At 44.2% G+C, this 144,179-nt stretch overlaps 3 protein-coding genes across 8 annotated transcripts in view; 2 read left to right on the forward strand and 1 right to left on the reverse strand.

The window, feature by feature from the left end:
• The first annotated feature begins 19,169 nt into the window (after positions 1-19,169).
• On the forward strand, positions 19,170-92,806 carry DMXL2 (Dmx like 2). Of its 6 annotated transcripts, none has more exons than XM_034432683.3 (44): positions 19,170-19,667; positions 29,754-29,876; positions 30,117-30,188; positions 32,566-32,644; positions 34,019-34,184; positions 35,211-35,277; positions 38,493-38,671; positions 39,832-40,021; positions 41,083-41,257; positions 43,713-43,940; positions 45,573-45,844; positions 46,507-47,206; positions 48,152-48,273; positions 49,182-49,271; positions 50,574-50,691; positions 51,625-51,744; positions 53,483-53,710; positions 54,438-56,114; positions 56,543-56,653; positions 56,785-56,954; positions 58,178-58,275; positions 59,030-59,195; positions 60,108-60,372; positions 61,706-62,745; positions 63,998-64,189; positions 65,342-65,418; positions 67,059-67,189; positions 68,694-68,942; positions 72,070-72,251; positions 73,441-73,571; positions 74,358-74,443; positions 76,052-76,253; positions 77,620-77,737; positions 78,598-78,663; positions 79,121-79,207; positions 79,317-79,438; positions 80,105-80,258; positions 82,009-82,069; positions 83,723-83,850; positions 84,812-84,889; positions 86,765-86,856; positions 86,963-87,015; positions 90,021-90,238; positions 91,036-92,806. In XM_034432683.3, the coding sequence occupies exons 1-44, from the start codon at positions 19,581-19,583 to the stop codon at positions 91,243-91,245; spliced, it is 9,180 nt and encodes a 3,059-aa protein (XP_034288574.2). In that variant the 5' UTR covers positions 19,170-19,580; the 3' UTR covers positions 91,246-92,806. The 6 variants fall into 6 exon arrangements, with proteins under 6 accessions (XP_034288574.2, XP_034288576.2, XP_034288575.2 ...); XM_034432685.3 differs by having other exon boundaries at positions 72,079-72,251; XM_034432684.3 differs by having other exon boundaries at positions 67,062-67,189.
• A 970-nt stretch (positions 92,807-93,776) lies between these two features.
• GLDN (gliomedin) lies at positions 93,777-116,661 on the reverse strand. The gene is made up of 10 exons (XM_060689424.2): positions 116,247-116,661; positions 109,384-109,435; positions 108,482-108,499; positions 107,411-107,509; positions 106,609-106,755; positions 105,173-105,316; positions 100,664-100,747; positions 100,434-100,559; positions 97,853-98,003; positions 93,777-95,337 (listed from the first exon to the last, which is right to left on the reverse strand). The coding sequence occupies exons 1-10, from the start codon at positions 116,613-116,615 to the stop codon at positions 94,824-94,826; spliced, it is 1,704 nt and encodes a 567-aa protein (XP_060545407.2). The 5' UTR covers positions 116,616-116,661; the 3' UTR covers positions 93,777-94,823.
• A 24,929-nt stretch (positions 116,662-141,590) lies between these two features.
• Positions 141,591-144,179, forward strand: part of CYP19A1 (cytochrome P450 family 19 subfamily A member 1) — a 21,519-nt gene continuing 18,930 nt past the window's right edge. The window contains exon 1 of the mRNA XM_087878237.1: positions 141,591-141,680. The gene's annotated coding sequence lies outside the window, so the exon portion shown is untranslated. The remainder of the gene's footprint in view (positions 141,681-144,179) is intronic.

Consider the following 144,179-nt stretch of genomic DNA (forward strand, 5'->3'; position numbering starts at 1 on the left):
AGAGATCTGGCTGGTGCTTTGCTTCCTTTGGAGAAAGAGGTCACATTTTGTAATGGTATTTTTGACATGCATCAGTACTCATCTGTAGCATTCGGTGAAAAGTTTGACAGGCTGACAGTTGCATGGAAGACGGCGCTCTGGAGTCAAAAGCCTGGTAGCCTTTCGCTCATCGGGGGAAGTTGCTGCATCCAAGAAAATGCCTTCTCCTTTGTCAAGAGAACGAGGCATAAATCTGGACCTGGTGCTTTTACCAGCCAGCAGAATTTTGTCACAAATCTTGGCTGGGGAGGGCCGGTGCTGATTAAAGGACAGGTGGGGACAATTTGCTGCCTTGTTCCTGCCATCACCCAAGGACAGGCCATGATTAAAGGGACGTTGATATCAATTTGAGGCTGAACTTTTAAAACTGGGCAATTGCATTTGTCAAAGCAGGTTGGAGTTGCTTTATTGCTTTTTTTAAAAAAAGAGAAGATTAATTGATGGAAAAAGAAGACCAAAGAGAGGATGGGCAGGTATTAAAAATGTCTGTCAAACTAGCTAGCTGCGGCTTTGTAGCATTTCTCGAGAAATTGCTGTGCTAATCCACTGCAGCAAGTCCTGTGGGGACTGATAAAGACAGTTTTGTTAGGCTCCAAGATTTTACAACTGTCCTTCCATTGTAGCCCTTACATATGACAAAGTAAAGGATTGTCCATGACAGCTGAATCTATAATATTATCGTCAGAGTTTAAGATGCCACCAAAAGAGGAAGGAAGAGGAAGTAAAGGTGGGACTCTGAGATCTAATTCTGAATTTAGGTAGAGGTTCCAGAGCAGCTTAAGTCTAACAGAGGCCTCCAGAGGTGCTGTAGGTCAAAACTCATATTTCCAAATTTCATTATGTTGGCCACTAGGTTGGAAAATATGATATTAAGTCCCAAAGGAAGTCATCAGGAAGAACCATCTCCCAGACCAGGGGTGCTATTCAGCAGGTTCTGACAGGTTCTGGAGAACCGGTAGTGGAAATTTTGAGCAGTTCAGAGAACTGGATAGTTCTGCAGACTAAAGCACTGTAATTTAACACCAGCTGTCTGCAATTAAAGTAAGTTCGAATCTCACCAGGCTCAAGGTTGACTCAGCCTTCCATCCTTTCTAAGGTAGGTAAATTGAGGACCCAGTTTGTGGAGGCAATAAGCTGACTTTGTATAAAATATACAAAAGTATGAAGGCTATTGCTTAATGCACTGTAAGCCGCCCTGAGTCTCCGGAGAAGGGCGGCATATAAATCAAATAAAAAAAAAAAACTGGTAGCAGAAATTTTGAATAGTTTGGAGAACTAGCAAATGCCACCTCTGGCCGGCCCCAGAGTGGGGTGAGAATGGAGATTTTGCAATATCCTTCCCCCAGGAAAGGGGAGGGAATGGGGATTTTGCAGTATCCTTCCCTTGACATGCCCACCAAGCCATGCCCACCAAGCCATACTATGCCAACCAAACTACGCCCACAGAACTGGTAGTAAAAAAAAAAATTGAATTCCACCACTGTCTCAGACGTCTTCAAATTGTGGAATGTGATGGCACAGAGCAGCAATGGCACCTCCAACCAAGCATTGAAACTCAGAAATTGCATGATAACAAATTATAAAGCATCAGGGAATGGAATGGATGAAAATAAGCTTTATTGTTTGATGAAAAGACCATTTGGGCAGGACGCGGTTTCGCCCAGTGATGGAGAGCAGGGGAATTTCACTTCAGAACCCTGAGTGTGGCATCAAGAATAACAGAATAACAAAATTGGAAAGGACTTCAGAGGTCTTCTAATCCAACCCCCTGCTCAAGCCGGAGACCCTACACCAGGGGTCAGCAACCCGCAGCTCTGGAGCTGTATGTGGCTCTTTCATCCCTCAGCTGCGGCTCCCTGTCGCTCAAAATATGTGTCCCAACTACCAATGTGTGACACCCACCAATGTGCAATTTATTAAGCTTTTCAACCTCCGGTAGGCCAACCATGGATAAATCCAAGAAAAGAAAAGTTTCAGAAGAAAACAAAATCAGGAAATCGTCAGACACAGGAAGAGTTTCGTGGCTCCCGGTGTTTTCTTTTCTGTGGGAAATGGGTCCAAATGGCTCTCTGAGTGTTTAAGGCTGCTGACCCCCGCCCTACACCATTTCAGACAAATGGCTATCCAATTTCTTCTTGAAAACCTTTGTTGTGGCTCCGTTACCGGAGCCTGTGTCATCGGCAGGAGAGGACTCTGAGAGTGAAGGAGAGGAGTTGGCAAGGCCTCCCTCTCCAGGACCCTCCTCTTTGGCAATGCCTTCTGTGTCCGCCGAAGGGCAAGAGATAGGGCCGGGGCCAAGCACGTCCACGCAGCCACAGATGGACAGTGATGAGAGTAATGAGTCTTGGCTGGATCCACGCCAGCGTCGCAGAGATAAGCGCGCACAACAGAAGAAAAGGTGTGCCCGAGATTAGGCTGAGTCACTGGACCACACCCCACAAGGTATAAAAGGGAGTGTGGTGGCCAGTCAAACCTTGTGATGAACAAAGCTGAAAGCTTCCTCGCCATTCTGCATTGCCGGACTTTTGCTATAGACTTTGCTGGATTATCTCTGGACTTGATTGACTCTGTAATTATTGAGCTGTTTCTTTTGATGTACCAGAAGCGGGGAGAAGTTATCTCTCCTCTTCATAAGTAATAAACTCTTGGCAGGCAGCCACTAGGTTGTTGCCAAGTTCCGTTATCATAAGGAAAAGGATTTTGCTGGCTGGTTTGGTCTTTAACTCTTGAACATCTGTTGGTGTGTGTGCGTGTGGGACGGGGACAGAACAATCTTCAATGATGGAGCACCCAGAATTTCTGGAGGTGAACTGTCCCTTGAGAGGTCCCTTAAGATCGACCCTCTAATCATCCAAACTACTACTTGGGTTGAAGCCTTTCTGTCCTACAGTACATATTCCTGGCACTGAGATTTCTGGCAGTTACCAAGATAGGTTGTTAATTTATCGCCTGATTTTTTTTTAAAAAAAGGGGGGGTCTTTCTTATTGAGAAGGGACACTCAGAACTCTTCCTTCCATATTGAATTAGATAGTTATGCATTCAGGAATAAGTGGCCTAGTGATGAACAAGATTGGAGGAGAAGAAGGAAGGTCAGAAACAGTCCTAAGAATGGAAAGAGAAAATGCTTTGTTACAGGTTCCCGTCTTCCTGATAGCAATTCTGCTTTCTCCCTAAAGGTTTCTGCACTTGATTATTTCCTCCATCGGCCAGCCTCCCCTCCTTCTCAGGCCTTAATATCCTGTCCTTGATGGACCTCCTAGAGTCAAAAAGCATCTTTTCAGAGAAATGCAATATTAACCAGCTCTTAATATCAATTCAAGCCCTCGTGAGCACGCCTTTGACTTAGCTATTAAAATTCAGGCCGGCTGGCTGAGTGCTATTCTGCCGTGCAGTCCTTCCCTCTGAACGCTTTGTCCCTTTGGAAATATACAACATGAAAGTTGTGTGTTTGTTCTCTGCGCTGACACCAAGTGTAACACTGAGCCTGAGGGATAATAAGACTTGAGTACCTTAAGTCTGGCAATCAGCTGAGCGCCAAAGAATTGAGGCCTTTGAATTCTGGTGCTGGAGAAGACTCCTGCGAGTCCCTTGGTATGCAAAGCGATCAGAGGTGGGTTTCAGCAGGTTCTGACCAGTTCTGGAGAACCGGTAGAGGAAATTTTGAGTAGTTCGGAGAAGCGGTAGAGGAAATTTTGAGTAGTTCGGAGAAGCGGTAGAGGAAATTTTGAGTAGTTCGGAGAAGCGGTAGAGGAAATTTTGAGTAGTTCGGAGAAGCGGTAGTAAAAATTCTGACTGGCCCCGCCCCCATCTATTCTCTGCCTCCCAAGTCCCAGCTGATTGGGAGGAAATGGGGATTTTTCAGTAACCTTTAGTCATTAGGAGACTAAAGTATTTGAGTTTCCTCTTCAGGATCTGGCCTTCTAATTATTTATTTATTTATTTATTGGTTCGATTTATATGCCGCCCTTCTGCTTAGTGCTTCCATGAAGTCAGTCCCACATCTGTGACAGTTGCTGAATCCCAGGGGTGGGCTTCAGATCCTTTAGCAATGGGTTCACTGCCCCGCTGTTGGGTGGGCGTGGCCATGGTGGGTGTGGCCCAGTCGGCCACCTGCACAATGGCAGGAGGCGCTTTTTTCACCCTCCCCAGGCTCTGGAGGCTTTTCCCGAGCCTCCAGGAAGGCAAAAACTGCTTCCTCTGGGGTCTGGAGGCCCTCCAGAGGCTGGAAACAGACCCGTTTCCAGACTTCCGGAACCTCCTGTAGGCCCATTTTTTGCCCTCCCAGATCCTCCGAGCAGCCACTGCACTTACCTGGCACGGTGAACAGGCTGTGTGGAGACTCCTGGGAGGGGAGGAGTGGATGTGGCCAGCCTGGAGTGGCATTTGGGGGTTCACTGAACCCCGGTGATCCTTGGCAAGAGGATCGCCCAAACCCTGCCAAACCCTCAGGCGCCCACCCCTGCTGAAACCCCGTTCACCGCTGTTTTGTTTTGTTTTTCCAAATCTGGGTTCACTTCTGAATAAACTGCTTTTGCATCAGACTGTACGTTCCCAGAAAGAAAATTTGAAAAAGAAAACTCAAGCTAGGATGGGCCGGAGGCCAAATCAAAGACTGAAATTAAAGAACGCTAGTTCAAAACTAATTACGACCATTGAAGTGTTTAAAAAATAATTATCAAGGTCTATCAAGAATAATCCCAATTTGGCTCCAGGAAATAACGAGAAAAATCTTTCTTTGTCTTGGAAGAGAGCCCAGAAAATAATCACTAATTTGTTTATTTTTTTAAAGTCTATTTATAGGCTTTAAATTATTATTGTCTGACAATCTAGGATTGAAAAGAAAGCATACATTCGAAATGCTCGCGCAGAAACTTTGGCAAAAACCATTTTTAAAACAACAACCTTCTCCCATCACTCCACACACACACACACACACCCAAAAAAAACTGCAAACAACAACCGAAAAATATTCCTAGGAGTTGCTTCTCTGGCTGCCAATAAATTCAGCATTTGCCCTCTGAGCTTGATATTTTTGTTCCAAACGTTTCATTACTAAACTAGCTAACAACATCAATGGGTGTGGGGTTTGCAGAGAGGAGGAGGAGCAGGAGGAGGAGGAGCAGGAGAAGGAGAAGGAGAAGGAGAAGGAGAAGGAGAAGGAGCAGGAGCAGGAGAAGGAGAAGGAGCAGGAGAAGGAGAAGGAGAAGGAGAAGGAGAAGGAGAAGGAGCAGGAGCAGGAGAAGGAGAAGGAGCAGGAGAAGGAGAAGGAGAAGGAGAAGGAGCAGGAGAAGGAGAAGGAGAAGGAGAAAGAGAAAGAGAAAGAGAAAGAGAAGGAGAAGGAGAAGGAGAAGGAGGAGGAGAAGGAGAAGGAGAAAGAGAAAGAGAAAGAGAAAGAGAAGGAGAAGGAGAAGGAGAAGGAGAAGGAGAAGGAGAAGGAGAAGGAGAAGGAGAAGGAGAAGGAGGAGAGGAAGACTGTGGGGTCTCTGAGCTTGATGTTTTTCTTAGACGTTTCATTATCCAACTAGCTAACATCATCAGTGCTAGTGATGCTGCTGATTCCTGTATTACTACAGCTCTGATGATGCTGTTGCAATTACGAGCTAAGCAAGTCAAGGACTACCTTTATATGAGATCATATTTCGTTTTCTGAGTTCCTCTTCTTCTCTGAAAGCTCAAGCAGGTCATTCAGAATCCTTAGTAGTTGGGTCAGCTAATTCTACTCTTTTTTTTTTTTTCATGCTTCCTCATTCAGTCCCGCAAAGGGAAAAACAGTTTTTCAAAATTGATTCCCCAGGACCACAAAACATCAACTACCTTTTTCTTGAGACGGAATGCAGTGTTCATTTTGCGATGAAATGAACAAACGTTTTAGCAAAGATTGCCTACGTTCCTAGTACAATCCAGTGGGCTTCAATTTGCAACTTCTTCATAATAGCAAAATGGGACATTCCAGACCCACTAAACTGGCATTTTTGCCTTCCATCACCTCCAGGGAGGAAGTCAACTCACACTTTCCATTGAGAAAATTCAAGCATTTCCATGCGCCTTGAGAAAAAAGCAGAAAAACAAAAGCCTCAAAGAAAAAACATTGTTTTGAGAAATTGCAAACCCATTATCTGATAGGCATTCAATCCTCCACTTTAATGGCAAGATTATTGATTGCGGGACTTGATGTAGGATTCGTTTCATTGTTCGGTGGGGCTCCCCTGTGCCCACTGAAAGCAACCTTCACATGGCATAACAATTTCGCACGACTACGTCAATTGATCCCCGGGGACCAATTAACCCCGTAAGGCCCCCCTGTCCTGCAATTAGTCTCAATTGCTTTGTATCAACACCCGGTAACAAGATCAAAAGCTCCTAGGTTTTGGCAGCTGTGTTTTCCACAAAGAATTTTGAATTTTTCTGGTAGGAGCAAAATGGTCCAGACAAGACTTTTAAGTCTAACTCATATCAAAGGACTCTTATTTTTGGAATCAATGGATTAATGATGTGCCATCAAGTTGTCGTTGACTCTTACCAACTGTTGGAAGAAATGTCCATCTGGGTTCAGTTCCAAGTGGGGGAAAAGACACTGGATTCATGGAGGCTATTTGGAAAGATGGTTTACTGATGAACAGGATCACATGGCTTGAGATCCTGGGCAGAAAAGGGCAGAGATGCTGAGAGTACGTGGGTTTTATGTCCTCTGTTGGGCTTTGAATTTGAGCTTGTGTTCTGATTGGTTGTCAGACTCCCATGGGGGCCATGCAGGGGTAACTTTGTAGGTTGTCTTTTTGAGTCCCAGGCTTGGTTGACTCTTGCTGGGTGATGATGTAATGAAAGGGCAATTCCTACTATGGCTCTGTCTGAAAGAGGTAGATCTTTGTTATGTAGAATAGACTGTGTTAGGATATGGTTTGAGCCTAACTATGTTGTACAGGCAATATAAGTGTACTGTTACTTTATCTGAAACTGTATTATGTGGCTTTAATGCTGAGTCATGCTGTAATCACATAATTACTGGTTGTGAGAATATTTAAGCAAGGTACTGCAACGTGTTCAGTTGCTGCTATGATCTGCTGTTGATGAGGAAGCTGCAATGCTATGCTGCCATTGTGTATGAAGCTGTGATGATAAGCTACCATTGAGAGGAGGTGCTATCTGTAATCATTGTTTGATGGATCTGCAACCATCGTGGTTTGTGAACCAGAGTGAGTTTGTTATTCTAACCAACTACTGTTTGTTGAGTAAGAAGATTCTGTAACTACTGGACTGATTTACTGGCAAAGACTTGGAATTTGTTTAAAGACTATGAGACTGTTTTTCTACTATAAAGTAAGCTTTTAATAAACCAGTTTGCATATCTCTTATTCATTGCTCTCAGCAACGTTTCCTTGTGCATTTACTCTGCTGGTTGGTAACACAACAACAATAACCTTAACAGACTGGCCCAGGCCTTAATGGTCCATTGACAAAGGTGTGGGAAAGACATTGTTACATTTGAAATCTTTTCATTTGATCCACACAGGGAAGCTATCCATGATATTTCTGTGTCTTCAAGAGCTGTGCAGATTTTTGAGAGGGGACGGAAGACCACCAGGAGAGTTTTGGGCTGAAAAGCTAAAAAAAATTTTTTTAAAAAGCTGTTGATGACAAAATCACTTCGACGTTGTTTCCAAGAAACTGGCAGACATGCAATCAGCAGGAGCTAAATTGGACCTGGTGGTTTTGCTCCATCGTCAAAAAAAAAAAAAAAAAACCCATCACACCTTCTGTGCGATTCAAGAAACACTCCCCTATTATTTGGTTTCACTCTGCTTCCTTCTCTAATGAGCTTTCTTTTCACCAAAGCCAGAAGCATCTTCAAGCCCAGCGTTGAATCAAATCACAGTGGCGCCACTTCATCGCAATTGTAGCATTTTCAGAGCGTGACGTCCCCAATCAGAGAAAAACGGAGTGGCTTGCACAGCCAGTACGCATTTCTCATCCTGGGGAGGGGGGGGGACAAAAAAAACCCCACAGTGATCTCATAGTGTGGTGTTCAGTTGGCTTGGTGTTATGGATTAAGTGCGTGGTAACACTTCACAGCTTATGCTTAGACTTTAAGGTCATGACTTCTTCACCCAAGACATAGATGGATGCTTTGCTAATGGACAATGCCCTGTCAGCTTAATTGAATTTCCTTCTGGCTCAAGGAGCAGGGTTTTTTTGCAAATGTCTTAGAAACTGGAGGGGAATATAAACAACAGTTGGCCATGTTAGGAAATGATTATTACCTAACTTGTTGGGTTGGCAATATATAAACCATGAATATAGCTTTAAGACTGCTATATTGCTGTATTGCATCATGCTGTGTCCTGATTGGTTAGCTCGGTAGACAAAGTCCTTAAGAGGGAGCTAGAAACCTGGTTTGTTTCCCTTTATTGACTCTTGATTGCTCTTTGGTGCTCATTGCTGATCTTTACTGCTCGTTACTGCTCTTTGCTGTGATTGCTACTGTTTGCAACTGTTTATTGTGTATGACTAGAACGACTGGTAAGAAGACTTTGTTATTGGATTATCCCTGGACTATTGTTTTACTATCTACTGCTTTATCTGTGTATGACCTGGACTGTTTATTGGACTGTGCCTTAATATTTCCTGAAAGTAAACACAACTCAGTGTATCTGTGTGTTGACTGTGTGTTTATTCATAACTACTCTCAGTCGCTTTCATGTGCACACCCTTGCTATTCAAGGGTTGCTCTGCGAATTCCTTAACAGGTCAGAATCTCATAACTGACATGGACTTTCCGGAAAGGCCAACCTTAAATGTACAGAACTCCATCCTTTTCTTCCAAAGACTCTCAGGTTTCCTCATTCAGTAAAGATTATCCTGTAGGAGAAGGAGTGGCAGAATCTAGGGGCGGAGTTAAAAGAGGGATCAGCCTAGAATCCCTACGTAGACGCAAACGAAGTCCAAAGTCGCTTAAATTCCATGATTGTGGAAGAATATCTCTGCGATTTAGATGGGTGCGGGCTTTGAATTACGCAGCACGATTGAGAAGAAGATGAATGTACTCTAGTTACAAAGATTTCAGATTTTCAAAAATGAATTTTAAGAAATGAGTTCACTGCATGTCTTCTGGCCTTTGAACGGATTTCCTGCATGCACTACTATCAAGAAATTAGGAAGTCTGAAGTCCATGTTCCTTTTATAAACTCCATAAGGTAAAGGTAAAGGTTCCCCTCGTACATATGTGCTAGTCGTTCCCAACTCTAGGGGGCGGTGCTCATCTCCGTTTCAAAGCCAAAGAGTCAGTGCTGTCTGAAGACGTCTCCGTGGTCATGTGGCCGGCATGACTCAACGCCAAAGGCACACAGAGCGCTGTTCCCTTCCCACCAAAGGTGGCTCCTATTTTTCTACTTGCATTTTTTACGTGCTTTCGAACTGCTAGGTTGGCAGAAGCTGGGACAAGTAACAGGAGCTCACCCCATTACGCAGCACTAGGGATTCGAACCACTGAACTGCCGACCTTTCGATCAACAAGCTCAGCGCCTTAGCCACTGAGCCACCGCATGACCGATTTTGGAGCCTACCGGCTCCTCTTTTCAAACTGTTGGTATGGATTTGCGCTCAGCTCAGGTTAAATCTCAGCACCTCAGTTAGCTCACCTTGCTTTCCATATCTCTGGGATGGGACCTAAATTTCTTGATGGAGGACACACCGTTCATGGATACTTCTGTGTGGTTTTATGAGATGCTTGTCTTCAGACTGGCTTCAGATATTTCACTTAGCCCTTATCTTGGTTGTTTCTGCTGGCAGAGAAGTGCTATTAAATTGCACCATCCGCAGGCATTCACTTGGAAAACATTTGGCAGGCAAAATTTCTAATAGTATTTCCTTTCTTTCCATTATTGAAATTAACTTGATAATACCACGTACGCATTTTCAAATATTAACTAATATTTCTGTGGAAATAGATTTGTTTTTAGATATGGCATCTTTAAGATATTTTAGATATCTTTTTTCTGGTGCTTGGTTTTTATGTCAGGTCCCTTGAGTTTAGGAACTTAGATAAACAAATGCAGCTAAGCATCTCTAAATAAATATACAAACGTCATTTTGTTCAAGAATCAAAGAAGCCCGTAGATTTGAGGGTCAGATGGCGCCCTCTAGTGGTCACACAGCAGCACAACAGCTTCAGAATGTGGTCCCCTACTAACAAAGTTTGTGTTTAATCAGAAATACTTTTTAACAAATCCGAAAGCGAATGGGTCTACGGCATTATGCGTCGATCTCATATGACCTCTTAAAGTTCCATAAAATAATTGTCCTTCCCCCAGGTTTGACAAGTGGAAATTTAAATAAAAATTAAAGGAAGAATAGTAATAGATAGGCGCAGATGCCTTTGGAGATATAATTATTATACTGCAGTTTTGTTAACTCTGGATTATTGACCAAGGCACAGCAGCCTGGATTCACTCAACCCAAAGCCAAATAAAGTACATTTTTCTCTAGCATGTGGCACACACTTATATGGTTTGTTATCAAAACACATCATTATATGTTGCATAAACTTGATATGGTTAGCCTATATTTGTGTATACTGTGCAAATTATCAACGTTGGTTCAACTGTTGAGACTATAGAAAGAGTGCAGAGAAGAGCAACCAAGATGCTTAGGGGACTGGAGGCTAAAACATATGAAGAACGGTTACAGGAACTGGGTATGTCCAGTTTAATGAAAAGAAGGACTGGGGTGACATGATAGCAGTGTTCCAATATCTCAAGGGCTGCCACAAAGAAGAGGGAGTCAAGCTATGCTCCAAAGCACCTGAGGGCAGGACAAGAAGCAATGGGTGGAAACTCATCAAGGAGAGAAGCAACCTAGAATTAAAGAGAAATTTCCTGACAGTTAGAACAATTAATCAGTAGAACAACTTGCCTCCAGAAGTTGTAAATGCTCCAGTTTTTAAGAAGATGTTGGATAACCATTTGTCTGAAGTGGTGTAGGGTTTCCTGTCTGGGCAGGGGGTTGGACTAGAAGACCTCCAAGGTCCCTTCCAACTCAGTTATTCTATTCTATTCTATTCTATTCTATTCTATTCTATTCTATTCTATTCTATTCTACTCTACTCTACTCTACTCTACTCTACTCTACTCTACTCTACTCTACTCTACTCTACTCTACTTTACTCTACTCTACCTACTCTGGATCAGTCTGAAAATACAATATGTCTAATCTCCACCCTGAGTTTACATACAAATTCACCGAGTGGGGAGAGTTCATACAACACAGAATGCCACCAGAAATGTAGACAATGCTTCTCATGCTTTGCAGGTTGTGTGTATAAAGCCACATCTTGGATTGGAACTGGTTGTGTGTTATTTGGCTCAGGATGTGTGAAGCCTCATCTGGTTCTCAACTTTCTGGATTGCTTGCCTTCTTGGTTGATGATCCCTTGCTACTCATCCTCACATTTTCTTCTGTCTGGCTTTAGCTTCAGCTGGGGAAGACCCTCCCTTTCCCTAACACAGTGACTGGCAGTTTGAGGTCTTGGATCATGATTATTTCATGGTTTACAATGATTTTTTTCTTTCAATACGTCTTTTTGTAATGCCAGACCTACTCTAAGCATTGCAGGAAGTTTAAATTGTAAGCCAAAGCTGTGGTGAGGTGCCATTTCCCCCACTATGAAGAAAACATGGCAAATCCCCACACTGCTTTTTCACTGCAGGCTGTGTCCCATGCACAACTATGGTTAACTGCATTGCAGTTTGCAGAACTGATCCATTTGGCTTTGGCCACATAAACCCAGGATAACTGAAGAGCCTTTAATCTATTTTATCTTGCAAACCTGACCTAGGAATCTAGGATAGGAGCTATGAAGACATAGACAGAAACGAAATATGATCAACCCGGTCAGTCCTAGAGGAGATCAACCCTGACTGCTCCTTAGAAGGCCAGATCCTGAAGATGAAACTCAAATCCTTTGGCCACCTAATGCGAAGGAAGGACTCCCTGGAGAAGAGCCTAATGCTGGGAACGATTGAGGGCAAAAGAAGAAGGGGACGGCAGAGAACGAGGCGGCTGGATGGAGTCACTGAAGCAGTCAGCATGAGTTTAAATGGACTGCAGAGGATGGTGGATGGTCCATGGGGTTGTGATGGGTCGGAGACGACTTCGCAACTAACAACAACAAAATATGTCTAATCTAAGGAACAGAAGTGTTAGAGGTGACATGATAGCAGTCTTCCAATATTTGAAGGGCTGCCCCAGAGAAGAGGGAAACAACCTATTCTCCAAAGCACTAGATGGAAACTTATCCAGGAGATATCCAATGTCGAGTTAAGGAGAAATTTCCTGACGAAGGAAACAATTAATCAATGAAACAGCTTGCCTCCAAAAGTTATGGCTGCTCCATCACTAGAAGTTTTCAAGGAGGCATTTGTCCAGAATGGTACAGGGTCTCCTGCTTGGGCAGGGGATTGGACTAGAAGACACCCCCCCCTTCCCACTCTGTTATTCTGTTAAAATACAATGGAGAGGAACTGTTTTGGTCAACTTGGAATTTGAGATGAAATGCATACATGTAGCCACAGGATGGCACTGTTCCTCCACAGAAAGAATCCAGACTGGAGCCCAAATAATAAGCTGTGTACATTTAGTGTCTAGGTAGAACTGAGCAGATGCATGGATAATGAAAGCTTAAAGCTATAGTATAAGGGTGATCTACTGACACCTTTGGCGCAATACTACTCTCTCTACTGCTTTATAGAGAGTGGAGAAATTTTGCCCAAAAAATTGGGAAGCAAAGGATCTCAGCAGGATCTGCAAAAAATAGGAAACCTGCTAGTTGGAACACTGGGCCCTATCTAACAAAATGAAATTCAATGTAGAGAAAAGTAAAGCCTTACACTTAGGTAAGAAAAACCAAAAGCACACATATAAAACTGGGGGAAACCAGGCTTAATAGCAGTGACTGTAAGAGAGATCTTGGAGTCCTAGTGGACAATCAGCTAAATATGAGCCAGTGGTGTGCAGCGGCAGCTAAAAAAAGCCAATGCAATCCTAAATTCCATTAACAGAGGGATGCAATCAAGATCAAGTGAGGTACTAATACTTACTTACTTATTTATTTATTTATTTATTTATTTATTTATTTGGTCAATTTATATGCCGCCCTCCCCCTCAGGGCGGCTTACAATGCACTTATAGCAATAGCCTTCGTTCTTTTGTATATAGCTGCTTATTAGGGCTTTTGGCCCCCCATAAGCGGTGTTTCTACAAAATCAGCTTATTGCCCCCCACAATCCAAGTCCTCAATTTACCTACCTCGGAAAGATGGAAGGCTGAGTCAACTTTGAGCCTGGTGAGATTTGAACTCGCACGAATTGCAGGCAGCTGGCAGCTAAGTGCTACATAACAGCACTTAGTCCGCTGCACCACCAAGGCTCTTATCTTAATACCACTCTATAAAGCCCTAGTAAGGCCACACTTAGAGTACTGCATCCAGTTTTGGTCACCACACTATCAAAAAGATGTTGAAACTCTAGAAAAACGGCAGAGAAGAGCAACCAGGATGATTAGGGGACTGGAGATTAAAACATATAAAGAATGGTTACATGAACTGGGCATGGCTAGTCTAGTGAAGAGAGGGGCTGCCCCAGAGAGGAGGGGCTCAAGCTCTTTTCCAAAGCATCTGAAAGCTAGACAAGGAATAATGGATGGAAACTGACCAAGGAGAGATTCAACCTAGAAACAAGGAGGAACTTTCTGACACTGAGAGCAATCAACCCATGGAACAGAACTTGCCTTCAGAAGTTGTGGGAGCTTCATCACTGGAGGCTTTCAAGAAAAGATTGTACTGCCATTTGTCAGAAATGGTGTAGGGTCTCCTGCTTAGGCGGGGGGTTGGACTAGATGACCTATAAGGTCCCTTCCACCTCTGTTAATCTCTTAGTTGTTACACGGATAAACATAGCATTCCCCTTCTCTGCCTTACATCTATCGCCTTCTTTTCTGTTTTTCTTTTCAGCTTCTTCTATTTTTTTTCTTTGTATGGCTTTATAATTTTGACTGCTTTAAATATGCATTGATTACCTGATTATATGGGGGGGGGGATAATGATGATGAAAACTTAAGAAACACTGTGCTAAAAAAAAAAGAAAGAAATAAAGATATCGGTCTGCCTTTGGAAGCAAATAAACGATTGGCTCTTCTCCTTTTTTTTTTTTTTTTTAATTTGATTTATATGCCGCCCTTCTCCGAAGACTCAGGGCGGCTTACAATGTGCTCAGCAATAGCCTTCATCCTTTTTGTATATATTTATACAAAGTCAGCTTATTGCCCCCACAACTGGGTCCTCATTTCACCTACCTTAGAAAGGATGGAAGGCTGAGTCAACCTTGAGCCTTGGCGAGATTCGAACCCTGCAGTAATTGCAGGCAGCTGGTCTTAATAAGCTTAATAACAGGGTGCCTTAAACCCCTGTACTACCAAGGCTCTTTTCTCCTTGCAGAGGACTTAAAGCATCTCGGCTGAGCAAGAGTTAAAGAAGGAAGTACCCAGCTTTGCTGTAATACAAGAAAGGCAGAGAGCAGCAACCGGAAACCTCCGAATGCACCGAGGCTGGCTCACCTATCAGAGCACGGTAACCGTTCTGACCGCAGAGAAGCGCTGAGTCATGGAAGAGTTGGCGTTTCAGGACCTTGGACAGCTCCTGTGGTTTCTCATGGGCCTGGAGCATAATGGCGATCCGCCTTAGAAAAGACCTTGTAATTCTTTTTTCTTTCTTTAAAAAAAATATATATTTTTATTATTCATTTTCCTTTATTCTACATCACATTTCCAGTTTTGCAACAGCAGGTGTACTGGCTGTATCAAGTCCTTTTTAGATATGCGTAGTATTATACGCCCTGATCATAACCAATATTCTCACAGTCACACAGCCTAGTCTCTTTTCAATACATGATATTGTATGTCATAGTTATATCCATTATTCTCGTAGTTATACCATAACGCTCCATACATTTATTGCTCTGTACGTTTTTTTTTTTTAATTTGATTTATATGCCGCCCTTCTCCGGAGACTCAGGGCGGCTTACAATGTGTTAAGCAATAGCCTTCATTCTTTTGTATATTTTATACAAAGTCAGCTTATTGCCCCCACAAACTGGGTCCTCATTTCACCTACCTTAGAAAGGATGGAAGGCTGAGTCAACCTTGAGCCTTGGAGAGATTCGAACCTGCAGAAATTGCAGGCAGCTGTGTTAATGACAGGGTGCACTAAACCATTGTACTATCAAGGCTCAAGTTTTAATCTATAGTCACATACAATCCAATATTAGTATTGCTTACTGTATATGTTCTTATACAGGGGTGGGTTCTACTTACTTTTACTACCAGTTTGCAACGGGGCCGCTCGTGCACGTACATGTGCAGAAGCGTTCTGATGATGTCGGGGTCGGTGGGTGGAGCCTCCTGCCGGTTTTACTACCAGTTCTATAGAACCGGTGCGAACCTGGGGCGGTGCTCATCTCCGTTTCAAAGCCGAAGAGCCAGCGCTCTCCGAAGACGTCTCCGTGGTCCTGTGGTCAGCATGACTCAATGCCAAAGGCGCACGGAACGCTGTTACCTTCCCACCAAAGGTGGTCCCTATTTTTCTACTTGCATTTTTTTATGTGTTTTCGAACTGCTAGGTAGGCAGAAGCTGGGACAAGTAATGGGAACTCACTCTGTTATGTGGTGCTAGGGATTCGAACCGCTGAACTGCCAACCTTTCGATCGACAAGGTCAGCGTTTTAGCCACTGAGCCACCACGTCCCTCTTCTGACACAGTATCTATATACCTGTATTTATTTACCTTGTACTTCTTGAGTCTTAAGAGCTAAGCTGTGCTAGAGTCTTGCTCCAGATGTCTTTTTATTTTTTTACTGCTTTTCATTCATGTAATTATTTTAATATTTTATTTTATTTTTATTTTTTTATAAATAGCTGAAGGTGGTAAGCATACATAATATTCTTTCCTCCTTCCATTTTCCCTACAAGAAGACGAGTTGGGCTGAGAGAAGTGACTGGCTTTTCGTGCCTAAACTGGAACTAGAATTCACTGTCTCCTGTTGATTGACCCAAAGTCACCCAATTGGCTTTCATACCTAAGGCGGAACTAGAATTCACTGTCTCCTGCTGATTGGCCCAAAGTCACTCAATTGACTTTCATATCTAAGGTGGAACTAGAATTCACTGTCTCCTGCTGATTGGCTCAAAGTCACCCAATTGGCTTTCATACTTAAAGTGAAACTAGAATTCACTGTCTCCTGTTGATTGGCCCAAAGTCACTCAATTGACTTTCATATCTAAGGTGGAACTAGAATTCACTGTCTCCTGCTGATTGGCTCAAAGTCACCCAATTGGCTTTCATATTTAAAGTAAAACTAGAATTCACTGTCTCCTGCTGATTGGCTCAAAGTCACCCAATTGGCTTTCATACCTAAGGTGAAACTAGAACTCACTGTCTCCTGTTGATTGGTTAAAGATACCCAATTGGCTTTCATGCCTAAAATGGGACTAGAACTCACCATCTCCTGGTTTCTAGCCTGATGCCTTAACCCCTAGACCCAACTGGCTGTCTCTTGTGGTTGAACTAGGATCCCCAGCAATTCTCATCACGAGCTGCATTAGCCAGGGGTGTTGTGAGTTGTGTTTCTAGATCATTTGGAGAGCTAAAAGTTCTCCGTCCCTCCAGGCATGAATTTCTAGACCTTCTCTCCCTCATTTCTCAACCAGCCTTCGTCTTGTGTATTACTTATTATTATTATTATTATTATTATTATTATTATTATTATTATTATTATTATTATTTAATCTTTGGTGAGATTCACAGCCTTTGAGGCTGGTTAATAGCTCAGCAGCTCGAGTCCTAACCAAGGACCTAGGAACTGTTAAGGTATCGTCGGAGGATGTAAGCTGTTCCGAGTAAGGTGGTTTTTTGTAGAGTCAAAATGTTCAAGTCCTGTTAATTTACATCGCATTGTAAAGGCCTGGCAAATTCTGGTGTTGAAGCAGGTGGTTTTGTTGTTGTTGTTGTTGTTGTTTTGTTTTTGTTTTGTTTTTTTATCTTGATCGGTTCGTTTCTCTCTCTCTCTCTCTCTCTCTCTCTCCTGTTGATGCTGCAACGGCAACAAGCCTCATACGTTTAGGCGACATGGGATTTTTAAGTCCTTTATAAACCAAGACAGCTTTGGGCCTTCTTTAAATATTTATACAACAGATGGCAAAAGAACACATATCCTGAAAACAGCCTGTCTTGAGGAGTGTTTTTGCAAGAGTGTTAAAGGGGAAACAGGTTCCTTAATGCAACTACAGATAAATCTGATCCACTGGTAAACAGATCAGTCCTTCATCTGTCTAGCATGAAACAGTACGGGGGGAAAATATTTCCATCTTGAAAGCCTGCATATCGGGGGTGAAATCCAGCAGGATCTGACAGGTTCTGGCGAACCGGTAGCGGAAATTTGGAGTAGTTTGGAGAACTGGCAAATACCACCTCTGGCTGGCCCCAGAGTGGGGTGGGAATGGAGATTTTGCAATATCCTTCCCCCAAGAGTGGGGTGGGAATGGAGATTTTGCAGTAACCTTCCCCTGCCACACCCACCAAGCCACACCCACAGAACTGGTAGTAAAAGAAATTGGATTTCACCACTGCTGCATATCCATTGCCAGTCAGTATTGGCTTAATGGGTAGATATATTCAGATTCTGACTCAATAGAACCGTGATGGCGAACCAATGGCACATGTGCCGGAAGTGGTACACAAAACCATTTTTCCAGGCACGCAAGCTGTCGCCCAACTCACCTGCAGCTGCACATGCGTGCGCATCTCAGCTGGTGTTTGGGCCTTCTGCACATGTGCATGCATTTCTGCATGCATGCAAGAGTACTGGTGCGCAGTGCATGCATGCGCAGATGGTGTTCACATGTGTGCATTGCGTGCGTGACAACCACGTGCACAATGCATGGTGGGGGATGCACAAAAGTTGTTGGTGTGGCATGATGGGGGGTGCACAGATGGTGCAGTTGTGCGCAAAGCGCATGTGGCAGGAGGCACGCAGTAGCGCGGATGGTATGTGTGTGCACAAAGCGTGCGAAGCACATACCTGTTTGGTAGGGTTAGGGTTAGGGTTAGGGTTAGGGTTAGGGTTAGGGTTAGGGTTAGGGTTAGGGTTAGGGTTAGGGTTAGGGTTAGGGTTAGGGTTAGGGTTAGGGTTAGGAAGGGAAGGGAAGGGAAGGGAAGAGAGGAGAGGAGAGGAGAGGAGTGGAGAGAAGAGATAATAGAATGGAATGGAATGGAATGGAATGGAATGGAATGGAATGGAACGGAACGGAACAGAATAGAATAGAATAGAATAGAATAGAATAGAATAGAATAGAATAGAATAGAATAGAATAACTTTATTGTCACTTTGGATGTGCAGTAATTGGCATACATTAGAATGAAATTTTAAAATGAAGAGAAGACAATAGGAAGAGAGAAGAGAAGAGAAGAGAGAAGAGAAAAGAGAAAGAGAGAAGAGAGAAGAGGAGAAGAGAAAGAGAGAAGAGAAGAGAAAGAGAAAGAGAGAAGAGAAGAGAGAAGAGAAGAGAAAGAGAAGAGAAGAGGGAAGAGAAGAGAAAGAGAGAAGAGAAGAGAAGAGAGAAGAGAAGAGAAGAGAAAGAGAAGAGAAAGAGAGAAGAGAAGAGAAGAGAAGAGAAAGAGAGAAGAGAAGAGAGAGAGAGAAGAGAAGAGAAGAGAAGAGAAGAGAGAAGCGAATAGGAAGAGAGAAGAGAAGAGAAGGGAGAAAAGAGAGAAGAGAGAAGAGAAGAGAAGAGAAGAGAAGAGAAGAGAAGAGAAGAGAAGAGAAGAGAAGAGAAGAGAAAAGAAGTGAGCTGAGCGCAGCTCCTCTCCTCTCCTCTCCACCCTTCCCTTCCTTTAATCCCTTTCATCCTTTTCCACCCAACCTTCCGGCGACGAGCGCCCGCTTTGATCTCTTTTCCCCACCTCCCCCGCGCGCCCCCGAGAGGGTTTTCCCAGGGCGGGCGGGCGGGGGCGCGCTCCGTCCTCGCCCTCCTCCCGGGCTTCCCTCGCGCGCCGCGCGCCCCCGCTCTTTTCCTCCTCCTCCTCCTCCTCCTCCTTCTTCCACGAGAGCGCGCGCGCCGGGCCGCTGGCCAGCTCGCCTGCCTGCCTGCCTCCCTGCCTGCCTGCCTGCGGCGCGGTGGCCGCAAAGAGGCTTCCCTTCTCCGTTGCTGCTGCTGCTGTTGGTGTTGCTTCCTTCCTGGAGCGGCGCGGGGAGAGGAGGAGGGCGAGATCCGAAAGGCAGGCGGGCCCGGCCGGGTCGTAGTAGCCCTCCTTGATCCCTCCCTCCATCCCTCCCTTCCTCCTCCTCCTCTTTCTCTTTCTCTCTCTCTCTCTCTCTGCGCACAGGAGGAGCGGAGCAAGGCAGGGAGCCCTGCCCGGCTGCTGCCTGCCTGGTTGCCTGCTTGGTTGACCGCCTGCCTGCCTGCCTTGCAAGCGAGCGAGCGAGCGAGGCCGGCCGCGATGCATCTGCACCAGGTGCTCACCGGCGCCGTCAACCCGGGCGACAACTGCTACTCGGTGGGCAGCCTGGACGACACCCCGTTCACGGTAAGGGCGCGGGGAGGGGACGAGGCGAGGCCGGCCAGGAGGAGGAGGAGGAGGAGGAGGAGGAGGGGAAGGGAAGATGCCCAAGAGATTGATGATTAACCGATTAATCGCTTGGAGAGGAGGGGAGGGGGTGGCTGGTGGGGGGGGGACTCCTTTGCAGCTCTCCTGCGCCCCGGCTTTCTTTGCAAGGCTGCGCTTCCGAGGCCGGGTAGCGTTGATGCACCAAGCGGCAGCATCCCCAGCAGCATCCCTCCCCCGAGGTCCGGGAATTGGAGAGAGAGAGAGAGAATTGGAGGAGGATGGAGAAGGTGCTGGACCAGTTTTCTTCGCCTGCCCTCCCCTCCCTGGGACACACGGAGTATATACACCCTTATGGCCAATGTGGACATCTGCGCAGGCGTGTGTGTGTGTGTGTGTGCGGGATGGGGGGGGAGGGAGATGGGGGGATTGAGAAAAATGTTGCCTGCGTAGGGGGGGGGAGATGCGCGCCTGCCTGGGTGCGCTGGGGTGCCTGTGTCAAAATAGGTGCACACCCCAGAGTCTTTGTGTACAAGTGGAGTAAATTGTAACAAAACAAAACAAAACAAAACAAAGCAAAAGTACCTTGTATGTCAAGAGAATTGGCCTTCTGGGGATGAAGAGTCTCCTTCCCTTTCTCTTATTGCGGATCAAGGGGAGGTCAGTGTGTGGTATGCAAGAGGAAAATTGTACATGGGTGTGTTTTTTAGGTGGGAGAAGTCGGGGGGGTGCAAACGGGTGCGCAGTCTCTTCTCGTGCCTGTACATGCCTATAATATATATATATTACATACATACATACATACATGTATGTATGTATGTATTTCTCTTTAGCCTTTTTAGTATTTCTCTTTAGCCTCTCTATTTCTCTTTAGCCTCTCTTTAGTATTTCTCTTTAGCCAGGTTCTTCCTACGTAAACCAAGATTTCCTACGTAAACCAAGATTTTTATGCAGGCCTAGTTCAGTGAAATCACAATCCACTAGTTTCTCAGCTTTTTTTCAGGCAGCCAGGAAGCACCCTGCTGCCCATTGGGAGACTAAGGAGACTCTTTTTTCAGGCAGCAGGGTGCTTGCTGGCTGCCTGAAAAAAGCCTAGAAACTAGTGGATTGTGATTTCACTGAACTAGGCCTGCATAAAAATCTTGGTTTACGTAGGAAGAACCTGGCTAAAGAAAAATACACACAAAGGCCTACGAAAAGGAAAGAACTCCGGGACTTAAGATTTTAAAATTTTAAAAGAATTAAAATTTTATTTTACTAAGCTTTCGTCAGCCATCTGCTGATATCGTCAGAGTATTAAACTATTACAGAGATCTCTGCCTTTATATGCCATTAATCAATTTAGCCCTTGCGCGTGTAATAGGCCCTTCCATATTAAGGGATAGATAGATGATAGATAGATAGATAGATAGATAGATAGATAGATAGATAGATAGATAGATAGATGATAGACAGACAGACAGACAGACAGACAGACAGACAGACAGACAGACAGACAGACAGACAGACAGACAGACAGACAGACAGACCGACCGACCGACCTTAATATGTTGGGGGCAAGAGAGAGAAAATGCACACCGATATATTTGTAAACAACACAAACTATATCCATACATTCGCTCTACAGAAAGCATGGTTAAATTTTTCCCATCCCAAGATCATAGATCATAGAATCCACAGGCTGGAAGGGACCTTCGAGGTCTTCTAGTCCAACCCCCTGCCCATCCTTGCAGACATCCCTGAAGGTCCCACCAAAGATCATGGAATCCTAAAGCTGGAAGGAGCCTTGGAGATCTTCTAGTCCAGCCCCCGCCACCCATCCCGTTGGAAGTCTCAGAGATTTACCCTGAATGTGCTTTTGTGTTTTATGTGGGTTTTGGGGAGGTGGGGGGGGTAGATGGGGTGATCTGAAGAAAGGTTTTGCTTTACTGGGTAACTCAGGAAAAGGTGGGGGAATTATTTGGGAAGGGGACAAAAACTGGGTGGGATGACAAGATAACAAAAGTTGCCCAATGCCCAAAAAATAATAATAAATAAACTCTGTTCTGTTGGAAATCTGCACATGGTCGTTTTGAAAAGACTAGGCCGAATGGGTGTCAGGCCTAGAGATGGTGGCTTCTGGTAGTATGTGTGTCTTGTGATTTCTCCCCCCCCCCCACTCCAAACAGGAATCGCTATCTTTAGATAAGGAAAGGTAAATATTTCTGAAGATTGAGAAGGAGTCCTGACGGACACTTCTTTGTGGGCCAAATTTGCATAGAGCAGATAAGATGGGATTTCCAGTTTTCAAAACCTATTGGCCAAGAGGCATTGAGGTTAGTGAGAGCAGAAACCAGATAGTGCTAGGTTTATTTATTCGGTTGGTTTGTTAGTTTGTATTCTGCCCTTATTATTTTTACCCATAACTCAAGGCAGTGAAGATACCCAACCCAACAATTCTTCCTATCGCCAACAGCAACCCTACTCCAAGGTGGCTTGGACCAAGAGAAAATGAGTGGCCCAAAGTCACCCAACTGGCTTTCATGGCTTGACCAGGACTAGAACTCACTGCCTCCTGGTGATTTGCCCAAAGTCACCCAATCAGCTTTCATGCCTAAGGCAGGACTAAAACTCACCATCTCCTGATGATGGGCCCAAACTCACCCAGTTGCCTTTCATGTCTAAAGCGGGACTAGAACTCACCATCTGCTGGTGATGGACCCAAAGTCACCCAGCTGGCTTTCATGGCTTGACCAAGACTAGAACTCACTGTCTCCTGGTGATTTGCCCAAAGTCACTCAACCAGCTTTCATGCCTAAGGCAGGAGTAGAGCTCACCATCTCCTGGTGATGGGCCCAAAGTCACCCAGTTGGCTTTCATGGGTAAGGTGGGACTAGAACTCACAGTCTCCCACTTTCTAGCCTGGTGCCTTAACCATGAGACCAAACTCGATTGGGTTCCCTTGATTCAGAGATGTTAACTTACAGGGCCTTCTCTGTATGTGTTTCTAATGCAACAACGACCCTAAGATACATATGCTGAATGGTTATGACACCTAGCTAACCTTGGTTGTTTTCAATGCTAAGCAGGCTCAGGCTTGGTTAGTGCTTGGATGGGGACCATACGAAATATCCTGGGCTGTAGCTAGATTGAAAAAAAAAGAAACAAATTTAGGCAAATGACAGATCATTTTGTTGTATTGTTGCCAAGATTGTAAGGAGACAGGTCCATGTTGAGCTCAACTGGAAAAAGATACGACAATTGCGGCAGGATTATTATATACTTAAAAGTTTCACATTACCCACAATAGAGGAATGGTAGGTGAAGATGAAGGAACTTGCTGAGGTAGTTAAATTGGCTTCCTTGATTAGAGCAAAGGCAATATTTACAGTTATGACTGTCCGGAAACCTTTTATAGACATTTTGCACACAACAGAACAAAAATGCCCTTGTGGATTTTGATGATTAGGAAGAAAAAATTGACAATAGAAGAAAATGAACCTTTTTTGCAATCATACAAGAAGAGACAACTTTTTAGATTTTATTTATATTTGCTGGAAAGGAAACCAGAAGGTTCTTCCTTCTATTTAGGTTTTGTTTCTGCACTTTTGTGGTTTTTCTTTTCTTTTCTTTTCTTTTCTTCATCCTGTGTTAGTTTGCCTTGATTTTTATGATCTCTTTAAAACTTTTAATAACATTTCACATTTTAAAAAGCGGGAAAAGATAACGTGCACCCACACCAATCAAAATATTACGGCGTTTTCCTATATGTACTGACATTCTGTTGCTTTTAAATCCTGCCTAAAATGCAGCTTTGTTTTGTTTTAATCTCTCTGGTGTTTACTGGAGTTTTTATTCTGAGTTGCTGTGAGAACTTTTCGCTGAAGGAGAAAATAGGGCCTTTGAGAAATAATCAAATGTGTAACTTCTGATCCTTCATTTAATAACAGGATTCTAGGAGAATAGGAAGGGTTTTATTTATTTATTGAAGAAACGGCTTAATTCTGGTTGTATAAAAAGTTTTTGGCTTCTTTCCTAATGAAGCTATTCGGTTGCAAGCGTCTTCTCAAATGTCTCTTTTCTTTGGCTGTGGATAAGCTGTTTCTGTGTGATATAAAATGGGGTATTAATATTCCTTTCTAAAAACGAATGAAAAGGAAGGCAAAGCCCACCCTGAACAACTTCCCAACAAGCCCCATTTCTAAGTATTTACCAGTTAGAAGTTATACCAATAAGAGCAGCCTTTAGTATAGTGTTTTTCCATTTCAGGAAATTTTAAGATATGTGGATTTCAACTCCCAGAATTCCCCAACAAGCATACAGGCTGGGGAATTCTGGGAGTTGAAGTCCATACATCTTAAACTTCCTGAACTTAAGAAACACAACCTCCAAGGGGTGAAACAGGACTATCTTGATGTAGAAAGGCTCTACTACCTGTTGTCCAAACTATGCAGAATATAGTTTTCATTGCTGAGTCAACCTGAGGGCCTGTTGATTCGTGTTTTTAGGATTTCAGGAGAGCGATGTCTTTAAGAATCATTCAAGAAAGCCACGGCCATAATCTTTTGGACAGAAAAGAAACAAATTACAAATTCTTTCTCCTTTTTTTTTTTTTTTTTTTTGCTGCTATGCAGTTCTCCTGACTTCTGAGGACACCGGAGGTCCACTACCAAGTTGGACATTCCTTGGCCACTTGTGCCAGCCACTTGTGCCAACTTCTCTCTCCCTCTCCCTCTCTCCCTCTCCCTCCCTCCCATCCTCCCTCCCTCCCTCTCTCTCTCTCTCTCTCTTTTCTTGCTGGCATGAATGCTTTCCCACATTTTTATCAGATCAAAATTTGTAGACTCCGTTGCAGCTCCAGATGGTGGATGTGATGACGATTTGCAAACAGCCGGCCAGGAACTGTGGGAGATGAGACATCAATTGCATCTCATCTCTTATTCTTAGCCTCAGTGTCATAGGTTCATGAGACATCTTGGTTGAAGAACAGGAGGTGGTCTTAGGACATGGTCAGAAAGTGTAAAGCTAATTATGACACCGATACAATCTGTTGAGCCGGAAAGGATAATGCTATTTATCAAGGTCTTTGGGTGGCTGTTCTCTTTCAGTAATATTTTATATATTTTTGCGGGATTTGCTTTCATGGGTTTGATAGCAATTATTATTTCTGGACAACGCACCATTTCTAGCAACAGAAATCAGATCTTCTGACGCTACTGTATATAATGCCTTGGTAAGGCCACACTTGGAATATTGCATTCAGTTTTGGTCGCCACAATGTAAAAAGATGTCGAGACTCTAGAAAGAGTGCAGAGAAGAGCAACAAAGACGATTAGGGGACTGGAGGCTGAAACATACGAAGAATGGTTGAAGGAATTGGGTATGTCTAGTTTAATGAGAAGGACTAGGACTAATGAGACATGATAGCAGTGTTCCAATATCTCAGGGGTTGCCACAAAGAAGAGGGAGTCAAACTAGTCTCTAAAACACCTGAGGGTAGAACAAGAAGCAATGGGTGGAAACTAATCAAGGAGAGAAGCAATTTAGAACTAAGGAGAAATTTCCTGACAGTGAGAACAATTAATAAGTGGAACAACTTGCCTGCAGAAGTTGTGAATGCTCCAACACTGGAAGTTTTTAAGATGTTGGATAACCATTTGTCTGAAGTGGTGTAGGGTTTACTGTCTGGGCTGGGGGTTGGGCTAGAAGACCTCCAAGGACCCTTCCAACTCTGTTATTCTATTCTATTCTGTTCTACTAGCCTACATTTTTAAATTTTATCCTGGGCTACAGGTCAGAATGCACAAGGTATTAAAATAAAGAGATGTAGAGCACACATGCTACTCAACTTGGTTTCTTCTAAAGGTGATGGGCATCAGTTCCATCAATGATGACCTAGCATTAACCCCCGTGATCTACAAATGTATTGATTTTAATGCCCTAGTGTTTGTCACAAGCCAGAATGACATTGGAACGACAGCCAAAATTACATCACTACACAAATAACATTGGTAGTACGGCTGATGCAAGCATGTAAGTCAGATCATCTGCAAAATGAAGTCATGCTTTATTTTAAATATATATATATATATATTGTGTATCCCATCTTTATTTTCTTTTTTTCATGAATAACTCAAGGCAGTGAACATACCTAATATTCCTTCCTCCTCCTATTCTCCCTACCCCAACAATCCCTTCAGGTGAGTTGGACTCAGAGAGTTAAGTGACCAGCCCAAGGTCACCCAGCTAGTTTTTCATGTCTTAGGTGGGACTAGAACTCACAGTCTCCCAGTTTCTAGCTAATGCCTTAACTACCAAGTTAAACTGGCTCTATTTCCCACACTCATGCCAGAATAGTAGTTCCCAACTTGTGGAACTTGTTTGAACCCTACATACGGTTGATGATATCTCTAGGAACATGTTTCATTGAGAACATTGGATGGCCTAGTTTAGTGATGGCTAACCTTTTTGCCGTTGTGTGACAAAAGGGGGAGGAGTAATGGGGGGGATTGCACATGTGCATTCCCACACCCATAACTCAATGCACCCCGTCCCCCTACGCATGCGCCCGTGACACACACCCCCCCCGCTCTCCCCTCACTTTTGGCACGTGATAGCACGGTAGGCCCATTTTTTTGCCCTCCCCAGGCTCCAGAGCCTTTCTAGGAGCCTGGGGAGGGCGAAAACAGCCTTCCCCATTCCCCTGGAGGCCCAGAAACAGCCCGTTTCCTGACTTCCGGTGGGCCCGAAAATCAGTTGGCCAGCATGCACATGCGTGCTAGATTGAGGTAGGGCAACGCTCGTGTGCCCACAGATATGGCTCCGTGTGCCACCTGTGACACCCGTGCCATAAGTTCACCATCACGGGCCTAGTTCTTTGGAGAAGCACGTTCGTATTTTCATATAAAGTCTATATACAGCAGGGGTGGGTTCTACTTACCTTTACTACCGGTTTGCAACAGGGCCACACGCACGTGTCTGCTTCACTCATGCGCGCACGTGCTCTTCTGCGCAAGCGCAAAAGCGTTTTGATGACGTCAGGGTCAGTGGGCGGAGCCTCCTGCCGGTTTTACTACCGGTTCTATAGAACCGGTGCGAACCGGGGGCAACCCACCACTGATATACAGTCATTGAATTTGGATCTGGCCAACAAAGTGTCACTCAAAACTGGAAGAGATGGTCCTGTAACATGGCCTAATTTGCATGAAAATTGCTGGTGAACTTCAGAAGTCACTCAAGTTGGCCAAGTCCTTTGAAAACTAGTCTGGGCACAATCCTGGAATATCTGAATAATTAAATCCATGGCAACTAAAGAGCCGTACAAAGACCTTAAGAGAAGCCAGCAGCTTAACTCCTATTAAGTAAACTTTCTTTTCTTGTTTTCTTTGTTGCTTGTAAGTTTTAGTTTTCTTTTCTACTAGGTTCTTCTTCTTCCTACAGGTAGTCCTCGACTTACAACAGTTCATTTAGTGACCATTCAAAGTTAACAACGGCACTGGAAAAAAGTGACTTATGACCGTTTTTCACAGTTACGTCCTTGGAGGCATCTTCTTGATCAAAATTGAGACACTTGGCGACTGGTTCATAGTTACGACCGTTGCTGTGTCCTGGGGTCATGTGATCGTCTTTTGCGACCTCCTGGCAAACAAAATCAATGGGGAAAGCTAGTTTCACTTAAAAACCGAGTGACTAACTTATCAGCTGTGGTGGTTCACTTAACAGCTGCGGCAAGAAAGGTTATAAAACAGGGCAAAAACGCACTTAACAAACGCCTCGCTTAACAGCAGAAATTTGGGGCTCAGTTGTCGTAAGTCGGGGACTACATGTACTCTTCTCAGATCTAGTTGTAGACATCCACTTCACTCCATCTATTCTCACCTGTCATTCCTTTGTGAGCCCGGAGATAATGGAAAGCAGGGACAGAAATAGACGCCAGTTAACCATTCACCTTGGTGTAGCTGCCAAGTCAATGCCCTGCTTTGTAAAGTGGGGTGTCTGTGTGTGTGTTATTTGCTAAACTGTTTGAAGGCAGCCAGAGATCACTTGCAATTCTATTTGCTTCCAACTGGTTTATCGGCGTTATAATTTTGTTGGTCGCGGCTAAGAAGCTGAGCTTGTCGATCAGAAAAGTCGGCAGTTTGGCGGTTCGAATCCCTAGCACCGCGTAACAGGGTGAGCTCCCATTACTTGTCCCAGCTTCTGCCAACCTAGCAGTTCAAAAGCACGTAAAAAATGCAAGTAGAAAAATAGGGACTGCCTTTGGTGGGAAGGTAACAGCGTTCCGTGCACCTTTGGCGTTAAGTCATGCCAGCCACATGACCACGGAGACGTCTTCAGACAGCACTGGCTCTGCGGTTTTGAAACGGAGATGAGCACCGCCCCCTAGAGTCGGGAACGGCTAGCACATATGTGCGAGGGGAACCTTTAATATCTGTTCTCTGCCTTGAATCCTACAAATCACTCCGGGATTGTTTACAAAGAGCAGAGTACGCCGTCAATGAGAATAGAAACAACGGATGGAAAAAGTATCTTATGTATTGAAAACAATAGCGATAATACTTTGGCTTCGGAACATCGATGGGTTTGGCATCTGAGAAACCTCCAAGGAAGCCTTACGTGCGTCTGGGACAAAGAGAGGATCTGGTGTCTGTATTATTCAAGACGTGGCCTCTTTGGGGCCTTGTATTTTATTTATAGCTATCCGTGATGCAGTTTAGACTTGGGAAATTGAAACTTCCCAGCAGAAAACAATTCATTTCAGTGTTGTGGCCAGGAAAACTGCACAGGTGTGAGACACTGGGAGTCAAGTCCAATTCAAAGTCACGTTTACTTCTGTTTTTTTTTTTCCCACATGCCATCCCTCTGCTAAACAACTAATTCCCACAACACTGCCAAACTATTTACTAAGGCTGTATTACTGTTATTCTTCTCATCCTTCCTATTACCTGTCTCCTCCCACTTATGACTGCAACCTTGTTGCTTGTATCTTTATGATTGATATTGTTTATTTAGTTTCCAAGTATGATTTGATTGCTTATTTAGGATCCTATGACTATCACTAAGTGTTGTACCATGTTTTCCCGAAACTAAGACCAGGTCTTATGTTAATTTTTACTCCAAAAGATGCATTAGGGCTTATTTTCTGGTGAGGTCTAATTTTTTTCCCTGCCTCGGAGGATCTTGCAAGTCATTCTGCTGTTTCTGGCAGCTTGCAAATTCCATCTCATTTTTCGACTGTAGGTAGCCGAGCAACTAAAACTGGCACTAAATCTGTGTGGGTGGTTATAAGGCTTTTGTACTTCAGGCTTCTGGAGAGCTGTTGGCAGTCTGCAGTTGGCTGCCTACTGCTATCGTGACGGTTGCAGAAACACGACTTGACTTTCCTCACTGCTTCTGTTTTTATGATAAACACCTTTAAGTTTCTTTTCCTACCACCCCTGCCCGCCCCCGAACCTTTCTCCAAAACGTATTAGCGGTCTCGCTATTAAAAATGCAAAGAACATATGAAGAAGGAACGTGATACTTCGCGAATCCTTAGGACTTCCTGCAACTATGCAAATGTTTTGACTTTTTTTAAAACTCTTTTTTTTTTTAATTAGCTTCGCATATGATGCTTTCACCTCCATGCTTTGGTAAATGTATTAGAGGTTCTAATTCCCAAATCTGATTGTCTTTAAGGTGATTTTGGCTCATCCTAAACCAAGGGTTTAGGATAGGCCCATTTCCGGACTTCCAGTAGACCCGTTTTTTGCCCTCCCAGAGCCTCCGTGCGTGCCCTGCACTTACCTGGCATCCAAAATGGGCCGGATAGAGACTCCTGGGAGGAGAGGGGAGAGGTGGCCAAGGTCAGCCAGTCCTTGGAAAAACCGGTTCGGCGAACCAGATTAAAATTAACATCCGGTTCTCCTGAACTGGTTGAATCCCACCCCTGCCTGGAGGTGTGAAAAAGCAACAGCATTCTTGGTGCATCTAATATTTAAGAGCCTTACGAGGAACTAAATTAAATTTATCCCCTTCTCTTTCTAGGTCCTTCACAAGCAAATATAGACAAGAAGTTTCTTTCCCTCTTCCTTTGTGTATTTCTTATAGGCTTATGGCTCTGGGTGCGATATTGTCATCTTGGCCAACGACTTCGAATGCGTGCAAATTATTCCCGGTGCTAAGCATGGAAACATCCAGGTCAGCTGTGTGGAATGTTCCCAGGAAGGCAGGGTAAGAGATTTGAAACCTTGGGGTGTTGTACGGTTAAAAAGCAGCCCTGTTTTTTTTAAATACCGGAGGTTGAAACTTTCAATGAAAGTTGCATCCTCTTTAAAAAAGAAGATAATTCATTTCTGGTTGAATTGCTAAATATTTAGGGTCTGGGGATGTTTGTTTGTTTGTTTGTTTTTCAGTGTTGTATTGTGGGTTTAAACGCAGTTTCACTTTTTGCTTTTTTTCCTCTCTGCTCAGATTGCTGCCTCTTATGGAAACACTGTGTGTATTTTTGAGCCCCTGGGGATAAATTCTCATAAGAGAAATTGTGTACGTATTATCTGGTTTCTGTTGTCCTTTTTACCTTCTGCTGCTCATGGATTCTTGAATTTGCAATGTCGTTTTTAAGACCAGAATGACATATTTCACGGCGAACTCTTATGCTCAGTTCTTTTGGCCTGAAAAAATAATGCTTTCAAGACCCCAAAGTGCGTTTATTTAAGTTGGATTTTTCTCCAACTTCCCAGATACTTTTTTCCCCAACCAGGACTTTATATAAAATCTAAAACCATCTCATATGCTGGTTTGGAAGCAAAGCTGAGAAGTACAAGGGAAAATAGGTGGGAAGAAGTAGAATAAAGGGTCATGAGCCACGGTGGCGCAGTGGTTAGAGTGCAGAACTGCAGGCAACTTCTGCTGACTGCCGGCAGCCTGCAATTTGGCAGTTCAAATCTCATCAGGCTCAAAGTTGATTTCATCATTAAGAGAGAACTACTGCATACCTACATTATATGGATTTTACAGCCTCTAGGACAGTGACGGCAAACCTTTTCGGCACCATACAACAGCCACACGCACGAAGGAGAGCTGATTGTTGCGCATGCATGCGTTCCGGAAACCCAGAAGACAAACAGGCAAGGCCGTGCATGCTGGGTGACATGGCTTCGTGTGCCACTTTGGGCACGCGTGCCATAGGTTCGCCATCACGGCTCTAGAAGATGCACTGGACTTCCACTCCCTTGCGTCTTTGGCCATAATGTCTTACAAAAGTTGAACTTCAGCGCACGAGATGTGAAGGCTCCTTTACGACATGGGAAGAGTGTCAGCTGCCAAGTGAAGTTGGCTGTAATAAAAGGTCTAGAGACATGGGAAGTCTGGAGTAAGGATGTGTTAGAACAGGAGTGTCAGACTCAATTTCATTGAGGGCCACATCAGGGTTGTGTTCGACCTCGGGGGACCAGGGTGGGCCTGGCCAACTTGACACCACTTGTGTCAAGTTGGCCAGCAAAAACGAGCTACCAATCCCCATTTTCAGCTGGGACGGCCTCCTGCAACCCTTTGCCAGTGAAAAGGGAACTCTGTTTTCGCTGGCAGTGGCACTGAGGGCCGGTCCTTCGCTGTTTCCAGGGCGGATCTAAGCACCCCGCAGGCCAGATCCATCCCGCGAGCCTTGAGTTTGACACCCGTGTGTTAGAACTTCCATCTGGCTATTGCTCCAGATCTAACAATGCTTGTGAAACTGATCCATCTGATCTAGGATGAGGGCTACATATTTCTCCATGTTGTTAGGACCGTAGAGAATCGTCATTGACTAAGTCGTACCGTTGATCAGTCTACATTACTTTGGGTAATACATAGTCCCGTGATGGCGAACCTACGGCGAAGCCATGTCGCCCAACACGTGCGGCCCTGCCTGTTTTTCTTCGGGATTTCTGGAGCACATGCATGTGTGACGATCAGCTGTCCTTCGTGTGTGCGGCAGTGCTGAAAACTGGTGTGCGCATACGCGCCGGCCAGCTGATTGTCGGGGGTGCATGCACACCAAAACCCGGAAATTCGGCTTTTCCGGAGCGCAGTCCCTTCATGCGCTTGGCAGTGCCAAAACCCGGCCTGTGCATGCTCGCTGGTCAGCTTATTGTTGGGCACGCACGCACACTAGAACCCAGAAGTTCAGCTTTTTTGGAGCGCGGCCCCGACGAGAGCACACACACACGCAATGTTTCTGTGCGACCTTTCGGCACTCGGTGCCAAAAAGGTTTGCCATCACTGACATAGTCTATGGGATTTTATTCAATAGGTCATTGCAACTCTATCAAAAGATGCTGGGCATTGAATAGATAGATAAATGGGTAGGGTTTTTTTCACTCAAATCCCAGGACCCTACAAAACCAGGGTATAATAAAATTTACAACCAGAACCAATTATAGGTGGGCATTCTTACCTTTAAGTAACTTCTCTACAATGAGCTTTGCTTGTCCTTGAAGGTGATATTTTTGCAATCATCTTTTTTTGTGCCCAGGAATGTGTCTCTCTCTGCGCGTATGACTTTTCTATGCAAATCTTTAATTTCACTCCTCCTAATTAAGCAATGGGGCATCGAGCTAATTTTCTCCGCCTTTTTCTTGATGTACTAAGAATTAGCTATTCATGGAGAACAGCAGGAGTGTAGACATATTTTTTCGGCTTGTTTTTTTTTTTTTTTTTTAATCTCGGAGCTGTGATTGCGTTCCATTTCCGAAGGTGCTTAATTTGCAAATGGGGTTGGCATTCGTTATTAGCAGTAAAGTGTTCTCTTGGCCAACAGTGTGATTGCTTCATTTTGTCCATCAAATTTAGTCCAAAAAAAAAGAAAAAAAAAGAAAAAAGAATGACGTCTGACATTATCTGTTGTCCCCAATTATTTAATTTTGGCCCTTGTCTCCCACAGCAACTCAAGTGTCAATGGCAGAAAACTGGACAATTTTTCCTCACTTCCATGACCTTCAACTTGGCATGGGACCCCCAAGGTAACAAGGTGTGAATGTGATTCACGTCTCAAGGTGTGTAGAAGTGCAAGAAGCTAATCTGGGGGTGTGTAGTAGACAATAGGAGTTAAAAGCTCGTTCAGGTCTCCACTATGTACATGTTAGTGGGCTTGATACGATCATGAGACTAATCCATTAATAAACTAGCCATTCATCTTGTACTTTTGACAATGTGGACTCTGATCTACAAAAGGCTGTACACTAATAATATTTGGTAGCTTTTCTGGAGCCCCTAATTAATTTTAGGGTATTACATGCCATGTAAAGGTAAAGGTTCCCCTCGCACATATGTGCTAGTTGTTCCTGACTCTAAGGGGCGGTGCTCATCTCCGTTTCAAAACCGAAGAGCCAGCGCTGTCCGAAGACATCTCCGTGGTCATGTGACCAGCATGACTAAACATCAAAGGCGCACGGAACGCTGTTACCATCCCACTAAAAGTGGTCCCTATTTTTCTACTTGCATTTTTTACATACTTTCGAACTGCTAGGTTGGCAGAAGCTGGGACAAGTAACGGGAGCTCATCCCGTTACGCGGCCCTAGGGATTCGAACCACTGAACTGCCGAACTTTCGATCGACAAACTCAGCGTCTTAGCCACCGAGCCATCACATCCCTTTATGTGGCACATAGAGAACTCTTAACGTGAGCCAGGAATTGCAAGCGTAAAAGCTTATAGGCACAGGGTATTTTGAGTGAGACCATATTTGAAACACCACGAGTCATTTCCTCTTTGGGGAGACAACTTCTTCCACTTCCGGCAATGCAAAAACCACACCTCAAATATTCACACGGGGGCTGGTTTGGAGGAAGCACAAAGTTTCATAGACAAACTACTGTGTTACTCATTTTCTTTGCGAACAATGAGCAGGGAGGCTCTTGTGGTTAGTACGCCAGCCTGACAATTGGCAAGCTCACGTTTGAGACATGGTTGATGCTGCGGGACGGGGTGAGCTCCTGTCACTCGCTCCAGCTCCTGCCAACCCAACTGTTTGAAAGCAGGTGACTGAGTAGATCAATAGGTACCACTTCAGTGGGCAGCTAAATGGGGATGTGAAAGGAGCCCCCAATGGGCATCCCCACGGCAACGGTGATGTCACCAGCTTTCCACTTGGAAGCACTTTCGGAACTACTAACAGGAATGTATTAAGTAATATTGCAAACAACGATAACCAAGTTGCTCCTTGTGTTTGTAGAATTATTTTCTCTACTGAAACGTATTTATTTTTTCTCAGATTTTTTTTTTTTTTTTGCTCCCAAGCTATTATCCCAAGCTATATCAGATAAGCAGGCTATTGTAGAAGCTGAGACATACTAAATCATCTGTTCTGTATCTTTTAAAACATCCTTTGCTCCCAGGGAATCGCTTGCTCACCGCAACGGATAATTTGCAATTGTGGGCTCCTCCTGCTAAGGATGTGTTGGAAGAAGAAGACGAGGAAGGAGAAGATAATCCTGACCTCGGGGTCAAAGATGAGAAAATCCATCCTGTTCTAAATGATTGGAAATGCATCTGGCAGTGCAGGTAAGCGAAAACGGAAAAAGAAAAAAACAGCTATTAGCTTCAGGAAACATTTGTGTCTTTAGCTTACTAGCAATCTAGTCATCCAGATGGGCTTCCAGAAAAAAATCATTGATAGGAAGGTTAACCATTTCCCAGTGCATTTCAAATTTGCAAAGACTTTTCTTCCAGAACAAGGCTATTTAAAAACCTCGGCTTTTTCAGAAAGCCAAAGAGTTAAAACAAGCTGCAGGAACGCCTCTATCCATGAGCCATAGTGGTGCAGTGGTTAGAATGCAGTACTGCAGGTTAACTCTGCCGACTGCCAGCAGTTTGATGCTGATTGGCTCAAGGTTAAGTCAGCTTTCTGTCCTTCCAAGGTCAGTAAAATGAGATGTATATGAGTCTAAGTACTATTGCTATTTCCAGTCCTGTTAAAACTATAGTTTGCGGAGAACTCCAACCATCCCAGCAAAGAGTTGGGAGCCATAAGTTTTAAGAAACTCTGTTTCTTAAAAAACAGAGGAGGAGAAAGGACAAGCTACATCTGGCTACTTGGGATTTTATATCAGCCTGTTTGCTTTTTAAGAGGGAAGAGAAAGTATTTGATAAAGAAAGAAATCAATAGTGTTCCTGTTTCAGTCTGCCAAACCATGGAGATTATTCTGAAAAGTTCAACATGACCCCAATTGTATATTTAATCTCAGTTTGTTAAATAAAGCACAGTTAGATGTAGCTTCATACAGACCTCTCAGTACTGTTTGACTGACGAGGTGTCAAAATTGCTAAAGTAACAAGATTGACTATTCTACCGAGCCACCCAAAAAGATTTAGGCTATATTCAGCTTTGACGATATAATTAGTTTTTAAAAATGCATCATGTCGGGCAGCAATTAATTCTGTGTGGATAACAAGATTTTGAGTGTCCATGACAACAGCCTGACATGGATAACCTACCTTGACATTGTAAAGCTTTGTGCTATTTATAGCAATAGCTATTTAAAACCGCGATAGCCTTTAAAGTTGAAAATTGCCTTTTTGGTTCTTTAGGACAGCAGTTTCCGTCTACTTGATGGAGTGGTCACCGGATGGCGAATATTTTGCAACAGCTGGGAAGGTAAAAAGCTTTTTTTTAAAAATTAAATACTGTTTTGTATCAGTCAGACTCTGAAATATATTAATTGTGGTTAGTAAAATAGAACTATTTTATGGTGAGTGGGTAAGTATGTCTGTATATTGAGCCATGATATTTAATGGGCATGTGAAACTAATGCAATACAGGTCCCCTATAAAGAATTTGCAACTGGAAGAGCACATAGCAAAGGATTATGGGGGCAGTAGTTCTTCAGTGGTCATCAACAGTTGGACCCATGGATACAAATTTCCTCTCTCCATCATGGTTTGGGTCAACGGAAGCTTCTACATTCCACTTCTCAATAAAATAAAGTTAGTAGACGATAAACGATGACTAAAGTTTAGTCATACTATTCTAGATACATTTGCTGCTAACATAACGGCAATACCAGTGTGTCCCTAAGCATAACGAAACCCCAGTTCCATCTGAAGCATGTTCAGCTGTTCTTTACAAAGCTAGGATCTGTAATGTACAGTTATCCGGCAAACCAATAGTTACTGTTCACATCTCAACAGCTGGGAAGTCCATGCAGTGTCCTGAGACACACACTCCAGAAGCCAGATAGCTTGACTGTGTAGAGCAGAGGTGTCAAACCCAAGACCTCTAAGAGTGCTTAGATATGGCCCGCAAGGTCATCCTGGAAACAGCGAAGGACCAGCCCGCAGTGCCTCTGCCACTGAAAACAGAGCTCAGGACGGCCGTGGGCAGCCCTTGCAGGCTCCATTTTTGCTGGCAGAGGGTTGCAGGAGGCTGTTGCAGCCAAAAACAGAGCTTGGGAGGGCCGCGGGAAGCCCTCACGAATTCTGTTTTTGCTGGCAGAGGGTTGCAGGAGGCCGTCGCAGGCGAAAACAGCTCAGGAGCCCGTTTTCACTGGTGGAGAGCTTGGGCCACCACAGGCGCCCCTGACACGAGTGACATCGAGCTGGCCACGCCCAACCCGGCCCCCTGAAGTCAAATAGAACCTTGATGCGGCCCTCAATGAAATTGAGTTTGACACCCCTGATTGAACTATAAGACAAATATGTGAAGGAAGATCAGCTGTGGATTTCCAGATTATTTGGATTTCACCCCTGCTTTGTTTGTTAAGGCATACAGGAGTTGGAGCTTGGAGCAAAGCAATGGTAGCTTACTTCTGAATTAGCAGGCACGGTGATATTTTGGCTTCGGCATCCTCTTACTATTGCCTTTTATAAAGATTCTTCCTAGCAGCCATTGATATAAAGTGAGGATATTAACGCTTCCTTTTTTTCTTTCCACCTGTGCAAAAACGTTCATGGGTAACTCAGTGTCGCGATTAAATAACTCACGCGGATGTTCTTGGGAGCCGAGTTCTATTTTAGCCAGAGAACATTTCCACTCTAATTGCTACGACTGTGTGTCACTTCCTCTGACTTACCCCGGAGATTGTGGCAATTAGCTTGGATAGATAATGCCAGTTTAAATGTAAAAGAATGTAAATTAGAATTTTTTTCAATGTAAAAAAAAAAAATGTAAAAGAAAATGAGCCTTGATGGTGAAATGGAAAGACCACTAATGAGGCCAAAAACGTTGATCTACTGGCTTGAAGAGGAAGTCGCTTTTTTGTAAGAGAACGGGGAACTTCCTGAAGCATTCTAATGCAAATCTAATTGCATGGATCTAATGCCATCATGTGTGGGACGCGGTGGCTGAGACGCTGAGCTTGTCAATCGAAAAGTCGGCAGTTCAGCAGTTCGAATCCCTAGTGCCACGTAACGGGGTGAGCTCCCATTCCTTGTCCCAGCTTCTGCCAACCTAGTAGTTCGAAAACACGTAAAAAAAAATACAAGTAGAAAAATAGGGACCACCTTTGGTGGGAAGGTAACAGCGTTCCATGCGCCTTTGGCATTTAGTCATGCTGGCCACATGACCACGGAGACGTCTTCGGACAGTGCTGGCTTTTCGGCTTTGAAACAGAGATGAGCACCGCCCCCTAGAGTCGGGAACAATAGCACATATGTACGAGAGAAACCTTTACCTTTAATGCCATCATATATGATCAGCCAAATTCCTGAATTTCCTCCCTACTTAGATTTGTCCTCCCAGATAGTTCGGTTGAGAACCAAACACCGAGATACCACTAGTGGCAGATGATTTGTGGCTCCCTTAATTTGTATCTGTCTAGATGTGGTTTCTTCATATCTGTTATCTGCAACCAGAGATAGCATCCTGTTTCCTGAATATGTCGAGCCCAGTGGTTGATCGCTCCCTGTCTGCCAGTCACATTTGATTAGTCAGGTTCTCTTTGAAGGCAAGCACTTCCCTTTTCGCATTCGTTGTGTTTTGGGAAGTCTGCTTTATTAGCTAGAGCAGGTGTCAGCAACCTGCAGCTCCAGAGCCACATGCGGCTCTCTGCTGTGTCTCCCTGTGTGGTGATCCCACCACTGGCTGGCCCCACCCCTCACCCTCCCCTCCAAGTAACTCCTCGCCTGGCCTGAGAAGGCAAGGGCGACGGCAGGGGATGGAGAAGCGATCATGGCAGAGACAGAGAGATACAGAGAGAGGGGGAGAGAGAGGGGAGGGGAGAGAAAGAGACGTCAAAAGGATTTTGTGGTTCCCGGTGTTTTTTAACAACTGGTTCTCTGCCCTAATGACAACTTTTTTACATCGTGGCGACCAAAACTGGATGCAGCATTCCAAGTGTGGCCTTACCAAGGCATTATAAAGTGGTATTAACACTTCACGTGATCTTCATTCTATTTCTCTGTTTATGCAGCCCAGAACTGTGTTGGCTTTTTTGATAGCTGCTGCACACGGCTGGCTCGTATTTATTTATTTATTTTATTTATTTTAATGTAATTTGTATACCGCCCTTCTCCCAAAAGGGACTCAGGGCGGTGAACAGCCAAAATTAAAATACATACAATACAAAAGTTAAGATAATTAAAAGAGATTAAATCAATCGGCCTCCCAATTTAAAACCCCAAGTGTATAAAATTTAAAAATCCCATTAAAAACCATCCCAATTTAAAACCCCAAGTGTATAAAATTTAAAAATCCCATTAAAAACCATTTAGGTTAGGCCGGCTTGCTGGAATAAATAAGTCTTCAGGGCCTTACGGAAGGTCCGGAGGTCCGGGGGCAACCATATCTAAATGGTTGTCCACTAGGAACTCCAAGATCCCTCTCACAGTTACTATTATTGAGCAATGACCTTTCCTCTCTTTTGTTTTATTCAGGATGACTGCCTCTTAAAAGTCTGGTATCCCATGATGGGCTGGAAATCGTCTCTCCGTCCCCAAGAAGGAGATGAAAGCAGAAAAACCTCTGCCTCGACCCAGTTTGCGTTTGTCTACCTTTCACATCCCCGGGCAGTGACGGGATTTTCATGGCGACACACAAGCAAGTTTATGCCCAGGTTAGGACTATTCTGGAAGGAAAGGATAGTGCGAGCTGCACTGGCTTCCGGTGGTCTTCCGGGTGCGCTTCAAGGTGTTGGTGACCACCTTTAAAGCGCTCCATGGCTTAAGGCCGGGGTATCTACGAGACCGCCTTCTGCCGCCAATAGCCTCCCACCGGCCAATACGCTCCCACAGAGAGGGACTCCTCAGGGTGCCGTCGGCCAGACAATGTCGGCTGGCGACCCCCAGGGGGAGAGCCTTCTCTGTGGTGGCACCTACCCTCTGGAACGACCTACCCCCAGAGATACGCACGATACCAGACCTCCGGACTTTTCGTCGGTCCCTGAAAACTCATCTATTCCATCTAGCAGGGCTGGCTTGATCCGATCCTTTCGATTTTAATTTGAAATTGGTTTTAACTGGGTTGTTTTAAATTGAGGGCCGAAATTATTTAATGTCTTTTAAACTGCTTTTAAATTTTATATGTTGTGTTTTACTGTGGCTGTTCACCGCCCTGAATCCTGTTGGAGAAGGGCGGTATACAAATTAAATAAAATAATAAACAAACAAACAAACAAATAAATAAATAAATAATAAATCTTCCTCACCCACCAAAGAAAGAACCATTTTAATCCTATAAAGTAGGGATGAGTTGATTGCATTTGTTTGATTTTGTGTCCTACTCACCAAGAATACTCCCACCAACTCTGACAGGACTAGCCACTTGTCTATAAACAGAGAACAATCCTACTTCCCTCTAGCACTGATGATGTTATCTAATTGGGTAATGAAGTGTCTGCAGGAAAAAAAAACCATGCTCAGAGAGCACCAGAGACCCTGCAGTCCACCTCCTCCTCCTCTCTGCAAACCCCACTTCCTTCTAGCATTGATGATGTTACTTATTTGGGTAATGAAGGGTCTGCAGGAAAACAACCAAGCTCAAAGAGCATCAGAGACCCCAAACTTAGCGTAGTTTCCGTGTGTGCATTGTTATCAGTAGCTAAAGACTTCTACGGGTAGTTTTTGTCTTATGACCCGTCACTTAGCAACCGTCCAAAATTACAATCTCCACAAAAGAAGAGATTTAACGACTGAGATTCATAGTTCTGACTGTTGGATGGTGGTCCGACATGGATTGTGATCTGACAGGGTCTGTCTTTGTGCTTCTTCTCCTCAGGGGATCTGTTTGCAACGTGCTCCTGACTTCATGTCAGGATGGGGTTTGCCGGCTGTGGGTGGAGACGTTGTTGCCCGAGGATACGCTTTTGGGAGAGCAGATCTGCGAAACCAGCACGTCGAGCATCAGTTCCAGCACCAAATTCTCGCATTCAGGAAGGCATAAAGACAACATTCAGCATGCTTTGGAAGTATGACGAGTGAAAGACTTGGATGTCAGAATCTCCCTTTTATGTGTCTGGAATTAATATCATCTCTCAGTAGCAGAGATTCAAAATCAGCAATGTCAGAATCTATGAAAGTGTGTGTCTGTCTGTCTTCCTTCCTTCCTTCCTTCCTTTCTTCCTTCTTTCTTTCCTTCCTTCCTTCCTTCCTTCCTTCCTTCCTCTGTAACCTCTTTCCTTCCTTCCTTCTGCTGTAACTTCTTTCCTTCCTTCCTCTGTAACCTCCTTCCTTCCTTCCTTTCTTCCTTCCTTCCTTCCACCATAACTTCCTTCTGCTGCAACTTCCTTCCTTCCTTCCTCTGTAACCTCTTTCCTTCCTTCCTTCTGCTGTAATATCCTTCCTTCCTCTGTAACCTCCTTCCTTCCTTCCATCGTAACTTCCTTCCTTTCTTCCTTCCTTCCTTCTGCTGTAATATCCTTCCTTCCTCTGTAACCTCCTTCCTTCCTTCCATCGTAACTTCCTTCCTTTCTTCCTTCCTTCCACCATAACTTCCCTCTGCTGCAACTTCCTTCCTTCCTTCCTCTCTAACCTCTTTCCTTCCTTCTGCTGTAATATCCTTCCTTCCTTCCTCTGTAACCTCCTTCCTTTCTTCCTTCCATTGTAACTTCCTTCCTTTCTTCCTTCCTTCCACCGTAACTTCCTTCTGATGTAATTTCCTTCCTTCCTTCCTTCCTTACATACTTCCTTCCTTCCTTCCTCTGTAACCTCCTTCCTTCTTTTCTTCCTTCCTTCCTTCCGCTATAATATCCTTCCTTTCTTCCTTCCTTCCCCAATATGTGATTAAAAGGTGGACACGATAAGACACCAGGCCAAATAGCTACTGCTCACTAGTCATTAGTGGCATCTTCTCTGTCAATTGCTCGTTTGGCCCAATTTTAGAAAAAAAAAACTGGCTTATGTTTCGGAGTTGTATATTCACTCTGGATTAAAATGACCTTCCTGATGAAGTTTTGTTCTGGTTTTTTAAAAAAAAAAAATTTTTTTTTTTATCTTCTTTCCTGATCTTCCTTCTTTTCCTCTGCTTCAGACAATCCATCATCTGAAAAACTTGAGAAAGGGTCAGCGAAGATCTTCGGTGCTTATCACTCACGCAGAAGACCTACCCAACCAGTTGGGAGTCCATGAAGTGCAGCGCCATATCTCTCACCATGCTAATGCACTCTGCCATTTCCACATAGCTGCAAGCATTAACCCCAACACTGGTGAATTCTATATTTGTATTTCTTGCCTAGTAGAAGTTTGTCAATCTTTTCCCTATAATGTAGAGTCTACATCAGTGATGGCTAACCTTTTTGCTATTGTGTGCCAAAAGTGGGGGGAGCGTGGAGCAGTCGCGCACCTGCGTGCCCACACCATTTAATGCCTCCCCGCTCCCGTGCATGCGTGCTCCCCCCGCTTTTGGCACGCAATGACAAAAAGGTTACCAGTGGGCCTGGTAGACCTGTTTTTCACCCTCCCCAGGCTCCAGAGGCTTTCTTGGAGCCTGGGGAGGGCAAAAACAGCCTTCCCCACCTCCCCGGAGGCCCTCTGGGGGCCAGAAACAGCCCATTTCCTGACTTCCGGTGGGCCCGGAAGGCCTGAAAATCAGCTGGCTGGCACATGCATGCGTGCTGGAGCTGAGCTAGGGCAACGCTCGCATGCCCACCGATATGGCTCCACGTGCCACCTGTGTCACGCGTGCCATAGGTTTGACATCACAGGTCTATATTCTATGTACAGTAAGCAGGACTTCGTCCCAAAGGTGCTTTTTCAAGAGGCAACTGACTTTTCTGGTTTTTCTTAGAAGACATTTCGCTTCTTATCCAAGAAGCTTCTTCAGCTCTTCAAAAGAAGAACTTAGCTTTCTCTACAGTTATAAGATCAGGCTTGGTTGTGCTTCAACTTTGTAATGGACTTTTAAATTTAGCACTAGCACTTAGATTTATATACCGCTTCATAGTGCTTTACAGCCCCTCTCTAAGTTGGTCACCACCTTTAAAGCGCTCCATGGCATAGGACCCGGGTACCTTCGAGACCGATTTCTGCCACCAATAGCCTCCCACCGGCCAGTTCGCTCCCACAGAGAGGGTCTCCTCAGGGTGCCATCGGCCAAGTTATGTCACCCAGGGGGAGAGCCTTCTCTGTGGGAGCCCCAGCCCTGTGGAATGAACTGCCCCCGGAAGTGCGTAAGATCTCCGACCTCCGGGCATTTCGCTGTGCACTCAAGACCCTGTTGTTCCGCCAGGCCGGGCTATCAACATAATAATTTTAAATTGGGTGTTTTAAATTTCTGGGGTTTTAAATTGAGCCGAATTATTTAATAATTTTAAACTATTTTAATTGATGTTTATCTTGTGCTTTTAATAGGTTGTACACCGCCCTGAGTCCTTCGGGAGAAGGGCGGTATAGAAATAAAATTATTCTTATTCTAAGCGGTTTACAGAGTCAGCATATTGCCCCCCAACAATCTGGGTCCTCGTTTTACCAACCTCGGAAGGATGATAGACTGAGTCAACCTTGAGCCGGTCAGAATCAAACTGCTGGCAGCGGGCAAAATTTGCCTGCAGTATTGCACTCTAAGCACTGCACCACCATGGCTCTTCACTTTTACAAATTTATTTATTTGTTTCTTTTACTTATAACATTTATAAACCACCCATTTTGCCACACGGTAACCCTGTGCAGCTTACAATATTAAAAGATAAAAATTGTATAGTTTGTAATAAATATAAATTCTTTCTCCTGTCTTGTATAATTTCCAGAGCATCTCAACTGATAGACTTTAGTTGGTATTTGTAAACTGTGGTTTTGCAGTAGCTTTTCCTTTTTAGACTTGGAGTGCAGAGCGAACTATAGCACCGTGATGGCGAACCTATGCCATGCATGCCAGAGGTGGCATGTAGAGCCCTCTCTGCTGGCATGCGCACCGTCGCCCCCAGGTCAGATCTCCGTGGCATTTCTTTCATGAGCTTCTGTTTCCCTGCAAACAACAAAACAGAAGCTCATGGAGAAAAAAGAACTTACTTCTTGCCACATTGCCTCTTGCTGGCCAGCTGGCATTCGGATCTCTTCTGCGCATGCATACATGTCTGGATATGCACGTGTCCACACACACCTTTCAGTTTGGGCATGCGCACATGTGCAGTTGGGGCACTCGGTGTCTAAAAGGTTCGCCATCACTGTTATAGCAGGATATCTTTTTTTTAAAAAAAAATTGCAAAAGAAAAAAGTGAAACAGCAGAAGAAAAAAGAACAAGAGGAACAGGAAATGAGGTGGAGAATATTACTCAAACACATACACTTTGTCTTTTTGCTGCTTCTGTCGTTTTATTCATTTTTTTTTTCCCTTTGTCGTGTTTATTTTGCAAAATAAATGTATATATAGGTTTCCCCTATCTGGATGTCTTATATAATTTTACATGCAGTTTCAATAAAAGACGGTCATGCTGTCTAGTGGCCGAGGACAATAGTTGCAGATGTTGAATTTGATAGCTTACGTTAATTTCCTCTTGAAAAGTAGGTTTGGCACTGGGGAAATGGTTGATCACTGTTCCAAGATGTTGTAACATCCTTTTAAGCAAAACGGTTTCCCAAGCCCCTAAAAACATTGAATAACTTCGTAAATGTCTAAATTAAGCTGGGTTTCCACCCCCCTCCCCCAAACTGTTCCTTCTTCAGATATTCCGCCGGCATTGGTGAAGACCCCGTTTAATTTTGATGAAGGCAGCGAAGGCTTTGTGGTTCATTGGCTAAATAATAAGGAATTCCATTTTACATCTTCCACGGAAATATTTATGCAGCACTTACGAGAACTGGCAGATCAGCAGATGAAAGGAGCGGAAGAAGATGTCTTTGAAAGAGGAGACAGAAAGAAAGAGAGAGGCTTACTCATGAAACTTGACCATGGTTAGTTGCAGATATTTCTTCTCCTCCTCAGCCACCTCAGTAGTTGTAGCTGAGGGTGAAGAGGGTTACACTTGACCAACAATATTGCTCTTGAGTTGTAGTCCTTGACGTGGTTCATTTAGTTCAGGGGTGGGTGAAATCTACTTACCTTCCCAACCAGTTCAGAAGTGCACGTACTATGCTTGGACCCTCTGCGCATACACAGAGGGTAAAAAACAGGTTACTTCCTGGTTAAAACCAGGAAGTAACAACATCCGGGCGGGTGAACGCAGCCTCGTGCCGCCATCCCTGCCGGTTCTCCGAACCATCCGCTGCCATCGTTACCGGTTCAGGCGAACCGGTCCGAACCAGGAGCATTTCACTCCTGATTTAGTTGTACATGTAGTCCTTGACACGGTTCATTTAGTAACCATTCAAAGTTATAACAGTGCTGACAAAAGTGCTTCATGATTGTTGTTCACGCTCATGACCATTGCAGCATCTCTGTGGTCATGTGATCAAAATTCAGACGCTGGACAGCAGACTCATCTTTATGACGTTTGCAGTGTCCCTGGGTCATGCGATCAGCTTTTGTAACCACCTGACAATGACTTAATGACGAGGTTACTAACTTAAACAACTGAGGTGATTCACTTAACCATTGTGGCAAGAAGGGTCATAAAAGGGGACAAAACTCACTTAGCAACCGAAATTTTCAGGCTCAATTGTGGTCATAAGTTGAAGACTACATGTACTGAGAAATGTTCGATAATACTTTGAAGGATTTCCTGACCTTGATGCACTTTTATGATCAACCAACTCATGTTGTAGCAAGTCAATGAAATAGTAAGGGAGACTTGTCTCTGTCCTTGTTTCTGTGTATTCCCTGTTATAAACTTATATCAAACCTTTTTCGTAGCAATTAGTTCTCAGTGTTTAGAATAGGAAATGCTGAATGAGGGTAGTCTGGTATTTTTTATCTCATCTTCTTTCTTTTTTGTTGTCCACAACGTTTCATGCAACACAATGGCCCCTGATCTTTTTGTTGTGGTCTGCCGCCGGCCAGCGGAGCTAGCAGCAGAGTCGGACAGGGAGGAGGTTGGGGAGGAACATGGGCCAGTCCTGGGGGCTGGAAAAGCTCGGACGAGGGCTCTGCGTCGGGAGGCAGAGAGGGTGCTAGACAACACTGAGGCAGAGGAACAGCTGGACCCTGTTCCCACTGTGCGCAGAGCTGCCAAAAGACAAGAACAACTAAAAAAGCAGGGTCGATTTGGGAGTAAAGCCACACCTTGGAGGTGATTGGCCCCTCCCATGGGAAACAAAAGAGGAGCGAATGGGGAATGGGCTTTGCAGGAAACAATTTGTTCATTTGGTTGGTTCAAGAGTGGAAAATTCTATTTGTGACTCTAAGAGACTCTGTGCCAAGTTTTGCCTGGCACTGCGTTTGGAAACTAGTTATCTGGCAGCTTTCCAAGCAAGATAAGGTTTGTGTTGATAAATATTCCTCTGAAAGACTGTTTGCCAGGCCTTGCTGACTGTGAATGAAAGTAAATTCACAGTCGTGTAAATAAAAGGGGTTTTGCCGGGATTAAAACTCTGCTTCATGCTTTTTAAGGAAGCCGAGATCAGAACACTTTTGATCTTTTCTTTTAGAGTTGTCTCTCGACAGAGAATCTGAAACAGGGACCGGTTCCTCAGATCACGACGATGGAGAAAAGGAGGGAAGTCCCAAAATTCTTTCTCCAGCTGCCTCACCCGTTCCACTTCCTACTATCTTGCTTGACCGGAAGATTGAACTTCTGCTTAAAGAATGGAACCAAAATCCAGATATGCTCTTCACCATTCATCCTGTGGACGGGACCTTTTTGGTGTGGCACGTGAAACATTTGGATGAGTACAATCCAGGGATCTTTCGACAAGTTCAGGTAGATGCCTCTTCCAAGACTTCGTTCCTGTATTCAGAGAAGAGGAAGGGAGTATTAAAACCCACAGTCTCCTCTTGATGTCCTCTTGCCCATAGATGCTATTTGCTAATTTTTTCCCCCTAAGTGCAGGTTAAATGCAACGATGCATTTAACAGCCGCATCTAATTTTGTCCTAGCATTTAACAATTCATGGGATTGTTTCAAGTTTCATGGGAGGACAAAAAACGGGCCTACCAGTAATTCGGGAAGGTCGGAAATGGGCCCATTTCCAGCCTCCAGTGGGCCTCCGGAGTCTGGGGAGGCAGTTTTTGCCCTCCTGGAGGTTCAAGGAAAGCCTCCGGAGCCCGGGGAGGGCAAACACACACACACCCCAATCGCTGTGATGAAGGAGGCCGACTAGGCCATGCCCGCCATGGCCACCCAGCAACCGGGCAGAGAACCCCTTGCTAAAATTTCTGAAGCCCACCCCTGGGCCTATCATAGAGATTTCCTGGTTGTGCAAGCGAAGCAAAAAAAAATTATATATGTAATCTAGACATACGTTTATAATATTTTAGATTTTATAGTTTGTATTTTTATCTCTCTGCGTTTTTATCGAAATGTGATGCGAATGCGCCATTCGATAAATAAAACGGATACATTTCTTTCCTCTTTTTTTCTAGGTTTCCTTTTCCTCTCAGATTCCCGTGGCCTTCCCATCGGGCGACGCCAGCTCCCTCAGTAAACACATCATGATGTACGCCTGCCCTACCTTCTTACAGGAAAGCAGCAGCGGTGTCCCAGCGTGGAAAAGAACTAGCATTTCAGACAGCCTGCCTGGATGTAGACCCAGCCGGTTCCAGGATCAGTCCAGTGGAAACTTGTCCACTCCCACCGTCATGATGATCTCCAAACACATCGACGGCTCTTTAAATCAGTGGGCCGTTTCTTTTGCGGACAAATCCGCCTTTACCACGGTCCACACCGTAACTCACAAGTTTCGGTACTGCGGCCATCGGTTCCACCTCAACGACCTGGCGTGCCACTCGGTGCTACCGCTGCTGCTGACCTCGTCCCACCACAATGCTCTTCTGACTCCCGAGGTTGATGCCCCGTGGGATTTGGAAGGATTAAATAAATCGGCGGATCCCTCGCGTCCCACTCTGAGGACCCCAGCCAAGCAACATCTGCAAAATGCAGCGACCCGTACGTTCTACAACCCGGATGCGATCTACAGCGAGCTGATCCTTTGGCGAGTGGATCCCATTGGGCCTTTGTCCTACACAGGAGGAGTATCGGAACTGGCGCGCATTAATTCTCTCCATACTTCTGCTTTCTCGAACGTGGCCTGGCTCCCGACTCTTATCCCTAGTTATTGTCTGGGTCAGTATCATTATCTCATCTCTCCCAGCATAGGAAGTAAGACAGTTCATTCCTCCTTTGTCATGTACAAGTAACCAAGATCAGGAGTTGAGTTCATCTATTCGGGCAGGTCCTTCCTAAGTTTCTTCCTCTGACCTTAAGCCGTGGGGACTCCTCACTCTCTTATCTGTTCTTTTTCCCCAGCATCTCTTCTCCCCTTTCATTCTCCCATTCCATGAGAGCTAATCCCTGAAGTTTTCAAATTTTGGAGCTGGCATGCCCTTATTTTTATTTTCTCTAAAAACAAATGCTTACTTTATTGCAAGGAAGGAAAAGACTACTATCCTTTTGCAATTACCATATTTTTCGGAGTATAAGACGCTCTGGACTATAAGACGCACCTACCTTTTTTGGGGAGGAAAAGAAGAAAAAAAATCTGCCTCTGCCTCCCAGCAATTAGCCTCCTTGCAGAAACAGCCTGTTTCAGTTTCAGTTTCAGTATGGCTTGATTAGCACAAGAAAAAAAAATCTACTTCTGCCTCCCAGCAATTTGCCTCCTTGCAGCAAACAGCAAAGGTCAAAAATGGGGTGCACGGAGGCAGCAATAGGCAATGGCAATCCCTGCAGCCTGAAACAGCTGATGATAGGGAGGCCGATCCAACCGATAATCAGCTGCTTGTGCTGAAGCTGAAACGGGCTGTTCGCTACAAGGTGGCAAATTGCTGGGAGGCAGAGGCCAAAGGGTGGGGGCCGGTGGGTGGGTGGGGCTACATTCGGTGTATAAGACACACCCAAATTTTCACCCTCTTAGAAAAAGTGCATCTTATACTCCGAAAAATGCAGTAGATCTTTGGAATTTTTCATTTTCCACATGGTAGGACATAAACAAAATAACAAATAGCTTGTCTAGCAATAATCATTGAACTGTACGGCTTCTTACTCGACGCTATCTTGTTCTCAAATTAGGAACATATTGCAATTCGGCCAGTGCCTGCTTCGTGGCATCCGACGGGAAGAACTTGAGGCTGTATCAAGCTGTGGTCGATGCTCGGAAGCTTTTAGATGAACTCAGCGACCCTGGAGCCTCCGTAAGTTTCATGGGATGATTTGATTTGATACGACTTGACTTTGACTCTCTATTCTCTATTCTGTTCTACCGTATAGTACAACTAGCCCTCAACTTACAAGCGCAATTGAAACCAGATTTTCCGTTACTAAGCAAGGCAGCAGTTAAGTGAGTTGGGTCAGTGGCGGGATTCAAATTTTTTTACTACCGGTTCAATGGGCGTGGCTTGGTGGGCGTGGTGTGGCTTTGTGGGCGTGGCAGGGGAAGGATACTGTAAAATCTTCATTCCCTCCCAAATCCAGGGGAAAGTTAGTGCAAAATCCCTATTTCCTCCTGATTAGCTGGGATTAAAATAGAGAGAGAGAATAGAAGAGGGCAGGGCCAGTCAGAGGTTCTCTGAACGACTCAAAGTTTCCACTACCGGTTCTCCAGAACTGGTCAGAACCTACTGAATACCACCTCTTGTCGGGCCCAATTTTACAATCATTTTTTTTTAACCACGGTTGTTAAATGAATCACTGCAGCTATTAAGTTGATCACATGATTGTTAAGCAAATCCGCCTTTCCCCCCATTGACTTTGCTTGTCCGAAGCTAGCTGAGAAGTCACAAATAAGGATCATGTGATCTTGGGGTCCTTCAACCCTCATAAACAAATGCTGGTTGCCAAGCCCCTAATTTTGACCGCGTGGCTCTGAGGCTGCTGCGACATCGTAAGTGTGAGGACTGGTTTTAAGTCACCTTTCTCAATGCTGTTGTAACTTCAGATGGTCGTTCAACGAATGGTTTTAAGTCGAGGAGTACCTGTATTCTACTCTGCTCTGCTCTGCTTTATTTTACTCCAAATGTAGATTGAGACTTGAAGCTGTTGTTTACCAATATTGTTTCAAGTATTTGACGGTGCTGGATTTGCTCATGTTTTCCTGTTTTAGAAACTGATTGGTGAAGTGTTTAACATTGTAAGCCAACAGTCAACAGCTCGGCCAGGATGCATTATTGAGCTGGATGTCATAACCAACCAGGTAAATCACTTACTTATTATAATGTAGACTGGTGTTTAAAGTTTACTTCTTAAGATTCCAAAGATTCCTGACAACCTGTAATGTTGTTGTTAGTTGCGGTCGTGTCCAACCCATCACAACTCCATGGACTGTGTTCCTCCAGGCCCTCCTGTCCTCTACCATCCTCTGGAGTCCATTGAAGCTCACGCCGACTGCTTCAGTAACTCCATCCAGCAGCCTCATTCTCTGCCGTCCCCTTCTTCTTTTGTCCTCAGTCGTTCCCAGCATTAGGCTTTTCTCCAAGGAGTCCTTCCTTCTCATTAGTTGGCCAAAGTATTTGAGTTTCCTCTTCAGGAATCTGGCCTTCTAAAGAGCAGTCAGGGTTGATCTCCTCTAGGATTGACCGGTTGGATCGCCTTGCAGTCCAAGGGACTCGCAGGAGTCTTCTCCAGCCCCAGAGTTCAAAGGCCTCCATTCTTTGGCGCTCAGCCTTCCTTATGGTCCAAATTTCACAGCCATCCATTGCAACTGGGAAAACCATAGTATTAGAAGCAATTAAATAGCAATAGCTCTTAGACTTATATATCCCTCCATAGTGTTTTTCTGGGTGGTTTACAATGTCAGCATATGATCCCCAACAATCGTGGGTCCTCATTTTACTGACCTCGGAAGGATGGAAGGCTGAATCAACCTTGAGACGGTCAGGATCGAACTGCTGGCAGTGGGTAGAGTTAGCCTGCAATACTGCATTCTAACCACTGCGCCACCACGTTCTCCATGAATCTGTTCATTTACCTTCCCTTTTAAAACCATCTAAATTAGTGACCATCCTTAAATTCAGCGGCAGCAACTTGGATGGCTCAACCACTCAAAGTGTAAATAAATTTATCCCTTTTATTCGTCCCATATGTATCTTCCCATATTAATTGTAAGGGGTGCTTCAAGAAGAAACAAGTAGTAAAATATCTTCTGTATAAAGATATTCTACAATTTATTCCTCCTTTATACGTTAGGAAACTAAATTTCCTGAGCATGAAAGTGTTGAATGATAGAACTAAAGGTGCTTTTTCAAAAGGCAACTGAACTTATTTTTCCTTGAAGATGTTTTTCTTCTCATCTAAGAAGCTTCTTCAGTTTTGACTTTTGAGAAAGCACCTTTGGGACAACCATGACCTGGATGACTGAGAACCTCCATAAACATGTTAAAATGACTAACTTATTTGTGTAAATCTCACATAACAAAATGCCTAATACCTTGAATAACACTGCAAATAAGTACTTGGAAAGTTGTAATTTGCTTATTTTTCTTGACGCTTCTTCTAGTGTGGGTCCAACACACAATTACTTCATGTCTTTCAAGAGGACTTCATTTTGGGGTACAAGCCGCAGAAGGAAGAGGTGGAGCGGAAGGAAACGGAGATATTTTTCCAACCTTCTAAAGGTCTTGTGATGCTTTTTGTAAGCTAATTGTATCTGTAAATCTGGCTTTCCAGAATAATGGGGTTTTATGCATAATGCTAAACTGAGCAGACTGGTGACCTAGAGGTGGAACTCTCACCTCACGGTCAGGAGACTGTGTGTTCGATTCTAGGTAGCGGCAGATATTTCTCTCTCTGGGCACAAAGAGAAAATATCTGCTGTGAGCTCCATGTAGGCATCAGGAAGGGCATCCTGCCAGTAAATGCTCAGTTCCATTCAGTCACAAATTCCACCCCGATGCAAGGATTGAGAAGAAGATTACAGGGTCGTTAAAAAAAAATAAATACATAATGCTTAACTATAATCTGGTTTCCAGGCGATGGCTTGATATGAGGTGTGAAGACTACCATTCTGATGGAAGCATTATGTGAGATTTTGGAACGACAGATTAAAACAACTATAATTAAAAATTACCAACCACTGAACCTTTGTGATGGAGGAAAGGAGAATGAGGATTTGGGACTTGGTTATGGATCAAAGTCTCATTCAGTCATGAAATACATGACATGGTTGGTTGGGTAGGGTTGCAGCCTCAGCTTAATCTCTACTCTAGAGAGTAGAGGTATGTACAGGATGGGAAATGTGTTCTCTTTCATGCACATAACAAAGGCAGTGCAAGCAGGATTTGGCTAACTACTTTTAAGGGGAGAGTCACGATCTGGCCAAGCCATCATCCAGAAGTTCCTGGTTATGCCAGGTTTCAACCAAGCCAATTTGAGACAAGTCTAGCAAAATAATCAGGATAGATAGATAGATAGATAGATAGGTAGATAGATAGATAGGATGGAGAGAGGGAGAGAGAGAGAGACGGACGGAAGGATGTTATCTATAATTGTGAGATGGCACAATTTTTTATTGCAATATCAACTATGCAGTACGTTTTATTTCTCGACAGGCTATCGGCCCCCACCTTTCTCTGAAAAGTTCTATCTAATTGTAATTGAGAAGGACACCAATGGCTGCTCAATTCTTCACATGTGGCATTTGCACCTTAAGTCTGTCCAAGCATGTTTAGGTGAGTGAAGCTGTTGCAGATTAATACAGTGGAATTCATGATCTCTGTAACTGTAGGTGCATTCATTTGTTTAACCACTTTTATACTGATTCCCGATCTGGGAAAAAAGGTCCCCTACCCTCCTATTAAGTCAGATCAGACTGCTGAAGATCTCGTAGGCTACAGTGCAATGGTCATTAACTGAAGTCAAATTGTACCTAGGCACTTATGGAATTGGATTATCTTGATTGTGACCTTAAGCACATATATCGGGAATAAGTCCCATTGAACATGGTGCATGTCACACACAGGAAATCAGGAGCCCAGGTGGTTGAAATGAATATAGATTTATTGCATGCTAAGACACTCTCTACAAGAATCTGAACTATTAACAGTCAAAGCGAGTTGGTGGTAGATAAGAGCTAATGGAAGAGGGACGCAGTGGCTCAGTGGCTAAGACGCTGAGCTTGTTGATCAAAAGGTCGGCAGTTCAGCGGTTCGAATCCCTAGTGCCGCGTAATGGGGTGAGCTCCCGTTACTTGTCCCAGCTTCTGCCAACCTAGCAGTTCGAAAGCAGGTAAAAAATGCAAGTAGAAAAATAGGGGCCACCTTTGGTGGGAAGGGAACAGCTTTCCGTGCTCCTTCAGCGTTGAGTCATGCCGGCCACATGACCACGGAGACGTCTTCGGACAGCACTGGCTCATCGGCTTTGAAATGGAGATGAGCAGCACCCCCTAGAGTTGGGAACGACTAGCACATATGTACAAGGAGAACCTTTACCTTTACCTTTTAAGAGCTAATAGAATTCAGGATGGGTTGGACTGAGATGTCTCCTGGGCACAAAGGGACTCGAGACAGGTGTGCTTGATCCCTCCCTCAGGATTTGCCTGGACATCTACAGTGTGAGGAGGCTTAGTCCTAAACATAGAGATGAAAAGTACCAGCAGCTTATCCCTAAAGTATGTGTTACAGGTGTTATGTCTGCCTTGTATGCAGCTTTATTCCTTTCTAGCATTCACCTCCATTGTTTTGTGATGCATTTCCTGGCACTCTAGAATTTACCCCTCTATCTGCTCCTGTGAGGCACTTCCTGTTCCTGGTGTGTGTGTGTGTGTGTGTGTGTGTGTGTGTGTGTGTGTGTGTGTGTGTGTGTGTGTGTATTTTCAATGATGACTTGTTTAGCATTTTTAACTGCATTTTTATTAAACTACATGAAACGGTATGTTTGTAGACAGTTAAAAATCAATAACATAAAATTATTGTGAAGTTTCCGAAAGATGCCCTAATTAATTCATGAGCCTCGAGCCAAATTTCAAAAGAAATCCAGTCATTTATTAGGAGCAACATTCCAGCAATTACTCAAATGGAGTCAGCTCTGACCCCTACGTAATTTACGGGTCCCCATGACCCCTCCTCCCCCCTCCTCCCTGGGTATGTCATATATCACATTCTCCAATGGACCACATTGGCGGGCTGTAACGCCCCCCCCCCGCCGCTGACTCCGGTAACCTAAGATACAATTTGGAGGAAGGCATGTGTGGAATGTAGTTTCAGGTGGGGACAGCCAAGCAGCTCCATCAGTTCTCCCCCCACCTGCTTATAGAAACTTGAAAGCTTGGCTGGAAAGCTTTGCAAGTTGGCAGTTATTTTGTTTCGACCTGTTCATATATGCCTTGAATGTTTAATTTTTTAAAAAATAAAACAAAAACAGTCTGCCTTCGTTCCACTAAAGCGGTTTGTCGATTATGCTTCTTGAAAGGCTCATCTGCTGATGTTCATTCATTGGGACAGCAGTTAACTGTTCCTGGGCAGCCGATGGCGGATTCTTCTCCAGACACTTCAGCTGGCACAATGCCCATGCTGCGTTCTTCATCGGTGGCTAACCTTCAGACGGCTAGTAAACTTATACTGAGTTCCAGCCTGGTTTACAGTTACCCCTTGGATCTGCCCCCTGGGGTGGAGGTTGTGCGAGCTACTCCTTCTGCAGGTAAAATAGGAGGACGGACAAACTAGTTAGTGATACCCTTCGTGGATGGGAGTTTGAGATTACCAGCAAATTATGCAAATAGATTGGGAGCCATCCCCAGTTTATTATAAGATGAGGGGGGTATATAAATGTTTTAAATAAACGTATTTAGCCACTTATATATAAAATGACTAGGGATGTGGTGGCTCAGTGGCTAAGACGCTGAGCTTGTCGATCGAAAGGTCAGCAGTTCAGCGGTTCGAATCCCTAGTGCCGCGTAACGGGGTGAGCTCCCGTGACTTGTCCCAGCTTCTGCCAAGCTAGCAGTTCAAAAGCCTGTAAAAAATGCAAGTAGAAAAATAGGGACCATCTTTGGCGGGAAGGTAGCAGCGTTCCGTGCGCCTTTGGCGTTTAGTTGTGCCGGCCACATGACCACGGAGACGTCTTCGGACGGCACTGGCTCTTTGGCTTTGAAACCGAGATGAGCACTGCCCCCTAGAGTCAGGAATGACTAACACATATGTGCGAGGGGAACCTTTACCTATATAAAATAACTATATAAACTTATATAGCTACCACTCTGGGGAGATTCCTGTAGAATAGGCGCCTACAAAACAATAAAGTAGCTCGTTTGACTCTATCCACCTAGGTCAATCCGATTGTTTACGCCATGATAATGGATTTGCTTTGAAGTTTGCATTCATGAAACTCTTATTCCTAATCCTAATAATGATCTGATTTAATTCAGGACACCTGAGCTCCTCCTCCATCTATCCTGTCTGCCTGGCCCCTTATTTGTTGGTGACGTCCTGTTCAGACAATAAAGTTCGATTCTGGAGGTGTTCCCTAGAGATTTCGGAAAACGGCCAAGGTGGATCCAAAGAAACCTATTCCTGGAAAAAATGGCCTTTGATGAATGATGAGCAAGAAGATGCCACCAGCACTGTTTGTATTGTGGGGAGACCAGTTGCAGTTAGTTGCTCGTACACTGGCCGCTTGGCCGTAGCCTACAAGCAACCCATTCAGCCGAGCGGAGTCGTTTCCAAAGAGTTTTCTATGCACGTGTGTATCTTTGAGTGTGAGTCTACCGGAGGATCGGAATGGGTTGTGGAACAGACTATCCATCTAGATGACCTTGTTAAAGTCGGGAGTGTCCTAGATTCCAGGGTTAGCGTAGACAGCAACTTATTTGTCTACAGTAAATCCGAAATCTTTTTGAATAAGGACCGGTACCTTATCCCGAACATCAAGCACCTGGTCCACTTAGACTGGGTTTCCAAGGAAGACGGTTCGCATATACTTACAGTTGGGGTCGGTGCAAATATATTCATGTATGGACGCGTCTCGGGAATTGTGACGGAACAAACCAGCAGCAAAGATGGTGTGGCGGTCATTACTTTACCGCTCGGCGGGAGCATCAAACAAGGCATCAAGTCCAGATGGATACTTCTGAGATCCATTGATTTGGTGTCTTCAGTCGATGGCACCCCGTCCTTGCCTGTTTCCCTTTCTTGGGTGCGAGATGGTATCCTGGTGGTGGGAATGGACTGTGAAATGCATGTCTACGCCCAGTGGAAACATGTCCTAAAATCTGGGAATGCAGAAAGCAACGGTTTTCCTCTTGATGACTCCCCTGTTACGGACCCATTGAAGGCTCGCTTGCTAGCCAAAAAAGCCAGCATCATTGACGGAGCGGGCGTGGTGGATGATACCTTTGGAACCCCCACCGTCATTCAAGATGGCGGTCTCTTCGAAGCAGCTTTTGTGCTTTCGCCAACTCTGCCCCAGTATCATCCCACCCAGCTTCTGGAGCTGATGGACTTGGGGAAAGTCCGCAGAGCGAAAGCTATTCTGTCCCACCTCGTAAAATGCATCGCAGGCGAAGTCGCTATCGTGAAAGACTCAGAAGCGGCCGACGGGGGCTCCAAGCGCCATCTCTCCCGCACGATCAGCGTGAGTGGCAGCACGGCAAAGGATGCAGTCACCACCGGGAAGGAAGGCACGCGGGATTACACAGAGATCGATTCCATCCCGCCGCTACCGTTGTACGCTTTGCTGGCAGCCGACCAAGATTCCACCTACAAAACGGAGGAAGCGCCTAAACAAACCAAAAACCTTCAAGATCGTAGGAAGAGGAAGGCTGAGGATCAGTACTCCGATCTTTTCCAGGTCCAGCAGGTCACCACTGATGACTTCATCGATTTTGAGCCAGAGAGAAGAGAACATAAATCCAAAGTGATTAACCTTTCCCAATACGGTCCAACATACTTTGGCCAAGAGCATGCCAGTGTCCTGTCAAGCCATTTAATGCACTCAAGTTTGCCTGGACTGACTCGGCTGGAGCAAATGTTCTTGGTAGCCCTAGCAGACACTGTGGCCACCACGAGTACTGAGCTGGATGAAAACCGAGACAAGCACTACTCAGGTAAATAAGTAATCTAATCTTTTAGATCAAGAGTCAGCAACCTGCAGCTCTGGAGCCGCATGTGGCTCTTTCACCCCTCTGCTGCGGCTCCCTGTTGCTCAAAATATGTGTCACAACCGCCAATGTGCGACACACATCGGCATGCGATTTATTGAGCTTTTCGACCCCGGTAGGCCAATCATGGATAAATCCAAGAAAAGAAAAGTTTCAGAAGAAACTAACATATGTTAGTTTTGTGGCTGCTCAGAAAATAGTCAGGCATAGGAAGGGTTTTGTGAATCCCGGTGTTTTCTTTTCTGTGGGAAATTGGTTCAAATGGCTCTTTGAGTGTTTAAGATTGCCGACCCCTGTTTTAGATGATCCTTTCACAAAGGGTACAGAATTTTGTTTGATTGCACCATAGTAAAATACTTGGTTTGCTTTTCCAGGGAGAGACACTTTAGATGAGTGTGGCCTGAGGTATTTACTAGCCATGCGCTTACACACCTGCCTTTTAACATCCCTTCCACCTTTGTATCGCGTCCAGTTACTTCATCAAGGTAATATTTTTGAACTTAATAAAAGTAATAAATAAGAAAAAGGTGAATTTATTACTTCTATATAATTAAAAAAAATTAATAATGTTATATTTTTAAAAAATGGAAACGGATTTCTTTTGGTCATGGTGCAGGGGTTTCGACGTGCCACTTCGCTTGGGCATTTCACTCAGAAGCAGAGGAAGAGCTGATCAACATGCTTCCTGCCATTCAAAGAGGAGACCCCCAGTGGTCTGAGCTAAGAACCATGGGGATAGGCTGGTGGGTCAGGAATATCAACACGCTTCGACGGTGCATGGAAAAGGTAATCGGGGCTACTATATAGAGCCAGTTTGGTCTAGTGGTTAAGGCACCAGGCTAGAAACCAGGAGACTGGGAATTCTAGTGCCACTTTAGGCATGAAAGCCAGCTGGGTGGCTTTGGGCCAATTACTAAGAGACTGAGGAGTCTAGTCTTGCCTTAAGCATAAAAGCTGGCTGGGTGACTTTGGACTAATCACCAGGAGACTGAGAGTTCTAGCCAGTGGCAAAATCCTCCTCGGATCGCCACTGGTTCACTGCCCGCGCATGCGCAGTGCGTGCCAAATGCACACTGCACAAGCGCATGCACAGTGCACACCAAAAGCAGCTGCCCATGCATGCCAAACATGCACTTCACACGGAAAAATAAGACTTCACTAGGTAAGTAGAACAGCGAGGGGGGAAACAGCTGTGCCGTGCAACAGTAAACCACGCAGCACAGCTGATCATCAAAAATACCGGTTCAGACGAATCAGTAGCTTTTTCTTACTACCGGTTCGCTCGAACCAGTAGTTTTTATCACTATCGGTTCGCCCAAACCGGTAGCTTTTTTAAACTATCTGTTCCACCGAACTGGTAGCTTTTTTTTACTACCGGTTCGCTCAAACCGGTAGTTTTTATCACTACTGGTTCACCCGAACTGGAGTGAACCGGTAGCATTTCACCCCTGGTTCTAGCCCCACCTTAAGCATGAAAGCCAGCTGGATCACTTTGGGCCAATCACCAGGAGACAGTGAGTTCTAGTCCCACCCTAAGCATGAAAGCCAGCTGGGTGACTTTGGGCTAATCACCAGGAAAGAGTGAGTTCTAGTCCTGCCTTAGGCATGAAAGCCAGCTGATTGACTTTGGGTCAATCACCAGGAGTCTGGGATTTCTAGTCCTGCCTTAGCCATGAAAGCTCGCTGGGTGACTTGGGCCAATCACTGGGAGACTCAGAGTTCTAGTCCTCCTTAGGCACGAAAGCCAGCTGGGTGACCTTCTGCCATCTTAGTGCCTTACAATAATAATCTTGCTCCACATGTCAAATACAAATAATCCCTCAACTGATACCAACTATATATTGTACCTGGTTTTCCTGGAGGAAATGGAATCGGAGTATTTTTCAAATATCCGTTCGTTGTACAGGGGTGTCCTGCCCTGAGTGACACTGTATGGCGATGACACTTTGTCCCCTTATTTGGGGACAAAGTGTATTACAAACCTGTTTGTATTTGTTCAATACAAACAGGTTGCGAAAGCCGCCTTCCAGAGGAACAACGATGCACTGGACGCTGCTCTTTTTTATCTTGCAATGAAGAAGAAGGCCGTGGTCTGGGGATTATTTCGGTAAGTACCGTAAGCAGGGGTGAAATCCAGTTAGGTTCTGACAGGTTCTGGAGAACCGGTAGCGGAAACTTTGAGCAGTTCGGAGAACCGGCAAATACCACCTCTGGCTGGCCCCCAGAGTGGGGTGGAAATGAAGGTTTTGCGATATCCTTCCCCCAGGAGTGGGGAGGGAATGGAGATTTTGCAGTATCCTTCTCCTGGAGTGGGGAGGGAATGGGGATTTTGCAGTATCCTTCCCCCTGGAGTGGGGTGGGAATGGAGTAGGGGTGGGTTCTACTTACCTTGCGAACTCCCGGTTCGCAACGGGATCACACGTGCTCACTTCACTCATGCACGCAGCTTGCTTCTGCGTATGAGCAGATTGCTTTTGATGATGTCACGGCCAGTGGGCGGAGCCTCCCACCAGTTTTACTACCAGTTCTATAGAACCGGTCCGAACTGGGGGCAACCCACCACTGGAATGGAGATTTTGCAGTATCCTTCCCCTGCCAAGCCCACCAAGCCACACCCACAGAACCGGTAGTAAAAAAAATTGGATTTCACAACTGACCGTAAGTAAGTGAGGAAATTGGTCCAGGGTCAGGTATGGTTTACAAGAGGCTTCTGCAAAATGACAGAAACTTGTGCTTCTGGATGCTAACCGCAGTGTAATCCAGGGTGTGTTTACATAGATGTAAATCCTGCTCAGTTCAGTGGAGTCAGTGGATATCCACTGTAAGTGGCTCAAAATGCAGCTTGATGTATTTCCCTACAGTTCCCAGCACGATGAGAAAATGACCCAGTTCTTCAGCCATAATTTCAGTGAGGACAGATGGCGCAAAGCTGCTCTGAAAAATGCCTTCGCCCTCCTGGGGAAACAGCGCTTCGAGCAATCGGCAGCTTTTTTCTTATTAGCGGGGTCATTAAAGGATGCCATCGAGGTAGGTTTCAAAGCCACAGTGTGAGCTCAGAAGGAGGGCGGGGTGGACGGACGGACAGACGGATGGATGGATGGATGGATGGATGGATGGATGGATGGCCAGACAGGTGGATATGTGGCTGAGTGGGTGGGTGGTTGTGTAGATGGAAGGATGGATAGGTGGGTGTGTTGATGGACCAACAGAAAGATGCGTGGACCAACGGAAAAATGGATTGATTGGTGAGTGATTGTGTGGATGAATAGATGCATGGATCCATGGATAGATGCATCGATAGATAGGTGGATGATTTTGTCAATGGACTGATGGATGGATGGGCAAGTGTGTTGATCAACAGACAGATAGATGGTGTTTGGCTGCATGGATGGACAGACAGACTGATAAGTGTGTCAATGGATGGACAGATGGACTGGTGGGTGATTGTTGGATGCATGGATGCATGGATAAGTGTGTTGATGGACCGATGGACAAATGGTGATTTTGTCAATGGACTGATGAACAGATGGTGGTTGGATGAGTGAACAAATGATGAGTGTGTTGTGTAGGTGTGTGGATGGATGGATGGATGGATGGATGGATGGATGGATGGATGGACAGACAAACAAATGTGTGGGTATGTGGATAGAAAATGACACAGGTGGGTGTGTCAATGAACTGATGGATAGGTCGATGTATTGATGGATGGATGGACAGGTGAGTAGTTTGTATGGATGAACTGACAGGTATGTGTGTTGATGTGTGGATGAACAGATAGATGAATTGGAGAGTGTCTTATTGGACCATCAAATGGAGAGTTTCTTTTGTTTATCTCTGCTCTCAGTTTAATATTGACTTCTGTGTTATAATTTTGCTTTTTGATAAATAAATTACATGGTATTTAGAAGACCGTCTTTGTACTTCCCTTCCCACCCACAGGTATGTCTTGAGAAGATGGAAGACATCCAGCTGGCTTTAATAATTGCTCGCTTGTATGAGTCTGAGTTTGAAATCTCCTCCACCTACACAGCCATCCTTTACGAAAAGATTTTGGGCTGTAAGAAAGATGGAACCGGGTTCTGTTGCACCAATTTGCATCCAGATCCTTTCCTGAGAAGTCTGGCCTACTGGGTTATGAAAGAGTACACAAGAGCCCTTGATACCTTATTGGAACAAACCCCCAAAGAAGAAGATGAAAATCCAGGTGAAGAAATGTCAAGATTATTTGGAGAAGCTCGGTCTTGAATGGGGAATGTAGAAAGATAGATTTGTGGAATTTTTGGTGGTTTCTGAGCTTGGTTGTTTTCTTGTAGACGTTTCATTGTCCAACCAAGGAACATCATCAGGGCAACCAAGCTCAGACAGAGAGCAACAAGGACTCCACACAGTTCAATCCTGACCTACAGATATTCTCTTCTAAAGATATATTCTTTGTACAAGATGCTGGTAGTCACGTTGTATGTTTATCAACATACTGAATGTGGTTAACTTTGCTATTGCTTTGTACAAACTGACTTAGATTTATGTAATTATGGGTCACTTTAGAGAAGATCGTTGGGGATCTTCCTGGCTTTACAGAACAGGTTCATTCATAAATGGATTCAGAATGTATCTTAATCGACATCTAGGTTCATTTGGGTGCAGACTTACAGATCAGCAGCCTTGCAAGATCTACCAGAAATTGCAAGATTGTGTAATTAACCAACGAGCCACCCATCTGCCATAGATCATGAAGAGACCTTGGAGCAGCTTCAAAGCCACCCAATAACATTCTATGGAGATTCTCAATCATCCAGGTCATGGTTGTCCCAAAAGGCAACTGGACTTTCTTGGTGTGTGTTTTTTCTTCTTTGAAAACATTTTGCTTCTCATTCAAGAAGCTTCTTCATTCTAACTGACTTCCATTCCCCACTAGTCAGCTAGAACTGAACAAGCTTCTTGGATGAGAAGCGGCACGTTTTCAAAGGAGAAAATATAATATATATATTTTAAAAAAAAGACTATCCAGCTGTAGGGACGCGGAGGTTCAGTGGGTTAAGACACTGAGCTTGACGATCGAAAGGTCAGCAGTTCAGCGGTTCGAATCCCTAGTGCCACGTAACGGAGTGAGCTCCCATTACTTGTCCCAGCTCCTGCCAACCTAGCAGTTCAAAAGCAGGTAAAAAATGCAAGTAGAAAAATAGGGACCACCTTTGGTGGGAACAGCGTTCTGTGCGTCTTTGGCGTTGAGTCATGCCGGCCACATGACCAGAGAGACATCTTCGGACAGCACTGGCTCTTCAGCTTTGAAACGGAGATGAGCACCGCCCCCTAGAGTTGGGAACGACTAGCACGTATGTGTGAGGGGAACCTTTACCTTTACCTTATCCAGCTGTTTTTTTGAAAAAAAGCACCTTTGGGTCTGCCAAAGAACAGTGCCTTTCTTGATTGGGACCCACAGGTAATTCTTCAGTCCCAAAGGGCCCACTGAGCTGCTAAATTTGGTGTGACAGATGTTCATTGCAAGCTTCAACAACCTTTTTTTCTATTTTCCCTAGTTATTGTCAAATCCTGCAACCCCGTGGTATTCAGTTTCTACAACTACCTGCGTACCCACCCTTTGCTCATCCGAAGGAATTTCTGCTCGCCCGATGGGACATTAGCAACGTTGGGATTGCAGGCGGATAAAAGTTTTGTGGACAAGATTAACCTCATTGAACGAAAGCTCTTCTTCACCACTGCAAATGCTCATTTCAAAGTCGGTTGCCCTGTCCTGGCTCTGGAAGTGCTTTCAAAGCTTCCCAAAATAAGAACCAAGTCCATCCTTTCACCCAAGAAAGGAGAATCCACACCAGTAACGCAGAATGGTTTGAAGGTAGACCTAATTGCATTAGACGAAGGTAGCACGGCAGATTGGTCGCAGCCGGTGGGCACTACGGAAGCTTCTTCCCTGGTGGACTGGAGCAAACCATTGATAACCTTTGAAGATGAACCTCTGAAACTTGACTGGCAAAGCAATTTACTTGACGAGGAAGAGGAGAAAGGTTTGATGATGAACGACCTGGAAAGTAAAGAACAAGAGGTCAAGAGTCCCGATCCCAGTCAAGGCGAGGAAGGTGAGGTCGACAAAACGGAGGTCGATGTGATTGCGGAACAGCTCAAGTTCCGGGCCTGCCTAAAAATCCTCATGACCGAGTTGAGAACGTTGGCCACCGGCTACGAAGTAGATGGTGGGAAGCTCCGCTTCCAGTTGTACAACTGGCTGGAGAAAGAAATCGCCGCCTTGCACGAAATTTGCAACCACGAGGCAACCCAGGGCAAAGAGGATGGCCAAACCGATAGCCAAGCCAGCGGGGATCTCTTGGGTCACCAAGAGATGGGGGAGAAGATGCCGTCGGGCTCCTACGAGTGGCATCAGATCGAGCGGAGACGGTTGCAAGCCAAGCGAGAGCACGCGGAGCGGCGGAAATGGTGGCTCCAGAAGAACCAGGCGCTTCTCCGGGTTTTCCTAAGCTATTGCAGCCTTCACGGGGCACAGGGCGGCGGCCTGGCTTCCGTAAGAATGGAGCTGAAGTTCTTGTTACAGGAATCTCAGCAGGTAAGAAGGTTCACCTGAGGATGTAGCATCATCACTACTGTTCTGACTCAGCTTCCCAAACTCAACAAACCCTCTGACGTGGACTCAAAAGATTCCTTTATTAGGAATGCCGACAGCCACAGCATAAAGTTTCTCTTGGAGACTAAGAAGTCCGGCCGGCCGGAAGATGAATAGTTCTCTGCCTCACCTATTCATCTCCACCCCCTGCCTTTTATCCCCAGAGCTAGGATGGGGCCTCGCTAGCAGCTGTGGCTCTTCCTTCCCCAGAATCGGCCCACATATTTCCACTGCTCTCCTCTCCTCTGCCTTCTTCTTCTTTTTTTTTTCTTTTTTTTTGACAAGTTTTATTGGTTTTTCCCCCCCCAATACACACCCACATATTTTTTGAAATAGAGTATTGACCATATCATATCATATCGTATATAATTCGTCATATCCAAATATATTTTACTTAGTTACAGTTTCTGCCAAAGTGTTCTTTTTCCAAATTTGTTAATCAAATCTGAATTTTTCTATTCTCATTTTTCTAAACAGTATCTCCTTTCACCCTCAAATTCTATTTTTTTCTATTCTTAATCATATACATTCTCCTTAATTTTTTTTTTATTAATTCAGTCTTTCTCTCCTTTGCCTTCTGCACATCTCTATCTCTCTATCTCTCTCTCTCTCTCTCTCCCCCTCCCTCCCTCCCTCCCGGACGCTTGGCAACTGATTCATATTTATGACGGTTGCAGTGACCCGGGGTCATATGATCCCCGTTTGCGACCTTCTGACGAGCAAAGTCAACAGGGAAGCCAGATTCACTTAACAACCGTGTTACTCATTTAATAACAGCAGTGATTCAGCTAACAACTGTGACAAGAAACGTTGTAAAATGAGGCCAAATTCACTGAACCACCGTCTCAGTTAGCAACAGAAACTTTTGGGTCCTGGTTATCGTCCTAAATCGAGGACTACCTGTAAGCTGGGGAAAAAATGCATTTATGATTTGTGTTTTGAAGATTAGAAAGAAATGGATAATAGAAAAAAGCGAAGGTTTTTTTTGTAACTGTAGGGTAAGAAGCTGCTTCTCTATATTTCTTTTTCTTCTTTCTGCTTTTTTTTTCCTTTCTAGTTCTTTACTGCTTTTGCTCACTATTTGTTCGTGCTGGTTTTCACATCCTTTGCAAAACTTTTAATATGTATATATTTTTTTTAAAAAAAGAGCAATGGTATATTCCCAGTTCTGCCATTTTTTTCCCCCTCCTATCAGGAAACTACTGTGAAACAGCTACAATCACCACTTCCGCTGCCCACAACGTTACCGCTGCTCTCCGCCAGCATCGCTGCCACTAAAACTGTGATCGCCAATCCCGTCCTCTACCTAAACAACCACATCCACGATATCCTTTACACGATTGTCCAGATGAAAATGCCCCCGCATCCCAACGTCGAAGATGTCAAGGTAATAAAATGGGAAGCTCCACCTTGAGTGCTGAAGGGGCAGATTCAAAGAAGTGGGCATGGAACTTCTGGTCTATATGAGTTTGGATTGGATCTGCCTGATCGCTTTCCCGTGCAAAACAGGGAAGACGTGATCTTCTGGGTGTTGCTGAACTACAGCTCCCAGCATTCCTCCTTGTTGGCTATATTGGCAGGTGCTGCATGAGGCTGTCGTACAGATAGAGCTGTATCCTGAAGTTGGAAGGGACCTTGGTGGTCTTTTCATCCAACCTTCTTTCCAAAGCAAAGGTCCTCACACTATCCCAGACAAGTGGTTGCCATCTCACCAAAGCAGCATAGAAGAGAAGCGTCAATTCCTTATGGCAGGGATCTCCAAACTTGGCAACTTTAAGACTTGTTGTTGTTAGTTGCGAAGTTGTGTCCGACCCATCGCGACCCCATGGACAATGTTCCTCCAGGCCTTCCTGTCCTCTACCATCCTCTGGAGTCCATTTAAGTTCACACCGACTGCTTCAGTGACTCCATCCAGCCACCTCGTTCTTTGCCGTCCCCTTCTTCTTTTGCCCTCAATCTTTCCCAGCATTAGGCTCTTCTCCAGTGAGTCCTTCCTTCTTATTAGGTGGCCAAAGTATTTGAGTTTCATCTTCACGATTTGGCCTTCTAAGGACACTTGATGTTGTTGTTAGTTGCGAAGTTGTGTCCAACCCATCGCGATCCCATGGACAATGTTCCTCCAGGCCTTCCTGTCCTCTACCGTCTTCTGGAGTTCATTTAAACTCACACCGACTGCTTCAGTGACTCCATCCAGCCATCTCGTTCTCTGTCGTCCCGTTCTTCTTTTGCCCTCAATCGTTCCCAGCATTAGGCTCTTCTCCAGGGAGTCCTTCCTTCTCATTAGGTGGCCAAAGTATATTTGAGTTTCATCTTCAGGATCTGACCTCCTAAAGAGCAGTCAGGATTGATCTCCTCTAGGACTGATAGGGAAGGATACTGCAAAATCCCCATTCCCACCCCACTCTGGGGCCAGCCACAGGTGGTATTTGCTGGTTCTCCGAACTACTCAAAATTTCCGCTACTAGTTCTCCAGAACCTGTCAGAACCTGGAAATGTATTCATAATATCTTAACCAGTTTTCTTCTGCTTCCATTTTCAGGTCCATACTCTTTATTCTTTAGCTGCTTCCCTTTCTGCATCGATTTATCAAGCCTTATGTGACAGCCATAGCTACAGGTAAGACTTCCTTTGCTGTGTCCTTCTCCCCCGCATGGCTCCGTTGTTCTCCTTCATGGGACGAAACATGAAGTTGCCACAGATGTGTTGCAATGCTAATTGGGTTCCCTTAGAGCTAAAGGCAGGAAGGATAGAGACCGTTTGACCCATGTGATGCAGTGGTGAAATCCTACCAGCTTGCACCGGTTCGGGCAAAACCAGTAGTGATAAAAGCTACTGGTTTGGCGAACCGGTATTAAAAAAAAGCTACCGGTTGGTGCGAACTGGTATTTCCAACGATCAGCTGTGCCGTGCGATTTATATTCGCTAGAAAGCAGGAAATCCTGCTTTCTAGCTAATCTAAATAGCGCGGCACAGCTGTTCTCCCCCGCTCGCTGTTCTACTTACCTTGTTAAGCGTCCTTTTTCCGCGTGAAGCGCGTGTTTGGCACGCACTGCGCATGTATGCAGCATGCATTTGGTACACACTTCGCATGCACATGCAGCGTGCATTTGGTGCGCACTGCACATGCAAACACGGCAGTGAATCGGTGGCAAACCACGGAGGATTTCCCCACTGATGTGATGAACTGCATGGACAGGGGAAAGAAAAATGTATTTTTAACTGGGGGAAAACCCGAGGGGAGTTTAGAGTCGGGTTTCCCCCCAAATGTGCCAATACGACATGCCTAATAAATCTGTACTTTGAGGAACATGTCCGCCTTGGAGTTTTGATCCTGTCGGGTGGGTTACTTGGAACCCTGACACCCATTCCGTTTCATCGGTTTTTAGTTTGCAGAAATATTCAGATTGCTTTCATTGAAAAGCTGTGTTCTGTCCCCCTTCCCCACACAGGCAAACACACAACCAGGCACGCCTGCCAAGATTTTATTAAGCAATCAGACTAGAAACCCTTGCAGAGAAGAGTTTTGGCAGTAAACTGCGAAATGCCTGCCAAGTCAGTTTTCACTCACAGTCAGCAAGAGAGAGAGTTTCTCCTCAGTCCGGTTCAGTAGCAAAAAGTAATCCACGAAGCAAGAGTTTAGCCAAGGTCCAATCCAAATATGCACAAGCCAGATTTCAGGTAGCACGATGTGACTCTCAGGTTTTTAACTTTGACCGTCACAAAGCCTGAAGAGCAATCACACTCACTTTTATTCCTTGTGGGGTGTGGCTCAGTGACTCAGCTCAATCTCTGGCCCTCCCACGCCTCTTTCGTTGCTGCGCACGCTTCTCCCTCCGACGCTGCCTGGGATCAAGCCAGGATTCATCATCCTCGCTCCCTATCTGTTGTTGTTCCGATATGCTTTCCTCCTGGCATATCCCCGGCTGTTCCTCTTGGCCTTCAGATGGAACCTGAGGCATTGCCAGAGAGGAGGGTCCTGGAGAGGGAGGCCTTGTCAGTTCCTCCCCATCACCTTCTGAGTCCTCTTCCTCTATTAGGACAGGCTCGGAAGTCAGGGTCATAACAAGCTGCTTGTGTTGTGCTTGTGTGTGTGTGAAAGAGAATTTATTAAGAACTCATTCTTAGAGCTTTTGGCTCCCAAATCTTTATGCTTTCAACCCTGACTTGCACCCTGCCACTAATTTGCCAATTTTGCTTTGGTGTACGATTTTTCTATTCTGAGGTGTAGAAAAAAAAAAATTAAAACTTCTTCTTAGCAGTCAGACAGAAACAAATCAGTTCACAGGGATGGTTTACCAAGGGCTGCTGCTCAGCGACCGTCGGCGTCTGAGGACAGAGAGCATCGAAGAACATGCCACACCGAATTCGCTGCCTGCTCAATGGCCTGGTAAGAAAAGCCACCCATGTCAGTGTCTCCATGGCAACTGTCATGCCAACGGTTAGTTAGTTAGTTAGAATTCACTTTGAAGACGGTATTTTGATACCATTTTAAGCTCAGAACTTTTCCAATAAGAGCTGAATCAAGCAAGTTCCACTTTTGAAATGTTTTGCCCGTCCTTATTCTTATCTTCTTGATTGTTTAGTAGCATCCTCTAAATTTCTAAAAAGTTATTAAGCAACCTGGAATTAAGGTTGCTTAATAACACTGACACGGTATAATAACAATTCCTAACACTGAGGACAATTAACCAGTGGAACAGCTTGCCTCCAGAAATTGTGGGAGCTCCATCGCTGGAAGTTTTTAAGAAGAAACTAGGCAGCCACTTATCTGAAATGGTATAGGTTCTCCTGCTTGAGCAGAGGGCTGGACTAGAAGACTTCCAAGTTCCCTTCCAGCTCTACTCTACTCTACTCTACTCTACCCTACCCTACCCTATTCTGCCCTACCCTACCCTACTCTACCCTACCCTACCCTACCCTACTCTACTCTATTCTATTCTATTCTATTCTATTCTATTCTATTCTATTCTATTCTATTCTATTCTATTCTATTCCATTCCATTCCATTCCATTCCATTCCATTCCATTCCACTCCACTCCACTCCACTCCACTCCACTCCATTCCATTCCATTCCATTCCATTCTATTCTATTCTATTCTATTCTATTCTATTCTATTCTGAAAAGGATTGTTAACCTTTCTTCCATAAATTTAGCTCACTCTGGGGTTTTTTTAGTACATGAAGCATGTGTTTAACTCCCATCTTTTCAAAGGTTGAGATTTTGAACAATGTTTGAATGAGGTCCTGTGGCTGGCCTTACAGACTAATCTAGGCAGAAGAAGCCACCTTTAGATGGGGGGGGAGGGGGCTGTGACAATTCGCCACGGCCAACTCATCATGGCCAACTCATCGCGACCAACTTGCCAACTCACTGCGGGACAAGAGTTACAGTAATATCAAAGAATGGTGGAATAGAATCATGAAAGAAAGGATGCAAAAGGAAAGACAAATTGAAATAGGAACAACAAAAAATAAAATATTTTTTTTAATTTATTTTAAATAATTAAATTGAATTGTTAAATTGTCCCGCAGCAAGTTGGCCCATGGCAAATCATTCACGGTGAGTTGGCCGTGTTGAGCTGTCCAGGGGTGAAATGCTACCGGTTCGGACCAGTTCAGCTGAACCGGTAGTGATGGCGGCAGGTGGTTTGGAGAACCGATAGTGATGGCAGCGCGAAGCTCTGCCCACCCACCTGGTCGTTGCTTTTTACCTGTTTTTTACCCTCTGTGCATGCACAGAAGAGTTTGCGCATATGCAGAGGGTCCACATGTGCATGTGACGTGCACATGTGAGCGCTGCATGCACTTCCGAACCGGTGGGGAAGGTAAGTAGCTTTCACCATTCCATCTAGGTGGTGCCCATCACCAGTTCGCTGTTCTCTTTTCCCAGGTGTGAGCTCCTTACTCAATCTCTTAAATTCAGCCCAAGATGAGGATCAGCCAAAGTTAAACATCTTGCTTTGTGAAGCTGTGGTGGCCGTGTACCTGAGTCTTCTCATCCATGCTCTTGCGACAAACGCTTCCAATGAGTTATTCCGGCTGGCAGCCCATCCTCTGAACAGCCGAATGTGGGCAGCGATTTTTGGAGGAGGTGTGAAACTTGTGGTTAAACCCAGGCGGCAATCAGAAAATATTCCAGGTAACTCTTGAAGGATTATGGAGAAGATCTCATAATCGGAAGGGATGACTTCTTGGTCCTGAAATCAAGGTTGAGTTTTCTGCCACCCCAAGGCTGATTCCCCAAGATTACCGTACTTTTCGGCGTATAAGACACACTTTCCCACCCCCCCCAAAAGAGGATGAAAATGTAGGTGCATCTTATACACCGAATACGGCCATTTTTGGCCTCCCAAAACCCCCATGCATCCCGTTTTCACCAAAAACGGGACGTTGCAGAGGGTTTGGGAGGCCTGTAGAGTGCTCCTGGGGACTGGGGAGGGCAAAAAGTTTTTTTTTTCTTGTTTTCCTTATCAAAATCTTGGTGTGTCTTATACTCCGGTGCATCTTGTAGTCCGAAAAATACAGTAAATTACATTTTTCCTATGCCGAGATTTAAAGGGATGGTTTTCAAAAGGCCTATTGAAAATATTACATTAATGCACTTTTTTTTGAGGTGGATGAGTTTCACTTCATGGTGTCTCCTCCTCATAGTCTTTCAATGTCCTGGCAGGCAGGATGGGGAAGCAGTGAGGAATGAGAGAAATGAAACATCTGGCACATGCACCTTTATAAGACATGCCATAAATCAGGGTTAGACTTTGTTCAAACTTGGATGAGAGAACACCGGCAAACAGGAGGACCATCAGCTGGCCTAGAGTTGAAGAAAACCTCCTGGAAGAAGACAGTGGGAAATTGATGGAGGAATGAAGAATGGAAGGTCTAGGGAGAACTGATGTAGGGGTGAGACTAGGAACAGAGAAACCCTGGTTGAAGTCCACCTTAGCCATGGAAGCTCACTAAGGAACTTTGGACCTACCCCCAAGTCTTCTTGTTCTGGGAAAAAAGTGGAGGAGAGAGAACACAATTGTGTTGTCAACAGCTTATGCTCAAGAGTCAACATTTTAACTACTGTCAGACGTATTGAATATGGAATATACATAACATTTTTGTAAGTTTCTAGGCCTTTTGGCAGTAAGTTACAATTACTATAGCAGATGATTAGAGGACTGGAGGCTAAAACTTATGAAGAACGGTTGCAGGAACTGGGTATGGCCAATTTAATGAAAAGGAGGACTGGGGTGACATGATAGCAGTGTTCCAATATCTCAGGGGCTACCACAAAGAAGAGGGAGTCAAGCTATTCTCCAAAGCACCTGAGGGCAGGACAAGAAGCAATGGGTGGAAACTCATCAAGGAGAGAAGCAACCTAGAACTAAGGAGAAATTTCCTGACAGTGAGAACAATTAATCAGTGGAACAACTTGCCTCCAGAAGTTTTGAATGCTCCAACACTGGAAGTTTTTAAGAAGATGTTGGATAACCATTTGTCTGAAGTGGTGTAGGGTTTCCTGTCTAAGCAAGGAGTTGGACTAGAAGACCTCCAAGATCCCTTCCAACTCTGTTATTCTATTCTATTCTAGCAAGAGTTGGTAGAACCTCAGAAGACGTTGAGTTGGAAGTCTGCTGGGGTGGACCTTCAGCTGACTTCCTGCTAAACCCTGTTTGCCTTATGTAAGTTCTAAGCAAGCCACAGCATCTCAAACCACATTAGACAAACCACACAGCGGTTTAACCGAAATATTACCTGTCTAAACATGTGACAGAAGCAGGACAAAAGAGTCAGCACTTAGACGTTGCCTTTCTTACATTTAGAGAGAGTTGGTGGTTTACTTATTGGTGAGGAAGAGACAGCTTGAGTTTTTTTTACCAAACACCCTTATTTTCTGCCCACTATCACAATGCCAACATATACAGTCCCAGCCCACAGACCGTGAGAATCACTCCTTCTTCTGATCTGTTCAATTCAGATAAACCGCCGCGCTTAACCACCAACGCAGAAACCGTAACAGCCTTTGACAATTCACAGTTACCCCACCACACTGCTTTATCGGGCATCAACCAAACCGTTGCTGGCTGTGATAGTTGCCCTCTGCTGCAGCAGGATGGTGAGGAACAGGTGTGCTGGTGGGCGTGTGGTTTATAATCTTCTAAAAACAGGTCCAGTCCCGGATCTGTTGCATGGGTTTTAATCTTTCCCTTTGCTTTGAGATGTGTCACCTGTTCTCCTTGATCCGTTGTTCTGTCTTCTTCTTTTTTTTTTTCATAATTGGAGATTTTTATGAAGTGCAATAAGGACTGTGTGTTATTTTTCTATCCTTTCTCTTGTGAGAATCAAAAGTAGAGTTGTTCCAACCCAGCTCTCCAAACAACGACAAAAACTCTGCAGTGAACTCAAAAGATTCCCCGGCAAAAAGTTTCTCTCTCACCGCAGGCTAACATGTCTGTCCTGCAGGGGAGATGAATAGTTGTCTGCCACATCTATTCATCTCCGCCCCCTGCCTTTTATCCCCAGAGCTAGGGTGCAGCTTCGCTAGCAGTGGTGGCTCTTCCATCCCAAGGACCGGCCCATAGATTTCCACTGCTCTCCTCTCCTCTGCCTTCTGTGCATCCACGTGTCAGGCACTGGACCCAGCTGTTCCTCCTCTTCCTCATCAGCCACCTCCAGACCTGGGAGCTGTTGACTTTCTATCTGAGGGCTGATGGACAGCCCAGGTTCCGCCTCTGTCTCTCTCTCCCCCCCCCTCTCTCTCTCTGCCAGCTCCATTCCCTCTTCCCCCTTGGAGCTCCCAGGTTGCCCTGATGCTGTCCCTGACTCCCACTCCTCCTCATCCTCTGATTCAGCTGCTGGAGGGGCCAGCAGCTTACAGGCCACAATAGGACCTCATTCCACTTCATAGGCTCTTCCTGAAGATTACCAGAACCTGGTTTTTTTTTAATTCTAAGTGGTAGTTTCCATGTGATCTTCCTATAGTTGCAGATCTACAACTTGTGTGATGTGCTCTCTTTCTGAAGATCGAAATTGACACTATGGAATCAACGATGAACATGCCAATTTGTCCTCATCATGTATCGGTGTATTTCTTTAAACACACACTCTCTCTCTCACTCCCTCCCTCTCTCTTTCCCTCCCTCCCTCCCTTTCTCACTCTCTCTCTCTCTTCCTCCCTCCCTCTCTCCCTCTCTCTCTTTCTTTCTCTCTCTCTCTCCCTCCCTCTCTCTCCCTCCCTCCCACCCTCCCTCTCCCTCTCTCTTTCTCTCTCTGCTTAGCCCCTCCAGTCCCTGCAGAAGAGACAGATAAGCATCGCAGGAGATTCAACATGAGAATGCTAGTGCCTGGAAGACCCGTCAAAGAGAGTGTGGTCCCTCCCCCGGTCCCTGCAGAAAGGCCTTCTTACAAAGAAAAATTCATCCCCCCGGAACTCAGCATGTTAGACTATTTTGTGGCTAAGGTAAGTTCCCACCTGAAGAACAAAAGTTGGAAGAGATCTTGAGATCTTCTAGTCCAGCTCAAGTAGCAATCAATCAATCAATCAATCAATCAGAATACAGCTGGAAGGGACCTTGGAGGTCTTCTAGGCCAGCCCCCTGCTCAAGCAGGAGATCCTATACCATTTCAGACAAGTGACTCTCTGGTCCAGTGATGGCTAACCTTTTTGCCACCACGTGCCAGGAGGGGGGGGGGGCAGGGGAGTTTTGGTGCGCGCATGCCCACACCCATAATTCTATGTGGGCCCCCGCGCATGCGTATGCAACACCCCCACACACACCCCGGCTCCTGGTATGTGATAGCCCAGTAGGCCCGTTTTTCTCTCTCACCTGGCTCCTGATCCTCTGTATGCATCTGGGGAGGGCGAAAACAGCCTTCCCCACCCTCTCAGAGGCCCGAAACGACCCGTTTCCCAACTTCCGGTTGGACAGGAAGTGACATTTTTTGCTGTCCCCAGCCTCCTAGAGAGGCTCCAGAAACTGGGGACAGCAAAAAACATCACTTCCTGTCAAACCGGAACTTGGGAAGTTATTTCAATGATTAATTGTTCTAACTGTCAGGAAATTTCTCCTTAGTTCTAGGTTGGTCCTCTCCTTGATTAGTTTCCATCCATTGTCTTGCCTTCAATGCTTTGGGGAATAAGTTGATCCCTTCTTCTTTGTGGCAGCCCCTTAGATATTGGAATACTGCTATCGTGTCACTCCTAGTCCTTCTTTTCATTAAACTAGACATACCCAATTCCTGCCACCATTCTTCATATGTTTTAGCCTCCAGTCCTCTAATCCGCTTTGTTGCTCTTTTCTGCACTCTTTCTAAGAATTAGAATTAGGGAAAATCAATCCATTTCCCTTGTGAGCCTATTCATAGAATCCTAAAAGGGAAGAGTTAGAAGGAACCTAAGAGCATCCAACCTCTTCTTAATGTAGGGATTATGATGATGGCATCCCTGATGGTCATCCAGTCCCAGAAGGAGAGTCCATGATCTCCCAAGTTACCTCCTCCCGTGTTGAGCATCTCTTCCCATTAGGCCAATTTTTTTTTTCATGACCTCTGAAGTCCTCCTGTGTCTCTGAAATGAAGCAACTTCATTTGTGTGAGTGAGATCTGGGAGTGCAAATTTTGAAGCCTCTCTCTTTGTCCTTCCTTTACAGCCCTTCCTTCCTTTTTCAGAGAGTGGGGTGATGTATGATTCTGATGAAAGCATCCATAGTGAGGATGAAGATGAGGATGCTTTCCTCTCTGATATGCAGATTCAGGAGCACAAGGATGCCAGTTCGTACAGGTAGCAAACTGCCGAGTTAGAACATTCAGAAGCTCACCCAGAGCCTTCTGTTTCTCTCCTGCTATAAACAATATATGTACTTTTCGTTCTAGCCCATTGTTGTGTTGCCTTGATCCTTGTCATTCTGGGCCACTGTTGTGTTGCCCACCTTTGGTGGGAAGGTAACAGCGTTCCGTGAACCTTTGGCATTTAGTCATGCTGGCCACATGACCAAGGAGATGTCTTCGGACAGTGCTGGCTCTTTGGCTTTGAAATGGAGATGAGCACCGCCCCCTAGAGTCGGGAATGACTAGTGCATATCTGCGAGGGGAACCTTAACCTTTACCTTATGCCATGTATATTCAGTTAGAGAAAGTCTCCCTTCTCATTAAACAGGGGTGGGTTGCAATTATTTAAATAAATGAAGTGGGACCTGCTTTCCAAATAAGAGTGCAGTAATATTCCCTACCCTGGGGACCCTCAAGAGATGGGGACTGACTCCCAGAATTCTCAGCAGGTGGCCACACTGGAATTCTGGGAATTGAAGTCTGTACATCTGTACAACTTTGGAAAAGCCTAGTATATAGAGTTAGGACTTTGAATTAGCTTGCAAAAGATGGAACATCCAAAAATAAAGCGTAACCTTTGAGCAAGTAGCCATAATCTAACCTTAATATTCAATATTTCCTTTCTTCTTCTTTTTTTCTTTTAAAATATAGTTGGATGGTAAAAGATGTACACAGTATGTATATCTATTATTTTTTTTCCCCTCACTGCATAAACATTTAAATTTCCTCTTTTCTGCAGCTGGGCTCTAATCCATTTGGCAATGGTCAAGCTTGCTCTGAACAATATTAAGAACTTTTTCCCCATTACCGGCTTAGAACTGTCTGGTGAGTTCCATTAATCTTTTGAGGATCAGATGCATTGGCTCTGTATTTTTCAACCTGACAAATTAAAAATAATGAATTCCGTGGAATGTGTCTTTACGTATTCTCGTCACAAATTATACTCTCCCCAAGGCCATTCAGAAGACCGGATTAAACTGCAAAGTAGAACAAATGCAAAATGACAGAGAAAATGTTCACTATTAGATGGGCGTGTCACTGCGTTTTTGTATTTACCAGCTGAGCTCATTATTTCTGGACTGTCAGACTTTCCGTAGCTTGCCAAAATTCTTATCAGTAACTGATACTACGTATATCCGCATTCCTTTCTTTCTACTTCACATTTTTTTTTGTTCTCTTGCCAGAGAAGTTCGGCTGAGAAATACCCGGTAGGAACTTTGCAAAAATGTAGCAATTTAATTATTTTAGATAGTTAGATGTTTTATTTTCTTTACAATAAATATGAGTTTATTAGAAGATGTATTCCGGTTTTATTTTTCAAAGTATACACAAGGAAAATGCCACGATCCAGGCAATTACCCCAGGAAGGTAACGGGGCTAATTACCTCTGACAGGGCGGCTATAAGTGGGGCCGCCCTGAAAACAGTGAAGGACCAGCCTGCGGTGCTTCTGCCACATGGCCCTCCTGAGCTCTGTGTTCACTGGCAGAGGGTTGCAGGAGGCCATGGCAGCCGAAAACGGAGTTCGGGAGCCCACTTTCGCTGGCAGAGCGCTCAGGCCACCACCGGTGCCCCTGACAGGAGTGATGTCGAGCTGGCTATGTCCACCCTGGCCACGCCCACCCGGCCCTCCAAGGTCAAACACAACCCTGATGTTGTGATCTAGGCTTCCTGAGTCCTTAAAACACACGAGTAGTCCCAAAAACCTCTTTTATTGCAACAGCTGTGAATTACGTTCATTCACAGCTGAGTCCCAATTAGTTGCAAAAAGTCCTTCAGGAGAAGTCCTTTGGGATAATCACCAACTTTATTTCCTTGACACACTGCCAAAGATCTACTTGGCAAAGCCACACAGAGTCCAGAATCAAACAAAGATGCCGACTGGGAACAGAATTAGCAATGTTGCTTTCCTGCAAAGGACCCATGTGCTCCTCTTTTAAGCCTTATGGGAGGGGCGAATCATCTCCAGGCCTTACTCCCGAGTCGTCCCTTTAGTTTTAACTGTTCTTGCCTTCTGGCAGCTCTGCGCATGTGCACACTAGGAACAGGCTCCTCGTGTTCCTCTGCCTTTCTGATGTCCGACTCTGGAGGCTCCAGAGTCCGCGCATAACTCCCAGATGGCCCTGGCCCCATCTCTGCCTCCGATGCAGAGCCTTCGTCCGGGCCTTCCCCAGACTCCAGGACTGGCCCATGATCCTCCACAGCCTCCTCACTGTCTGACTCCACTGCCAGCTCCTCAGGCTGCTGGCGGACCACAACACCTGATGCGGCCCTCAATGAATTCAAGTTTGACACCCCTGTCTTAAATGAATAAATCCAGGCAGAGGTGTTTGGGGAATTTGAATCTTCCTTAAATGGGGGTGTCTAGAAATTAGCGTTTGTGGTTTTTTTGGGGGGGGGATTAAACAAACCACAAAAAATGTTTCTGTTTCAGAGCTTCCCGTCACATCACCTCTGGGTACCGCTGTGATTAAAAATCTGGAGAACTGGGAACAGATCCTGCAAGAAAGAATGGATCGCTTTGAAGGTCCCCCACCAGATTACATCAATACTGGTTTTCCCGAATTTGGGATGGGAGCCAGAGCAGCTGCGGCCCGAATCAAAGCAATGGTTGATCCTGAAAACACACCATTTAAGTAAGAAAGTCTTTATTTTAAAGGAGGAAGGGACATCTGAGGTTGGTCTGCCACATGTGCCACCAAGTTCCAAATTTCCTGGCCAAGCTGGCTATGGCCATTTTCTTTAGCACAACTAGAAGGGTCTTAAAAGAGGCACGGTGGCTCAGCGGCTAAGACGCTGAGCTTGTCGATCGAAAGGTCGGCAGTTCAGCAGTTCAAATCCCTAGCGCCATGTAACGGGATGAGCTCCCGTGACTTGTCCCAGCTTCTGCCAACCTAGCAGTTCGAAAGCAGGTAAAAAATGCAAGTAGAAAAATAGGGACCACCTTTGGTGGGAAGGTAACAGCGTTCCGTACACCTTTGGTGTTGAGTCATGCCGGCCACATGACCACGGAGACGTCTTCAGACAGCGCTGGCTCTTCGGCTTTGGAACGGAGATGAGCACCGCCCCCTAGAGTCGGGAACAACTCACACTTATGTGCGAGGGAACCTTTACCTTTACCTAGAAGGAATATGTTCTAAGCTTTGATGAGAATCCATGTCCTCCAACCATTCTTCTCCAGATGTATTAGAGATGCAGCTTCTGGAATATCAACGGAGATTCTCAAGCTTCCAGGTCATGATTATCCCAAAGGTGCTTTTTTAAACTGGACTTTCTTGTTTTGTTTCCTTTGAAAATGTTTTGCTTCTCATCTAAGAAGCTTCTTCAGTTCAGTTCTATCTGAAGAAGCTTCTTGGCAAAAAAAGGTTTTCAAAGGAAAAAACCAAGAAAGTCCAATTACCTTTTGGAAAAACACCTCTGGGAGCTTCCATAACTCCAATTATCATGGCCTTTGATCACTATGGTTAATTAGCATGGTTTTTGACGGTTCAATGAGAAGCACGGGTGGTCTCATTAGGAGGGTACCAGATCTGGGAACATTGACCTCAGTTTCCAAGAAAATTGTAACACTCGACTTGCAGCAACTTAATTCTTTTACTAGCAGACGGTAAGACATTATTTAACAAATACAGCTCATTAAAGCCATTTGTTCCTGGAAACTCTAGTAGCCAATTCTATTCTGGGAATGCTTAGAATTTACTTACCAGCTTTGATCATTTTCGAAAATAACAACCTTCTTGATCTTGTGCAGCCAGGATTCTGAGTTTGAGACCTAATTATTTCCAGTGAATTAAATTAAATCTTAGCAGCTGATGTCAGTTTCCCAGCGGAGACATTTCCAAAGGGGAAACGGTATTTTTTTTTTCAGCAAAAAAATAATAATAAAAGGTAATCCATTTTAAGAATTTGTGACTATTTGTACCAGTGTTTTATTCTGATTCTATCCGTTCTGGACATGACTAAAGGAATAAAATACCTTCCTTTCTTTCCACCAACTCCTAGATCAAAAGATTATTCTGCATTGCCAGCTAAGAGATTGTGGCATTTTCTGGTGAAACAAGAATTATTGCAAGATACTTTCATTCGATACACATTCACCAAGAAGAGAAAGCAAAGTGAGGTTAGTGAAAGAAATCCAAGTGTTAAGTTCTGTTTTCCCAGGGACCCTTTGTGTTACTCTTATTTATATCAATTGCTATTCATTTTAATTCTGTTTTGGCAATACATTTCACTTTTTGCCCTCCAAATATTTTGGCCATAATGTAGCCGTATCCTGGGTAACATCCAGTGGTGAAATCCAATTTTTTTTTACTACCGGTTCTGTGGGCGTGGCTTGGTGGGCGTAGTGTGGCTTGGTGGGCGTGGCTTGGTGGGCGTGGCAGGGGAAGGATACTGCAAAATCTCCATTCCCTCCCCACTACAGGAGAAGAGTACTGCAAAATCTCCATTCCCACCCCACTCCAGGGGAAGGATACTTCAAAATCTCCATTCCCACCCCACTCCAGGGGAAGGATACTTCAAAATCTCCATTCCCACCCCACTCCAGGGGAAGGATACCGCAAAATCTCCATTCCTACCCCACTCCAGGGGAAGGATACTGCAAAATCCCCATTCCCACTCCACTCTGGGGCCAGACAGAGGTGGTATTTGCCAGTTCTCCGAACTCCTCAAAATTTCCGCTACCGGTTCTCCAGAACCTGCTGGATTTCACCCCCGGTACCATCCATGATAGATTATAAAATAGAAAATGGGCTTGAGCATATTTTCATTCAAAGTAATTATGCCCACACTTTAAGTTACCTATGAAAGGAAAAAGTTGGGATTTTTTTTTTAAAAAAAAAAACCCTAATAAATAAATGAAGAACAAGATGTCCACTTCATCGCTGACATGGAAGGTTTTTCATTTATTTTTTTCCCTTTTTATATACGTGTGTGTTTTGTGCATGTGTTGCTTACCTGTGGCTGCGTGCTGTTGTGTAGTCTGTAGAAGACCGCGAGGAGCATGTCACAAAACAGAGCAGCCTAGCAGAAGATGGCAAAGCCAAGGTATTATCCCATCTCCCTAAATCTTTATTACAATTTTTTTTAAAAAAAACAAAACTATACCGAAGCTCGCTTTCCTGCCTTCCTTCTCCTGTTGCAAAATTAACAAGCGCGCTGAGATTCTCTCCTAGACGTTTAACTCTTTCTACTAACCGTTGGAGGCAAATATAAGTGGGGCTGTGTGAAAACCCAAGGACCAAATCCTAAACAATCACAGAATTGGAAGGGAACTCTCATCTACTTCTTGTCCTACTTCAGACAGATGGTTGTCCCATCTCTGTGTGCCAGCCTGCCCGCTGGAGCATATGAAAATTTTCTTGGAAAGACACAATTCTCTTTTTTAAAAAAAGAGCCACGATTGCTGGGCTTCTCTTTGAAGGCTTCTCTCACAGGTGTTCGCTCACTTCTGTGACCTGTTTCAATGCACCTGTTGCAACAGGATGGCTTCCCTGTTTTCCAGGTGGAAGCAGAACTCGGCTACCCAGGAGGGAGAGCCAAAATTATCCACAAGGAATCGGATATGATCCTCGCCTTTGCGGTGAATAAGGTAAGGCCCTCCGAAGCCACGGCTACCTTCGTTGCATTAACTTTTGGCTTGACTCAAGGCCTCTAACACCTAAGCTTTGGCCTTTGGGGGGGAATGGGGTCTTGTGCAGGCAAACATCAATGAGATCGTTTTAGCTTCCACCCACGATGTGCAAGAGCTGGACGTGTCCGCCCTCTTGGCCGCACAGCCATACATATGGATTGGAGAAGAGTTTGACAGGGAATCGAAAAGGTTGGATGGTCTCGCCGGTTTTTATTGATGTTATCATGTATGGACCTGTCATCTCCCTTTTTCATGGGCCTCAAGGGAAAGCCTCCCCCTCCTTTCGCCAACCCTATAGGGTAGCTTGGCCTACTGGTCAGCCCACCAGTTCTCCATGGACGACAAAGATCTAACCCAGTTCTCCCTAACCCATGGTTAAGCAGAGATCCTAACCCAATTCTCCATAACCCATGGTCAACAAATATCTAACCCAGTTCTCCCAAACCCATGGTCAACAAAGATCTAACCCAGTTTTCCCTAACCATGGTTAAGCAGAGATCCTAACCCAGTTGTGGTCCAACTTCTTAATTCTTACAAGATTTAGGGAAATCTAACTAAAAGCTACAGTGCAAAAGATAAGCTCTTTCTAATCTTTTCTGTTCTGTCCATTGCCACGTTGAAATTGTGTCTTTGTCCTACTATTGCTGTGGCTCTTCTTCCAAAAAAATCCTTAATTTTGGTCCAAGTTAAACATCCGTCCTTTGTTTTTCCTAAATTGCCCATTTTTGAGAGATGCTAAGAATTGCTTAGATGAGTGAAGCCTCACCAAGATTCTGAATGCTCAAAATTGCTCCTCTTTCAATCTTAGCTGTGTCAGATTCCAATATTCTATTTTTCACCTTTTTTTTTTTATAGTTCAGACGATGTGGACTTCCGTGGCTCCACCACCACGCTGACACAGCCCAGCGCTGCATCTTTTGCAGTGGCTCAAATGCAGCACGTTTCAAATCTGTCCACTTCGTCGATGCCATGGTTGGGCAGCGGGCAAACCAGTACTGGAGCTGGTATAGTAAGTAATTTCTTTTTGTGCGTTTTTCTCTCTTTTAATACCGTCAAAATATTTTGTCTCTTCGGCTTCCAACCACAGTGTTACATAGGGTGGACCCACATATTTTTTTCTGTGTGTGTTTGCTGCCTTGAGTTACTTATTAAGTAATAAAGGCAGGATATGGATGGAGAGAGAGAGAGAGATACGATAAAGGGAGGGAGGGGATGGATGGATGGATGGATTGATAGATGATAGATAGATAGATAGATAGATAGATAGATAGATAGATAGATAGATAGATAGATAGATAGATAGATAGATAGGATGATGGATGGATGGATGGATGGATGGATGGATGGATGGATGGACGGACATACAGATAGATTATGGATGGATTATGAATGGATGGATGATAAATAGATAGATAGATAGATAGATAGATAGATAGATAGATAGATAGATAGATAGATAGATAGATAGATAGATAGATGATGGATATGGATATGGATACGGAGATAGATAAATAGAGAGAGAGAGAGATGGATGGATGGATGATAAATGGAGGGAGAGAGGGAGGGAGGGAAGATAGATAGATAGATAGATAGATAGATAGATAGATAGATAGATAGATAGATAGAAAATAGAATAGAATAGAATAGAATAGAATAGAATAGAATAGAATAGAATAGAATAGAATAGAATAGAATAGAATAGAATAGAATAGAATAGAATAGAATTTTTTATTGGCCAAGTGTGATTGGACACACAAGGAATTTGTCTTGGTGCATACGCTCTTGGTGTACATAAAAGAAAAGATACATTTGGCAAGAATCATAAGGTACAACACTTAATGATAGTCATAGGGTACAAATAAGCAATCAGGAAACAATATCAATATAAATCGTAAGGATACAAGCAACAAAGTTACAGTCATACAGTCATAAGTGGGAGGAGATGGGTGGTGGGAACGATGAGAAGATTAATAGTAGTGCAGACTTAGTGAATAGTTTGACAGTGTTGAAGGAATTATTTGTTTAGCAGAGTAATGGCGTTCGGGGGAAAAACTGTTCTTGTGTCTAGTTGTTCTGGTGTGCAGTGCTCTATAGCGTCGTTTTGAGGGTAGGAGTTGAAACAGTTGATGTCCAGGATGCGAGGGGTCTGTAGATATTTTCACAGCCCTCTTTTTGACTCCTGCAGTATACAGGTCCTCAATGGAAGGCTGGTTGGTAGCCATCATTTTTTCCGCAGTTCTAATTATCCTCCGAAGTCTGTGTTTGTTTTGTTGGGTTGCAGAACCAAACCAGACAGTTATAGAGGTGCAGTTGATAGACTCAATAATTCCTCTGTAGAACTGGATCAGGCAGTTTGAGCTTTCTGAGTTGACGCAGAAAGAACATTCTTTGTTGTGACAGATAGATAAAAAATATACACAGATAAAAAGATACATAGATAGACAGACAGAGCAGCAATGCTGTAAACCTTTTAGGATTAGTTGAGGCCTGCAAAATGCTGCCACATGATGTACATTCACTAAGCCACTAGATGGTAGTAAATTACCAGATTCTTTCTTTTATCCTTAACATTTCTTTCTCAGATATCTTAGCAACAAATGGTCCCAAGATCCACTTTGATATACACTAGGGAATTTAATATTAAATATTGCAAGGGCGCACAATTTTTTTTTTAATTTTTTTTTTTTTTATGAACGCGAGCTATTCTGTCAGCTGGGGGCAACCAAGCCGATGGTGAATGTAATTGTTTTTGCACGCAGCTCATCAAAAGGAATTTGAACAACGTCAAAAGAATGACATCTCACCCATTCCATCAATATTGTAAGTACTTCTTCTGACCGACAGCTCGAGTGACTGAGAGATTAGGTCGGGCGGTGACGAAAGTATCAAACCTAAAGCCAGAGGCAGCCCATTTTAACAGAATTCACCAGGGTGGATTTGATTTAAATCAAGTTGATTTAAATCACAATTTAAATCATGATTTAAATCACTAGTAAAAAGGTTTGATTTAAATCAACTCGATTTAAATCATAATTGTTAAAGAGCAACTGTCATCTCTGCTACTCCTTTGACCCACTGTTGACTCACCGATAGTCCCAGTGTTGCAGAATATACAGCCTCCTGCTACATAACTAAGCTCCATTTCATGCTGAATAAACTAAATGATTTATGTATCTTAAATAGAAAACTATCTTACGATAGATTTTTACCCCAAAAGTTTTTTATTAAAATAAATTCGATAAAAATCAAAAAAATCCGATTTAAATAAAAAAAATCCAATTTAAATCAAAAAAATCTGATTTTTTTTATTTTTAAAAAAAAATCATTGATTTTTATCCACCCTGGAATTCACTATTTCTGTTTCTTGGGATCAAACTGGGGGACTCTGTGTAGGCCCCCTTTAAATTTGAGGAAAGGTGGACTATCCCATTCGGTTAATTACAACAACTTAAAGAAAAGCCTTAGAAATGAGATGTGTTTACATTTCTCCTTCCCTTTCACTGATTATGAAAGCTTTTAAGAAGAGACTGGACACCCATTTGTCTGAAATATTAGAGAGGGTTCGAGCAGTGGGTTGGACTAGAACAGGGGTCACCAACCTTTCGGACCTCAAGGACCACTAAATTCATAATTTAAAATCCCGCGGACCACTAATATGATCTGCCTAATGACCGGCTGGGTGGGCGTGGCTAGGTGGTCATGTGACTGGGTGGGCGGGGCCAAATCGATGTCACTCGTGCCTTGCCAGCCTCTACTCAGCCCTCCCCTCCCAGCCACTCCTTGCCTCCCTGCCCGGGCTCCTTGGGGCCCCAAAAGGAAGCAGTTGTTGGAGCTAAGCAGCCATCACGAGAAAGAGTTGGCAAAACAGCTCAGTTCAAATTGGATCTGACCGAGAAGGAGGCTCAGCAGAAGCACCTCACTGAGGACTAGGAGCATAGGCTTTCCAAGCAGAGGGAAGACCTGTGGGAGTGCAAGGCCAGGTACCGGCGCCTGGAGGCTCAGCGGGCTGAGATGGTCAGCCAGTTCCAGGCCATGATGCAGTCCCACTGGAACGAGGCCCTCCGGCTCTTTGCCACCTGCGGCCCTTCTCTCCAGCCTTTGCCCAAAGCCCCACACCAGGAGGCTGAAGCAGACCCCGAGTCAGAATTTCTCCCCCCCTCCGACCCGCACAAAAAGACCCCGAAGGGGAAGACTTTGTGCAGCAATACAAACGTTCATTGCACGTATCCGTCCCAGGGGCCGTAATTTGAGGACCCCTGATTTAGTGCAATGTAAAAAATGCAAATATTTTTTCTGCGGACCACCAAAATTTTTTCACGGACCACCAGTGGTTCACAGACCACCAGCTGGTGACAGCTGGACTAGAAGACCTCCAAGTCCCCTTCCAACTCCGTTATTCTGTTGTAGTTTCTCTGTCCTGTTATTATGTGCTAATCACAATTTCTTGTTTGGGCCCTTGGGATGGTTTTCCAGATCTTACTGGAGCCCAGGATGGCAGCGTCCGAATGTTTGAATGGACCAGACCTCAGCAGCTGGTATGCTTCCGTCAAGCAGGCAACGCCAGGGTTACGAGAATGTATTTCAATCCTCAGGGCAATAAGGTAAGGGCTTTCCCTCACAAAACAGACATAGAACGAAGACCACGGTCACTAAATGAACAGTCATTAAGCAAACTATTGTTCCCTACAGCGCAGTTTTAGCACAAACCGGAAGTAACTCTAGTTTTCAGGAAAACAGCTGTAAAATGCGATTGTGTGATCACAAGACCCTGCAAACAGATGTTTCATTACCCAACTATATAACATCATCAGTGCTAGAAGGGAGTGGGTTTTGCAAAATGGAGAGGAGGAGGTGGAGGAGGAGCAGTGGTGGGATGCTGCCGGTTTAACAACCGGTTCGGTGAGCTCACACTTTGCGCACGCGCCTAAGGCTCCTGCATGCAGTGCTGAAAATGGAGCATTTAGAAGCTCAGCCGCTTACCTTCCAAGTCAGCAATAGTAAGTAGAACAGTGAGGGGGGGAGGGAAATCAGCTGTGCCACGCAATTGAGGTGAGCTACAAAGCAGGAAATAAAGGAGAGGATAGAATGGGGGCAGGTGGGTGGGGCCAACTGATCATCAGCCGGTTCGCCTGAACTGGTCTGAACCGGCTGAATACCACCTCTGAGGAGGAGTGAAACGAGTATGGAGTCCTTGATGCTCTCAGAGCTGTGTTGTTTGCTTGCAGACATTTAACTACCTGACTAGGTTATATCATCAGTGTTCCATCAGTAGTTGAATTTCTCTCTTTCTTAGCTGAAAGGGAGAATTCTCCAGCAGGGCAGCTCTTCCACCACCACGTGTTTTAAAGCTGACAAAATTGAGAAGAGGATGAACTCGGCATTGTATTCGATGAAAGGAATCTTAAATGTATTTATTGGACATGATCGCTAGGTAGAAATAGGCCCTATTTTCAATTTTTTTTTTAAAAAAAGTAAAATTGCTCTTGATAAATGAACATTTATGAGTGGCTTTTTGGAACATGCTCACAGAGCCACTAATGTGTGGAAATTTGTCTCTTACAGTGTGGGGTGGCTGACGGAGAAGGATTCTTAAGTATTTGGCAAGTGAACCAAACTTCGAGTAATCCTAAATCCTATCTGGTAAGTAATCAGGAGAAATCTGCACAGACGATGGATAGATGATGATGTTGTTTTGATTTGCTTTTCCTTTTTCCTATCTTTCTTTTAAAGCATAGCAATTAAAGTATTGAAACGGGCAAGAGATGATGGATGGATGATTGCTCTTTTTTTGTTGTTCTGAGTTGCTCTTCCTTTTCTCTCTCTCTTCTTCTTTTTTTCTCTTTTTTTTTCTTTCTTTTTTTGGGTAGCTGACATGATTAGAAGTTAGATAGGAAAGAAAAAAAGTCTCTTAACAAAGGGTGATATGATTAAAAGTTAGAATAAGTGATAGAAACACGAGAAGGGGGAATATTAGTGTATACCGTTTTATAGCATAAAATGAAAGTAATAAGAGAAAACGTGGAATAATTGAACAATGATAGACTATAACTTAATACAAGTGTGTATTATTATTAGAAATGCATAAGCAGATTGAATGTAATGATTATGATTAACCTGATTAGTTTTATTTGTATTAGAATATATGACACCCAGGTGCCACACTGTTCACGCATTGATTTGATATCTTTATAAAAAATGAAAATAAAAAAAACTTGGGGGGAAAGAAATCTGCACTTTTTTTTTAATTTTCTGCTTGTCTCTTTCAGTTGAGACAAGTAGAAAATGGTGGGGCGGGCTGGAAAATCAGGCTCATTTAATACAAATTGCTCAGTAATCTTACTTTCCTAACCCATTTGATGAGGTGGACATCAGCTGGATTAGGAAAGTAAGATTAACACAGTTCTGGGCTGCATAAACAGAGGGATAGAATGAAGATCACGTGAAGTGTTAATGCCACTTTATAAGGCCTTGGTAAGGCCACACTTGGAATGCTGCATTCAGTTTTGGTCGCCACGATGTAAAAAAGATGTGGAGACTCTAGAAAGAGTGCAAGAAGAGCAACAAAGAGGATTGGGGGACTGGAGGCTAAAACATATGAAGAACGGTTGCAGGAACTGGGTATGTCTAGTTTAATGAAAAGAAAGACTAGGGGAGACATGATAGCAGTGTTCCAATATCTCAGGGGCTGCCACAAAGAAGAGGGAGTCAAGCTATTCTCCAAAGCACCTGAGGGCAGGACAAGAAGCAATGGGTGGAAACTAATCAAGGAGAGAAGCAACTTAGAACTAAGGAGAAATTTCCTGACAGTTAGAACAATTCACCAGTGGAACAACTTGCCTCCAGAAGTTGTGAATTCTCCAACACTGGAAGTTTTTAAGATGTTGGATAACCATTTGCCTTAAGTGGTGTAGGGTTTCCTGCCTAAGCAGGGGATTGGACTAGAAGACCTCCAAGGTCCCTTCCAACTCTGTTATTCTATTCTGTTCTAGTTAGCAGAGAATGGAAATCTAGAAAAAGAATGATTGTTAATATTTATTTATTTATTTTATTTATGTATGTATGTATGTATGTATTTATTTATTTATTTATTTTTCTGCACTTTTATTACTCCACTTACGGATCCTATCGGCTGCAAGACTTCCAGATGGCTAATCATCTGCATTGATTTCTAATCCTTGAAAATCCATTGAGATGGTACACCAGAGACGAGGGAAACATCTCGTTCTTTCCAAGTGTCATATTTTAATTAGATTGCTCTCCTCTTAGCGATTGCGAGAAAAAGACGATAATTATGAACGAGAGTGTTAATTAAGCTCCTTTTCATTTCCTCTGCTTTACAGCTGAGAATATCTACTGGCAATTGTTAGCTCTGGTGGGTGGTTCCAGCTGTTTGGCTTGAGAAGATGTGGATGGCTGGACAATCTGAATTTAGGATTTGCAGTGTGTGCCCTACCACTGAACACACTGTGTCTGTCGGTGTTGTTCTTGTGCTTTTTTTTTTTTTTTTTTTTACAGAGCTGGCAGTGCCACAGCAGAACCACAAGTGACTTTGCCTTCATTACCTCTTCGAGTCTAGTGGCCACATCTGGGCAGTCCAACGACAACCGGTGCGTTTAGAAAATCAAGTCGGGTGGGGACGGTCACCCCAATGTGGGTTTGGGGTAACTGTTGAGTTACTAAACTTACCTTTTGTGGGTGTGTTTCCTTTTACAGAAATGTGTGCTTGTGGGACACCTTGGTGTCATCATCCAACAATCTCATACATGGTAGGTTTCTTGGTGCCATACGTCTTGATGTAAGTAAAAGGAGTCAAGGGGAAATCCTGTTTTGTTTTGTTAGTTTCATTTTGTTTCTTTAATCCGCCATCCCAGCTTTATTATTTCTATAAATAACTTAAGGGGTGAACGTACATAATATTCCTTCCTCTGTTTTCCCCACAGCAACAACTCTTGTGAGTTGAGTTGGGCTGAGAGAGAATGACTGGGCCAAAGTCACTCTTTCCAGTGGCGGAATTTGTTTTTGTTTTTTTTTACTACTGGTTCTGTGGGTGTGGCTTGGTGGGCGTGGTGGGGTGTGGTGGGAGTGGCAGGGGAAGGATACTGCAAAATCTCCATTCCCACCCCACTCTGGGGCCAGCCAGAGGTGGTATTTGCCGGTTCTCTGAACTACTCAAAATGTCCACTACCGGTTCTCCAGAACCTGTCAGAACCTGCTGAATTTCACCCCTGACTCTTTCATGGCCAAGGCAGAACTAGAACTCCTAGTTACCTAGTGATTGGCCCAAAGTCACTCAGCTGGCTTTCATGACTGAGGTGGAACTAGAACTCCTAGTCACCTAGTGATTGGCCCAAAGTCACTCAGCTGGCTTTCATGGCTGAGGTGGAACTAGAACTCCTAGTCACCTAGTGACTGGCCCAAAGTCACTCAGCTGGCTTTCATGGCCAAGGTGAAACTAGAACTCCTAGTCACCTAGTGATTGACCCAAAGTCACTCAGCTGGCTTTCATGGCCAAGGCAGAACTAGAACTCCTAGTCACCTAGTGATTGGCCCAAAGTCACTCAGCTGGCTTTCATGGCTGAGGTGGAACTAGAACTCCTAGTCACCTAGTGATTGACCCAAAGTCACTTAGCTGGTTTTCATGGCCAAGGCGGAACTAGAACTCCTAGTCACCTAGTGATTGGCCCAAAGTTACTTAGCTGGCTTTCATGGCTAAGGCAGGACTAGAACTCACAGTCACCCACTTTCTAGCCTGCTCCCTTAAGCCTTCCTGTGGGTTTCTCACAGGCAGACTAAAGTCTTCCTTCAGAAGTTTGGTTGGCCTAATAAATCCTCCCAAATCAACAGGATTCCATTACAAAAACCTGGCACAGACCAACCCCTCCCTTCTCCTTCCCTCTCCTTAAGCAAGCCGTTACTTCCTGCCCCTCAGCCTCTGCTCAGAAAGACCTCGAGAGAATCGGGCAGCATTTGCCTGTCTCTGAAGTAGACAAAACACGAGCTAATCAGCATGATAAGAACCCGGACGTGCGTAAATGTGGAGGAGGTGGTAGTCTCTAGGTCTTGGACCGTAATCTGTGCATGGCCAGAGAATGTGAAAAGTTAGGAGAGCAACCAGCTGTCCCTGACACAGATTGGGTGGCAGGTTTTCTTCTGAAGCCGCAAAGGAATTTGGTGGAAGAAGCAGGAAAAGGGGCTCCAGGTTTTCAATTGCAGATTGAACTTTTTCTTTTAAAAAGGAAAAAAAAAAAACCATTCTGAATTTGCAAGCTTACCCCCGAGACAGAAATGTAGAGTGTCAGAATGCATTTCTTTATAGTCACTTAGGAAGGGGTGGGGGTATCAATCCATTGTTTTAGTGTTCATTTTTCTTCCTGGAATTTGCATTTGGGCATAGCTAATATTAGAAGACTAGGGACGCGGTGGCTCAGGGACTAAGACGCTGAGCTTGTCGATCGAAAGGTCGGCAGTTCAGCGGTTCGAACCCCTAGTGTTGCTTAACAAAGTGAGCTTCCTTTACTCGTCCCAGCTTCTGCCAACCTAGCAGTTCGAAAGCAAGTAAAAAATGCAAGTAGGAAAACAGGGACCCCCTTTGGTGGGAAGGGAACAGCGTTCCGTGCACCTTTGACGTTGAGTCATGCCGGTCACATGACCACGGAGACATCTTTGGACAGCGCTGGCTCTTCAGCTTTGAAACGGAGATGAGCACCGTCCCCTAGAGTCGGGAACGACTAGCACATATGTGCAAGGGGAACCTTTATCTTTACCTTTTTAATATTAGAAGACAGCAATTGATTAAATAATTGTGCAATTTCAATAATCTGAAAGCACTCCTCATCCCCCAAATATTGGATATCTATTTTTTTTCCCCTATCTGCTAGCAAATAGAATAGTTTTCTGGATGTAACCAGGTTCACAAGACATTCTAAGCTGGGGTCTCCAAACATGGCAACTTTATGACATGTGAATTTCAAACGCCCAGAATTCCTCAGCCAACCATGCGAATTCTGGGAGTTGAAGTCCACACATCTTAAAGTTGCCAAGTTTGAAGACTCCTGTCCTAAGCCATAAGGTGGACTTGTATGTATGTCAATCCTGACGCTCTAGTTAGTGAATCATGGTTTAGCACATTGTATGAACCCAGATTACTAGGGTTTAATCAATACATAATGGTTAGGCAAGTCATAACCTATGAATATTGCCTCATGTACATTCCAGATGCATTTCAAAGTCGACTTTAGAAAAACAGATTGTTGGGAGGCATCTTTTGGAAAACAGGAATATAGATTCCAGCACCTTTTAGTGCTGAAATCTATATTCCCACAATCAAACTTTGTCAACATGCTGCCCTCCAGATATGTTAGGACAATTGCCCACAACTCATATGATCCAAGGTGCTGTTTAGGGAAATCTGTAGATTGTCTATGGAAATTCTCAGTCATCCAGATCATGGTTATTCCAAAGATGCTTCTTCAAAAGGCAACTGGACTTCCTTCTTTTTGCTTGAAGTCATTTCGCTTCTCATCCAAGAAGCTTCTTCAGTTCTGAAGAAGCAAAAGGTCTTCAAGCAAAAACAAGAAAGTCCTGTTGCCTTGGGACAATTCTACAGATTGTTTTTCCAACATATCTGAAGGACACCAGGATGGGAAAAGCTGATATAGAGACACAAGTTCTATCTACTTGCTATCTCCCTGACTTCCCTTGTTCTTACATTACCCAGTTGAGGCTAATAATCATTTCTAAGAACCATCTGGATGATTGTCTTCTCTCTTAGCCTTCACGTGTCATGAACATGGCGCCACAGTGCTTCAGTATGCACCGAAACATCAGCTGCTGATTTCCGGAGGCAGGAAAGGCCATATATCCATCTTTGACATCCGGCAAAGGCAGGCCCTTCACACATTTCAGGCACATGATTCCTCAATCAAGGCCCTTGCCTTGGACTCCTCAGAAGAATGTTTCTGCACAGGTTCTGCAGAAGGCAACGTAAAGGTGAGTTTGTCCACTTTACCAGTCCAGGAACAGCAACAAGAAGGATTGAGGGCTGGAAGCCAAGTCTTAGGAAGTGAGATGGAGGGAATGAGTGGAGTTTAGCTTTGAGAAGACCAAGATGCCCTTTCGTGTCCCGGAAGAGAAGAAGGTCAAGATTTCCTAACATTAAAAGTAGTTTAAGAGTAGCCTGCAATACTGCACTCTAGTAAGGGACGCGGTGGTTCAGTGGCTAAGACACTGAGCTTGTCGATAGAAAGGTTGGCAGTTCAGCAGTTTGAATCCCTAGTGCCGCGTAACGGGGTGAGTCCCCATTACTTGTCCCAGCTTCTGCCAACCTAGCAGTTCGAAAGCATGTAAAAAATGCAAGTAGAAAAATAGGGACCACCTTTGGTGGGAAGGTAACAGCGTTCCGTGCACCTTCGGCGTTGAGTCATGCCGGCCACATGACCATGGAGACGTCTTCGGACAGCGCTGGCTCTTCAGCTTTGAAACGGAGATGAGCACCGCCCCCTAGAGTCGGGAACGACTAGCACATACGTGCGAGAGGAACCTTTACCTTCATTGCACTCTAACCACCGCACCACCACAGCTCATCCATGCATCAGACAACAGTTAAACAATGGAAGAGAATATCTGTAGCTCAGGGTGTGGAACGGTGGCCTCCTTGGTGCTCTCTGAGCTTGATTGATCTTGGACACCAAGGACTCCACAACAGTTAAACAACTCAGATCCTGGATATTGACTTGTCTGGTTCTCCTTGCCTGTCCACTTTTTAACAAAAACATTCTTAACCCTAGGTCTGGAAACTAACTGGCTACGGTTTGATCCATTCCTTCAAACACGAACACGCTAAGCAATCCATCTTCCGCAACCTGAGTACAGGAGTCATGCAGATTGAAATGGCCCCGGGCAACCGCATTTTCTCCTGCGGGGCAGACGGCACTCTGAAAATGAGGGTTTTACCCAACGCTTTCAATATCCCCTCAAACCTCTGTGACATTATGTAGCCTCGGCCGCCGCCCCATCAAAAGAAGGTGGCCCTGGCCTTCCCTCAGAGAGTTCAAAGGAATGCTTTTCTACACTTGGCTTCCCGAGAAATTAGTGCAACATTTAATACCAGTATTGAAGTAGCAGGAAGAGCAAGGTTTACACACGCACGTTCGTATCGTTCCAAGCACCGCAGCGGCGCTCGAGGGGTGGCACCGATCGTGGTTTGTTGAGGAAAGCATGCCCTATTTCAGAGTTAGATTTTTCCGGGGGATGCATATTTGGCCTTCTCAGTGTTCTTCTTTGAACTGTCATGTCCTCTTCCCTCAGTTCAATCATGTCCGTTTCCCTTCTGGTTATGAAAGGGGAGATAAAGATTCCCGAGAGAGTGCAATTTTTAGGGTGTTATTTTTTAAAAAAAAAGTTGTAATCATTTCTTGGGGTCCTATAACGAATGACAATGTGACGAATGCACTATTTGTGGGCTAATGTGCAATGAGGAATGATTGGGTGGCTCATCAGGGCCGTGGTAGTTGTTGTCGTTTTAATTTAATTTAATGTTGAGATCCTTCTCCTTCTCCAGTTAGCATCAATGCGCATAAATAACCGAGATACGCTACATTACGCAGTTACTATAGAATCCGTTTCTTTTTTTTTCTAAAATTGCACGTTAATGTTGATCGCTATAGATAAGACGGTCAACATGTTTGAACCATAATATTGCCATCCAGAATCCAGTCCTGGTGTCTCCATGTTCCCAACGGTATCTTTGTGCAATATTTAGCCCCTTCGTTTGCTGTGAGTGTCCTCCATTTCTCAGTACCCTTGATGAAAGAAGAATTAAGATGGAAAAGTGACGGAAGACATGATGGAGGAGGAGAGGACTTCTATGTCTTCTGAAGACCTCTTCATCTCATATCACAGTCTTATTTTAAGGGTTCCTCCTCTTTCCCCTATTTATTTTCAGCCTTGTCATTTTTATCAGGAATGTATTATGGGCACCAAAAGTTTTCAAGAAACTATAGCTAGTGCCTCACCATCACTTGAGCTTCATTTGGGCCAGTAAACACACACATACACACAACACTTAAATAAATAATACTATGGGAGAATCCAGTAACAAACCCATCCACTGCTCATTTGAGAGAAACTGATATCGGCCTTCGACACGGCCAGCTAGGAAAGAGTTGACAAATTTAAACCAACTTCCGCAGCGTAATTGTATAAACTATGCAGAGGTCAATCTTGTTTGCTTGTAATATACTAGCTCTTGTCATATTTAGACGTATTTTTCTCTGTTCTAAACAAGCCAACACATTCTTACTAAGAGAAACAGCCGATGTCTGTGTATTTCAATGTTGATGAATTGTATTATTATTATTATTATTTTCCCCTTTTGTGAGTGTTTGTGTCTGTACTGTACTGTACTGTACGAAACAGAAGCCGATGGGATAAATTGCACCTTTGTCTGAAAAAGCAATTTTAAACTGCAAGCTGTGAAGTATGTATATGAGAAGAAAGCAAATATCATTTGTTAGTTTTATCTTTGTAAGTTCAATAAATTCCTTTTATTTCACAGGACTCGGCCTCAGGGATGTAGAGTTGGCATTTTATCAGGTGCCTTTGGAAGATGTTGAGACCCAAGACTGGTTTTGATGGAATCCTTCTTGCCTGGAGGGTGGGGGTGAGAGTGGGAGTTAAATGCTTTGGAACCCCCGTTTTTTCATGGAATTCTTGCACCATTTTTTTTTTAATCTGTGGGGCAAAAACTTTCATTTTACTGGGATAGCATTCCTACCTTAAACTTCTGCTTTTTATCAGCTTTTAACTGATACCGTGTTAATTTGAAAATCCTTCTTCTAGAATTTCAGGAATTTGGGTGTGTGTTTTTAAGCACAGAAATATAGCTAGACGAAAGACATATGCAAACTTGCAAGCAGGACGCTTTCAGCTAATCTAAAGCAAATCTATCCCAGTATGGTAACATCTACATGCTTACTAGAGTATCCTGGAACTTGTCATTCCAACCTATCAGGAAGGAATCCATCTGGGAAGAACTGGTCTAGATCAGGGGTCTCCAACCTTGGCAACTTTAAGCCTGGAAGCTGGCTGGGGAATTCTGGGAGTTGAAGTCCTCCAGGCTTAAAGTTGCCAAGGTTGGAGACCCCTGGTCTACATAATGGATGAGGTGATGGAACCTCCAAGAGATTTTTTAAGTGTTGACAGGTCTTTGTAAAGAAAATAGGAATGGATTTGGCCAAAGTCATCCAGAATTAAGGAGCTTATTTTATAGAGGGTCCTAATCTATCAATGAAACCCCTAACTTGTGTGTTTATCCCATGTGAGTACAATGCACGATGGCAAAATTTGCTTTGACCGACATGCTTTTACACCCTGGAGTGAAAAAAGCATATTTATACTCCACTAACACTTTTAAGGTTATTTCTCCTCTCCCGTCATAAGGTTGGCTTTGCACTTTGGTGTGTACGTGCATGTGGCCTTTGCAGCAACACAAACACAAAAATAGAGGAAGGCGAGGGAACGGCACAAATACGGGACACCGTGTCTTGTATTATTTTCATATCAGGCAACAGTAGGATTACAGGGTACATTAATAGGACATTTTTTATTACAACTGCTTTAATATGGGCAGAATGATGCAGATTCATCTCCTTTTGTACCAACCAGAAGACTTGAGATGACCAGCAGCACCCCAGGGTGATAAGAACTACGCACCCTGTTATTAACACAGCTGCCTGCAATTTACTGCTGGTTCGAATCTCTCCAAGGCTCAAGGTTGACTCAGCCTTCCATCCTTTCTAAGGTAGGTAAATTAAGGACCCAGTTTGTGGGGGCAATAAGCTGACTTTGTATAAATATACAAAAGGATGAAGGCTATTGCTTAGCGCATTGTAAGCTGCCCTGAGTCTCCGGAGAAGGGCGGCATATAAATCAAATTTAAAAAAAAGAAAGAAAGAACTACCCTCAACTTTGAAAGCATAGGTTGTGGTCCTCAGATATAACTAATGGACACACTAGCCATTGTAATTTGCCTGATCTGTATCCCGATACACTCGTTGTTGGACCTTTTTTGAACAGGAGATTGGAATTCGAAGAGAGGTGGTCAAAACAGGCCTTCTACTTTACTGTAGAGATGGGTGACCCAGGAGTGGGCTGCTGGAGGTTCGCAGGAGTTCAGGATAACTTCTAGCTAAGATTCTGTGCAGTTTGGAGACCCCCCAAATCCCACTCCTGGCTGGCCTCGCCCATCCTGCCTCTCCCAGGAGTCCCCACATGGCCCATTTTGGATGCAGGTAAGTGCAGGGTGTGTGTGGAGGGTCGGTGAGGGCAAAAAATGGGCCTATCAGAAGTTTGGGTGTTTCTGGCCTCCAGAGGGCCTCCAGAGCCTGGGGAGGCCGTTTTCACCCTCCTAGAAGCTCGAAAAAAGCCTCCGGAGCCCAGGGAGGGCAAAAACGCCTTCCCCTGCCATGGTACAGGAGACCAACTAGGCCCCACCCATCCAGCAACCAGGCAGAGAACCCCTTGCTAAAAATTTTTGAAGCCCACTCCTAGGGGTGACCCAAAGGCTGTCTCACCACTAGACGAGAAAGTGGACAGGATACTGTATCAGAAATCCGTGTTCCCAGGTATGTAGATGCTTATTCAACCAGTTGTAGGAGAGCATGGCCAACACCGGTACCAAGGTCGCGTTTGAGGCCGGAGACACTTTCTGTTCGAACCCTTCCAAAGAAAGGGACAGTTTCAGCTCGAAGCGGGCATCCAGCTGCTTCTCGCGCAAGAGGTCAAAAGCGAAGGCCACGTGCATGTGGTTCTTATCGGTGATATAGAGCACCCCGCCGGCCACAAAGGCATTGCCAGCCTTGGACTGCGGGTAGGTGGTGTTGATGTGCCGCAACACGGAAAATGTCTCCTCTTCGACTTCTGCCACCATGATGTGTTCATCGGGACGGGAAAGGTACATCACCCACAGGCCATTTTCCTCCGCTGCAATGCTGAAATACGACTTGGAAGTTCTGAAGAGATACATGCGCTCATAGTACCAAGAGTTCTCAATGAACAACACTTTGGATAGGCCCGTCTCAAAGTGGTACCTGGAAGGAAGATGGAAAAGAGCTGAGAACAACGGTCCAAGAAAATAGGACAGCAGCCTGGTTTGCAAAACTCATGAGAAACACAACAAGGGTCCCTCACATAAATTCCTTTCTATTTTCTTTAGGTGTGAGCGAAGAGCAATAAGGAATCTGAATATATTGGTTTTGTTTTTCATAGAATCGCAAATAAGAAAGGTCTTACGGATTAGAGTTTCTCAACTTGGCAGTTTCCAGATGTGTATGGACTTCAGACACCCAGAAATCCCAAGCCAGCATGACCATGAATGAGGATTCTGGGAGACGAAGTCCACACATCTGGAACAGTGGTGGAATTCAATTTTTTTTACTACCGGTTCTGCAGGCGTGGCTTGGTGGGCATGGCTTGGCTTGGTGGGCGTGGCAGGGGAAGGATACTGCAAAATCTCCATTCCCTCCCCACTCCAGGGGAAGGAGACTGCAAAATCTCCATTCCCACCCCACTCCAGGGGAAGGATACTGCTAAATCTCCATTCCCACCCCACTCCAGGGGAAGGATACTACAAAATCTCCATTCCCACCCCACTCCAGGGAAAGGAGACTGCAAAATCTCCATTCCCACCCCACTCCCAGGGGAAGGATATTGCAAAATCTCCATTCCCACCCCACTCAGGGGCCAGCCAGAGGTGGGATTTGCCAGTTCTCTGAACTGCTCAAAATTTCCACTACCGGTTCTCTAGAACCTGTCAGAACCTGCTGGATTTCACCCCTGGTCTGGAAGCCTCTATTGTTGGGAAACGGATTGTACCCCGTCCCGGAAGATGGGATGGGAAGGGAAGAGCAAATACTAAAGAAATCCTCCTTTTTCCCTTCTTGGAAAAACTTTTGCTTTTGAAATTTCCTTTCAAAGGAAAGGGAAGTGGGAGGAAAACTCTCATGCATTTATTTTATTTTTATTTTTTTGTCAATACAATCCAGGTGTCTGCATGAACATCCTGTTTGTCACTGCATTTATCCTCTTACTATGAGCCTCCCTTGCTTATCAACGCGTCTAATAAATCCCAAGGAAAAAAACATCATAAGGAAATTTCCTCCCTGGGAGCTTTTTCAGACTCGGCTCTGTAGGCAGCCAGGTGGATGTCAGAGTGATGGGAAGATTATCACAATAAACTCCCACCAGCTGAAGAAGCTATCTTTGCCCCCACACCCCCAAAACTGGAAAATCAGCTCAGAAACATGCCGACAATCAAATCGAAGAGGCCTTTCATGGAGAGAGGGAGGGGAGTTGAGAAACAGCAGAGGAAACTTTATGCGCATAAAAAAAACTACCACTCGGAGGATAAAATAGAGAAACGGCTCATTTGTTGTTGTTCTAAAGAATGCAGGTTCTATCCAAACCTTCATTCCATTTTCTCTTCTGTGTCTTCTGGGAGAAACGTTACACGTTTTGAGAAGATCCCAGCCTTCCTTTCAAGGCATCCAAACAACCTAACCAAAACTTCCTGCTTAATGTGACTTGTGAATTTTTTTAAAAGCCAGAAATTCCTTTTCTTGCCGCTTCTTCCGTGGCCAATTGGAAGCCCCCTTTTACAGATAACTGAGAGACGCGATGGCTCAGTGGCTAAGACGCTGAGCTTGTCGATCGAAAGGTCGGCAGTTCGGCGGTTCGAATCCCTAGTGCTGCGTAACGGGGTGAGCTCCCGTGACTTGTCCCAGCTTCTGCCAACCTAGCAGTTCGAACGTAGAAGTAAGTAGAAAAATAGGGACCACCTTTGGTGGGAAGGTAACAGCGTTCTGTGCGCCTTTGGCGTTTATTCATGCCGGCCACATGACCACGGAGACGTCTTCGGACAGCGCTGGCTCTTCAGCTTTGAAACGGAGATGAGCACCACCCCCTAGAGTCAGGAACAACTAGCACATATGTGCAAGGGGAACCTTTATCTTTATCTTTAGGGATAACTAAAAGATTTTGCTTAATGATCAAGTCAGCCTTTGAACAGACCAAATTAGGCTTTCAAGACCCTCCTTCATTTCCATGCTGCCCCCCACCCACTCTCCAAGGGGAGCGAGAGCGCAAGGAGCAACCCACACCTGCTTTCCAACTGGGCGATATTGTTTTTGGCTCACACATCAAAGGCAAGGAAGTGGGGAAACTACTCTTGCTTTGCACCTGAGACCTTGTGAGCCAGCAACACTAGGCCAGAGCTCTTGAGCTGTCTCAGCCCCCCACACATTTCCTCACAGACGGACAGCCCTGCTTACTACGTGGAGCTTTGAATCAACTGTACAATGTCAACCCAACGTTAAAAAGGGGGATGGGTCTTTGCTGGCTATGGGAGAAGGGGGGAGAGGGGAACAAAGAGTATCCTTCTGCCTAAGCAAATGTACAATTTAATGGACACCCCAACCAGGTGACCTATCTGACTGACTAGCTGAACGTTTTCCAGTGCTTAAACAATTCTTTGGCCTTCGCTCCTGATTCCTTCCAGAGAGCCTGCCTTGCCTTATCCATGAAAGTTAAGCTACCATTGCTACTTACTTCACAACTATGTTGCGTCCCACCCGCTGGTAGTACAGAGCATTGTTGTAGATGGCATGGCCGCATCCATAATATGACCAGGGCAGTTCAATGGTGGTGTAGTTGCCATTCCATAATGCATTGAGATCCTGGTACTCCTTGATGATGTGTCCTGTTGACACAAAGTGGAAAAGTTGAGTACCTGCTCATTGACATTCCTGGGCTTTTCTAAGTCAATACAGTGTAGCAGATAAGATGTTGGTCTCCTCTAGACCTAGGAAGGCCTAACTTCAAGTTCTCCCTCACCTGAGCCAAAGAGTAGAGTAGAGTAGAAGAGAGTAGAGTAGAGTAGAAGAGAGAAGAGAAGGGAAGGGAAGGGAAGGGAAGGGAACGGAAGAGGAGAAGGGAAGGGAAGGGAAGGGAAGGGAAGGGAAGGGAAGGGAAGAGAAGAGAAGAGAAGAGAAGAGAAGAGAAGAGAAGAGAAGAGAAGAGAAGAGAAGAGAAGAGAAGAGAAGAGAAGAGAAGAGAAGAGAAGAGGACTTTATTGTCACTTTATTTGTTGTCACCCTAATCAACAGACATTAAAATGAAATTTTGTTGCATTCGACTCTCAAAAGATAACCATTATGCATACACATACATAGACACATATATGACACAGAGAAACATCAGAGTCTAGTTTGAATGTATACATGTACATGGCGAGAAAAACGAATCTTGCAAGTTTATGGTATAAGGAACAAAGCTCTTACAGAATCTAGTAGTCCTGCTGGAAATACTTCGAAGAGGGGAGTAACAGAAACAGACCGTAAAGTGGGTGGGTGGGGTCTCGTAACAATGCTTTGAGCTCTAAACACATAGCGCTTATAAGCAGTATCCTGAATAACGGGAAGCGAGCTTCCTATAATCTTCTCCGCTGTCCTTACCACTCTCTGTATGGACTTTCTCTCTGAGGCACTGCTACCACCAAACCAAACAGTGATGCAGTTTGTTAAAATGATATGTGGGATTGGCCTTGGGAGACAATTGGGGGAGAACGGTCTCATAAAGTATAATTAGGTCATCTGAGCATGCTTCCTACATGGGCTACATCACAAGGTTGATAACCACAGAAACTCATGATTGACTTATGGCCAAGTCAATCTCTCAGAGCCCTACCTATGAAACAGATTGATTGTTACAACAATACAAATAAAAGGATATCTATCTGTCTATATATGTTATCCTGAGCGCCTGGGTAAAAGGCGGGATATAAACCTCGCAAAATATACATAGCTCACCTACCAGGATTAAGCAGCAGATGTACATTTTCTCACTGACTAGCTTCACATATTTTACAAAGCTATGATTTGTCTAATAAGTCACAGATGACAGCATTTATGCCACACCGGAGATGTGCAATTCTGGCAGGATACAAATCATAAATGCTAAGCCATAAATTACAGTTGGATAAATCCCAATGGTGAGGTTTATCCATTATGTTTAACCAGGGTTTCTTGTATAAATCCAGATTAGTTGAATTCATGCAACATGCTGAATCATAAATCATAGTTTACGAGCCCCAATAGACAGGATCACTCTGTTTTTTTAAGGTAAAAACCAAATTATGGCTCAAGAACGATGCATGAGCATAGTCAACGAATGCAAAGAGGGAAACTGGGCATCAGATCCATATCTTAATCACAATCTGAAAAATGTAACTTTCTTTTCACTTTCTAAGGACAGCAGCATCAGTGAATCTGGTTTGCATTCTCCTGTTCTCACACTTGTTAGGAACTTCTCTTCCTTTTTAAAAGAAGGCACACGGTATTTAAATGCCTGGCTTTTGGAAAGAAAAAGGGGTCTGCGTCTTAACATGATTTCTCAACGGTCAAAGAGCCCTGGTGGTGCAGTGGTTAAAGCGCAGCATTGCAGGCTAACTCTGCCCACAGCCTGAAGTTTGATCCTGGTGGGGCTCAAAGCTGACTCAGCCTTCCATCCTTCCAAGGTCAGTAAAATGAGGAGCCAGATTGTTGGGGGCACAGGCTGACTCTATAAATCACTTAGAGAAGGCTGTAAAGCACTGTGAAGTGGCAGGGGTGGGGCTGCTGGGACCTCGCAGGGGTTCGGGAGAACCTCTAGCTAAGATTCTAGTGCAGTTCAGAGAACCCCCAAATCCCACTCCTGGCTGGCCCCTCCCACCCCACCCACCTCTCCCAGGAGTCCCCACATGGCCCGTTTTGGATGCAGGTAATTGCAGGGCGCGCATGGAGGCTCAGGTAAGGTGAAAAATGGGCCTACCAGAAGTTTGGGAAGACCCATTTCCAGCCTCCAGAGAGCCTCTGGAGCCTGGGGAGGCCATTTTTTGCCCTCCTGGAGCCTCGAAAAAAGCCTCCAGAGCCCGGGGAGGGCAAAAACACCACTTCCCCGCTATGGTGCAGGACGCCGACTAGGTCACGCGCACCCAGCAACCGGGCAGAGAACCCCTTGCTAAAAATTTTGAAGCCCATCCCTCTGAAGTGGTTTATAAGTTTAGGCACTATTGCTATATGACTGTATGTCATTGCTATTCTGAAAGCATAACTGGATATCCTGTTCGCAAGCAAGTTTACTCCCAGTTTACCCGTAAAATGCTCAGCAATCCAAATCTTTTCATCGGTGCGGTTTCCGAGATCTACCATCCACGCCCCGTAACTTTGCTTCAGTTTGACGATCTTTTCGGGCCTCCCAATCGACTCGATCGTGTTTTCTAATGAAGGGAGAAGAGTCAGCGCAAGAAGACAGCAGGCTGAGGCAAACCCCCCACACACACCATAATTTTTTCAAGGAGGATTCGGAATGAATTTACTCTACCGGGTTTTCTGCGTTGATAGAGATGGGCTTGCTCTTTGGCTTTCCCGAGGAGAGTATCGTCGTTTGGAATGCTACAAGCTTCTCCTAAAACAGGAAGGCAGGAGAGAGAAGCAGAGATTGGGGCTGAACTTTGCCCAAAAAAAAAAAAAAAAATGAAGACGACATTGTTACGTGATGCTAAAAAATGATTATACTTATTTAAAATGTTTTCTTTAGACCCAACCTTTCAAGTTTACCCCCAGCCCTTCAGATTTCATTTTTTTTTTTAATACCAGTGTTCATTCCTGATGTTGGCCAACTAATGGCCTTTTATACCATCCTTTAATGGACGCAGTGGCTCAGTGGCCAAGACGCTGAGCTTGTTGATCAGAAAGGTCGGCAGTTCGGCGGTTCGAATCCCTAGTGCCGTGGGATGGGGTGAGCTCCCGTTACTTGTCCCAGCTTCTGCCAACCTAGCAGTTCGAAAGCAGGTAAAAAATGCAAGTAGAAAAATAGGGACCATCTTTGGCGGGAAGGTAACAGCGTTCCGTGCTCCTTAGGCATTTAGTCATGCCGGCTAATGCTTCTATTCTATTCTATTCTATTCTATTCTATTCTATTCTATTCTATTCTATTCTATTCTATTCTATTCTATTCTATTCTATTCCTATTCCTATTCCTATTCCTATTCCTATTCTATTCTCTTCTATTTTCTCTTCTCTTCCATTTTCTCTCTTCTCTTCTATTTTCTCTTCTCTTCTACTTTCTCTTCTCTTCTATTTTCTCTTCTCTTCTCTTCTCTTTTCTTTTCTATTCTTTTCACAATTCCTTTTCCTAGGAGGGCAGACAGCACCCTTTAAACCAAGGTTTTTATCTTCTTGTGTGGAAAAAGTCAAAAGTCCAAACTGGCATTTGTGATGAAGACAAGAACAGGATTTGTGACTTGCCATAACATTTAACTAATATATATCTATATCTATATCTAAGGCCATCCATGATTCCATTGGATGTCCTCCAAGACCTACAGATCAGTCCACAAATCTCAAACCAGAAGCCAGCTTCATCCTTCGATAAGCTTTCCCACCCCACAAATGCCACCTTGAGCTCAGGGTAAAGAATCCGCATTGTTTCAAGGAAGGCTCCCTGAATCCTACTGGCAACCGCTTCACAGTACACAGCATTCTCTCCTTGTAAAGGATGAGAACAGCCTGTAGTTATGTTCTCCTTGAGCACTGGGATCCCTGCATCTGTAGAAGAACATGGTCAAGTAGTCCCGTTCTCACAAAGCAGACTTTAAAAGCACCCTTAGGTGTTGTGTGAGGTTGTGTAAGGGTCAGCTCTTGTGCTATCATCCAAACCTCCCTGGGTCCTCCATCAAAATGGTTCTTCAGCCTAAAGGGTGGGGAGAGATGTTGCTACATCCAATTTACACCTAAGATTCTTTCAATCTCACAAGTGATGCTGGAGGTTCAGCCCAAATAGACCTCTACTGCTGGTGCTCTAATCTAGTTCAGACCAGGGGTGAACTGGTATTTCTGACAATCAGCTGTGCCGCACGGTTTAGCTTTGCTAAACCACGCGGCACAGCTGATCCCTTTCCTCACTGTTCTACTTATCTTCCCAAGCCTCGTTTTGGTGCGTGCACAGTGCACGCTTAGTACGCAAGCGTGGCCAGCAAACCAGTAGCAAGCCGGTTCAGATTTCACCACTGCCCAGGACCCCTTGCAAGTAAAGCCTGTCCTGATCCCCTTCCCACAGACCTTCCAACAGTGGGGTCTTCTTTCATGTTTGGGAAAGGGACCCCACCATGTTTGTCTCCCTCTCGTTTTTAGCAGACTGCTGTTGTGCAAAAACGTGCAAGAGCAGCTGTCAACCCCGCAGATCTCAAGAGGACCGAGAAATGTCCCTGGCCAGGCTCTAAACTGGGTGAAATCCTCTGAAGTCTGCTACTGGTTCTGTGAGTCTGCTACTGAGTGTGCAGTGCTAAAAAAGGAACATTTTTAAGGCTTCCGAGTCTGCAAAGGTAAGTAGAACATCGAGGGGGGGAATCCGCTGTGCCATACAATTTAGATTAGCTAGAAAGCAGGAAATCCAACGATTCTAGCTAATATAAATTGTGCGTCACAGCTGATTGTCACCCAGCTGATCATCGGAAATACCAGTACCCCTGAACCGGTAGCATTTTTTACTACCAGTTCATCCAAACCAGTCCGAACCGGTAGCATTTCACCCCTGGTTCGGACCCCTTCAAAGTAGGAGAAAAGTTAGTTTCTGCCATTGCAATTCTCTCACATCCTACTTCTGGTCTTCTTGGTCTTCAGAACTTAGTAGCTTCAAGCAAAAAAGGTAACGGGAAGAACAAGGGAAGAGCTGCTTTGAACCAAAGTAGGACATTCAGCACAACTCTCAGTAGCCCCTTCTTCACAGCAGCTCTCTGGAAGTTCACCCCCCAAAATGTTGTCCAAAGCCCTTCTTAGAGATCTCAAGGTTGAACCTGAGAGCATTTACTCATCAAGCCTGAGCTGGATCATTTACTAATGGTCCTTCCCTTCCATCAAACCAGATTCTCCAGAGCGCCATGCAAGGGTTTGTCCAGATGGTCCTGGAACTAACTGAAATTGAGCCTAGAATACAAAACTCTGTGTTCTGTTGTTCAGTTTCTGAGCTTAGAGATGAATTTAAGCCAGAGGTCCCCAACCTTTTGGACCTCAGGGACTACTAAATTCATAATTTTAAATCCCACGGACCACTAATATGATCTGCTAGTGACTGGCTGGGTGGGCGTGGCTAGGTGGTCATGTGACTGAGTGGGCGTGCCCAAATCGATGTCACCCATGTCAAGGGGCGCCTCGCCGGCCTCTACTCACCCCTCCCCTCCCAGTCACTCCTTGCCTCCCCATCCGGGTTACTTAGGGCCCCAACAGGAAGCAGTTATTGGAGCTAAGCAGCCACCATGAGAAAGAGTTGGCAAAACAGCTCAGTTCAAATTGGATCTGACCGAGGAATCTCAGCAGAAGCACCTCAGTGAGGACTAGGAGCATAGGCTTTCCAGGCAGAGGGAAGACCTGCAGGAGTGCAAGGCCGGGTACCAGCGCCTGGAGGCTCAGCAGGCTGAGATGGTCAGCCAGTTCCAGGCCATGAGACAGTCCCATTGGAACAAGGCCCTTTGGCTCTTCGCCACCAGTGGCGCTTCCCTCCAGCCTTCGCCCAAAGCTCCACCCCAAGTTGGAATTTCTGCCCCTTCCAACCCGCGCAAAAAGACCCTGAAGCGGGAGACTCTCTGCAGCAACACAAATGTTCATTTGAAGTATGTTTGAGGACCCCTGATTTAGTGCAATATAAAAAATGCAAATAATTTTTCGGCGGACCACCAAAATTTTCTCGCAGACCACCAGTGGTCCACGGACCACCCGTTGGTGACCGCTGATTTAAGCAACTCTCTGGGTCCATTTGAGCTCTCGGAAACAAGGCTTACCTTGCAAATGACTGCTCAAGTCCTTATCCACCCCCAATTATCTTCTCCTCTGTCACATGAGATAAGACAGAAGCTAGACACAGCAGGAGATGGAACCAGTAGGGCGCCAGCTCCATGGCGAGCTAATCAGCCAGCCTCCAAAATAGTACATAGAGGAGAGGGTGAAAGCAAGATTCTCCCACCTCCCTCCGGCATCCTTGAAATGGCACGTTCTGTTCCAAGCTTTGGAAGAGGGCCATGTACCCACTTCGCAGGGTAGAAAATAAGCAGGGGCCACCTTCAGAGAGAAAAAAAGACCAAAAAGGTGGGAGCCTCCAAAAATAGCAGAACTAAACTCAGGGATTTTGGGGTTGTTGTTTTTTTGTTTTTTTTTGTGGGGTGGTGAGGAGGGCAGAGTTCAGGGATCAGTTTCTGGGGGTTCGCAAGGGTTCAGGAGAACCTCTAGCTAAGATTCTCTGCAGTTCAGAGAACCCTCCAATCCCACTCCTGGCTGGCCCCACCCACCCCGCCCCACCCCTCCCAGGAGTCCCCACATGGCCCATTTTGCATGCAGGTAAGTGCAGGGCGCGTACGGAGGCTCGGGGAGGGTGAAAAACGGGCCTACCGGAAATTTGGGAAGGCCCGTTTCCGGCCTCCAGAGGGCCTCCGGAGCCTGGAGAGGACATTTTTGCCCTCCCAGGGGCTCGAGGAAAGCCTCCAGAGCCCAGGGAAGGCAAAAATGCACCATCACCCCCGCCATGGTGCAGGAGACCAACTAGGCCATGCCCACCATGGCCACACCCACCCAGCAACCCGGCAGAGAACCCCTTGCTAAAATTTTTGAAGCCCACCCCTGGCGGAGATATTTCACTGAAGCTACCTAAGGAACGATCCAGACCGAAAAAGAGCAGAAGAAATTAGTCAAAGCATGAAAGGAGAAACAGCTCAAGAGGTTCATTTGTTCTGACCTGAACACAATAGTTATAGATCATCTGAACAGAAATTTGAATCAGAAACAAAATGGAGAGGGAAAAACTACAGCAGATGGCTTGTAGTTAGCATCCAGAAACGCTCACCTGTGCATTCGGTGTTGTAGATCTTCTCCTCCTGGGACTTGGCTTTACGCTTCCCTGAAGTTCCTGGGGGTCCCTGAGGTCCTGGGGGTCCCTGAGGTCCTGGGGGACCAGGAGGTCCTGGAGGACCAGGATCACCTTTCTCGCCTAGAAGCACCAATCAAAAAAGGTGAAAAAGAATTACTCTTCCTGAGAGGAAGCTCAAGGTCACTCAAATGTTGGAAGCTTTGCGTGTTGCAATACTTATCTCCTCTCCCTCCATCCAGAATGCATCAGAACCCATCAACAACAACAAGGTGGACATCTCCACCACCATTAGGGCTCTCTTCAGATCATCTCTGCTACCACGTGAGTCATCTGAAAGCAGTGGACTCTACGGCAACTCCAGAAAACCTCGTGAAAACGAAAACGTCTTCTGCTCTTTAGCTACTTCCAATGAAGTTCTCAAATGCTGTCTCTGAGCCAGGTGTAATATCTTTCAGAAGAAGAGCATCCTGTCCTCAGGAAGGACCATCTGAACCCCATTCCCTAGCTCTGATTTCCAAGGACAAGCCAAGAAGTTGGCAACATGTTTCCACTCAGGATCAATATTCCTGAGAATCTTATCCTGTGAGGTCAGTCACCTGTTCCACCATGCAAGTCCCATGAAGGTGGAGAATTTACAGTAGTCAAGAACTAGTACCTGTTTGTTTCCTCCTCCTTCCCAAATCCTTTCCCTTTTAAGAGTCTATGGAGATTCTCAGTCGTCCAGGTTGTCCCAAAGGTGCTTTTTCAAGAGGCAACTGGACTTTCTGGTTTTTCTTTGAAGACGTTTCATTTCTCATTCTTTTCTTCTCATGGGTGAGAAACGAACCGTCTTTCAAAGAAAAAACCAGAAAGTCCAGTTGCCTCTTGAAAAAGCACTTTTGGGTTTCCCTTTAAGAATTTTTGGGTGATCCTTCCCTTGGATCAGGGCTGTCAAACTTGTGGCGCAAGAGCCAGATGAATCACATGCTGGCCATGTCCATGCCCATGCCCATTTTAGCAAAGAGGGGAAAGTCACGATATGTCACGTGATGACGCAAGTTTGACACCCCTGCCATGGATGAACCGCTGGATGTAAATAAGGGAGGACAGGTTGTTTCAAACAGATGCCCCGTTCAGTACTGAGTCTTCGAGCAACAAGGAGAAAGGACCTTCTAGTGTGTTTGTGGCACCACCAAGCATCAGAGTCACTTGGTTGAGTTGGGTGGCTACAGAAATTGAATAACTAAATAAATATTTTCAAAAAAATATTGGCTAGCCACACTGAAGAACAAGCCTTCTCCACCCTGATGTCTTCCAGATGTGTTTCAATTACATCCTCTGAAGTCAACACATCTGGAAGGCGTCGACTTGGAAAAGGCTGGTTTCCAACTCTACCACCATTGTGTTTTCTGTAGACCATCATTTCATCTTACCTTCTGAAACCAGGTCATTGGCTGTTTCTCCTTTGTCACCTTTGGGCCCTCTGGAGCCCTTTTCACCTCGTCCCCCTTCTTTTCCAGGTGCACCAAGTTCACCAGGATCTCCTTTTTCACCCTTCTCTCCAGGGTCGCCCTTAGGTCCTGGAAAACATAAAGGTAAAGGTAAAGGTTCCCCTCACACATATGTGCTAGTCGTTCCCGACTCTAGGGGGCGGTGCTCATCTCCGTTTCAAAGCCGAAGAGCCAGCACTGTCTGAAGACATCTCCATGGTCATGTGGCCAGCATGACTAAATGCCAAAGGCGCACAGAACGCTTTTACCTTCCCACCAAAGGTGGTCCCTATTTTTCTACTTGCATTTTTTACGTGCTTTCGAACTGCTAACTCCTGAACCTGTAGCTTTTTTTTTACTACTGGTTCGCCCGAACTGGAGCGAACCTGAAGCATTTCACCCGATTCAAGGCCCAGGCAAAATTATGTCGGCTGAGATATGGGACCAATCAAATCATTTGAGGAACCTCATTGTTACAGAGTCACTGAGGTGATATGGGCAGTGTATGAATGTGAGGAATAAATAAATAAACCTCATTCCATACGATGCAACAATCTAGCCTGAAAAAACTAATAGACCACGATATGAGACCATGTGGATTGTCAATATCAGCCCTACTTAGGCCTAGGGGGAAAAAAAATCAAATCACCAGATATAATTTGCCTGAAACTCCTCAATGGCTCCAAGGATTAAGCTGGAGCAGAGACAATAGATCAATTTCATCACTCGTGTTTTGTGAATATACCTGTTTTCCCTCTTTTTCCTGGTTCACCTTTTTGTCCAGGAATCCCAGGAACACCATCAGATCCATTCAAACCAGGCAATCCATCAAATCCAGGGGGACCTGATGAAGTCAAAGAATATTTTTTAGTGTTTGTCTCTTGTGCCAACAGAAAATTGGACACTGAAAGACAAGGAGTTATTTCCAAGTGAAGATCCTCATAGGACCACATTAAAGTAAAGGTTCCCCTCGCACATATGTGCTAGTCGTTCCCGACTCTAGGGGGTGCTGCTCATCTCCGATTCAAAGCCAACGAGCCACCACTGTCCGAAAATGTCTCCATTGTCATGTGGCTGGTATGACTAAACGCCAAAGGCACACGGAACGCTGTTACCTTCCCACCAAAGGCGGTCCCTATTTTTTCTACTTGCATTTTTTACATGCTTTCGAACTGCTAGGTTGGCAGAAGCTGGAACAAGTAACAGGAGCTCACTCTGTTACGCAGCACTAGGGATTCAAACCGCTGAACTGCTGACTTTTCGATCGACAAGCTCAGCGTCTTAGCCACTGAGCCACCGCGTCACCAGACCACGTTAGTGCTTTACAAATGATGGTCATGGTGGGGAGAGGCGGGAAGGAAGGGCTCGTTTCTCCATCACAACCAAGGTCATCTGAACAGGTTATTGGTCCCCAATCATCTGACTATTGTATCAGGCTAAACCATGGTTTGTTACGTTGCATAAACTCATAGGATTTACACATAGAGCACATCAAACTATCAACCATGGTTCAGCAGTTGTAAGGATTTGATTTACACTAAACCAAAAGCAGGTTTAGTTGTGATCAAACCCAACCGTGGTTCAATGACATTATTCTTATTTTTGTTTCAGTAATTCTACTAATACCCAAAGCTCATTCTGAAGTTCCATGTGGCCAACTCTAGCAAATTTCCAATAGAAAATTCAGCAAAGGGGAAATCATAGAGGAATAAGAAGCAAAGTGAGAAAGCCAGATAAACGGAGGAGAATTTTAATACTGGGGGTTTTTTTTCAGTAAGACCAAGACAGTAGGGCCTGAAAAGAAAATATATATTACCTGGAATTCCCGGTGGACCTAAATAGAGAATAAAACAAAGAATTATAAATAAAGACTAAGCATAAAATAAAGGTAAAAGGTAAAGATTTCACCTGTCCAGTTGTGTCTGACTCTAGGGGGCAGTGCCCATCTCCATTTCTTAGCTGAGAGAGCCAGCATTGTCCGAAGTCATTGTCCATGATCATGTGGCCAGCGTGGCTATATGCCAAAGGTGCATGGAATGTGAAGTGGTACTTATTTATCTATTCGCATATGCATGCTTTCAAACTGCTATGTTTCTGGGAGCTGGAGCAAGTAACAGGAACTCACCCGGTCCCATGGCACTCAGGTCTCAAACCTGAGCTGTCAGCTTTCCGAGCTGACACGCTCAGCATCTTTAACTGCTAAGCCATCGCGTAACTGCATACTAAAGTCAAACTGCAAAGCTTAGATGTAGAACTAAGCCAACATCTTACGGAAAACAAGAAAAATATTTTAATGAGCACAACCAGGTTCAAGAGCCATTTAGACACTGGGTACAGAGGTGGCATTCAGCCGGTTCAGACCGAACCGGTAGCAGAAATAATGGGTGGCCCACCTGCCCCGTCTCTATGCCATCCTATTTAGGCATGTTTTTTAGCCGCGTGCAAGCTGCGCGTGCAAGCCGTGTGCATACGTGCAAGCTGCATGCAGAAGCCGTGTGCATGCACGGAAGGCCATGCACATGTATGGATGAGGTGCACACTCACATGTGCGAACCAGTAGGGAAGTTAAGTCAATACCATCCCTGACTGGGTACACCTTACCCACTCAAACTAAGAACATATTGTTAACTGTCTTTGAAAGAGATCAGGATGGAGCAGGACACACATCCAAGGAAAATTAACTCTTTCCTTCCAGACCATCATCGTCGACTCCCTTACCTGTTAAACACACTCCTTTTGTGCTGTTGCACAACTCAAGCATTACCCGGACCTAAAATAAGAAGACATTTCAAAGGTCACCTGCCTTGCACAGGGTTGCAGAAATTTTTAGAGAATTTAAATTTGGATTCCTAACACTGAAATAATTTTAACCATTGTAATCTCGTGATCTTTTCATACTCCTTTTTTTTTTTGTACCTTTTGGGTGAAGAAAGGAAAGAGTATAAATTAAAGTAAAGAAGGACTCTCGGATTACAGCCCTGTTCATACTTTCAGTTAAAAAAAAAATCCAGCTTAGAAAGACACGTGATTTACCTTTAACACATTTCCTCTTAATTTTTAATTCCTAGCAAGCACCCTTTAAGATTTTTGTGAGCCTTAAAGCTCTGTGCAGGCTTCTGAATGTAGAATCACTGCATCATGTTAGCAATGAGGGGGAAAGGTTTCTAAAATCTTATTATTATTATTATTATTATTTCCATTCATGGCCACCCCATTAGGCTCGGATGAGACCTTCAGGAAGGGAACGAGACTGTGCTTTGGGCAAACAATATTGCTTACACTTAGAAAAAAATGCAGTGTCCCAGAGGATGACGAACAGAGTCTTGTGTTCCAAGATGTGACCCAGACTAGCTTTCAAAGTGAGGCCAAAGGTTGACCTTCCTCTGTGAGGGTGGAGGGACCAGGCAAAGAAAGACACGAGTGTTTTAAAATCAGTCATTAGTAATAAGGGACAATCTACTTCCCATACTCTGCCCAGTCCAAGCATATAAAATCATTATATTAGGTGCCTATTATATTAGAGCATTAGGTACCCTCAATACATTGAGACACGTTGCGTTTCCAAAAGTGACTCAACCAGCAGATTCATCTCAGTCAGGAATGCATGACCTGTTTCTTCAGGATCATCTCTATACCCCAACACCAAAGCCTTGGATACAAATGAGTCTTCGGAGAAGGGCGGCATATAAATCAAATTAAAAAAAAAATCCTTCGACCAGCATTTCTCAGCTTTGGCCACTTTGAGATGTGTGGAAATCAACTCCCAGAATCCCTCATCCAGCGTCGAGAAGTCTATGCTTCTTAAAGTCGCCAAGGTTGAGAAACACTGCTTTAAACCCTTTCAAAAGATGTTGCCACTGGTACCTTGTAGGTATGATTGCATGAGGTCATGAACATACAAGATCCAATCATATAAGTTCATTTAACTAGACCTGAAGATAAATCAAAGCTCGTTTAGCCCTGGCTCCATCCATTTCTTTGTCCTGCCTCTGCTCACTTTTGAGTTTGGCCCTGCCAAAGGCCAAAGATGGACACCACCTTGAAAAAGTTGCCCATCTCCATGTAGATCTCCCAACATGGAAGCTTGTAGGACCATACAGCTCCAATGCTGCGCAACTAAGGAGACACCCATCTGCAAACAACAGTTAAGAATGGAATATTAGCCTGCTTGGACTCCAGTTCTCCACCCACAAAGAAGACAATATGGTATGATTGAGAAAACCGGCTGGAAAAATTTAGCAGATCAAAGCAATGGGGTCCTCCAATGTTGGTCATTCACGGAGAGCCCAAACCTGTTTCAGAATCTTGGACCGTGGGCAGCTTAGGAAAAAAAAACACAATTATGCATTCATGCAAGCTTGAGTCCATGAATGAGAAAAATGAATGGCAGCAGCAGCGTGGATGAATGTCGAATCCTGAATGTCCAACGTGTTCCTTGTTGCTCTGCACTCTGGGCTTTTCATTTTATCCACAATGGTTAATCATACCGATTTTGATTATTCTTTTTTTGTTTCGTATTCCACCATCCTCCAGTCTCAAAGCATGCCTGATTGTGAAGACAGGGACACCCTATGCCTCTCTTCCCCCACAAAGACACCGCAAGGTTTAAAGAGAGATTAATTGCTCACTTAATGCACCCCCCAAAAAAACCCCCCGATGAGGACGCTATGAGTCATTAAGAGAAACAGCAAAAAGGAGGGGGCAGAAATTGCATCTTCTCGCATTATTTTGGCAGAGACAACCAAGCGAGAAACGGCTCCTAATTTCCCCTTGTTTGGGCATTTATCTCCTTCCTAAGATCCAGCCCCAAAACTGCAATTGAAAAGACAAGAAAAGAGGCAATATCGAAAATGGGAGAGGCCAACTTCATCCTACGATCCCGTTGCTTTGTGACGAAGCACAAACATAGGAGCTAAATGTCTATGGAGGTTCTCGGTCATCCAGGTCATGGCTGTCCCAAAAATCATTTTTCAAGAGGTAACTAAACTTTTTTGGGTTTTCTTTGAAGGCATTTCGCTTCTCCATCCAAGAAGCTTCTTTAGCTCTGGTCCAAAGGTCATAGCTAAATATCTATGCAGGTTCTCGATCATCCAGATCATGGCTGTCCCAAAGATTTCAAGAAGTAACTGGACTTTTGGGGTTTTCTTTGAAGATGTTTCGCTTCTCATTCAAGAAATGTCTTCAGTTGTAGAACAGAAGAAGCTTCTCTGATGAGAAGCGAAACGTCTTCAAAGAAAAACCAGGAAGTCCAGTTGCCTCTTGAAAAAGCACCTTTGGGACAAGCCTAAATGTGCAAAACCTGAAAGAGGGTTGCAAGAGAAGTCTCTTTAGAAGTCAAACTCAATTTATGGCCTACATCCATGCTGCTTGCTTTAAAAAAAAATATAGAAAGGAAATTTCACCAGCTCTCCCTGGATTATTCTCTCTTCACAGCAAGGTGAAGTCACACTGAATTCTTCAGCTGGTGTTGGCCTTCATCAAGTTCATCCCAGAATCTAGGACATTTCATTGTATCAACGTGGTAGGAGTATGGATCCAAGCAATGTGCAATTTTGCCATTGGCAGGTGGAAATTTTGTCAATCCGCATATTTTCTAAGGGTTGTCTAAGACGGGTATCCAACTTTGGCAACTTTAAGACCTGTAGACTTCATTGCCATCTGAGGAATTCTGGGAGTTGAAGTCCACAAGTCTTAAAGTTGCCAAGGTTGGACACTCTTTTTCTAAGATATTTTTAGTATGGCACCCAATGTGTCAATAACCACTGGGACTCCATGGTGAGTTTATGCCATAATCTTTCAATTTCCCTTCAGATCTTGATACTTTGTGATCTACTCCAAATCTTTTTCTTCTATTCTAAAGTAAAGGTAAAGGTTCCCCTCGCACATGTGCTACTCGTTCCCGATTCTAGGGGGCGGTGCTCATCTCCGTTTCAAACCTGAACAGCCAGAGCTGTCTGAAGAAGCCATCTCCATGGTCATGTGGCCGGCATGACTAAACGCCAAAGGTGCACGGAACACTGTTACCTTCCCACCAAAGGTGGTCCCTATTTTTCTACTTGCATTTTTTACGTGCTTTCACACTGCTAAGTTGGCACAACCTGGGACAAGTAACAAGAGCTTCGAACAAGGGATTCGAACTGCTGAACTGCCAACCTTTCGATCAATAAGCTCAGCGTCTTTGCCACTGAGCCACTGCATCCCTACCATCTTCTACTATCCCCTAATACTGTCAAGGTTAGAAGGATTTTTCCCCTGGCAACCTAACTTGGTCCTTCAGTTCTTCCATATGTGCTGAGTCTTGCTCCTGATCATCCTCTTCATTTCTTTCCTGCCATCTTTCCCAACAGTAGAGTCTTCTCCAGAGACTTGGGTTTTCAAATGCTATATCCAAAATAGGAAGATTTGAGCCCATTCGTTTGACTCTTGAGCGAGCTACCGAGTATCTTGAACAATCATTGCTGACAACAGAAGAAATACGATTGATTCCTTACTGAGCATGGATTGCTTATAGGTAACTTATGATTTTCTATTAGGAAACCAGCTAACGTACAGTAACTTCAATGATCTATCACAAAGCCAAGATTTGTAAGGAAAGAACACACTGACCATGTTCTTCGAAGCAATCCTGGAAACGAGACTCTTGTACTGAAATCCATCACTACAGCCAACTCTCCTGCCTAACCATTGCCTCTCCAGCACAGAACAAGCAGTCCTTAGCAAGCGTCTTCAAGGGTGGCCAGATCCTCATCTGGAAAATCAATCTAGCTATAATTACACAGAGGACGGGAACATCTCCCTATGCATCTTCTGGAGCTGGTGAAGCTCCAGTGGTGTATGGCCGTTGCTTATGCAGGTTGGGAGGATTTTGAGAAATCATTTCAATCAGTAATTCTCAACCTCAACTTTAAGATGGGTGGACTTCAACTCCCAGAAATCCCCAACCAGCCATACTGGCTGGGGAATTCTGGGAGTTGAAGTCCACCCATCTTAAAATTGCTATGTTGATCTAAATCAACTCCACTACGCAGATGAGGTTTTGATAAAGGAGAACATGCTCTTCTGGATTGGACATGATTTAGCAGCTGAGCAACAACAAAAACCTCCATTCTCCTGGTGGTCTCCTTTCCTTTCTGATTTTGTGGTGGGTTTTTTTCCCCCAAGACTCTCAAGTCAAAATTGGCCAGATTCTGCCATGGTTGGAAAACAACACATTCTCACAACACGTGAAAGAGGTTGACCTAGTTGGGTTTCTGTAGCTGGTCCAAGAACACAAGTCTTCTCCTTAGTTCAGATACACCCACTTTTAAACCTGGAGCTGATTCAGCTGGAAAAGGCTGGAATTGGTCCAAGAGCTGTCCAGACGCCTTGAGCAATTCCTTCCCACCCACCCACCCATCATCCCTACTCAAGAGACGGCAGATGACTTCTCTTTTTTGTTGTTGTTCTGATTTGGTTTTCCTCTCCTCTCCTCTATCTCTCTTTTCTTTTTCTTTCTTTAGATAGGTGACATGATTAGAAATTAGGATAGGGAAAAAAAGGGGTTTTTTTTAAATAAAGGGCGACATGATTAAAAGCTAGAATAAGTGATAGAAATAAGAGAACGGGGCTTATTCGTGTCTACATTGTTATATAATAAAACGAAAGTCACAAGAGAAAACATGGAACAATTGAATCAGGAGAGACTGCAACCCAATATAAACGTGTATCGTGATTAGAAAAATATAAGTTGATTGAATGCAATCATTGCGGTTATTTATTTATTTATTTATTTATTTATTTATTTATTTATTTATTTATTTATTTATTTATTGGTTCGATTTATATGCCGCCCTTCTCTGGAGACTCAGGGCGGCTTACAATGCGTTAAGCAATAGCCTTCATACTTTTTGTATATATCTGCTTAGTACGGCTTTCACCCCCCCCCCCAAGCGGTGTTCTTTTTTTATACAAAGTCAGCTTATTGCCCTCACAAACCGGGTCCTCATTTTACCTACCTCGAAAGGACGGAAGGCTGAGTCAACCTTGAGCCTGGTGAAATTTGAACTTGCAGTAATTGCAGGCAGCTGGTGTTACTTAACAGCGCTTTAGTCCGCTGCGCCACCAAGGCTCTTAACTTTATTAGTTTTGCTTGTATTAGAATGTACGGCACCCAGGTGCCACACTGTTTTTTGTTTTTTTTTTAATTTATATGCCGCCCTTCTCCGGAGACTCAGGGCGGCTTACAATGCGCTAAGCAATAGCCTTCATACTTTTGTGTATATTTATACAAAGTCAGCTTATTGCCCCCACAAACTGGGTCCTCAATTTACCTACCTTAGAAAGGATGGAAGGCTGAGTCAACCTTGAGCCTTGGCGAGATTCGAACCTGCAGTAATTGCAGGCAGCTGGTCTTAATAACCAGCTTAATAACAGGGTGCCTTAGACCACTGTACTACCAAGGCTGTTCAGGCATTGATTTGATATCTTTGTAAAAAAAATAAAAAATAAAAAAACTTGGGTGGGATGGGGGGAAGAGGTAGAGTCTGCAACCGTCGCCCACCGGAAAGAGGCAGAGTTAAAGGGGGACCGCCCCCCAATTTAGCAGCTTCGGGCCCCACTTGTAAGCCCAGGGACACACAAACACACAAATACACAAACACACCAGCAAACACACACACAGACCCACACACACACAAACATACACAAAGACACACACACAAAGACACACACACACCAGCAAACACACACAAAGACACACACACACACACACACACACACACACAAACACACCAGCAAACACACACAAAGACACACACACACACAAACACACCAGCAAACACACACAAAGACCCACACACACACACACACACACAAACACACCAGCAAACACACACAAAGACACACACACACACACAAACACACCAGCAAACACACACAAAGACCCCCCCACACACACACACAAACACACCAGCAAACACACACAAAGACCCACACACACACACACACAAACACACCAGCAAACACACACAAAGACACACACACACACACACACACACAAACACACCAGCAAACACACACAAAGACCCCCCCCCCACACACACACAAACACACCAGCAAACACACACAAAGACCCCCACACACACACACACAAACACACCAGCAAACACACACAAAGACCCCCCCACACACACACACACACAAACACACCAGCAAACACACACAAAGACCCCCACACACACACACACAAACACACCAGCAAACACACACAAAGACCCCCACCCACACACACACAAACACACCAGCAAACACACACAAAGACACCCCCCCCCACACACACACACACAAACACACCAGCAAACACACACAAAGACCCCCCACACACACACACAAACACACCAGCAAACACACACAAAGACCCCCCCACACACACACACAAACACACCAGCAAACACACACAAAGACCCCCCCCACACACACACACACACAAACACACCAGCAAACACACACAAAGACACACACACACACACACACAAACACACCAGCAAACACACACACACACACCCACACACACACACCCCGTGCCTTCCCCAAAGCGCCCCTACCGGCACCATGGAGTAAGTCATCAGCATGAGCATCTCCTCGCTCTCTGCTCGCAGGTGACCCTTGGCGAGGCCGCGCCGCCGCTGCTGGCTCCGTTTAGCCCGGCCGGCCGGCGGGACGGCGCCGTCGCTTGGAGCGCTGGGCGCCAGCAAAGCCCGGAGCGCTGCCGCGGGACCCCCGGAGGACGCCGGTCCCCGCAGCTGCCTGGCCTCCTCCTGCAGCTCCCGCAACGCCGCGCTCAGCTCCCGCCACTGGGCCAGCAAGAAGAGGGTCCCGACGGCGCTCAGAGCCGAGACCAAGCCGGCCGCGGCCAGAGCGCAGCGCAGCGCCCGGCTCGCCCCGCCGCCGCCGCCGCCTCCTTGGCCCTGCATCGCGGGCGCCGGGCGGAGAGAGAGACGGCTGTGTGTGCGCGTCCCGGGGCGGAGGAAAGCTGCTGCTGCTGCGGCTCGGCCCCGGGGCGGCTCTTATGGCCCGTGGGCGGCTGAGTCACCCGGGTGCCAGGCAAGGGAGCGGGCACGGATGCCCGGGCAACCCACGTCCCCTTCCCCGCGGCTCAGCAGAGGCGCGCACGGACCGGGACCCGCGGAGTTTCTGGGGAAACCGAAATCCGGCTGCTCCGCGGTGAACTTGTAACAGAAGAGTCACAGAGTGGGAAGGGACTTTGGAGGTCATCTAGTCCGACCCCCCCCCTCCCCCCGCTCACTACCTGTCCTAGGGAGTCCGGCCGCCTTTCTGATCGACGAGCTCGGTGTCTTTATTTTTATTTTTTATTTTTATTTGATTTATATGCCGCCCTTCTCTGGAGACTCAGGGCGGCTTACAAATGCGTTAAATCTTAGCCACTGAGCCGCCCTAGTCAGCTCCGACTTGATCAGGGGGAAACCACAATCGGGCGCTCTAAATTTAATTTAATCTTTCTTTCTTTCTTTCTTTCTTTCTTTCTTTCTTTCTTTCTTTCTTTCTTTTGATTTATATGCCGCCCTTCTCCGGAGACTCAGGGCGGCTTACAATGCGTTAAGCAATAGCCTTCATACTTTTGTATATACCTGCTTAGTAGGTGTTCTTTTTTATACAAAGTCAGTTTATTGCCCCTACAAACCGGGTCCTCGTTTTACCTACCTTAGAAAGGATGGAAGGCTGAGTCAACCTTGAGCCTGGTGAGAATTGAACTCGCAGTAATTGCAGGCAGCGGGAAGCTAAATACTGCCTTTAACAGTAGCATTAGTCTGCTGCGCCACTCAGGCTCCTAATTTAATTCATTCAATTTATATGCCGCCCCTCTCCGAAGACTCAGGGCGGCTCACAATACATTTTAAAAAATAATTATTAATTATTTTTTTTAAAATTATTAAAAACATTAAAAGCCCATGCACACCATTCATGGCCGGATCTCACAAGATTGCACCAGCGAGATCAACGGCTCCAGGCCTGCCGGAAAAGCCAGGTCTTCATTGCTTTTCAGAAAGCCAATAGGGTGGGGGTAGTCCGGATCTCAGGAGGTAACTGGTTCCAGAGAGCTGGGGCCACCACAGAGAAGGTCCTCCCCCGCGGGCCCGCCAGCCGGCATTCTTTAGCTGACGGGACCCGGAGGAGACCAACTCTGTGAGATCTTACCGGTCGCTGGGAGCTATGCAGCAGAAGGCGGTCTCGAAGATAACCTGGCCCTGAGTTTGCTGAAGCACTATGGTTTCTAGATATTGGGTGCGCACGCTAAGCGCGGTTTGGGAGTCACCACGGATGGGGACTTGCCACAGGCTAAGCCCCAACCAAGCAAACCTCCTTGGAGCAGGGTGTGAATGGTTTATGGAGCAAAATAATAATAAAAGGGGAATATTTGTAGCTCAGGGTTGACAGGAGGGGTCCTTGCTGCTCTCTGAGCTGGCTTGTTTTCTTGCAAAGGTTTCATGACCCAAACTAGGCACTAGTGAATGTAGCACGGATGATTGTCTATGGAGATTCTCAGTCATCCAGGTTCATGGTTGTCTCAAAGCATTCACAACTTCTGGAGGCAAGTTGTTCCACTGATTAATTGTTCTGTCAGGAAATTTCTCCTTAGTTCTAAGTTGCTTCTCTCCTTGATTAGTTTCCACCCATTGCTTCTTGTTCTACCCTCAGGTGCTTTGAAGAACAGTTTGACTCCCTCTTCTTTGTGGCAACCCCTGAGATATTGACTGCTATCATGTCTCCCCTCATCCTTCTCTTCATTAAACTAGACATATCCAGTTCCTGCAACCGTTCTTCCTATGTTTTATCCTCCAGTCCCCTAATCATCTTTGTTGCTCTTCTCTGCCCTCTTTCTAGAGTCTCCACATCTTTTTTACATCGTGGCGACCAAAACTGGATGCAGCATTCCAAATGTGGCCTTTCCAAGGCATTATAAAGTGGCGTTAACACTTCACGTGATCTTCATTCTATCCCTCTGTTTATGCAGCCTAGAACTGTGTGGGCTTTTTTTGGCAGTTTGACAAACATTATCTGATCTTCTGGGCTGGGGCAACTGAGAAATAGATTCCAGGGTTTGAACAGAACTGACTTTTCGTTAAGTGTGCGGAAACTGATAGCCAAAAGGAAACATCTTCGATAATTTGAAGCATAGCATTTGGAGCATTGCAGGAGGCAAAACACACATTGAAGCCTCCATCTGTGCCATACCCAGGAAGAGCTGAGCTATTTTAAAAGGTGTGGTTGTTCATTCTGCGGATTCAAGGACCATTGCGAGGGAACCAACAGTGAGTTTAAGGGTGGACCCAGACAGACACTGAATCTTAAATAAGCCAACTGGACTGGCATGATATTTGAGCCCAGCCAGCATACATCAGTAATTTGCTAGTCCCTAGGTGAAATAGGTAGCTATATGAATATGGTCAGTACATGTTGTTGTTGTTTTGTTGCTAAGTCGTGTCTCATTCTTCACAACCCTATGGTCCTGTAGACCAAGGGTCTCCAACCTTGGCAACTTTAAGCCTGTCGGACTTCAACTCCCAGAATTCCACAGCCAGACTGTGGAATTCTGGGAGCTGAAGTCCGCCAGGCTTAAAAGTTGCCAAGGTTGGAGACCCCTGCTCCAGCCTTTCCTGTCCTCCCCTGTTTTCCAGAGTTTGCCCAAACTCATGTTCGTTGCATCAATGACGCTGTCTGACCATCTCATCCTCTGCTGTCCTCTTCTCCTCTTGCCTGTTGATCTTTCCCAACATCAGGGTCTGTTTCAAGGAGCAATGGATGGAAACCAATCAAGTAGAGAAGCAACCTAGAACTAAGAAGAAATTTCCTGACCGTTAGAACAAATTAATCAGCGGAACGACTTGCCTCCAGAAGTGGTGAATGCTCCAACATTGGAAGTTTTTAAGAAGAGATTGGATAACCATTTGTCCGAAGGGGTGTAGGGTTTCCTGCCTAAGCAGGGGGTTGGACTAGAAGACCTCCAAAGTCCCTTCCAACTCTGTTACTCCTATTCTATTCTATTCTATTCTATTCTATTCTATTCTATTCTATTCTATTCCATTCCATTCCATTCCATTCCATTCCATTCCAATCTGAGAACCCACATGGTTGGGGGCAATATGCTGACTCTGTAAACCGCTTAGAGAGGGCTGTAAAAGCACTATGAAGCGGCATATAAGTCTAAGTGCTATTACTATTTGCTATTGCTATTGCTATTGCATTCCATTCCACTCCACTCCACTCCACTCCATTCCATTCCATTCCATTCCATTCCATTCCATTCTCATTTGTTATTTGAGCTTCAGCTTCAGGATCTGTCCTTCCAAGGGACAATCAGGGTTGATCTCCTTTAGGATTGACTAATTGGATCTTCTTGCACTCCAAGGGACACTCAAGAGTCTTCTCCAACAAAATAAATGCAGGCATAAATAAAATAAAACTTTATCAATGAGTCCACATTACCCTTCCTCCCCAAAAGTAAGAGAAAATAAGGTGTGTCTTCAAATCATTACTGGACTTGCCTCAAAGTCACCCAGTGGGCTTCATCTCCCAGGTAGGACTAGAACTCACAATCGAACTGTTTCTAGCTCAGTACCTTAACCGCTACACCAAATAGTCTGTATACTAAACTTCTATAAAGAAAGTGTATGGCTTTGGCCATGGAAACGTTAGACATACTGCAAGAAAACTAGATTCAAGTCAACAATCTTATTGGGTAACCATGAACTGGTCACTGTCCATAGGCTGCCTCATAGAATGGTATAATAATTCAGAGCGATTCCCAGTTTGTTGGTTGGATTGACGCATGGATCTAAGCCACGGTTTGTGGAATAAGCCACAATTGCTAGTTTTAACCATGACTCAAAAGCAGAGGCAAATGAGCCAACCCATTGGAGGTCTTTGGAGAAGCTCAGGGACAGTTTATGCCTGTAATTAAGCCAACATGTGTTTGTTCACTTTGGATTTTAGCCTCTTGGGTGGAATTCAGCCAATGATGGGTTATTCAGTCAATCGGAGCCAATTATACCTTCACACAGTGTGTGCACAGTGAACAATCACACGACACATAATCAAATGTATCCACTCTGTACTCCTGGGACAATAATGGACTGTACTATCCCTGCACCAATAATTAAATGACTACCAGAAAAAACATAAAAAGCCCTGTTATTATTTCACTAGATACATCGTGCTAGCAAAAGTTTGCTAGAGAGAGAGACATCTTGCAATCGGGAGAAATAAACCAACATCTAAACCACAACCTCCTCTTTTTGGAAAAAAGACCCAGACAAAATATCTAAATGTATTTTTAAAAGAATAATCGTGGAAAATCAATGAGATGGACCTTTCTTTGAGGTGTTGAAGGACCAAAAGGGCTACAGAGATGAGTTGGAGGATAGAATAGGCCTAGGTTCAAACGGTCAAAATGGCAGCCTAAACAAAGCAATCAAATCCCGCCCCCTTTAATGGAGGGGGGGCGGGTGTCCACACAACATATGTAAGATTGGGAAAGGCAGGGGTGCTATTCAGCAGGTTCTGACAGGTTCTGGAGAACCGGTAGCGGAAATTTTGAGTAGTTCAGAGAACCAGCAAATACCTCTGGCTGGGCCCCAAGTGGGGTGGGAATGGAGATTTTGCAATATCCTTCCCCCAGGAGTGGGGAGGGAATGGAGATTTTGCAATATCCTTCCCGTGGAGTGGGGTGGGAATGGAGATTTTGCAATATCCTTCTCCCAGGAGTGGGGAGGGAATGGGGATTTTGCAATATCCTTTCCCCAGGAGTATGGAGGGAATGGGGATTTTGCAGTATCCTTCCCCTGCCATACCCACTAAGCCACACCATGCCCACCAAGCCACGCCCACAGAACCAGTAGTAAAAAAAAAATTGAATTCCACCACTGGGGAAAGGGCTTTATTTGCACAATCCTGGACTGCCGTCTTTCGCTCTTTTGACTCCAGATGTCCCAGGCTGCAGAAACAAAATTCTGGATAAGATAGAAGAAGGTTTTCTCCTGAAATCCAGAACAAATCTAGAGCAATCTAGAACAAAACTCATCCAAGGAAGACTTCGCCAACTGAGTCAGTGTGTTACACAAGTCCAGCCAGTAAGAAAATAATGAACCAATTCCTCTTTCTTTCTTTCTTTAAACAATAACACACCTGGTTCATTTTTTTAATGAAATTTCAGGCATTTCCACCCAATCGTTTGTACTGTGCATACTAAGTACAAGAGGATTTGCAAATCTTTTGGAGAAACCACACTAGTCGTTTCCTTCCTTTGTGTGTGTGTGTGTGTGTGTATGACAAGAGTTCCTTGGACTGGATTCCAGTACAACACAAAACAAGGCATTCAATAGCCCAAGTGCCAGGAAAACACACTCACACACAAAAAAAGTGGGCACTCGGCTTGAAAGAAAACGATCGTCTCATTGGCCACCAAAGGATGCTTCCCCTCCCCAGAAACTTCTGCTGGATTTCTTTGAACAACTACAGGATTGTTTCTGGACAGGAAAAATGAATCAGAGGAGAACCCAGAGGGAGCCATCAAAGTGAACGGAAGGACATGATTCATGTGAATGAATCGAGCAGGATGAAAAGAGAGAGATGGGAATAAGCTATTCATTATGCAAGCCGACACAGGCTAACGTTAGCTGCTCTACTGTAGTAGGTGGAAAACAATTGATGGGACTTTTGGGTGGTAGAGTCTGAGACTTCATCCAAACTACGACCTGCCTTATGGATTGCAAGTGACTCATAACAACCCAGCTGTCATCAAATCTTAACTCCTCTGTGTTGAGGACATCAATGGGGAGTAACTGAAGTTGATGTTGTACTGTTGTATAAAGAGTTTTCCATCCAGATGTCATTTGTGAGAATATCCCCACTTAGCTATGAAGTTCAGTGGTTGACCTCTTGGTTGAATTAACCCAATGCATCAACCATTGGTTAATTTGGCTTTGGTTTAGCAAGTTCTAAGGACTACTGTTTAGGCACTCTGGTTTGCAAATTATGGTTTATAATGGAGTAAGTAAAGGAGTCTCTGTGAATTTTACTCCCCAATCATTGCCGATTCTAGGGGGTGCTCGTCTTCATTTTAAGGCCATTGAGCCATGCTGTCTGAAAACATTTCATGTGGCCAGCACGACGTCACAGAGTGCTGTTATTTTCCCACTGAGGTGGTAGCTATTTATTTACTCACATTTGCATGATTTCAAACTGATAGGTTCACAGGAGCTGGGGCGAGGACGGGAGCTCACCCGTTGTGTGGCACTCGGGTCTCGAACCTGAGCTTTCCAGTCCACAAGCCTAGTATGAACCATCACACAAAGGTACAAACAGAGTACAAAGCCAACCATCCAATGATGGTGATGTGAACCCAATCAACTTGGTTCCTTTGAAGAGCTCGTTGTCTGCAGAATTTATTCTTTGTAGACTTCCATCTCCTATCTGATATTATTTTTTAAAAAAACCCTGGGAATCTTGAATGCTTCTAAAAAAAAACCAACAACCCCAAAGTATTAGCTTATGTCATTATCTTTGATTTCAAAGACAACCACACATAGACTCCTAGGCAGACTTGAAAAATAGTGATGAGTGGTTAAAACCTATAGCTTTGTTTGAAAATGTTCCTACCTGCTCAGAAGAAAAAAACAACCAGGTGTGAAAACATATCCCTGCAGAGGAATTCATTTGACTTCTGGTTGTTTTGAGACTCATTATAGCCAATCGAGTGGCATGCTTCAATTCAGAATGCCAACCCTGCCCAGTTGCTTCTGATGTAATGGACATAATTCCATCGGTACCCGGGGCAGCCAAATAAGGCGCTGTTTCTCCTTTACAGTAAATTAAGATACATTTGTTGGTTCAACAGAATTTGGAAAGAATCCTTATTCTGTATTTTTCCTTCTGTTAACTGTTTGCCTGAAATGAAGGAGGGAAGATATTTATAGAAAGAAGGGGGCAATGAACTTAAGCTATCTTTATCATCCCGCCCACCATAGACACTGCATGCCAACCGTTTCCCTGTGCCCACCCCACCCCCCAACCACCTGAAAATGGACATATCTGATTAGAAAAAGAAAAATACAAGCTAAATTACAGAAAGTATCCTCTCGCCAGCATTGAAACAATTAGACGCAGTATACTTGGCTTAGGAGAAACCTACAGATACAGATTTTCTAGCTAAAAATGTTAATTCACACCAATAGCCCCCTATAAGAAAGCACGCTCCTAGGTTGGTGGGTACAACCCAACTGTATACCAGTTGGGTCGTAGCCATCAACCTAGGAGCATGCTTTGTTGTAGGGGGCTGTCGGTGTGAATTGTGAATTATACCAGTTGGGTCTGTAAACTGCCCTAAGCCATGGTTTATTGAAGAAACTACCTTTGGATTTACCTGCAACAATGAGTCATGAGCTGTGATTTTGAAATCGCAAGGGATGGGTTCACACATATTGTGTGCAAACTTTAAGATTTGCATGAGATATTTAACTCAGTTTTCAAAAGAGCTTGGTTTCGACATCAGATTAAGTAGAAAAAGAAGTTAATAAGCAAGTATGACTTCAATGGAATGGAATGGAAGGGAATGGAAGGGAAGGGAAGGGAAGGGAGGGGATGGGAGAGGAGAGGAGAGGAGGGGATGGGAGGGGAGGAGAATAGAAGAATAGAATAGAATAGAATAGAATAGAATAGAATAGAATAGAATAGAATAGAATAGAATAGAATAGAATAGAATAGAATAGAATAGAATAGAATAGAATAGAATAGAATTCTTTATTGGTCAAGTGTGATTGGACACACAAGGAATTTGTCTTGGTGCATACGCTCTCGGAGTACATAAAAGAAAAGATACATTTGTCAAGAATCATAAGGTACAACACTTAAGGATAGTCATAGGGAAACAGTCAATATAAATCTTAAGGATACCAGCAACAAGGTTACAGTCATAAGTGAGAGGAGATGAGTGATAGGAACAATGAGAAAATTAATAGTAATGCAGACTTAGTAACTAGTTTGACAGTGTTGAGGGAATTATTTGTTTAGCAGAGTGATGGCATTCAGGGAAAAACTGTTCTTGTGTCTAGTTGTTCTGGTGTGTTCTGGTGAAGAGGAGAGGAGAGGAGAGGAGAGGAGGGGAGGGGAGGGGAGGGGAGGGGAGGGGAGGGGAGGGGAGGGGAGGGGAGGAGAGGAGAGGAGAAGGGAAGGGAAGGGAAGGGAAGGGAAGGGAAGGGAAGAGAAGAGAAGAGAAGAGAAGAGAAGAGAAGAGAAGAGAAGAGAAGAGAAGAGAAGAGAAGAGAAGAGAAGAGAAGAGAAGAGAAGAGAAGAGAAGATTCTTTATTGACCAAGTGTGATTGGACACACAAGGAATTTGTCTTCAGTGCATAGGCTCTCAATGTACACACATACAACAACAAAGTGATTGGTCATAGATCATAAATCATAGCTCCAATAATTAATAATCAGATACAAACAATATATCAGAAATCATAAGTACTAAAGCTAAGCAAACGCAAGTATGTTATGCAAATACACCTGCTCTGTATGTATCCAATACAATCATGCATGTTGGATGGGCCATTCCATTGTTTTTATGTTAATCCTAAAGCTATTTTATGTTTAGGTTTTATACCACAGACAATCCAATCACCTTCTTCCTCTTCTAGGAAGACATATCAATGCTTATTTCAAACATGGCAGTCATTCTTAATTTGTATCAATGTCTACTACACCAATAGCTGCAAACTTTGTACCAATCAGCATCCTCAGTTTGTGGGAAATAGATTTTCTTTAAAAAAAAAAAACGAACGGGATGTTAGATGAAAGGGGATGTACTTTACATTGAAGTGAAGCTAAACTTCATCCTCTGGATGTTTTCCCAGTTTTTTTCCCCTTTCCCTTTTCTTTCCTTTCCATTCCTTTCCTTTCCTTCTTTTTTTCTAGGAAAGCCTAGCCAATTGAGCCAGCCCTTGGCTTCCTTGAGAGGTGCTTGTAACTTCATCCCTTTGTAAGCTGAAAATAACAAGTGGGAGTCAGGGTTTAAAGATCGCTAGGAAGAAAGAATGGAGTGGTGGAGATTTTCCAGAGGAATAGTTAGCTTCATTCAAATATTGCCCAGAGCTACAAGTGAGTATCTGAATACATTCTTGGGGTTTTGACGGAGAAAAAAAATCCTGCTCTGCTCAACAAGTGTCACTCTCCTCTGTGTGTGTCTTGTGTGTATATCAGAGGTGGGTTTCAGCAGGTTCTGACCAGTTCTGGAGAACCAGTAGCGGAAATTTTGAGTAGTTCGGAGAACCGGCAAATACCACCTCTAACTGGCCCCGCCCCCATCTATTCTCTGCCTCACAAGTCCCAGATGTTCGGGAGGAAATGGGGATTTTGCAGTAACCTTCTCCTGCCACACCCACCAAGCCACGCCCACAGAACCCATAGTAAAAAAATTTGAATCCCACCACTGGTGTATATATATATACACAGAGAAAGTGTCTCAAAATTGGAACTTCCTCCAGAAATTGTTAATATTGAGCCACACCTTCACCAAAATTCACACCTTCACACTTTCACCAAGTGTGGTATTATCGCCACTTTATAATGCCTTGGTAAGGCCACACTTGGAATCCTGCATCCAGTTTTGGTCGCCACGATGTAAAAAAGATGTGGAGACTCTAGAAAGAGTTCAGAGAAGAGCAACAAAGATGATTAGGGGACCGGAGGCTAAAACATATGAAGAACGGTTGCAGGAACTGGGGATGTCTAATTTAGTGAAAAGAAGGACTAGGGGAGACATGATAGCAGTGTTCCAATATCTCAGGGGCTGCCTCAAAGAAGAGGGAGCAAAGTTATTCTCCAAAGTACCTGAGTGTAGGACAAGAAGCAATGGGTGGAAACTAATCAAAGAGAGAAGCAACTTAGAACTAAGGAGAAATTTCCTGACAGTGAAAACAATTAATCAGTGGAACAACTTGCCTCCAGAAGTTGTGAATGCTCCAACACTGGAAGTTTTTAAGAAGATGTTGGATAACCATTTGTCTGAAGTGGTGTAAGGTTTCCTGCCTAAGCAGAGGGTTGGACTAGAAGACCTCCAAGGTCCCTTCCAACTCTGTTATTATATTATATTAAAAGTTGTATTGGCTACTTTGTGGCTGAAACTACATTCAGCCTTAGCATGCTGTGTGAATGAATCTCACGGGGTTCAGTTCCTTGCATCACACAGATGCAGAAAACTGGGTTAGTTGGAGAAACTATGTTACATTTCATGAAAAATAAGTGTGTTACCTGTACCCCGCCAATCACAGCAAAAAAAAAACAAAAAAACCCTGAAAATAACATTTGGAACGGTAACTAGTTTATAGTATTTGAAATATTTCTCTTCCCCTCCTTCCCTCCTTCCTCTGTCAAGTGGGAAAGCAGATCATAAATCTAAAAATTATCATATTCTACTTTGAGTTATTATATCTTCTTGGGATTGTTTGAATAAAAAGCAATGCATTTTATATAAAGTTAAGCATTGCAATTGTATTTTTCTTGGTCAAAGAAGAGAGGACTTCCTATAAAAGATCTATATAGATTTTTCTATCATTAAAAATACGTTGAATTTGATGTTTGGGTGCTCTTTCCTAAGGAACAGTGGTGAAATTCTAGGTGCCATCCCCAAAAAGACCATGTCTCTTCCATAACTCTCTTCACTTCCAAAAGGTCTTGAAAGCAGGCCACGAAAAGGCTGTTGGCAAGAGAAAAAGGTCAGACATGAAGTTCTTGGCCATGCAGAGACTAACTAGAACAGGACCTTGGATAGCTCCCAGGAAACTTTGCTGGGAGAGGTGTCTCCTTCTAATGGACTTGTCCAGGAAATGACCAGGAATCAAACATTATCACCACCAAAATCATGGAGCATCCCTACAACATTTTGAGATCAAAGAAAATATTATTATTTGGAGAATAGCTGGACTCCCCCTTCTTTGGGGCAGCCCCTGAGATATTGGAAGACTGCTATCCTGTCTCCCCTAGTCCTTCTTTTCATTAAACTAGACATACCCAGTTCCTGCAACCGTTCTTCATATGTTTTAGTCTCCGGTCCCCTAATCCTCTTTATTGCTCTTCTCTGCACTTTTCTGTGCATCTTTACTCATGCTAAGTTTTTGCATGTCATGCAGGGCTGCAAACTTAAGAAAAGAGTGTTTTCTTTTCTTTTAGTTAAATAGCTTATCACTAACCATTCGCTTTTCAAGAGTCCCTTCATTCTTCTTCAGATCTGGGCTGTGCGTTATAGTGATGATCCTCAACTTGCTAAATATTTCAGAGGAGTAAAATCTCTCCTTCATCCGAGAGGCAATTTCATGAAGTTCCTTCTTGAGCGATAACGTTGATGCTTTGGACAAGCTAAGAATTCAATCCTATTTAAGTCCAAGTTCCCGGGGATGCGCCCTGTTCTCATGTGTAGAAGTGCAGGGTGCCCCATCTGTGTTTTCTGAACAGCCTCTGATCTGTTCAAGTGGCAGATCTTGGAGGCTGCTAAGGAATGAAATTGCTGTTGAAAGGAAACACATTGGAAATAACTTGCCATCTCGTCGTGGATGAAAACAAACTTAAGAAGCCAAACGGCGCTTGTTGACTGGATGCTGTGCTTGCAGTCTGAACTCATTTTTAACCAGCTCATTCGTACCATTAAATTAATTGTTCAGAGACATTAGGCCGAGAACAGTATGTAAAGATCTCATCGCTGGATAATAGGTTCAATTATCAAGAGTAGCTTCCTGCGATGTATCCCGTAGCCCTTTCATAAGCTGTGCTTCTGAGTCCATAAAGCTAAGAAATTATTGCATTCGCATATCAGATCTCCCTCTGCTGATATAACTTGGTCTCCTGTCCTGTTGAAGGGTGGACGGCAGAGCTTAGCCGGAACAATGAAATGGACTCTGACTCACGTGTGTATCGAAATGGTTTGAGAAAGCGTAAGTTCTTGCCTTGAATTGTCTTGAATGAACCCAATCAACAAACCCCGGTTAAAGAAAACGTCATTTAGGGCAATGTTCCATATGTGTGCTTTTTCAAAAGACAACTGGGCTTTGTTTTTCCTTGAAGACATTTCGCTTCTCATCCAAGAAGCTTCTTCAGTTCTGACTGAATGGTGGAGAATGGGAAGGTTTGTAATTGTTGTGGCCGGCCGGTGACCAGCAGAGCTGGCAACAGAGTAAGACAGTGAGGAGGTTGGGGAGGAACTTGGGCCAGTCCTGTGGGCTGGGCAAAGCTCGGACGAGGGCTCTGTGTCGGAGGCAGAGAGGGAGTTAGACAGCAGAGAGGCAGAGGAACAGCTGGAGCCTGTTCCCAGTGTGAGTTGCCAGAAGACAACAACAACTAAGAAAGCAGGGTTGACTCGGGAGTAAGGACACACCTTGGAGATGATTGGCCCCTCCCATAGTACATAAAAGAGGAGTGAACAGGATGTGAGCTTTTGCAGGAAGCAATTAATTCATCTCGTTTCAAGATTGGAAAGTTCTGTTCGGGATTCTAATAGACTCAGTGCCAAGTTTGGCCTTGCTCTGCATTTGGAAATTGATTCTCTGGGAGCATTCCAAGTGAGATAAGGGGAGGGGGAGTTGATAAAGATTCCTCTGAAAGACCGTTTGCCAAAGCCTTGTTAACTGTGAATGAATGGAATTCACAGTCGTGTTAATAAAAGAGGTTTTACCAGGATTAAGACTTTGCTTCATGCTTTCTAAGGAAGCCTAGATCAGAATAGTAATCCTTGCAGTCATCTGGTCATTCGCACTCTCTCTGAGAGTCGTGGAGGCCACTTGGAGGTTTATCTGTGCCATAGGGTCACAGGCAAATAGGTATGGAGCTTTCTTGGAATTGTTGAAAGGACTGTGTTGTAACAGGAGATAGGAGTGTCATATTTCCCTTCCCATCCCCCATTCAGAGAGGGCTGTTCAATCTTAATGTAGATGGTCTCTTTGAGCTCCTTTCCAAACTTGGTTTGAAAGACCTGGATGACTGAGAATCTCCATAGACCAGGTGTCCCCTGTAGAAAAATAGGAAAATGATGGGAAAATGTAGATGAGAAGATCTGAAAAATGGAACTCCCCGCCCCTCAGTTTTAATTTCATGCTTTTTTCCTCTCCTCTTGAGGGGTTCTTAAAACCACTTTCTAAGAAAGAGACCATGGAAAATTCGTTGGCCATCGGAACGCAAGTCCTTCTTTGCATCAATTTCCTGACAGTTAGCACAATTAATCAGTAGAACAACTTGCCTCCAGAAGTTGTGAATGCTCCAACACTGGAAGTTTTTAAGAAGATGTTGGATAACCTCTTATCTGAAGTAATGTAAGGTTTCCTGCCTAAGCAGGGAGTTGGTCTAGAAAATCTCCAAGGTCCCTTCCCACTCTGTTATTCTATTCTATTCTATCTCAAGATGAATTTAATGATTCATTCGTTTATTTCTTTATTTCACATTCTTGAACTACCCATCCAGTGGTGAAATTCAAATTTTTTTACTACCAGTTCTGTGGGCATGGCTTGGTGGGTGTGGTATGGTTTGGTGGGTGTGGCAGGGGAAGGATACTGCAAAATGCCCATTTATTTTATTTATTTATTTTATTAGTTCAATTAGTTCAATTCAAATCCGAAGACTCAGGGCGGCTCACAATGCACTTATAGCAATAGCCTTCATTCTTTTGTATAGACCTGCTTATTAGGGCTTTTGCCCCCCCCCCCATAAGCGGTGTTTCTACAAAGTCAACTTATTGCCCCCACAATCTGGGTCCTCAATTTACCTACCTCGGAAGGATGGAAGGCTGAGTCAACCTTAAGCCTGGTGAGATTTGAACTCGCACTAATTGCAGGCAGCTGGCAGCTAAGTGCTACATAACAGCACTTAGTCCGCTGCACCACCAAGGCCCATTCCCTCCCCACTCCTGGGGGACGGATATTGCAAAATCTCCATTCCCACCCCACTCGGAGGCCAGCCAGACGTGATATTTGCCGGTTCTCCGAACTACTCAAAATTTCTGCTACCGGTTCTCCAGAACCTGTCAGAACCTGCTGGATTTCACCCCTGTACCTGTCTCCTTCAGATGGGAAGGAAAGATGCAGGAGGCGGAGGGAAAGGAGGTCCTTCTTTCAAATCCTCCTCCTCTTCTTTTCTGATGCTAGCTGGTTTTTAGGAGGAGGGGAGGGGAATCAGCAGGGAGAATTTACAGAAAGCCAGGAAGCTAAAAAAACAAAACAAAATTAAAAAAAAACTCCAACTCTTTTCAAGCTCCCCAGGTGGGCCCGAAGCTGTTCAGCTTTCCACTTGCCTTCCTAGCAGCTGCACCCCTAACCATGGAAACCCCAGCTATGCCGGGAAGGAGTGATAAAGGCAGATTGTGTGTAGAAGTTGTCTGTGCACAGCATGCCAACTAAACTGGGGAAGAAGCTGGAGTAGGAGAAGAAAAACCGAAATGTCAAAATTCTTGCATGCAAAGAAGAACAGGGCGGAGGAGGGAAAGATAGAGAGGAGGTCCGGGGATTTGGATGAACAGTATAAAGGCAGAAGTCTTTGGGTGGCAAAAAGGAGAGCTTGGCTATTGAGCCTCCGTCGGGCAAACGGCTGAAATGGACTCCTGTTTTTAGTTTCCTTGCATATTTCCATAGCACAACAACAAACTATTTATGTAGCTTTACACTTCACTAGTAAGACCACACGCTTTGGTTGCCACGATACACAAAAAGGTGTTGAGACTAGTGGTGAAATCCAATTTTTTTTTTACTACTGGTTCTGTGGGCGTGGCTTGGTGGGCGTGGTTTGGCTTGGTGGGCATGGCAGGGGAAGGATACTGCAAAATCTCCATTCCCACCCCAACTCCAAGGGAAGGATAGTGCAAAATCCCCATTCCCACCCCAACTCCAGGGGAAGAATATTGCAAAACCTCCATTCCCACCCCAACTCCAGGGGAAGGAATGTTTCAAAACTCTTAGCCAGTATGGTCATGCTGGCTGATAGCAGTTGCATCGGGCACGCAGAAAGGATCAGGGTCACATGTAAGTTCCCGTTCAAAAGACTTATTGCTGAAGCCTACAGGCAAGAATCTAGTCAACTAACGTTCAGTGCTCAGTTGGCACCAGATAACAGTCAATGGAATTCAAGAGGTGTCTTGACTTAGTCCGTTTGTGGGAACGAAACAACTCTAGGCTGATGGCTCACTTAACTCCACCCCTTAGCTCTACTGAAGGGAAGGGAAGGGAAGGGAAGGGAAGGGAAGGGAGGGGAGGGGAGGGGAGGGGAAGGGAAGGGAAGGGAAGGGGAGGGGAGGGAAGGGAATGGAATGGAATAGAATAGAATAGAATAGAATAGAATAGAATAGAATAGAATAGGAGAGAAAGAGAGAGAGAAGAGAAAAGAGAAAGAATGGAATAGAATAGAAGAGGAAGAGAATAGAATAGAATAGAATAAAGAACAGAAAGAATGGAATAGAATAAGAATAGAATAGAATAGAATAGAATAGAATAGAATAGAATAGAATAGAATAGAATAGAATAGAATAGAATAGAATAGAATAGAATAGAATAAAGAACAGAAAGAATGGAATAGAATAGAATAGAGTAGAATAAAGAACAGAAAGAATAGAATAGAATAGAATAGAATAGAATAGAATAGAATAGAATAGAATAGAATAGAATAGAATAGAATAGAATAGAATAGAGAACAGAAAGAATGGAATAGAATAGAAGAGGAATAGAATAGAATAAAGTAGAATAAAGAACAGAAAGAATAGAATAGAATAGAATAGAATAGAATAGAATAGAATAGAATAGAATAGAATAGAATAGACTGTATTGTCATTTTGCATGTACACTAATTGGCATACATTAAAATGAAATTTCGTTGCATATAGCTCTCAAAGGGTCACCCCCTCCAATATACACTACATAAACATGACAAAATAAATACTTGCTCTTCTCCTAAAGCATCCCCCGAAATATCTGTTGGTTGCCACATTGGAGGATCAAATCTTGAACGCAAAGCAGAAGCTTTCAAATTCAGGTCAGTGTTGCAAAAAATAAAATGGGGGAAAAAAATAAGAATAGAACCACCTAAGTTGATAGATAACACTGGATGCTCAGAACTAGCATGGGTCATTTTGATCTCCAATCGATTAAAGTTGTACAAAAGTGATTTAAAACCAGATAGGATAAGGGGATGAAGATAAAGCAATTGTTGAACAATGGAAACTACAAATGCATCTATCTATATATTTGTTGTTACAGTGAACAAAAACATTTAAGTGCCGTATTGCCCGAACTTTGGTTGAAATAAAGAGTCATGTGAAGGATGTCTGAATCTTCCTTGTTGAATGGAGAGGAATTCATATAAGTGGAATTTCTGAAAGTAAATGAAATTTAACTGTGCTTGGCTGAGAACTTTGAAGCTGTTCCCTAAGAGGTGCTCATAAGTATCGGGAAGAATATTACATGTCCCTGAAATGGAATTATTTTCTGAATGTTTTATCAGTGAAATAATAAGTGTCGTTCTGAGTTTTGAACAGGGCAAGAAAGCAATGTGTACTTTTCTTGAGAAGTGATGCTACTCAATCGTCTACCTTACAGTAACTTGTAATATTCCAGAAAAACTTGGAATAATTAGAATAGAATAGAATAGAATAGAATAGAATAGAATAGAATAGAATAGAATAGAATAGAATAGAATAGAATAGAATAGAACAGGGTAGGGTAGGGTAGGGTAGAATAGAATAGAATAGAATAGAATAGAATAGAATAGAATAGAATAGAATAGAATAGAATAGAATAGAATAGAATAGAATAGAATAGAATAACAGAGTTGGAAGGGACTTTGGAGGTCTTCTAGTCCAACCCCCTGCTTAGGCAGGAAACCCTACACCACTTCAGACAAGTGGTTATCCAACATCTTCTTAAAAACTTCCAGTGTTGGAGCATTCATAACTTCTGGAGGCAAGTTGTTCCTCTGATTAATTATTCTAACTGTCAGGAAATTCCTCCTTAGTTCTAAGTTGCTTCTCTCCTTTATTAGTTTCCACCCATTGCTTCTTGTCCTGCCCTCAGGTGCTTTGGAGAATAGCTTGACTCCCTCTTCTTTGGGGCAGCCCCTGAGATATTGGAAGACTGCTATCCTGTCTCCTCTAGTCGTTCTTTTCATTAAACTAAATATACCCAGTTCCTGCAACCATTCTTCATATGTTTTAGCCTCCAGTCCCCTAATCATCTTTGCTGCTCTTCTCTGCACTCTTTCTAGAGTCTCAACATCTTTTTTACATCGTGGCGACCAAAACTGGATGCAGTCTTCCAAGTGTGGCCTTACCAAGGCATTATAAAGCGGTATTAACACTTCACGTGATCTTCATTCTATCCTTCTGTTTACGCAGCCTAGAACTGTGTGGGCTTTTTTGGCAGCTGCATCACACAACTGGTTCATATTTAACTGGTTGCCCACTAGGACTCCAAGATCCCTCTCACAGTTACTACTATTGAGTGAGGTACCACATCTACTGTACCTGTGCATTTTGTTTTTCTTGCCTAAATGTAGAACCTTACTTTTTTCACCATTGAATTTCATGTTGTTAGATAGCGCCCAAAGTTCTAATCTGTTAAGATCCTTCTATATCTTGAGCCTATCTTCTGGAGTGTTGGCTATTCCTGTCAGCTTGGTGTCACCTTCAAATTTGATGCGTTCCCCATCTATCCCCTCATCCAAATCATTGATGAAGATGTTGAAGAGTACTGGGCCTAAAACAGAGCCTAAAACAATTAAAATGGCATTGTTCTCAAGTAGGTAAATGGAAGATAGAGTTCAGTATCTCTGGCAGAAACAAAACCTTAGAAATGAGTAACCAAAATTAGACAAAGGGTGGTTTTATGAGAACAAATCCAAAAAGAGAAAACAATCAGAAAAATAGAAACCCAGATGACGCCTAGTAAAAGGAGAAAAGGGGGGGGAGGAAAAAAATGAGATTATTATAAAAATGTACACAAATGATGAAATAAAAATGAATATTAATCAAATAAAAAATTGAAATCAGAATAAAGACAAATTGAAAATCAGGGCTGCTCAACTACCATTCTAGATTGAACTGAAAAGGGAAACAACAAGAGAGAGGGGAAGGACGAGAGAGAGAGGAAGAGAGAAGAGAGGAGAGTGAGAGAAAGAAGAAAGGGGAACAGAGAGGAAGAAAAGGGAGGGGAAAGAGGAGTAGAAGAGAAGGCTAGAAGGGGGGAAGAAGAGAGGAGTGGGGGAAGGGAAGGGGAAGTAGGAAAGAGAAGGAGAGGAAGAACGAAGGAAGTAGAAGGAGATAGAGGAAGGAAGAGAAAGGGGGGAAAAGAATAAAGGTTGTGGTAAGGGTAAATGGTAAAAGAGCAGCCCCCAAAAAATAAAAAATAAAAATGAAAGTTAAAAGATAAGATGAATGAAAAATAATGGATAAATGACTGTACATGTAAATGTGTTTATGAGAAATAAAAATAAAAAACTTTTTGGAAGAGAACAAACCCAAAAACATTTTTCTGATAAGGTACGATGAATATTACACAGAGCAGAATAGTACTTGGCTATGATCAATGAGATGGAATAATAGATAAAAATAAAATGAATCTTTGATATCAATGGCAACATTTTTCCAATTCGCCACACAATCCAAAGCAGAAGGGTACCCCATATAATTATAGAGGCGTAATTTTGGATTTTGACTCTGTGCTGCTGAAACATTTTTTTTTAGGTTCTTAAGCAGATATCCATTGACCTATAAAGATGGCATATCAAGGCACAATCCTAACGATGATACTAACTTCCTGCTGAAAGGAAGCATTCAATGTTCATCCAGGAAAAGAAATACATCAATTGCACCCAGTTTACATTTCCCATTATGAATAGGCTCCATTATGTTCTGAATTAGAACTTGGAGAAGGACTCCTAAACTGAACAACATGTTTCTTTCTTGTTTAAAAAAAATGGAAAATAATAAAGCACCCATTTTCACCCTGTCCCCTATCTATTGGAGCTGCTAAGTTTGAGAGAAAGGTTACCAGCTGGATTCCAGATCATCTTGGCAGGAGGAACCAAGAGTAGGAATTGCCATGAAACATCCACTTTCCAGCAATCAAAAATATTCTCTTGCAATGTCTATTCGCTAGGCTAGAATAATTATAGTCTTCCCTCTCCCGAGGCATTCTGGGCGCTCTACTTCTGAGAGCTTTGGAGAGCTATAGATCTGGAACATCTAATGGAAGTTTTTCTCTCAACGTTCTTGGGAGGCTCCCAAATCACAGGCATCCCAGAGTATGTCATAATTCAGGGCTGGATGACTTCCAGCTGATGGCTTCCTGAGGACTATGAAATTGCTCTTGGCATTTGTCTACATTCCCTTTATCTATAGGTCTCTCTTAGAATGTCAGGCTTGGACCTCTGGATCTTCTAGCTTGGGTCTTCTTGAACTGCTATAGCTTTGCAGTTGCCCCGATTCTATTTGAGAGTTGAGTTGAGTGAAGTTTTGATGTGGAAATTCAGTTTGAAGCTGATCCAACTGAACCTCCCCATCCAATAAACTCAGCAGCCAAGAGGAAATTCAGTTCAGATCATTAGATTTGGATGCTGTTGAGATAATCTGGCAATTGACGAGGGCTTTTGCAAAGGGATTTTGAAAATAAAATCAAACGCAATCCAATGCTTGAAACTGAAGCATTCAATCAAACCGGTTTCCTGAATCTATTCAAGTTGTTGAATCAGATCCAGATGTCAGCGTTAATCAAATGGACAATTGAAACTGAATTAGAGGCAATATGTGCAACCCTATTTGATAATCTCCATAAAACAGGGACATCACTGACCCTTTATCCAGCACTGATGCTTTGTGATTCGTAGTGATTCGCCTACAAATTCAGAGACTTGGCATTTTTGTAAGGGCAATATTTGGCAACTCAAATATGGTCTATAAAATTAAGCTGTGGTTTATGGTGGGTATATTTGTAAAGACTCTGCAACCAAATCCACCCTTCAGCTTTGCAGAAATATTGAGATGGATATACCTTCAAAGATTCAAAAATTTTTATTACGGGTTCTGTGGGCATGGCTTGGTGGGTGTGGCATGGCTTGGTGGGCGTGCCAGGGGAAGGATACTGTAAAATCTCCATTTCCCCCCCACTCCAGGGCAAGGTTACTGCAAAATCCCCATTTCGTCCGGATCAGCTGGGACTCGGGAGGCAGAGAATAGATGGAGCTGGAGCCAGTCAGGGGGTGGTATTTACCAGTTCTCCGAACTACTCAAAGTTTCCGCTACGGGTTCTCCAGAACTGGTCAGAACCTGCTGAAACCCACCTCTTTTTCACACCCAACCAACTCCCACAAATTCCAATTACTAGATATTGTATTATTTTACTGTGACATTTATGGCTCTTTTTTTCCAATCATAACAGTTGTCTCACATTTACTCGGAGGCACAGTTTTATGTTAGAAGGATAGACCAGAACGACTTTACGCTGATAGAAAATGAATGCCACAAAGGGAAACCATATATAGATATAGAATTCTTTATTGGCCAAGTGTGATTGGACATACAAGGAATTTGTCTTTAGTGCATATGCTCTCGGTGTACATAAAAGAAAAGATACATTAATCAAGAATCATAAGGTACAACACTTAATGATAGTCCTAGGGTACAAAACAGTAATTGAATCATACTAGGAAACAATCAATATAAATCGTAAGGATACAGGCAACAAAGTTACAGTCATGCAGTCATAAGTGGGAGGAAATGGGTGATAGGAACGATGAGAAGTTTAATAGTAATAGTAATGCAGCTTTAGTGAATAGTTTGACAGTGTTGAGGGAATTATTTGTTTAGCAGAGTGATGGGAAAAAACTGTTCTTGTGTCTAGTTGTTCTCTAGTTGTTTAGTGCTCTAAAGCGTTGTTTTGAGGGTAGGAGGGACCACCTTTGGTGGGAAGGTAACAGCATTCTGTGCACCTTTGGCATTGAGTCATGGCGGCCATGTGACCACGGAGACGTCTTTGGACAGCGCTGGCTCTTCGGCTTTGAAATGGAGATGAGCACCGCCCCCCAAAGTCAGGAATGACTAGCACATATGTGCGAGGGGAACCTTTACCTTTACCTTATTGATTTGTGCATGGGTTGGGTTGGGTTGGTGTTATTACTAAATGGTAAGATGACTAGTTTGGAAGGAAAACCCTTTTAGGTGTTCATAGCTGAGAAGTATTTCTGGAGAAGAAAGAAAGTCCACGACTTGTTTTCATAGAAGAGAGTTTGCTCATTTCTATCACAAAAGTCCATTGTGAATTTAGAAAAGACCTAGCTCCTTTATAATGGCATTAAAAAAAAACAAAAACCCCAAGAACTTTGTTAATTCATTCAGGAGCCTACACACAGACGGAAGAATTTGTTAACATTCAGCTGGAGCTCTTTGTTGTGAACAAGACCTCTAATTATTCGGATTGTATTGTACAAAATTCCAAAGATTCTTCGGCATGAAAGGCACCGTTGGTAAATCTACTTTTATTTAAACTCATGCACACCCATCGACACACACACAGTCCTACACACAGAGAGAGAGAGAGAGACATTGTCTAGCTTTTGGACACTGACCTCATGAGATGCTTTCAAAAAGATACATTTTCCTCGTGTCCCAATGTTTTGCATACAAAATTATTTGCGTCGATAAGTAAATGCAAATGCTTAGACCGAAGGAATGTAATGCCAGTAATTATTCTGTTCGAGTGGATAATTTTTTATTAACAGCTGCTGCGCCATCTATTTCGGGAAAGTTTCTTTCCATAGTTCTGGAATGACCTTGTTGATCCAGAAGATGGGGACAATCGAACAAATGATGGGAACATTCCGTGATGCTCAACAGATGCTTGGACAAGAGATCTTTTGAAAGTAAAGTGTCCATTCAAGACAAGCCCAAACGTCCATTACTTTAGAGGCACAAGATGTCACTCTTAACTGGCTGCAGAGAAAGTCGGTTCTCTGTGATGTCAGCTTTGCAGTCCTGGAACAATTAATGCCATCTGCTACTCTCTAGGACAGTGTTTCTCAACCTTGGTAGCTTGAAGATGGGTGGACTTCAACTCCTAGAATCCCCCAGCCAGCAGCGCTGGCTGGGGGATTCTGGGAGTTGAAGTCCACCCATCTTCAAGCTTCCAAGGTTGAGAAACACTGCTGTAGGAGGTTCTGCGAATTATAAACCCAACAACATGTGGGGAAATGTGACCCAAGCAATCTTTTGAGTGGGAAAGGCAGACCCCTGTGCCTTCTCCCCCTTTCCCTCAACAATGCCTAATCACCGAGAGAAGAGAATATTTGTAGGTCAGAGTTGAGGTACGGGGGTCCTTGGTGACTAGTCGAAACATCTCAGGATATCTTGGGTGGGTGATGCCCTTCCAGTGGGGGAATTCAAACTTTTTTACTACTGGTTCTGTGGGCGTGGCTTGGTGGGCGTGGCAGGGGAAGGATACTGCAAAATCTCCATTCTCACCCCACTCCAGGGGAAAGATGCTGCAAAATCTCCATTCCCTCCCCACTTCAGGGGAAGGATGCTGGAAAGTCTCCATTCCCTCCCCAATCCAGGGGAAGGATACTGCAAAATCTCCATTCCCACCCCACTCTGCGGCCAGCCGGAGGTGGTATTTGCCGGTTCTCCGAACTACTCAAAATTTCTGGTACCGGTTCTCCGGAACCTGTCAGAACCTGCTGAATAGCACCACTGTACCCTTCCCTATTTAACTCTAATAGTAGGGAATATTTGTAGCCCGGAGTTGACCTGTGGGTTCCTTGGTGCTCTCTGAGGTTCGTTGTTCTTTTTTTACAGACATTTCATTATCCAACTAGGTAACATTATCAGTGCTAGAAGGGAGTGGGGTTTGCTCGCTATTTATGTATCAGTGGCTTGCCCTGTCAGGATTGGTGGGAGAAGTCTTGGTGGTTCCTTGATTAGGCTGTTGTTTAGTGCGTTTTTTTTTTCAAAGTTTATTTTCATTTTTAAAAATACAATACTTTACATATATACATACAAGGTTATTGCAACTAAACGTACACAAATCTGCGCCTATACTACTAATACAATCCATTTCATTTCCCTCTCTTTTCTTTCACCCAATTATACCATAAATTCCAACATTTGTAATAATCAGAATCTTTTTGGTTCCTAAGTCATTTTGTTAACTGGTCTGCCTCTGTGCATTCTGTAATTTTCCAAATCAATTGATTTTCTGTGGGTATTAATTCCTTTTTCCATTCTTGCGCGTATAGTATCCTAGCTGCAGTAGTGATGTGGAGGATCAAGTACCATTTTTCCTTAGTTATTTTGTCTGGTTTCATTCCTAATAAAAATATCTCTGGTTTCAGCTCCATATTATATCCTGTAATTTCCACTATCCAGTTCCGAACCTTGAACCAATATTTGCCTGCTTTGGGGCACGTCCACCATTGGTGGTAGTATGTCCCACAACCATTCCCACACTTCCAGCACGCCGGAGAAACTCCCGGGAACATTCTTGCGATTCTTGCCGGGGGGATATGCCAACAATAGACCATTTTATAAATATTTTCCTTGTAGGGGGTTGACAAAGTAAGTAAGGCTGTTGTTTAGTGTTTGATTGTTGGTCTGAAATGGTAGTTCCTTTTTTTTTTTTTTTAATTAGATTTATATGCCGCCCTTCTCCGGAGACTCAGGGCAGCTTACAATGCGTTAAGCAATAGCCTTCATATTTTTGTATATTTTATACAAAGTCAGCTTATTGCCCCCACAAACTGGGTCCTCATTTCACCTACTTTAGAAAGGATGGAAGGCTGAGTCAACCTTGAGCCTGGGGAGATTCGAACTTGCAATATTTGCAGACAGCTGAATGTTAATAACAGGCTTTTAGTCTGTTGAGCTATCCAGGCTCCTTGATTGATTTACTGGTTACTTTATCCAACAGACAACTTCATCAAACGGTAAACGGCAGGCACCAAACACCAGTCTTTTCTAGCACTGATTTGGTTACCAAATTGGGAATGAAATGTCTGCAAAAAAAAACAGCCAAGCTCAGGGAGCATCACAGTCCTCCTCTTCCTCTTCCTCTCCGCAAACCCCACTCCCTTTCAGCACTGATGATGTTACCTAGTTGGGTAGTGAAACCACCAAGCTCAGAGAGCACCAAGGACTCCATCATTCAATTCCACTGGCAGCTTGATGCCAAGGCAAGGAAAACCTAACTCGATGATATCGTAATCTTTTGCATTTCGCTTGTCCCGGCTAGGCATATATCGCAACAGTACCTTTCTAGTTCTGTCGTGGACCCTCATCTAAGAGCCTTGATAGTACAGTGGTTTAATGCACCCTGTTATTAACACAGCTGCCTGCAATTTCTGCTGGTTCGAATCTCTCCAAGGCTCAAGGTTGACTCAGCCTTCCATCCTTTCTAAAGTAGGTGAAATGAGGACCCAGTTTGTGGGGGCAATAAGCTGACTTTGTATAAAATATACAAAAGTATGAAGGCTATTGTTTAACGCATTGTAAGCTGCCCTGAGTCTCCGGAGAAGGGCGGCATATAAATCAAATAATAAAAAAAAAAAGACATCAAAGTTTTCATCAAATTCATGTCATCTCATCCCTTTCAAGCATCACCTTCCCTGTTCAAACAAGTTGATTGCTTTTCACCTATGGTGTTTTTTTTTTTTCTTTTCGTCTTTCTGGATTTTTTTTTTTTTAAGGCTTAAGTACATTCTGCTGTACAGGTTAAATTACAAAAAAATTATCTTTTTGGCTGCAAAGCCCCCTGACCTACGGGGGAGGGGGGAACCCTAACAACCCACCAACAACATCGCTTAGCAACCAGTCCCTTAGCAACAAGGAGTACCTCTATATAAAAAAAGATGCTACATAAAGAGTGATCGGTACAAACTCTTTTCTGATCTTTAAAAGGATAGCACCGTTAGCAAAGGTAACCGGCTACAGATGCTAGAATAAGGAAGTGTGTGCAAAGGACCAGGTAACTTTTACAACTTTTCTGGTTTATTGTGTTGCCCTTTTTTTTTATTTTCCCCCTGTGCAGGAATGAAATGAAAAAATTGATTCGGTAAAAATAGCAAAGATTTTGGGGGTGATTTGTAGACATCTTAATCTCAATCTGTGTTTTTCTCTTTCTTTCTCTCGCATCCTTGTTCTTACTCGTCTAATTTTACCTGCGTTGGCTTCAGATCATTTTAGGGGAAAGCAGAATCAAAAGTTGACTATTTCCATAACTTTTGACTGTTTAGCTTCGTGGGGCATCTGATGGCTTCTTCCAGAGGCAAACGCTTTCTTTTTCCCATTCTTTTATTTTTACCCTGCATTTCTTTACATGGGAAGGATAAAGAACTAGGGATTTTTTTCCCCCTCTATGCATCTTCTTAAAATGTTGATGAATTTCAGATGATCCAAAAAGGGAAGCAGAAGAATAATGACGGGGATCATAACAATAAAAGGAACCGCTAATATGATTAAATGAAAAGGTTTCCCATAGAACCTTCTCCAGAAGCTGACTTGGACCATGAAGGATTCTTCATTAATTTTATTTATTTTATTTCGTCAAGCATGTATTTTATGACAGATACAGGTGTAAACATAATTATAAATACATGAAAAGGATACGAATAAAAGAAAACATTAGGACAGGGATGGTAGGCACTCTGGTGCGCTTATGCACACCGCTTCCATACCTCTTAGGAATGGGGTGAGGTCTACAGTAGACAGTCTAAGGTTAAAGTTTTGAGGATTTGGGGAAGAAACCACAGAGTCAGGTAAAGCAGTCCAGGCATAGACCAATCTGTTGCTGAAGTCGTATTTTCTGCAGTCTAGTTTGGATTGGTTTACCATGAGTTTGTATCTATTGTGTGCTCTTATATTGTTTTGGTTGAAGCTGAAGTATTCATTGGCTGATAGCAGATGATTTTATGTACTATGCTTAGATCAGACCGAAGACGGCGAAGTTCTAAGGTGTATAAGCCCAAAATTTTGAGCCTGGTGGCATAAGGTATTTTGTTGCAAGCAGAGGAGTGGAGGACTCTTCTTGTGAAATATCTTTGGACTCGTTCGATTGTATTAATGTCCGATAGGCAATGTGGGTTCCAGACAGATGAGCTGTATTCAAGAATTGGCCTAGCAAATGTTTTGTATGCTCTAATTTGCAGTTCAATATTACCAGAGAAGAAGATGTGCAAGATTAGGTTAGCAACTCTTAATGCTTTTTTAGCAATGCTGTTACAGTGAGCTCTGGCACTTAGATCATTTGAGATGATCCTAGAGAAATTTTGACTTTGGAGGGATGCTCTTTTCAGACATTTTGCCTACTTGTCCAAAACTAAATGTTCGATCCTCTTTAGTTAATGGTCTTCCTGTTCCGATCCTATAGTTCTCGCATGTATCTATTTATTGGGTTACTGAACCATAATCCAATAACCTATAACTGTAACCGTAACCCAAGACAGTAACCCAAGAAATTAAAATTATAACCACGACATTCTGGCTTTTCCAAAGGTAGTTCTGCAGACCATAATAATGCCATTGAATTCCACATGTTGCATTTGATGATTTTACACATCTGCCTTGCTTCCCTTTCAGCTGATGCTAGTATAGAATAGAATAGAATTCTTTATTGGCCAAGTGTGATTGGACACACAAGGAATTTGTCTTGGTGCATACGCTCTCAGTGTACATAAAAGAAAAGATACGTTCATCAAGAATCATAAGGTACAACACTTAATGATTTTATAAAAATTTAATAAATTCAATTCAATTCAATTCAATTATAGTCACAGGGAACAAATAAGCAATCAAATCATACTAGGAAACAGTCAATATAAATCTTAAGGATACCAGCAACAAGGTTACAGTCATACAGTCATAAGTGGGAGGAGATGAGTGATAAGAACAATGAGAAGACTAATAGTAATGCAGACTTAGTGAATAGTTTGACAGTGTTGAGGGAATTATTTGTTTAGCAGAGTGATGGTGTTCGGGGGAAAAACTGTTCTTGTGTCTAGTTGTTCTGGTGTACAATGCTCTATAGCATCGTTTTGAAGGTAGGAGTTGAAACAGTTTATGTCCAGGATGCGAGGGGTCTGTAAATATTTTCACAGCCCATTTTTTGACTCCTGCAGCATACAGGTCCTCAATGGAAGGCAGGTTGGTAGCCATCGTTTTTTCTGCAGTTCTAATTATCCTCCGAAGTCTGTGTCTGTCTTGTTGGGTTGCAGAACCAAACCAGACAGTTATAGAGGTGCAGATGACAGACTCAATAATTCCTCTGTAGAACTGGATCAACAGCTCCTTGGGCAGTTTGAGCTTTCTGAGTTGGTGCATTCAGTGACTATGAGAGAGAGAGAGAAAACACCCCTTCTATGCAAAAGCCAAAGAAAACTTTAGCTTTGTTCAAGTGGCATTTACAAAACCGTAACACACTTATTATCTCCTAAGCCAATGATTATTGCACTCTAATGTCTATCTCAGC

Source organism: Pantherophis guttatus, chromosome 13 (assembly GCF_059756535.1).
Source record: "Pantherophis guttatus breed Tessera chromosome 13, ASM5975653v1, whole genome shotgun sequence".
Taxonomy (NCBI): Eukaryota; Metazoa; Chordata; class Lepidosauria; order Squamata; family Colubridae; genus Pantherophis; species Pantherophis guttatus.

Excerpts from the sequence above, each read along its gene's own strand:
- DMXL2 (XM_034432683.3), top strand. The coding sequence starts at position 19,581 with ATGCATCTGCACCAGGTGCTCACCGGCGCCGTCAACCCGGGCGACAAC. Across the intron at positions 59,196-60,107 it reads CATTAAAGGATGCCATCGAG|GTATGTCTTGAGAAGATGGA; the intron begins GTAGGTTTCAAA and ends TCCCACCCACAG. Across the intron at positions 62,746-63,997 it reads TGTTACAGGAATCTCAGCAG|GAAACTACTGTGAAACAGCT; the intron begins GTAAGAAGGTTC and ends CCCTCCTATCAG.
- GLDN (XM_060689424.2), bottom strand. The coding sequence starts at position 116,615 with ATGCAGGGCCAAGGAGGCGGCGGCGGCGGCGGGGCGAGCCGGGCGCTG. Across the intron at positions 105,317-106,608 it reads CAATGACCTGGTTTCAGAAG|GCGAGAAAGGTGATCCTGGT; the intron begins GTAAGATGAAAT and ends TGGTGCTTCTAG. Across the intron at positions 100,748-105,172 it reads CTACAACACCGAATGCACAG|GAGAAGCTTGTAGCATTCCA; the intron begins GTGAGCGTTTCT and ends TTCCTGTTTTAG.